The 122,317-nt window shown below is 46.2% G+C and overlaps 9 protein-coding genes across 21 annotated transcripts; 6 read left to right on the top strand and 3 right to left on the bottom strand.

Moving 5' to 3' along the window:
* Positions 1–5,232: 5,232 nt before the first annotated feature.
* On the top strand, positions 5,233–25,936 carry PPM1G (protein phosphatase, Mg2+/Mn2+ dependent 1G). Of its 3 annotated transcripts, none has more exons than XM_055327596.1 (10): positions 5,233–5,553; positions 19,619–19,688; positions 20,172–20,257; positions 20,599–20,731; positions 21,989–22,404; positions 23,386–23,520; positions 23,864–24,098; positions 24,483–24,612; positions 24,896–24,998; positions 25,319–25,936. In XM_055327596.1, the coding sequence occupies exons 1-10, from the start codon at positions 5,434–5,436 to the stop codon at positions 25,523–25,525; spliced, it is 1,635 nt and encodes a 544-aa protein (XP_055183571.1). In that variant the 5' UTR covers positions 5,233–5,433; the 3' UTR covers positions 25,526–25,936. The 3 variants fall into 3 exon arrangements, with proteins under 3 accessions (XP_055183571.1, XP_055183573.1, XP_055183574.1); XM_055327598.1 differs by lacking the exon at positions 5,233–5,553 and adding an exon at positions 8,020–8,091; XM_055327599.1 differs by lacking the exon at positions 5,233–5,553 and adding an exon at positions 19,324–19,344.
* Positions 25,937–26,571: 635 nt separating this feature from the next.
* ZNF513 (zinc finger protein 513) lies at positions 26,572–29,959 on the top strand. The gene is made up of 4 exons (XM_055327294.1): positions 26,572–26,717; positions 26,968–27,123; positions 28,109–28,696; positions 28,788–29,959. Exons 1-4 carry the CDS (start codon positions 26,663–26,665, stop codon positions 29,612–29,614), a joined length of 1,626 nt encoding a protein of 541 aa, XP_055183269.1. The 5' UTR covers positions 26,572–26,662; the 3' UTR covers positions 29,615–29,959.
* A 105-nt stretch (positions 29,960–30,064) lies between these two features.
* Positions 30,065–35,736, bottom strand: SNX17 (sorting nexin 17). Its single transcript, XM_055327295.1, has 15 exons — positions 35,535–35,736; positions 34,993–35,067; positions 33,901–34,018; positions 33,322–33,386; positions 32,932–33,042; positions 32,731–32,821; positions 32,487–32,574; positions 32,161–32,230; positions 31,789–31,881; positions 31,487–31,690; positions 31,265–31,390; positions 31,025–31,102; positions 30,809–30,883; positions 30,675–30,716; positions 30,065–30,576 (listed from the first exon to the last, which is right to left on the bottom strand). The coding sequence occupies exons 1-15, from the start codon at positions 35,595–35,597 to the stop codon at positions 30,463–30,465; spliced, it is 1,413 nt and encodes a 470-aa protein (XP_055183270.1). The 5' UTR covers positions 35,598–35,736; the 3' UTR covers positions 30,065–30,462.
* Positions 35,737–35,928: 192 nt separating this feature from the next.
* Positions 35,929–41,095, top strand: EIF2B4 (eukaryotic translation initiation factor 2B subunit delta). Of its 5 annotated transcripts, none has more exons than XM_055327292.1 (13): positions 35,929–36,016; positions 36,397–36,440; positions 36,767–36,905; positions 37,099–37,302; positions 38,175–38,257; positions 38,428–38,519; positions 38,755–38,869; positions 39,071–39,147; positions 39,339–39,441; positions 39,704–39,831; positions 39,972–40,149; positions 40,549–40,729; positions 40,848–41,095. In XM_055327292.1, the coding sequence occupies exons 1-13, from the start codon at positions 35,986–35,988 to the stop codon at positions 41,045–41,047; spliced, it is 1,575 nt and encodes a 524-aa protein (XP_055183267.1). In that variant the 5' UTR covers positions 35,929–35,985; the 3' UTR covers positions 41,048–41,095. The 5 variants fall into 5 exon arrangements, with proteins under 5 accessions (XP_055183267.1, XP_055183266.1, XP_055183265.1 ...); XM_055327291.1 differs by having other exon boundaries at positions 35,930–36,016; positions 37,096–37,302; XM_055327290.1 differs by lacking the exon at positions 35,929–36,016 and having other exon boundaries at positions 36,280–36,440.
* Positions 41,096–45,450: 4,355 nt separating this feature from the next.
* On the top strand, positions 45,451–71,204 carry GTF3C2 (general transcription factor IIIC subunit 2). 3 transcript variants are annotated; one of them, XM_055327188.1, is made up of 20 exons: positions 45,451–45,727; positions 54,152–54,245; positions 56,119–56,389; positions 56,558–56,879; positions 57,443–57,728; positions 60,228–60,322; positions 60,725–60,802; positions 60,916–61,014; positions 62,367–62,594; positions 62,753–62,864; positions 63,064–63,172; positions 64,262–64,287; positions 64,462–64,591; positions 67,346–67,490; positions 67,596–67,757; positions 67,954–68,041; positions 68,462–68,590; positions 69,025–69,174; positions 69,325–69,432; positions 69,712–71,204. In XM_055327188.1, exons 3-20 carry the CDS (start codon positions 56,143–56,145, stop codon positions 69,928–69,930), a joined length of 2,733 nt encoding a protein of 910 aa, XP_055183163.1. In that variant the 5' UTR covers positions 45,451–45,727; positions 54,152–54,245; positions 56,119–56,142; the 3' UTR covers positions 69,931–71,204. The 3 variants fall into 3 exon arrangements, with proteins under 3 accessions (XP_055183163.1, XP_055183162.1, XP_055183164.1); XM_055327187.1 differs by lacking the exon at positions 54,152–54,245; XM_055327189.1 differs by lacking the exons at positions 54,152–54,245; positions 56,119–56,389 and having other exon boundaries at positions 45,453–45,727; positions 69,712–71,203.
* A 1,649-nt stretch (positions 71,205–72,853) lies between these two features.
* Positions 72,854–83,123, top strand: MPV17 (mitochondrial inner membrane protein MPV17). 3 transcript variants are annotated; one of them, XM_055327526.1, is made up of 8 exons: positions 72,854–72,892; positions 73,384–73,458; positions 80,091–80,206; positions 80,418–80,510; positions 80,604–80,699; positions 80,956–80,988; positions 81,243–81,295; positions 82,231–83,123. In XM_055327526.1, exons 2-8 carry the CDS (start codon positions 73,389–73,391, stop codon positions 82,298–82,300), a joined length of 531 nt encoding a protein of 176 aa, XP_055183501.1. In that variant the 5' UTR covers positions 72,854–72,892; positions 73,384–73,388; the 3' UTR covers positions 82,301–83,123. The 3 variants fall into 3 exon arrangements, with proteins under 3 accessions (XP_055183501.1, XP_055183503.1, XP_055183502.1); XM_055327527.1 differs by lacking the exon at positions 72,854–72,892 and adding an exon at positions 73,056–73,106; XM_055327528.1 differs by lacking the exon at positions 80,956–80,988 and having other exon boundaries at positions 72,860–72,892.
* Positions 83,124–83,214: 91 nt separating this feature from the next.
* UCN (urocortin) lies at positions 83,215–84,890 on the top strand. The gene has a single exon (XM_055327529.1). It carries the CDS (start codon positions 84,330–84,332, stop codon positions 84,708–84,710), a length of 381 nt encoding a protein of 126 aa, XP_055183504.1. The 5' UTR covers positions 83,215–84,329; the 3' UTR covers positions 84,711–84,890.
* Positions 84,891–84,900: 10 nt separating this feature from the next.
* TRIM54 (tripartite motif containing 54) lies at positions 84,901–106,510 on the bottom strand. 3 transcript variants are annotated; one of them, XM_055327525.1, is made up of 9 exons: positions 106,025–106,510; positions 89,568–89,740; positions 88,892–89,063; positions 87,255–87,350; positions 86,384–86,617; positions 86,104–86,126; positions 85,868–85,992; positions 85,625–85,717; positions 84,901–85,322 (listed from the first exon to the last, which is right to left on the bottom strand). In XM_055327525.1, exons 1-9 carry the CDS (start codon positions 106,190–106,192, stop codon positions 85,306–85,308), a joined length of 1,101 nt encoding a protein of 366 aa, XP_055183500.1. In that variant the 5' UTR covers positions 106,193–106,510; the 3' UTR covers positions 84,901–85,305. The 3 variants fall into 3 exon arrangements, with proteins under 3 accessions (XP_055183500.1, XP_055183498.1, XP_055183497.1); XM_055327523.1 differs by having other exon boundaries at positions 84,901–85,181; XM_055327522.1 differs by having other exon boundaries at positions 84,901–85,717.
* Positions 106,511–108,687: 2,177 nt separating this feature from the next.
* DNAJC5G (DnaJ heat shock protein family (Hsp40) member C5 gamma) lies at positions 108,688–110,219 on the bottom strand. The gene is made up of 4 exons (XM_055326976.1): positions 110,107–110,219; positions 109,585–109,888; positions 109,222–109,363; positions 108,688–108,740 (listed from the first exon to the last, which is right to left on the bottom strand). Exons 1-4 carry the CDS (start codon positions 110,217–110,219, stop codon positions 108,688–108,690), a joined length of 612 nt encoding a protein of 203 aa, XP_055182951.1.
* Between the last annotated feature and the right edge of the window lie 12,098 nt (positions 110,220–122,317).

Genomic DNA, 122,317 nt, shown 5'->3' with positions numbered 1-122,317 from the left:
ACAGAGAGTGCATGAGTGGGGAGAGGAGCAGAGAAAAGCAGACTTCCCATTGGGCAGGGAGCCTGATGTGGAGCTCCATTCCAGGACCCCAGGACCAGGACCTGAACCCAAGACAGATGTTAAACAGACTAAGCCACCCAGGAAACATTTTATATTACTAATAGATAAATTAATTCCAGCATCTCAGTCTGAAACATCTGAATTTTGGTTAATGTCATTTTAAGATTTTCTTTAGGATAAAGGTGAGTATTTCTTTTATATATGTGTAGAGGGCTCATTCTGGTGATTTCCAGGAGTAACAGTGGACAGCTGCAAGACGAATTTATGTCTGGGCTTCTAGAAATAAAAGACTGCAACTTGGGCAGCCCCGGTGGCTCAGCGATCTAGCGCTGCCTTTGGCCCAGGGCGTGATCCTGGAGACCCCAGATCAAGTCCCACGTCAGGCTCCCTGCATGGAGCCTGCTTCTCCCTCTGCCTGGGTCTCTGCCTCTCTCTCTCTCTCTCTCTCTCTCTCTCTCTCTGTCTCTCATGAATAAATAAAATCTTTTAAAGAAAAAAAAAGACTGCAACTTTATTTTTGTCATAAGATATATACGTCTTTTTTGGGTATGTTTTTTTATTGGAAGACTGCAACTTTAATTTTTTTCCCCAAAGATTTATTTGAAAGAAAGAGTAGGGAGAGGGGCATTGGGAGAGAATCATCAAGCCAACCCCCTGCTGAGTATGGAGACTGACCCTCGGGGTGGGATTGGGTTTCTCTGTCCCACCACCCCGAGATCATCACCTGATCTGAAACCAAGAGCCAGACACTCACCCAACTGAAACACTCAGGTGCCCTAGAAGACTGCAACTTTAAAATATAACACTTCTTTGACATAAAAAAAAAAGTTGCATTTATTGAGCACCTTTTAAAACTAAGAGTTTTAAATGGACTCTTTCCCCTCTTTTTCCTGGTAACTTCAAAATATCTGCATTCCTTCTTTCCTGGCTCCAAATCTTGCCCCACACTTGTTTTTTTTTTTTTTTTTTTTCCCTTTCTTGGATCAACTTTTCTACCTTTAATCACACACAGGAAAGAACATAGTAATATCAAAACTACTGAGCTGCTCTGGTGCCTGGCTGGTTCAGTTGGTACCCTGTGCAACTCCTGATCTCCAGTTTGCGAGCCTCATATTGGGTGTAGAGATAGCTTAAAAATAAAATCTTAAACACACACACACACACACACACACAGTGCTGAGCTTCTAAGGACAATGTCTTATGAATAGTGTAATATCATCAGAAACAGGACGTGAAGTAAGTACATAGCGAGTCAAAAGCCTGAGGAGGGCAGGGAAGCCTGGGAGGACCAACTTCCCAACTTCTCACCTTCCTCTCATTCTCTCTTCACTTAATATCTTGCATATGCAGATTGAATTTCTTAATCTGTGGTCGGTCACCCTCTGGGGTTCTTGTATTTCCAAGGCACTATGAATTTTCTATGAGCATTTTAAACCTTTCTGCTTTAAGTTTTACAATATGTATGTTAGCCTATTTTGGATCATCTGGATTAACACTTTATATTTTGAGTGATCTTGAGTTTATGTTTAACAATTAAACTAGTGTCACATTATACTCTGGAGTTAACTTTTTAATTTTAAGGCAATGTTGCCTGGCCTGGGGAGTGGGGGTGTGGTGGCCCAGGAATCCCTTGGGACCTGTAAGAAGTATGTCTCAATGGTTCACGATTTTTCATATATGAAAAACACTGACTTGAACTACCTTCTCCTGGGACACCTGGGTGGCTCAGCAGTTGAGCATCTGCCTTTGTCTCAGGGCTTGATCCTGGAGTCCTGGGATCCAGTCCCTCTTCAGGCTCCCTATATGGAGCCTGCTTCTCCCTCTACCTGTGTCTCTGCCTCTCTCTGTGTGTCTCTCATGAATAAATAAAATATTTTAAAAAACCCTACCTTCTCCTGTTTTCTCCTTTCTCCCATGAGAAGTAACTGGAAAGAGACTCATGAGAGGCTAAAAGAAACAAAACTGTTTTAAAAGTGACTAGTATTTGTTAGTTTATCTTCAGTGCTCGATCAATTTGGGAGCTAAGAAAATGTAAGCAGTCTAGTGGTATTTTAAATAAAGCAAAGGTGATATTGGGATACATAACTGAATATGTGTAGGAATTGCCAAATGCTTATTTTCTATGTACAACAAACCAATACCATGCCTTTATCTCTTGTTGTTGGATAACTTTGGCATGTATTTTAAAGGCTTTATTTACTTAGAGAGTGTAGGTGTACCTGTGTGAGCAGGGGAGGGGGCAGAGGGAGAAGCAGAGAAAATCTCAAGCAAACTCCCTGCTGAGCAAGGAGCCCGACTCCAGGCTTGATCTCACAATCCTGAGATCATCACCAGAGCCAAAATCAAGAGTCAGATGCTTAAATGGCTGAGCCACGCAGGTACCCTAGCTTGCCATATATTTTAGATAACTTTTTAATCATTGGGCCAGCCCCTAAAGTAAATGTTCAAGATCTTCATCTGTGATGATGTTTGATTAGTTACATTTTTGAAGCTAATAACTTAAATACTCAGGAAAGTCAATCTACTAAGATAATATTTTGGAATTTAGTTTAAAAAAATTTTTTTGCTCGCTATCAAAGTATGATATCTTTGTGTCCTTGGAAGTATATCTTAGTAATTTTGGGGGACATGGGAATGGAGTAGGGAGAGGATAATCTTCATATTCTTTGTCTCTTTTCCCATGTCTATGAGCCCCCTTACCATCTCCTTTACCCCTGAGACACCACCACCTTTCCAGTACCTTGCTGTTTCCTTGAGTCATATTTTTCCACTTTTTTTTGTCTATTATTCATTTTGTTTCAGATCATCTACTTTTCAAATAATTTCAAATAATTTAATGTCATTTCCATCCGATATTTATATTTTTTAAGGACTTCTTTGACAGAGAAAGAGAGAACAAGCAGTGGGGAGGGGCAGAAGGAGGGAGAGAGAGAGAGACAGAAGCAGACTCCCTACTGAGCAGGAAGCCTGACTCAGGGCTCAATCCCAGGACCCGAAAATCATGACTGGAGCTGAAGGCAGATTCTTAACCAACTGAGCCACCCAGGCACCCCTCCATCCCATATTTAGCGTGCATGTAGATATTTAATAAACAGTAGTCTGTGGTTGAATAATAATGCATTTATGAAAACTCAGTACTTTGTATTCAGCAACTTTTAACCTTAAAACAATTGGAAAAAGTAGATATTGTATGTTTGTTTTCCAAGAGGAATTGAGCCAGAGAGAGAATTAACAACTTGTGAAAGACCACATACGTTAATACATGTCAAAAATCATGTTTTTTTCACAATGCCACATTCCATCATTGGGGGGGGGGGACTAATTTCATGTTCCTGTTACTCTGCTGTGTACAGAGATCTCATCTGGGTTCATTACAACCTACAGACCTAATTAGCACCTTCTACCCTCATGGCCTAACTTCAATGTTTTCAATGTTTAGATATCTAGTCACCTTAAACTAAACCCATCATTTTCTTCCAAAACTAGTACATACACACCACCCATGCCACACCATTTCCTTTTAATGGCTCCACCAATTTTTGTCATTCAGGGTCAAAACCTTGGTACTATTTATTCATCCAACAAAGACATTGAGCACATACAAGGATTGTGCTGTAGATGCTGGGGTATACACTAATAGTTAAATCTGATAGTTTTTTTGCCTTCATAAAGGCTTTAGGAAAGATAAACACATGGGGAACCCAAATTAGTATATGGTTATGAGAGAAAACTTCTTGGAGGATGACAAAGGGTGGATATGGTGGTGTGTTTCGCAGGTAAAGGCATAGGAGAAAGCATTACTTTGGAGGAATCCAAAGATGTACTGCTGAAGCATTGAGTTGTAGCGGAAATGGAGAGAAAGTGGGATGTTAGAATTAGTTCAAGCATGAAGCGTCCGGTAAACTATGTTAAGGAATTTGGACTATCTGAAGAGCCAGAGGAAGTATAAATTAGTTTTGAATTTTAAAGGAATCGAATTGGGCAGCCCAGGTGGCTCAGCGGTTGAGCATCTACCTTCTGCCCAGGGCGTGATCCTGGAGTCCCAGGATCGAGTCCCACATTGGGCTCCCTGCATGGAGCCTGCTTCTCCCTCTGCTTGTGTCTCTGCCTCTCTCTCTTTCTGTGTCTTTCACGAATAAATAAAATCTTTAAAAAAAAATAAAGGAATCGACTTGCTCATAATTTGGAGGGTTTCTCCTTTTTCTTCCATTCCTTGACTCCAATCTGTTACTAAATCCTGATGATTTCTTGTCTCATTTGTTCATCTCTGTTCCCATCTACCACCTTAGTCCCAGTCCTCATCTCACGCTTCGATTAAGAGCCCTTTAAACCAGTTAGTGTTCAGACTTTCTTCCTTCAGTCTACACTGGACACAAAGACTGGACTAACAGTCCTAAAATGCTACGTCAGGATAACTGTGAAGTCCAAGTCACCCATCTTGGCGCTAAAGACCATCTCTCCCTTATCTAATAATACTACTCAAAATCAGTTCCCAACGATGTCAGCCAGCTTCCTCAAAAATCCTCCCAAATGGAGTTTACATGCTTCTCTCACCCCTGCAACCTTGTAACATTATTCTCTTCTCCCAGGCATAATGCGTTCCGGGGCATCCTGAGGACGTCAAGCAATAATAGCTCGTCCTCTGCTCCTTTGATTTCTTCTCACCCAGCAGAGACTGTTCTGCATTGTGTTAACTCCAGTGATGTTACAGATTGAGGATTTCATTTTCTTTTGTCAGAATAGACTCTCTAAAGCCAGGTACTTCGTGCACTCAGAACAAATACTAGTTAACTTTAATCGAGGCGAATGGGGCAGGTTTGCGGAGCCCACTAGGCACGGGGTGGGGAGAGGGGGCTGAGACACTGGAGAATGGATCGGAAGCGCCGGGCCCCACATGAAAGAGCTTCGACAAACACGCGAGGGGCCGGGGTAGGGGAGCAGAAGCAGGGCGGGGTCGCGGGGGACAGCAGGCACCAGCCACCGGTTGCGGGTGGCTGGCGGGGCCGCCCGGGGCAAGCTGCGGCGGTTGGTAGGCGTGGCCGCACCAGTCTCGCGGGAGCGGCGGTTGGGCGGGCCGTTGTCCCCGCGGGCGGGGCGCGTTGCTAAGGAAATGACTGCCCGCAGCGCCGTGCTGTGCAGTGCCGCGCCGCGCCGGCCGGGCGGGGTCTGGAGTGGCGCCGTTTCCGCTTCCGCTCCCTCTCTGCTCCCGTCCCGTTACCGCCTCCTGGCCGGCCTCGCGCCTTTCACCGGCACCTTGCGTCGGCCGTGCAGCCGGGCCCGCTCCTGCCACGCGCGCCCCCGGGCTCCGGCTCCGGCGCCGGCACGGGTCGCGCCCCGCTCGCCTGCCCCTGAGGCTGCCGGCCAGCCGCCGCCATGGGTGCCTACCTCTCCCAGCCCAACACGGTGAAGTGCTCCGGGGACGGGGTCGGCGCCTCTCGCCTGCCGCTGCCCTACGGCTTCTCCGCCATGCAAGGCTGGCGCGTCTCCATGGAGGTGAGGCGGGAGAGGCCCAGAGGCGGGCCGCTGCAGGGCGGGAACCTGACGGAGAAAGGGAGCGGGGGGATGGGGTCATCCCCGGGGAAGGGTCGGTATCGGGAGCCTGCAGCTGCGGCTGCGGCAGCAGTTTGACGGGCGGCAGCGAGTGGGCCCGGGGCCGAGAGGGAACTGCCGGTGCTTGAGGACCGTGTGCTGGTGGCCAGTTTAGCGGCGAGAGCTCGGCCATGTGGGGAGAGGCACCTTCCGCCCACTGACCGCCCTCTCCCTGTGCCTTCGCGCCAGCGTCTCCTGCCAACCCAGCCCTCCAGGCTCATAAACGGTGCGAGGTGTAGTGTGGGAGTGAAGATGAAAAGAGGCGCTATTTATTCACTTACTTTTGCGAGGACGAGGAGAATAGATGGGCATGACTACTTTTTTGTTTTGTTTTCTTAAATATGTGCTGTGAGAGGCCTCTTTGGACGAGCAGTATGACAGTGAAAGGAAGCCTGGGCAAGTAGTCTGTTTCAAATTCATTCTTGAACACCCAGTTGCTTGGCTCTTGGCACTGAATGTTAATTTCAGAAGCTCGATCTGACCTCCAGGAATTGTCAGTCGTTTGTATTCTCTTCAGGGCCTTTTACGACCTTTGGCAAACTTGAGTTGTGCCAATCGGTATCATTCCTTTTTTATTATGCTTGATATTTTTTTCCTCGGGATTTTTCTAAAACTTACTCCGTAATTGTCATTTGTCTGTGCTTGTTGTAGTTTATAGTTTCCTTGGTGTACAGTCATTCCATCATAGCCTATAAAGAACTAACCTATAAAGAAGGGATTTTTCTTTTCTAGATTTCTTTTGGATAAAAGAGGTGGAAAATTTCTGGATAAAGAGTAGTAGTATTGGGCAAAATGGATGTAAAACTACAAGGAAGAACAGGGAAGACCGTGCAGGAAGGAAAGGGAGAAAGACGTATGTAAGACATGTCTTTGTGAAGAGTGTTGTGAGATCTAAGCAGAAGGGCCAGAGAAATGCTCTAATTATTTCTGGGATTAAGGGTTTATCTACTTACTAGGTGGGCTTCAGGTAACAGCCTAATACTGTCTCCCTTGGGAATTTCTTCAAATCCCTCGCTCCTCCCTGTGGTTAGCTCTGGAATGACAGTATAAACTTAAATGGTTGGTTCTCAGACTCCAATTTTATATTCACAGCCGACTTTAAACAGTTCTGTCATTAGGTATAACATTTCAGGAATGAGGGGAATCCTATAGTTCATCTCATGTAGTTTGGCTCCCAAGTTTTATAGCTGGGAAGATGAGGCCCAGAAAGATTAGGACACTTGTGCCTTGGTGGAAAGAATCTGTGGGATGAAATTGTTTGAGGCACTTACTGGACACTATTATCATCTGTGTCAACATGAAGTATAGCATTCATATTTTAGTGGGGTGCTCCGTATTGAGACTCCTGGGTGTTTGGTAAATATAATTGTATGAATATTAGAAGTATCTGGATTTTGCTTCAAAAGAAAACCCTTAATGTAAGCCTGGGTCTGGGTTAGTTGCTAGTTCATAGATTCCATTTCTATGGCATTTTCTGTTAATATTGTAAGATTGGAGGTGACGCTTTCATCTTAGAGTAAGGCTTTTCCTTCAGGTTTCTTATTCCTTATTTTCTACTTCTGCATCGTGGTTTTTCTGGGGTTTTTTTTTGTTGTTGTTGTTTTGTTTTTGTTTTTTTTTTTGTTCTCTTTTTCCTAGTTTTCTTTATTAACTGAGTTGCTTGGATATTTAGTTTTCCAAGTTATTTGCCCAGTGAGTCTGTTCTGTTTGCTTCTCTGCAGGGTATTTCCCTTTATTTTGGTTTCTCCTTTGGTAATTAGAAAATGACTTTTTTTTTTTTTCATCAGCAGCTGTTTGGTTTGTAGAGAACTTGTTAGACTATTCCTTATATCCTAATCTTTCTCCTGATAGGTAACCTGTTTGGGTTTTAAAATCTTCCTATTATGCTGTTTCTGAATTTACCTTTGTTTGAATGGTTACCTTTAATCAAATCCTCTTGAAGTCCTATTTGGGATCCTTTGCTGCTGCATGAATCCTTTTGGCTTTGCTTCCTTTCTCTCCAAAGCATAACATAGTTTCTTTACTATGACAAGAAAATAACTATGATTTGTAGCCTCTTAAGTGAATCTGCTCTTTTCAGAAAGTGTACACACCTGTTCCTCTTAACCTTTAAGGCTCAATTCCACCTATTAAGTCTATTGACCTTATTTTCTTGGTCCTAATGATTCCTTTGAGGTAAGTTTATGTCAATACACATTACAGAGGTTGCTAAAATCCTAATTGATGCACCTAGATTCAGTCTTAGAGAGTACTGTTTTACCCCTTCTCTTGAGGCAAGGATGGCAACTATCAATAGCTGGCATTTTATACTTTCTGCCTCTCTCCAGCCCCTCTTGCTGTGGAACCAGGGTGTTTTGAGGAGGGGTAAACAAAATACCACAGTTGATGTTCCCTTCCCTTCTTCCTTCTTCATGGTTTGGAGGGACCCTCAAGCTGGTTGAGGTATGTATTTTGTGGGTTAACAGGTAGGTTGTGGAAGGGTGCCTGAGAAATACATATGGAAAGGCTTTGAGTTTTTGGTGGCTAATAAGTCCAATCTGAAAATGCTTTTAGTTGATACAGTCTTAAAGGGACATGGGTACTTTAAGTTTTGGGTTGTGAGATTCTCTTGGAAGTGACAAAACTACTTTTTTGGGGGGAGTTAGGATTTTTTTTTTATATGGCTTTTAAAAATTTTTTTATTTATTTATTCATTGAAAGACACAGAGAGAGAGGCAGAGACACAGGCAGAGGGAGACGCAGGCTCCATACAGGGAGCCTGATGTGGGACTCAATCCCGGGACTCCAGGATCACACCCTGGGCGGAAGGCAGGCGCTAAACCGCTGAGCCACCCAGGGATTCCCAGGGGAATTAGGATTTAAAAAAAAATTCTATGAATTATATTTGCCTTCTTTTAAACAGTAGTATCAATATTAAGAGTATACTTTTGAGAAGGTGGCTGTTTCCTACCCTATAGAAGCTGGTTTATTAGTGGTCATATAGGGTCATCTAGAATTGAAGGTAGAATAATGCTAAGCAGAAAATTCTTAAGATACCTACATGACAGTTTCAATCATTATATAATGGAGCAAAAATATAAAATGGGATACTACAAGCATTCTGTGGGGTTCTACTTAAGAGATGGTATCTGATGCTGAAGAGCATTAACTGATCCTCAGATTAATGCCTCATCTCTATATCTTAAAGCACTTTTTATTTACTGAACCAGATCAGAATTCTTTTGTATGGGATGCAGTTAAGCAACTTCTATAAAAGGACATTCTTTTCGTTTGATTAGCATGTGGTACCTTTTCTTCAAAATTCAGAGACCATATCAAATGATATCAAATGTATATCCATGAATATGGAGAAATTGTTTTCTATTATACTATTCCTTTTTTTTTTTTTTTTTTTTTTATTTACTTATGATAATCACAGAGAGAGAGAGAGGCAGAGACACAGGCAGAGGGAGAAGCAGGCTCCATGCACCGGAAGCCCGACGTGGGATTTGATCCCCGGTCTCCAGGATCATGCCTTGGGCCAAAGGCAGGCGCCAAACCGCTGCGCTACCCAGGGATCCCCATTTTTTTATTTTTTATTTTTTTTTTTTTTTTTATACTATTCCTTTATAAGTTCTTAAGCAACTGGAAGTTACAATCAGAATTTATTCCTTAAGATTTCAAGAATATTTTACATAAATTATTTCAGTTGCCCAATCCTGTAGCAGATGTTACTACTGCTTCACCCCGACCCTCTATTGGGTTATCATCTTGGAATTGTACTTTGAGAGGTCAGGTAAGGAACTGTACTTTGAATTTGAGTGTAGAAGTTTTTTTTAATTTATTTATGATAGTCACAGAGAGAGAGAGAGAGAGGCAGAGACACAGGCAGAGGGAGAAGCAGGCTCCATGCACCGGGAGCCTGACGTGGGATTCGATCCCGGGTCTCCAGGATCGCGCCCTGGGCCAAAGGCAGGCGCTAATCCGCTGTGCCACCCAGGGATCCCTGAATACTGATTTAAAGTGGAGTTGTTTTCTATTTCCCTTTAGAGCCTGTTCAAAGATGGAGTCTATTAACTTTAAATCATATACAGTATTTTAAAAATTATATACAGATTTCTTTTTAAATAATTTTATTGAGAGATAATTCATATACTGTATCCATTTAAAGCATACATTTCAGTGGTTAATATATTCACAGAGTTGTTCATCCGTCACCACTATCCATTTTAGAACAGTTTTATCACTCAAGAAGAAAACTTGTAGCCATTACCAGTCAGTCTCTGTCCCCCCCCCCTTAACCCCTGGCAACCACCAATTTATATTATATCTCTATGGATTCACCTATTTTTAACATTTCATAAAAATGGAATTATAAATGTTATCTTTTATGCCTGCCTTCTTTTACTAAACAATTTTTTTTTAAGATTTTATTTATTTATTCATAGACACAGAGAGAGAGAGGCAGAGACACAGGCAGAGGGAGAAGCAGGCTCCATGCAGGGAGCCCGATGTGGGACTCGATCCCGAGTATCCAGGATCACACCCCAGGCTGCAGGCGGTGCCAAACCGCTGCACCACTAGGGCTGCCCTAAACAATGTTTCTTATTTTTAAAAAAGATTTTATTTAAGAGAGAGGGTAAGCAGGATGGAGGGTGGGGGTGCCAGAGGGAGAAGCAGACTCCCCAGTGAGCAGAGAGCTGAACCCTGGGCTGGATCCCAGGACCCCAAGTCATGATCTGAGCTAAAGGCAGGTGCTTGACTGAACCACACAGGCACCCCTCTAAATAGTTTTTTTTTTTTTTTTAATTCATGAGAGACACAGAGAGGGAGAGGCAGAGACATAAGCAGAGGAAGAAGCAGGCCCCATACGGGGAGCCTGATGTGTGGGACTCGATCCCAGGACTCCAGGATTGCGCCCTGAGACAAAGGCAGGTGCTTAACTGCTGAGCCACCCAGGTGTCCCAAGATTTTATTTATTTATTCATGAGAGGCAGAGAGAGAGAGGCAGAGACATAGGCAGAGGGAGCAGCAGGCTCCATGCAGGGAGCCTGATGTGTGACTTGATCCCACAACTCTGGAATTGCTCCCTGAGCCAAAGGCAGATAGATGTTCAATGGCTGAGCCACCCAGGGGTCCCTAAGTTGTAGTTCTTAAATATTTTTTATTTATTTATTTTTATTTATTTATGACAATCACACAGATAGAGAGAGAGAGGCAGAGACACAGGCAGAGGGAGAAGCAGGCTCCATGTACCGGGAGCCCGATGTGGGATTCGATCCCGGGTCTCCAGGATCGCGCCCTGGGCCAAAGGCAGGCGCTAAACCGCTGCGCCACCCAGGGATCCCTAAGTTGTAGTTCTAAGAGTCATTCATGTTGTATCATTTATCAGTACTTCCTCCTTTATTATGGCTGAATAATATTCCATTGTATGGATATTTTGTTTATCCATTCATAAGTTAATAGATATTTGGGTTTCCACATTTTGGCTATGATGAATAATGATGCTGGGAACATACATTTACAAATTTTTTAAAAAAGATTTTATTTATTCATGAGAGACACACAGAGAAAGAGAAAGAGGCAGAGACCTAGGCATAGAGAGAAGCAGGCTCCATGCAGGGAGCCTGATATGGGACTCTATCCTGGGACTCCCGGATCACGCCCTGGGCTGAAGGCAGGTGCTTAACCGCTGAGCCACCCAGTCATCCCCACATTTACAAATTTTTATGTGGAAATAAATTTTTATTTCTCTTGAATATATTATAGGAGAGGAATTGCTGGGTCATATAGTAACTCCATGTTTAACATTTTGAGGAGCTGCCTAACTATTTTCCAAAGTGGTCGCATTGTTTTGCATTCTTACCAGCAATATATGAGAGTGTTAGCTTCTCTAGAGCCTTCCTACACTTACCTTATTATAGCCATTATAGTGGGGTGTGAAATCATATCTCATTGTGATTTTGATTATATTTCCCTGGTAGCTTACGATGTTTGAGCATCTTTTCTTGTGTTAAACGCCACTTATAGATCATTGGACAAATGTTTGTTTAGGTCCTTTATCTCTTTTTATTGGGTCATCATTTTTTGTCTTTTTATTGTGATGTAAGAATTTTTTATATATTTTGGATATACAAGTTCTTTATCAGATATGATTTTCAAATATTTTCTCCTATTCTGTGGGCTACCCTTTTGCTTTTTTGGTTTGTGTCCTTTGAAGTACAAAAATGTTTAATTTTGATGAAGTCCTGTTTCTCTATTAAGAATTTTATAGTATTAGCTCTTACGTCCATTTTGGGTTAATTTTTGTGGATGGTTTAAGGAAGAGATCCAATTTCATGCTTGTGCATGTGGATATCTACTTTTCCCAGCTTTTTGTTAAAAGGCCTGTTCTTTCCCTCACTGAATTATCTTGGAATCATTGTTAAGATCATTTGACTATAAATAATGAGGGGTTATTTGGACTCTTAATTCCATTCCATTGATCTATGTACTTATTGTTATGTCAGTACCACACTGTCTTGGTTATATAGCTTTGTGGTAAGTTTTGAAATTAGGAAGTGTGAATTTTCCAACTTTGTTCTTTTTCTCATTTCTTCTTTTCTGGGTCCCTTGCATTTCCATATGAATTTAGGATCAACTTGTCAATATCTATGCAAAAGGCATTTGGAATTTTGAAAGGGATTGTGCTGAATCTATAGATGCAGTTGAGGAGTATTGCTACCTTTAACAATATTAAGTGTGTAGTTTTCTTGTGATGTCTGTGGTTTTGGTATCAGGATAATATTGGCCTTAGAATGAGTTGGGAAGTGTTGCTTCCTCTTCTATACATTGGCAAAGTTTGTGAAGAATTGGCATTATTAATTTCTAAAAAAATATTTGGTGAAATTTACCAATAAAGCTGTCTGAGACTGGGCTTTTCTTTGTGGGAGGTGTGTGTGTGTGTGTGTGTGTTTGCGTGCGCGCACGTGCACGTTTTAATTATTTTATGTTAAGTTGTGGTAAAGTATACATAACATAAAATCTACCATCTTCACCATTTTAAAATGTACAGTTACTATTAATAAGTACATTCACACAGTTGGGCAGCCAATCACCAGAACTATTTTCATCTTGTAAAACTGAAACTCTATACCAGTTAAATAGCTCTCCATTCCCCCTGCCCCCGGCAACCATTCTACTTCCTATTTCTATGAATTTGAATACCCTAGGTACCTCATAGAAAGACACATTTGTCATTTTGTGACTGGCTTCTTTCACTTAGCATAATATCCTCCAGGTTCATCCATGTTATAGCATGTGTCAGAATTTCTTTTTAAGGCTGAACAGTATCCATTGTGTGAATATACCACATTTTGTTTATCCATTCATAGTTGTTTCTACATTTTGGGTATTGTGGATAAAGTTGCTGTGAACATGGGTATACAGATATATCTTCAAGACCCTATTAAGTCCAAGACTAAGGTGTTTGCTGAGGGCCTACTTTCTGGTTCATAGATGTCTGTCTTCTAAGCTGTATCTTCAAGGCAAGGGAATTCTTTGGGGTCTCTTTTATAAGGACACTAATCTCATTCATGAGGGCTCCTCCTTCATGACCTAATTACCTCTGAAACACCCACCTCCAAGTAGCATCATGTTGGGGATTACATTTTAACATATGAATTTTAAGGAGACACAAAATACTCATTCTTTGGCATTGAAGTAATATATGGCATATAATTTTAAAAGTCATATAATTTTAAAAACTAAAATGTAGTTTGCTTCCCAGCCACCTTTAAACTTTTTATGTTGGCTTGTAAAGATTGAGGTAAATTTATGTATCATAAATATAAATGGTTGATCGTCTAGTTACATAGGAACATTTGTGGATGTGTTTATGACCTTGGGAGATTAACATGAGGCAGGATAACCAGGATTTTATTAATACAGATCCATTGGTTGTTTAGAAGGTCAGAAAGTTCTGTATGACATATGATTTTAAGTAAGGCAAGGCCCAAGGGCCCTGACTCAGGTGACCTGTGTATACTGAGTCATCTTCAGACTATCAGCAGTCATTGTGTTATGATACATCTCTAGGTTTAGGATAGGAAATGAAGGAGGCATCCATAAGGTATTTGTCCTGAAGCAGCCGGGAACTCAGCATCATAAACAACATGGAAGTCCTACTATGTTGCAGAACATAGTTTTAGGCCCCAAAGCTGTAAAGAAATTTAGTCTTTGTTTTCAAAACTTACAATATAGTTTCGGGTCTAAGACTCTTCTTTTCTTCCATAGAATACGAAATAACAATGCAAGATGGTATATGCTGAATAACCATATTATTGGTAGAGACAGTAAATATTAAACGAGCTTAGAGAGAGGAATGATCATGAGTATTGGTGTGATTAAGAAAGATTTCTTGGAGTTGATGAGACTAACTGGACCTTAAGGAGAGCGTGTAAGTGGGAACAAAAGGAGAGGAAAGTAGGAGAAGAACGAGAAGGAGAATGATGATTAGAAGGAGGGGTAGGAGGAAAGATTCTGAGGCATGCTTAAGTACTTTGTTGGGGTGGAGTGGTCAGTGTCAAGAGTGGAGTAGTTTCTTCTTTTGGGGAGTTGTATGAAAATTAAGAGATTAGGTTATAGAGATGGGTAGGAATGATGATTGAGTACCTTAAATTGCCTGTAAGTTGTGTAGAATCAATCTTAACATCCAGTAAAATCCATTGAAGCTTTTAGCAATAAAGTGTTACATTGGAAAGGATAATCTGTCATCTGGATATGTGTAATATGTGGGCTGGATTACAGGGGCAGAGAGTAGAAACAGGAAGGAGATAAAATGCTAATAAGAATGAAGTAATCCAGGAACAAAGTAATGAAGGAAAACTTAGTAGGACTTGGTGATTGGATGGTGGAAGAGAGCCAGGAAGTCAAAGGGTGGACTGGTATTAAAGTGTTGCCTAGGAAAGTTAAGATTCCATGAATAGAAATAAAACCTACAGGGGAAGTTCTGATTTTTTGAAGACTGCTGAGTTTCTGTTTACATATATTAAGTTTGAAGTGAAGGGACATCTTGTAGAAACAGGCAACTTCACAGAACCCAAGAGAATTTTAAAGAAAGCCAACATTTAAAAAAAAAAAAGGAAAGCCAACATGGTTTTCACTGTTTTATTTTTTTTTTTAATTTTTTTTAATTTTTTTATTTGGTTATGACAGTCACAGAGAGAGAGGCAGAGACACAGGCAGAGGGAGAAGCAGGCTCCATGCACCGGAAGCCCGACGTGGGATTCGATCCCGGGTCTCCAGGATCGCGCCCTGGGCCAAAGGCAGGCGCCAAACCGCTGCGCCACCCAGGGATCCCCGGTTTTCACTGTTTTAATTACATACACTATTTGGAAAAAAATGAAGCCTGCAAAATGACTGTTTGGATTGCTGTTATGGTTACTGCCAGCTTTGTGAAGTAAAGATCTTGAAAGAAAAGGTTTTGAGATTAGAGGTTTAAGAGGAAGTATAAATCTAAAAAGAGGAGATAATTTTTTTAAAGTTTTTTTTAATTTTTATTTATTTATGATAGTCACACACACACACAGAGAGAGAGAGAGAGAGAGAGAGAGAGAGAGAGAGAGAGGCAGAGACACAGGCAGAGGGAGAAGCAGGCTCCATGCACCGGGAGCCCGACGTGGGACTCGATCCCCTGTCACCAGGATCGCGCCCTGGGCCAAAGGCAGGCGCCAAACCGCTGCGCCACCCAGGGATCCCCAATAAATGGTTTAATACAGGCTTTGTTGAATTAAAAAAGGGGGAGAAACAATGCTTTGGGAGGCAGAAGTGAAAGAGAGGTTAGGTAAAGCTGTAGAGAGATTTTGAGGTAGAATAGAGATGATGAGGTAGTTCTTGAAATACGACCTTGAGCTAAGTAAAGCAAGAGGTTAGCTCATCTGTTAAGAGTGAAAGAAGAGCATTGAGAACTTGAACAGTGTGGGAAAGGTTTGTGACTGACTCTGGTTAATATATTTAAGCGTCAATGCAGAACACGTGAAAAAAAAATAGTGCATGGAACTAGGGTGCACAATCAACATGATTTCCTGACATTTTATGACTAGCAATACTTACTGGCTCTGATTCAGGGGTAAAGAAAGCAGTTGGTCGGGTTATACAAGGTTGGATGAGTTTTTCTCGATTGCTAAGAGACAGTGTTGAAATACTTGGCTCTGTCTCAGAAAGGTCAGAACGAAAGAAAAGCAAGGGTAAAGGTAGGGAGGCTCTGAACAGAGATGCAAAGGGGGAAACTAAAGTGCTTTAGAGAAGGTAGAACAGTTCCAAGTGATAAAATAGATCCAGAGCCTTACCAGGAAGTAGAAGAGAAGGTAATGTGGAGTAGTCCTAGGAAATGAGACCTCAAGATATAAGATGAATCATTATGGTGGGCATTCCTCTTTGAGACTAAGAATAAAGAAGAAATATTTGAGCTAGGTGCTGAATTTTAGAGCAGAATATATATATATTTTATGTTAAAATCCAGCTTAAGAGGAGTTCTACATATCTTGTAACTACACCACAATAAGGCAATAAGGGTAAGGTAACTATTCTTATTCCATATTATAGGAGAAAAAATGGAGGCACACGTAGAGAGATACCTGGCAAGAAATTATGCAGTATATCATAGTGTGGTCACTTGAGGACAGTTCATAGGTTCATTTTGTCTTCATTATCATTCAAACTGGAACATTATGGCATATTGTAAAAAAATTTAAATGTTAAAATACAGAAAATAGTTATTACCCAACTCTTACTCTCGATTACAGTTTGATCTGTGTTGTGGTCTTCCAGACCTAGCATATACATACAAATGCTTTTTATATTTTTCTCCTTTTACCACTTTCAAATGAACACATATTCATTTCTAATAGCTACATTCTGTTGGAGGGATGTACCACTTATACTCTAATCTCTTCATGGAAATTTGGATGTTTCATAATTGTTTTTTATTATAAATAATGCTATAGTGAACATTCTTATACATACCCTTGTACTCTTATTACTTCCATAAAATAAACTTTTAGAAGTCCAATGACTAGATCAAAGGGCATGGACAGTTGAAATTTTCATACGTATTACGAAATTGTGCTCCAGGAAGGCTATACCAATTTATATTCCTGTTGATCAGGATATGAGAATGTGTTTTTACTTTCCTCCTGTCACCACTGGTTATCTTTTTCATTATTCTAATTTGCACACAAGGATATTTCCTTGTCTTTAATATTCATTTCTTTGCTGTTTTTATCATATATTCATATATGAAATGCATCACATGGTTTTGTGAGGAACAGATGAAGTAAAAAAAATGATTTGAATAGAGGTGTGGGTTCAGATGGGTTTGCATCTCATGGTACAGCTGTGATTTTATTTATTTTTTAAATTTTTATTTATTTATGATAGTCACACAGAGAGAGAGAGAGGCAGAGACACAGGCAGAGGGAGAAGCAGGCTCCATGCACCGGGAGCCCGACGTGGGATTCGATCCCGGGTCTCCAGGATCGCGCCCTGGGCCAAAGGCAGGCGCTAAACCGCTGCGCCACCCAGGGATCCCACAGCTGTGATTTAGAGTGGCATTGCGGGACAGAGTCTGACTGTCCTGTTCCACTGGGAAGGAGTGGACAAGAAGACTGCTCTTCTCTCCCCTCTCAAAAAGTGGAATTAGTTGGAGCAGTTTCTCACATTTTAGTGATACATTGAGTCTTTTTAAAACATTTAACTTACTTTTGAAAAAGCTAAACATTCCCGTGGCTCATCTCACTCCCATCCGTCTACACCCCCCCACACACACCAGTTAACTGCTTTTCTCTAGTTTTCTGTGTATCCATGTAGTATTACAGTATGAAAAGACAAGTGTCTATTTCTATGGTCTTCTTACACAAAAGCCGTTTGCTAAATATATCATTCTGTACTTTGCTTTCCTTCTGCACTTTACTTTCCTTATTTAACAAAATATCTTGGAGCTCCTCCATGGATCTTTTTTTTTTTTAAAGGAAAGCATTACTTGTGGAACTCCAGAGTTCACTAAAACAATTTTAATTTAATGTTACTTAAATGAGTACAAACAGAACTGGGCATAAATTCCATGCCAACAAACCACACTACACAATCAACAGAATTAAAGTCAACATTAATATGACACAGCTGTTTTGCTGATAGTAATTAGATCTGGCATGACTTAGGTAGTGACTGCTGAAGTACAGTTTTTTATGGCTTCAACAAGCCTGTACCACACTGTGTCCCATGCCAATTCACTTCTCCCACCACTTTTCACTAATCCAACTCAGTCCTCTATTCTACCTTTTCTTTATTCCATAGCACTATCATCTTTCCATAGGACTTATATCATGCTATATGATTTAACTATTTTTTTATTTAACTATTTATTGTATTTATTGTGTATATTCCTTATGAGATTTTAAGTTTTTGTTGTTTTTTATGAAGTGCAGGTTTCATTTTATTCACTGATACACCCCAAACACCCAGAACTGATCATGGCACTTAATGGATACTCAGATATTTGATGAAGGAATAACAAATTCTTAGAGAAACACAAGATGTCCTTTGGTCTATGGTGCTCTCCAGGTCTTGGGGATGAAGCTTAGAAGTGGTTGTTGATAATTTAGATAGGCTTTTGAGGGCCCTCCATGGCAGCCCCTTAGATTCTGGGACACTTTCTCCTGGAATCCATCAGAGGGATATACAAAGTAGTTATTTTTCCATTCTCTCATTTGCTACCTTAAAATAGTTTTTATTTTTTAGATTTGTATAATGAAGGCATAGTCTTATTTCAGGGACAACAGAAGAATCATCGTACTGATTTCCTAACTATTGATACTAGAAAATTTTAAATGCCCGAAAGAGGAAGGGGAACCATTACCTTACACAAGAATAATCAATCAAAGTAAATAGTTGATTATATTCATTTTGTTTGTAGAAATACCTGAAAGGGAGGTGAAGTTGTATTCCAAGATGGGGCAGAGTAAGCTGCAGCACACTCTCACCTAGGTTCACCAGTCTTGGCTTGAACTGTGGCATGGTCTGGAATATTTGTTTGGGATGTTAGAATGTTATTAGAAGAATTTGATCAAGCCCAGCCTTCCAACCGCAGTGTTGCTACAGCAGGACCATTGCAGACTTCTCTTTAGGTGTGCTGTGCCATCAGTGTTGAATGATTTCTTATTTCCATCTCTGGGTAGGCGGTGGGAAAGCTGATTATTTGGGGCATTGTAAATTCCAGTTAACAAATACTAAACACAGTGTAGCTTAATATCATTATTTGTTGGGAAGATTCTTTTGTAAATGTATCCTCAGCATAGCCTGAGAGTAACTACTGAATGAGTTAAACTTTGAGAGAAGAGGGGAATAATTTGATTAAATGGGGCTTTGGGGAGTGGTGGTATAAGTGTATATATAATTTTACAAATTTTAGTGCTTTCACTTAGGTTGTTTTAGGATTCTCCTAGAAACTTTTTAGGTTGGTAATGCTCTCAGGTCTCTTTTTGCTGTCTTCCCTAACATTTTCTTCCTTGAAATTCACTGATCCAAGTGAATGGGTCTGGAAGTGACTTTAAAGATCCTTTATTCTGGTTCTTCCCATAGTTGCCACAAATCCAAAAGGGTCAGGTCTAGAGTTCCAACAACCAAACATTCTGCCATCTGGACTGAGATCTCCTAGGCTGAGGCTGCTAGACTGCAGAGGTAGTGACCTGATTCATCTCTCTCCCTTCCTCCCTCCCCCCTGCCTTTCCTCCCCTACTTCCCTCCCTTGCCCCCCACCCCTTCCTTTCTCCCTCCGCTGTATTTCTTTTCTTATTTTATCATCCCATTTTCCTTTCTTATTTCTAGGCCATGTAGGTCAGCCAGGGAAGGGTTAGTGAGATTAAGGCATGAAGGCGATCCTCACAACCTGAGGTGCCCAAGGAAGGACATCTTTTGACCTTGAGAAATGCTAATTATGTTCTCTTTTTTCTAGGATGCTCACAACTGTATTCCTGAGCTGGACAGTGAGACAGCCATGTTTTCTGTCTATGATGGACATGGAGGTAACTTTTGTAGATCATATGGGTGACATTTTGAACCCCATTTCCAGACTTTAGGGGGCAAGAATAGGTCTTTTGTTCTTTTCTAAGGTTCTGGTCCTAAGATACCATTTCCTCCCAGTGCTGTTTTTCTCCGTTCTGCCAGTCTATCTTCCTAAAGGATGTTATATTGGTTTATAATCTTAGCAGGCCTTGTTTTAATCCAAAAAGCCTCTTTCTACATTAGAATTTACTTTTTTTCTACTGAGAACTAAGTATACAGGTGAGAAAAGACAAAAGGTATATTAATATAGCCCTGAGAGGGTTGATGGTAAAATCCATTTTCTGGATCAGAATTTACTAAGCAGCAGTTGTCTTTCAGATAGGTTTCAGTTATAGAAGATGTCATTTCCTTGACCCTTGGGGTTCTCTCCAGTATGGCATGTAAATACTATATCACTTCATATGTGAGAAGCAGTGCTCTGGGTGATCTTACCTTTCTTCTAGGGGAGGAAGTTGCCTTGTACTGTGCCAAATATCTTCCTGATATCATCAAAGATCAGAAGGCCTACAAAGAAGGCAAGCTACAAAAGGTCTGTTTTTTGTAGTGCTCCTTCTCCGCTTCTGTATAGGCTTTCCCTTATTTTACAGTCCTTGGCTTTTCCTTTCTTGTTGCCATTAAGCTGCTGCTTATTGTATTTCTTAAAGAATTCTATACCCCAAACAAACTTATTCCCACTTGGACCTTTTTAGAGCTGCTTCATTACTCCCAGGTCTCTGAGCTGTTTGTTATTTATATGTGAGTGTCTCCTCTTTGGTGGTCCACACTGTAATTTGCATGCCATCTTTGTACCCAGATTGTATATAGGCGATTCATTTTGTACCCATTGTACTTTTTCCTACTTTTGCCTCATACTTTTTGGCTTATGTCCAGGCATTAGAAGATGCCTTCTTGGCTATTGATGCCAAACTGACCACTGAGGAAGTCATTAAGGAGCTGGCACAGATTGCAGGGCGACCCACTGAGGATGAGGATGAAAAAGAAAAAGTAGCTGATGAAGATGATGGTGAGTGTGGCATCCCTTGTTTGAGAGGAAATTAGCATTTTAAAGAACTCTATTTTATGTATATATATTTTTTTAAGGTTTTATTTATTTATTCATGAGAGACACAGAGAGAGAGGCAGAGACATAGGCAGAGGGAGAAGCAGGCTCCCTATAGGGAGCCCCATGTGGGACTTGATTCCAAGACCCTGAGATCATGGTGTGAGCCTAAGGCAGATGCTCAACCACTGAGCCACCCAGGCGTCCCAAGAACTCTTCTTTAATATGTATTTTTTATGTGTCAATTCTAAGAGAGGATGACTTCTTACGGACTTGGGGAGTCCTCACTTTAAAGAACTCTTATGTTCTCCTATATTACATGAAGTTATGAAAGGAGAAAAAAACCTTTGTACCTTGTGTCCATAGTTAGAAGCATTTTTCCATTATTTTTTGTCATTGTGATGAGGTCTCTCTGGTTCCTGTTTACATTTATGTGATTTTTTTTTTTTAAGATTTTGTTTATTAACACAGAGTGTGTGTGTAAACGCATACCACAGAGCACAAGCAGGGGAAACAGCAGAGGGAGAGGGCAGGCTGAGCAGGGAGCCCAGTGTAGAGCTCAATCTCAGGAGTCTGGGATCATGACCTGAGTTGAAGCAGACATTTAACAGACTGAGGTACCCAGGTGTTCCTTTATGTGACCTTTTTTCAGCAGCCAGTCAGTAAGCCTGGGCTGTAGGCCTCACACTAGCATTGTGGGCTTCCTGGGTCCTCAGCCATAAGGACGTTTCCAACTTAATAATCAAGAATGTGAGGTGAGGGATCCCTGGGTGGCGCAGCGGTTTGGCGCCTGCCTTTGGCCCAGGGGGCGATCCTGGAGACCCAGGATCGAATCCCACGTCGGGCTCCTGGTGCATAGAGCCTGCTTCTCCCTCTGCCTGTGTCTCTGCCTCTCTCTCTCTCTCTGTGACTATCATAAATAAATAAAAATTTAAAAAAAAATTATAAAAAAGAATGTGAGGTGATAAAAGAACTACATTAACTAGTGTTCCTTTGACAAAGAAGAGGGTGAAAGACAAAGACCAAAGGAAGTCTCTGCAGGCAGATATTACTTGAGAAGGAAGCAAAAGGGTGTTCTGAGACTTGATAGGTGAGGAGAGCCTTAGGAGTGAGTGGTGGTGGGGGAGTTGGAACTCAGGCTGGAAGGGCTATGGAGCTGGGAAGGGGGGCTCATTCCATGAAGAGTGGCATGGGGATGCTGATTCAGCCTTTTCCCCGCAGTGGACAATGAGGAGGCTGCACTGCTTCACGAAGAGGCCACCATGACTATTGAAGAGCTGCTGACACGCTACGGGCAGAACTGTCACAAGGGTGCTCCCCACAGCAAATCTGGAACTGGGACAGGGGAGGAACCAGGGTCCCAGGGCCTCAACGGGGAGGCAGGACCTGAGGACCCATCTAGGGAAACTTCTTCAGAGGAAAATGGCCCCACAGTCAAGGCTCACGCAGGCCTTTCCTCCAACTCTGAACGTGGGACTGAGGCAGGCCAAGGTGGTGAGCCTGGCACTCCCACTGGTGAGGCTGGGCCTTCCTGCTCTTCAGCCTCTGATAAGCTGCCTCGAGTTGCTAAGTCCAAGTTCTTTGAGGACAGTGAGGATGAGTCAGATGAGGCAGAAGAGGAAGAGGAAGACAGTGAGGTAAGGGCCTGTGGGAGCAGACAGCTGCTGAATCTGCAGAGAGGGCCTTTTTGGTCACCATGCATAGCTGTTGGTTCTTTTCTTTTTTCTTATCTTCTTTTTTCTTTTCTCCTTCCTTCCTTCCCTTCCTTCCCTCCCTTCCCTCCCTTCCCTCCCTCTCCTCTCCTCTCCTCTCCTCTCCTCTCCTCTCCTCTCCTCTCCTCCCTCTCCTCTCCTCCCCTCCCTCTCCCCTCCCCTCCCCTCCCCTCCCCTCCCCTCCCCTCCCCTCCCCTCCCCTCCCCTCCCCTCCCCTTCTCCCCTCTCCCCTTCCTCTCCCTCTCCCCTTTCCTTTCTCCTTTCTCCTTTCCTTTCCTTTTTCCTTTCCTTTTCCTTTCCTTTCATCTGTACACCCAAACATGGGGCTTGAACTCATGACCCCAAGATCAAGAGTCACATGCTCTCCTGACTAAGCCAGCCAGATACCCGAACTTCAATTTTTAGATCAGGCCCCAAGACCTACTATATACCAAGCTTTTCTTGAATTCATTATTTCCACCAACATAGGAACCCTTAGCCTTTGAAACTCTTCCTTTGTTGGAACTAAAACAAATAGATCTAGTTCTAGCCTTTCAGAATCTGTCTCCTAGTGAGAGAACAAGGAGGTTGTTACTTTGGATATTTGGGTATTTCCTTCTCTGGGCCACTTATTTTCTGGCCATGATGCTGGAAGGTGCTTTTGGCTGAGATTCCTGGCTTTCGTAGGATTTCCTCCCCGTGAGTGCTGAACCCAGTGAGTGCTGAACTCAGCTCAGGAGGATATCAGTTATACCCATCTAGCCGTCTCCCCTCCCCGAGACTTTTCTATCACAATCATACAGTTGGATCTTTCAGTGCTCTCAGAATCAGTGTTCAGTCAGGGCCTCTTGGTTCTGAGTATGAGTTGGGGGGAGGGGGGCAGGGGTTCATCCCAGTCTCAGCAGCCTGGGATTATCCCTCTGGCAGGAATGCAGTGAGGAAGAGGATGGCTACAGCAGTGAAGAGGCAGAGAATGAGGAAGATGAGGATGACACTGAGGAGGCTGAAGAGGACGAAGAAGAAGAAGAGATGATGGTGCCCGGCATGGAAGGCAAGGAGGAGGTGTGTAGGGAAGGGGAGCAGCAAGTTTAGAAAAACCAAGAGGCAGATATGATTCCCTTGATTGTGATTTGGGGACAGGTAATCCCCTTGCTGGCTTACTACTGAAGTCCTGGTTATGGGGGGATTTTTGCTATCAGAGGAACTAAGTCTTTAGGGTACGGTTAGCTCAGAATAGAGAGCATGTTCTAGTCTTTGGAAAGATTAAATCCATGCCCCTCCTCTTTGTTAAAGTTCTCTTTGTGGTCCCAGTGAGAGGAGAAAGCATAAAGTGAATGGTCAGGGGAGTACCAATGAGGAGTTTGGGTCCAGAAGCTCCCATGATGCTCTCTTTCTTCCTCTCAAGCCTGGCTCTGACAGCGGCACAACAGCGGTGGTGGCTCTGATACGAGGAAAGCAGTTGATTGTAGCCAATGCAGGAGACTCTCGTTGTGTGGTATCTGAGGCTGGCAAAGCTTTAGACATGTCCTATGACCACAAACCGGAGGATGAAGTGGAGCTAGCACGCATCAAGAATGCTGGTGGCAAGGTCACCATGGATGGGCGAGTCAACGGGGGCCTCAACCTCTCCAGAGCCATTGGTAAGGGACACGAAAGTGTGGGAAAGATTTCTGGGGTCTTATTCTCTCTTCAGACTACCTAGTGGCAAACTTTAATCTTGATAGGCCCTTGTACCTTTCCACGTCCTTTCATATCTATGGCTTTTGTCTGTAAAATATTTCCATGAGATAGGTAAGATAGCTGTCATTTTTGGATGATTAAAAAAAGACAGGTTAGTGACCTAATAAGGTTTAGTAACCTGAAGATAGGGCTGAAACTAGAAAAACTAGAACTCAGTTTTCCATTCACTTAGATTATGGAACTTTGTAAAGAAGGGAAGTGAATGGCAAGGGTTGACCAGCTTCGAGGACAAGTCTTTGGGGATTGCTTAAACTATTCATCAACCAGCCGTTCTTTTACTTCAGGAGACCACTTTTACAAGAGAAATAAGAACTTGCCACCTGAGGAACAGATGATTTCAGCCCTGCCTGACATCAAGGTGCTGACTCTCACTGACGACCACGAATTCATGGTCATTGCCTGTGATGGCATATGGTGAGCACCAGTGGAATGCCCTAAAATTCCCTTTTTTATGCAGCATTACTTCTCTTGGAGGGCTCTGAGCTGGTTGGCTTTATCATCTTCTAACGACTTGCGTTCACCACTTTTCTCAAGCTGCTTTAGGTTTAGAGCCTAGGCAGACATCTTGATGTAAAAACCCCCAGGCCTAAGGCACTCTGTAGGGGTTTTTATTGGCCCTGGGGGCCATCACTTCTCTCTACATTCCTCTATTCTGCTTTGGTGAGACTAAAGAAGAGTGTATTGTTTTTGACCCCAGGAATGTGATGAGCAGCCAGGAAGTTATAGACTTTATTCAATCAAAGATCAGTCAGCGTGATGAAAATGGGGAGCTTCGGTTATTGTCATCCATTGTGGAAGAGGTGAGTGCCTGGGTGGAGGAGAGAGGGCGCCTGGTTTGCATAGCCAAGGTTTTATCTTTTGAGCCAAGACCAGAGCTGGAAAGTATCACTAATTACTGACAGATGCCAAACCTGACTAGAACATTCGACCTTCCTTCATTTCCCTGACTTATCCTTGTGCATTATGCACTAGCAAGTGGCCTGTTTTGTGACATCTGTTGCCTCTTCCCCTCCTTCTGCCACCCTGTCTTCAGCAGGGTCAGTCCTCTTGTGGGAGTTTAGGTTCCTGGGAAGGTTATTCAAATCCTGAAGCTGAGCCACCTACCTTGTCCCTTTTGTAGCTGCTGGATCAGTGCCTGGCACCAGACACTTCTGGGGATGGTACAGGGTGTGACAACATGACCTGCATCATCATTTGCTTCAAGCCCCGAAACACAGCAGAGCTTCAGCCAGAGAGTGGCAAGCGGAAACTGGAGGAGGTGCTTTCTTCTGAGGGGGCTGAAGAAAATGGCAACGGTGACATTAAGAAGAAGGCCAAGCGGGACTAACGGGTGTCTGAATCCCTGCCCACCTAGACTGTTTTCTGAGCCCTCTGGACCTGAGACTGAGTTTTGTCTTTTTCCTTTAGCCTTAGCAGTGGTTATGAGGTGTGCAGGGGGAGCTGGGTGGCTTTATTCAGCCCATTCCAAAGAGGGCTCTCCCTCCACACAGCAGCCTGGGAGCCTCTGCTGTCTTCCCCAGCCGCCTCCTTGCTCCTTGGGGCTCATCACCGGTTCTGTGCCTGTGCTCTGTTGTGTTGGAGGGAAGACTGGCGGTTCTTCTGGTTTTTACTCTGTGAACTTTATTTAAGGACATTCTTTTTTATTGGCGGCTCCATGGCCCTCAGCCGCTCGCACCCGCTCTCTGTTGTACACTTTCAATCAACACTTTTTCAGACTAAAGGCCAAAACCTAATTGTGCCAATGGTGTCCTTTATTCAATACTGCTGCCCTGTCCAGCCTACCTAGAATTCTTCAGCCCCAGACTACCTCCTTGGTGGTGTGTGTGTGTGTGTGTCTGTGTGTGTGCGGGCGCGCGCGCGGGGTGGGGGTGGGGGTGGGTAGGGTGGGGGGTGGGCAGAGAGGGCCCAAGTTATTGCAGCTCCCCACGCTGCTGGGCAGACTGGCCTAGCGTCGCGGCTCATCCTCACTCCCTTTCGGAGTCAGGAATAGTTTCCTACTTCCTCCAGGTAGGGGTTAGGACCAGCCGGGCAACTCAAGACTGAAAGCAAGGCCAAGGGCTTCTCTGGCCCTCCTCACCCGCCTGGTTTCTATCTCATTTCTGATTGGCTCGGCTGCTTTTCGTCACAATCACTTCCTGGTCACGCTGTGGACGTCTTCGCCGCTTCTGCTTTCCGCGGACTACATGTCCCGTGTGGCTTTGCGGAAGCGGAAGCGGAAGCGAGGACGGAGGTACCAGCTGGTCTCCGTAGGGGGGGTAGGGGGCTCCATGAATGGACGCGGCGGCGGCGGCGGGAGCGGCCTGAGCTGGGCGCCGGGGCCAGGGCAGGGGCTGCCCAGGGCCCGCGCCGCTGCATGGGGGCGGCCCGCGGGCCCTGAGAAGAAGGGCGGGCGGGCAGGCCGGATTGGGAGGGGCGGGGCCGGGCGGCCACAGGCCGGAGGCGCGTCGGGCTGGAGCCGGTCACGATGCCCCGAAGGAAGCAGAGCCACCCGCAGCCCGTGAAATGCGAGGGGGTCAAAGGTCAGGGGTCAGGGGCCGCGAGGGGGGAGGAGCGGGGGTGGGGTCAGTGGAGTGGGTTCAGGTCGGGGTGGAGGGGGACTCCTGAGGTATGGGGTGGGCGATCTGGATTCCTAGCTTCCTACCGAGCTACTAAGGGAACCCGAGAGGGTCTGCGAGTTCGGGAAGTACGGGCTGCGAGCGCTGGCTCCCGGGGTGTGGATGATGGGCACGGTTCCTGAGGGAGAATCTTCAAGCCCCCTCCCCTCTTCAGTGGATACTGAAGACTCCCTCGATGAAGGACCCGGGGCCCTGGTATTGGAGAGTGATTTGCTACTAGGCCAGGATCTGGAGTTTGAGGAGGAAGAGGAAGAGGAGGAAGGTGACGGCAACAGCGACCAGCTTATGGGCTTCGAGAGAGACTCTGAAGGTGGGTTTGAGGGACTTGATCAAGGATTAGAGACCACCAGAACCTCAGTCCTTCAAGAGGTCGATTAGGATTTAGTGCCAGTGAGCAAAACACGGAACAGTGCCACAAACTAGGGGTGATTTGGTTTAGATTTGAGCTAGACTTTTTCACTTGCCTAAGGGTCCAGTGAGCTCCATCACTTTGTTGAGGGGAAGTTCTGGGGCCTGGTCCAAAGGTGGTATGAATAGGACAGGGGATCAATCACATGGAGCAACTGGTTAAAAGTTAATGCCCTTTTAATAACCTTGTTTTCCTGCCTAGCACATTCCTTATGTGAAGTTTACTTTAAGAGGTTCAGGGAAATAATATCTTATTCAAATTAAGTTATGGCTAATCTAATTCCCCTTCACCTGCAGTATTATAAGCTTTGTTATTGAGGTTTTGGTCCCTACCCTCAAGTATTCTTGCACATTCCTTTTCCCAGTGATCTTAACATCACCCCATCCTAATTTGCTGCACCACCTACCCACTTATGTCACCTATATGAAGGATGTTTTTGAAAGTTATTGAGGGAATCCATGTAAAAGAAAATCCATCTTTTAGGTACATTATTTTGTTACCACAGCATTCCAGATTTTGCCTCACCCTTGACATCGTTTTTATTTTATAATCAGTTCTGTACTGAAAAGGATCTTACTAATATAGAGCTTAAAATAAGGTCTCAGGCCTCTGCGTTGTGTATTTTTACTTTCTTATTCCAAGAATCAGCTAATTACATTATTGATTCATTTCAGTCTGTGGTCCACTGTGAGCCTTTGACCTTTTTCTGTGCAGTGGAGTTAGGTACAGCTGTCATCACTAGGTTAGTACGAACTCAGAAGCAGATAATTCAGTTTTCAGGATCACTGAAGTAAAGGGTGGGACCACGCAAGGGGGAGACCACTGAGAACGCAAGTTTGGAGCCTGGTCCTACCCCGTGTTGATGTCTCTTCTTATGTCTTACCAGGAGACTCTCTGGGGGCCAGGCCTGGGCTTCCCTACGGGCTGAGTGATGACGAGTCTGGGGGTGGCCGGCCACTAAGTGCCGAGAGTGAAGTTGAAGAACCAGCCAGGGGTCCAGGGGAGGCCAGGGGTGAGAGGCCAGGCCCAGCCTGCCAGCTGTGTGGGGGGCCGACAGGTGAGGGGCCGTGTTGTGGGGCAGGAGGGCCGGGTGGGGGGCCCCCGCTGCCCCCACGGCTACTATACTCATGCCGCCTCTGCGCCTTCGTGTCCCACTACTCGAGCCACCTGAAGCGGCACATGCAGACACACAGCGGGGAGAAGCCGTTCCGCTGTGGCCGCTGCCCCTACGCCTCAGCCCAGCTCGTCAACCTGACGCGACATACCCGCACCCACACTGGCGAGAAGCCCTACCGCTGTCCCCACTGCCCCTTTGCCTGCAGCAGCCTGGGCAACCTGAGGCGGCATCAGCGCACCCATGCGGGGCCCCCCACTCCTCCCTGCCCGACCTGTGGCTTCCGCTGCTGTGCTCCACGTCCCACCCGGCCTCCCAGTCCCACAGAGCAGGAGGGGGCAGTGCCCCGGCGACCTGAAGGTAAAAAGCTGGTAACCAAAAGAACCTGGGACATGGGTGGGTGGCCCTAGGGATATTCGGATTCATGGCTCAGGCCTCATTGTCTCCACAGATGCTCTGCTGCTTCCAGATTTGAGCCTCCATGTGCCACCAGGTGGTGCCAGTTTCCTGCCGGACTGTGGGCAGCTGCGGGGTGAAGGGGAGGGCCTCTGTGGGACTGGATCAGAACCACTGCCAGAGCTGCTGTTCCCTTGGACCTGCCGGAACTGTGGACAAGAGCTGGAGGAGGGGGAGGGTAGTCGGCTGGGAGCTGCCATGTGTGGGCGCTGCATGCGAGGAGAGGCCGGAGGGGGTGCCAGCGGGGGACCCCAGGGCCCCAGTGACAAAGGCTTCGCCTGTAGCCTCTGCCCTTTTGCCACCCACTATCCCAACCACCTGGCTCGGCATATGAAGACGCACAGTGGCGAGAAGCCTTTCCGCTGTGCTCGCTGTCCCTATGCCTCTGCTCATCTGGATAACCTGAAACGGCACCAGCGTGTCCACACAGGAGAGAAGCCCTACAAGTGCCCCCTCTGCCCCTATGCCTGTGGCAACCTGGCCAACCTCAAGCGTCATGGTCGTATCCACTCTGGGGACAAACCTTTTCGGTGTAGCCTTTGCAACTACAGCTGCAATCAGAGCATGAACCTCAAACGCCACATGCTGCGGCACACAGGCGAGAAGCCCTTCCGCTGTGCCACCTGCGCCTACACCACAGGCCACTGGGACAACTACAAACGCCACCAGAAGGTGCATGGCCATGGTGGGGCAGGAGGGCCTGGCCTCTCTGCCTCTGAGGGTTGGGCCCCGCCTCATAGCCCCTCCTCTGTGTTGAGCTCTCGGGGTCCCACACCCCTGAGCACTGCAGGTAGCCGGACTCTCCATACAGACTCACCCTGAACTAGGTTGTTCTCCCTCAGGGCCCTGTGGATTAGCCCTGACTCTCCTGTACGTTTTATACAGATGGACCAGAAGCCACCTTCTACTTCCTCCCCCGCTGGCCAGGGGCTCCACAGACTACCCTAGGCACTATATGGACCAGCCCAAACCCCATGGGCAAGGGGCCCATATGGACCAGGGGCCTTACTTGACTGATGCACTTAATGAGCTCAGTGAGAAGGGCCCTGTATTCACCTCCACTGCTCCCAGGGGCAGCAGAGGAACTGGCTGGGGGACTGCCCAGCCTCCCACCTGTTTATTTAACTTATTTCAGTGCTTTATAATAAAGGAAACACTAACAAAGCCATGTCTATGCTGAATTGGCAGTGGCAAGCACAGCTCCACCTCACCTTAGCACAGCAGTCTGTGCCATGATGGGGAGGGGGGAGGGCAGTGAAAGGGAACCAGAGGTAGGCAGCAATCAGGCTGAGTTTAATGATGGGGAGCTGGGCCAGACTATACATAGACCTCTGCCCATCCCCTTGGCCCATGGCCCCAAGAAGCCAGAAGCAGCCCCAGGGGAAGCTGTGGTTCCTCCCCAAGGCAGGTAGCCATGGTCCCTTGGGAGTTTGTGCAAAATACTAAATGCTAATTTGGCATTGCGGGCTAGCTCTGGAAAGAGAAGAATCCTTTGTGCAGCCAGCCCAGAGGGTGGAAGGGAAGGTGGGTTAGGAAGCCCCTGGCCAAGAGAAGAAAGGGGAAGGAAGGAAAGAAAAGACCCCTCCCGCCCCTGGCTTGGGGGATACAGGCACAGGGCAAGTTTCTGAACATTCCTCCAGGGTACAGGGCAGACATCTGAGCACTGGAGATCACAGATCCTCATCTCCAATGCCCTCGAAGGCAAAATTGCCGTGGACATCACTGGCACTGGCATCTGTGCTGGGACTGCCAATCCCCCGCAAGCTCACGGCACTCAGCTTGCTCTGTAACAAAGGTAGGGTTGGGGTCAGGACTCAAGCCTCGGTGAGATCCCCCTACCAACACCAACCACCAACCTCACCAACCCTCATGGGAAACTCACTGAGAGTTTAACCATGGACTCCCGGCTGGCATCAGGTGACTCCTGGGGAAGGAGAGGCAGAGGTGTCAGAGACCTCAGTGGGGAAAATAAGGCAAGGCTGGGAGATGGGGTACTGATCTGAAAGTGATACTTACAAGCAGGGGTGGGGACTTCACTGCTTGCTGGCTGTCTGAGCGTCTCAGGGTGCCCCCCACTCGCCGGCGCAGCATCTAGGGATGGAGACACGAAGTGCTGATAAGGACAGAATCTCTTTGGAATCCCTATCACTTCTTCCTCTTGGGAGAAGCCCTAAGACAAGAGGTAGGGAGAGCACAACCACTCAGCTGCCTGGTCCACACCTGTTGGCTTACCTTCCTGATGCTGCCACCAGATTTCTTCACCATCAGTTCATCTACCATGGACTGCAAGCAGATACTCATCATGATAGCCTGAGGGCAAGAAGAGAGCTCAGCCTGACTAGAGTTGTCATTCTGAGCCCAGCACCCCTAAGACAAGGGCTCCCACTCACATGGAGTCCTGGAAGCCCTAGACTTGGGTATCTAAGAGACGGTGCAATGGGCTCCAGAGGAGGCCTGAGGGTGAGCTCACACCTGGGGGCTGGTGATGGTGACCCACTGTAGCCGGTCCTTGCTCATGAGGTATTCAAAAGCCAGTTCCAGGCGCACCTCACCCCGGCCCCGGCCTGGGCTACTTGTGCTTCCACTGGGCAGTGGCACCTGGGAGACAAAGGAGAGTTAGGCTGAGATCATCCTGACCAATCCCAAAGCTCAAGGCTTGCCAGGCCACCATCCCAAAGGCCTACCCCAACTCACAGAGGAGGTGACCCGCCAGCACCGCATGCGGGTGACCCGGAAGGAGCCTTCACGGAGTTGCTGGCCAGGCAAGCGGAGCTGGAGGCTGAGCTCACTGTTGCCTGCGCTCACCACCACGGGACAGTCCTTCTCTGGGAAGTCAGCCACACAGGCATCAAAGCGCAAGTAGCCATAGTGCCGCAGGGTCTGAGCCAGTCGTAGGAACTGAAACCCAGTCACCACGCGGGGTGGGTCAGCGGCGGGGGAGTGGGGTGTGTGTGTCAGAAAACAGCCCTTGGAAGGAGACAGGAAAACGGGCCCACCTCCTTCTTGGAGACCTTCTCTTGCAGAGATTTGAGCTGCCGGTGTTGCTCCTTGGTGACCAGAATCCACCCACGCTCAATGTCTGATACTGTCTACAGTAGAGAGAAGGGATGAGGGGGTTGGGGGCTTCCAATGAGAGGTCCAGTTACCTCTGTCCAGCCTGATCCTTAGCCCCATGCTTGAGTGACCTCCTTGCAGTAAGACCTTGACTATAGCAGCTTACAAAGTAGGGAGGTTGTTGCCAGGTGCCCTGACAGTATTCTAGGAACTCTCCCCAGAACTGGAAGTAAAGACATGAAAAGTTTTCTTTGCAGAGTGGGGACACCAGTATCTATTTCAGGGGAAGGGTTCTGAGGCAGCTCCAAGCTCACCTGAGCATATAGCAGGTTCAGGCCAACCCGGTTCTCCATGACATCGTCATCATAGGCAGAGTCCCAATAACTGTGAGGCCAAGGGGTGGAAAGGGGTAACGGGGCTAAGCTGGGGTAAGGCAAGAGATGCAGATAGAAGACAGGAACAACAACAAAAAAAGAGGACAGGAATAATCTAGAACTATCGGGCAAATGGTTATATAGTGAGAAGAAGCCTGGAAGGCCTAGTAGAAACACCCAGCACTATCCCCTTGTCCAGGTTCTTCTTAGTACATGGCCCAGTAATCCAATCCAGTACCTCCCCCTCCTCCAAGCCCAGCCCTGACCTCTTCCTTAGCACAATCTTATACTCGTGACTCCGAAGGCTGGTAACAGACACATAAGGCAGCTCAAACTCTTGCAACTTCCGTACGACTATGGGTTAAAAAGAAAAAAAGGAAAATGTCATGAGATTCAAGGAGAGAAAAGTCAAAAGAGGAGCCCTGAGGAAATGTCGTATTTTGGGAGGAATTGGCAGGGCAAATTTACCCCTAGAAGCACAAGGAAGCAGTCAAGTCCACAGAAACTCACAAGAAAAGGTTCCATCCTCTTTCTCTCGAACTAGAAAGAGACTAAAATATCCAATCAAGTCATCTGGAAGATCCAGTTTTGCAGCCACAGCCTAGGAATCAGGAAGCAAGTACAGCTCATCATACTGGCTGTTACAATTACCCCTAAACCTGGAACCCTGGGGTGCAGGGGAGGTGGGGCACTGCAATACAAGTACTTCACCTCTAGGACATCTTCAGTCTGATCTGAAGTTAGCACATTGACCAGAACTTTCTGCCCGTTGCTGAGCAGCACTTCCAAGGAAACCTCCTCTGTGGGGACCTGCTGTGTCTCCTGGTGTGAACATACATAAGAACAGAGGCACCACCTTGTTAACACCTGCCCCATGTCTAGCTCTGACCCATCCCCAACTCATGTCTAGGTCCTTCCTAGTGTCTTTATTCTCAGCTGCTTAATTATAGGCTGGGTTTTCTTGATCTCACTGGTACAGCAAAAGTCCCATCCCATAAAAAAATAGGTGCCAAGATGATTTCTCTGTAGCCACTGCCTTAAAATGACATGGCCCTATAGGAAAATGCTTCCCTTAAATCTCGGTCCCACCCAGAGCCTTACCTGTTGTGCCCGACGCAGGAAGCTATTAAAGGTCTCACTGCTCCCAAGCAGTGGGTCCTGCCGAACTGAGGGGACAAGAGAACAATGTTCCAGTAATTTAGAACTCTCTCTTGACTCCCCCCAGCTCTTTTCTTGGTAGTTTCCTCCCCTACCCCATTTCCTGGGCTGATGATGGCCTGTCACATCCCCCAGCTGGCCTCACCTCACTCACTGTTTGCATAAATTCTTCACCTGCCCCACCCTTGGCTGCCATCTAGTTGAGTCCAGTCTATAGAACTAGGGAAATAACAATGATGTTAATCTAAAGCATGTCAGATACAAATTCAGTTCTCCCCACCAATCTAAACTGCTTTAAGGCTACATAGTGTTACAGTGGTATTTCCAAACTGTATTAGTATATTGACCAAATAGCTTTACAAATACCTAGAGCATTCCTACATGCTATTTACTTTTCCTAATTAACAAATCAAGAGAATCCCCAGATGTAGAAATTAATTTAGGCCAAGTCTACAGAACCAGTTGTTTTGAGTCTCTTTCCATAGCTATCAACACAGCCTAAAGTTCCCTCCAGCCACTCACCAGCTTGCATGTACTTCTCTAACTGCTCTCTCCTTTGTTCCACCTCAGCAGGTGTCAGAGAGAAAAGCTTCTTTGGGGGAAATGCAGGAAGGACATTGGCCCCATACTCCTTCCGAAGCTATTTGGAGAAAGAGATACAACCCTTCACATAAACATAGCAAAAGAGAAGACACAATCCACAGTCAGTCACAATGTTCTTTTAGGCTCCCTTTCCCTTCCCTCCCTCCCCCATGTACCCTAGTTATCCAGGAAATCATTCCTTTCTCGGAGTGTCCTTAACATAAGTTCTTTCTTATCTTACTATGTACACGTCAGCCCCTTCACGGTGTGGGTAGGGTTTGTGTAGGGCCAGGGCCTAGGGAAAACCTTTGATTATCTAGCAAGACTGTGTTCATTGAACCCTCACTGGAACCAAAGAGCTTTTTAAGGAAAATTTATGTTCCCAGTTAAATATAGCAAAACAGGTTCACAAAAGGTTTTAAGACTTAAACGGACTTTGCAGACCGACAAATACATTTTTAGGTCTTAAAAACTAGGCCCAAAGAAATTGTTCAAGGCTGCACAGCTAGTCATCAGTAGAACCAGGACTCTGTACTGAGTTGAAGAGAGCTCGAAATCTGGTGAGGAGAACATAGAAACATTGCGTCAGAGATACATAAGGATAACTGAACAGCTAGGCCACTGAAATGAGCTAAAGAACACAGAAGGATCCGTGAATGATCTGTATGAGAAGGGAAAAGAATTTCAAGTTGCAGCTCAGATGACAGAGGAATGTGCTTTGGCAGCAAAGAAGGGAGGGGGGAGGTCGGTTTTTCCATGCACAGGCAAAGGCTGAATGAAGTAAGACTGCCGACAGGGAAGCAGAAAGGCGGATGTGAATATAAGGAAGAGCAGTTACAGCAGCAGACAGTAAGCTTCTTAGGGAGTTCCCCGGAAATGTCAATCCTAAGATAAAGCACCAGATCCTCCCCAGCGGCAGTGATTAAAGGGGAACAATCTACAAGGAAGCCAAGTGGGGAGAAATGGAGACACCGATGCCCAGGTGTAGGAAAGGGCTTGAAAGCTGCCTCAAGGCAGGGGTGCTGGTCCCACCTGCTCGTGCAGCCCCAGGAGCTGGCTGTAGCGCACCCGGCAATGCAGGACTCCATTCACGTGAATGTTATAGGCCTGAAGACACAAAAGCAGGCAAGCGTTTTAGGGTCTCGGTCTGGGCGACCCCCTTGAAAACCCTGGCCAGAAGTCGTCTGGCACAAGCTACGCCTGAGTAACGCACCGAGATTGTCCGAGGGTTTATTAGTCTGTTTCCCCAGGGTCAAGTTCTAAAGCAGAAGGACCAGCCCGGGGGCAACTCGGGCCCTAGTGTCGCAGTCTCCCTCCCCAAGAGGCCAATGACGCCCACCAGAGCGGCCGCAGCCCATCCAGGGGGAGACGACGCGGGCGAACAAAGGACCTGGAGGAGATGGGGCGACCTGTGGGCGCATCTGAGACGGGATATAAGCTCCTAGCGAAGCCGTCGGCAGTCGGCGGCTTGGGACCAGGCCCCAAGGGTGGCGGCCAGGCCTCGGAGGCCGCTCGGAGAGGGCTCCGGCCCGTTATCCCCGCCCCTGCCCGGCCCGGCTCCGGCCGCTCCTCACCACATAGGCGGAGCCGCCGCTGTCCCCGCTGCGGGACTCGGTTTCAGGAATGGAAAAGTGCATGTTCCCTGCGGCAGGGCCCAGCCGGGCTCCGGACTGACAGGGCCGCAGCGGCTTTACACGCTCGCCTCCGCCGCTCAGCGCGTCCCCGCTGCCTCACTCGCCATTTTGGGGGGGGGTGCTGAGATCGGAGGTGGGAAGGGTGGTGGGACGTCCGCTCCGGGGCGCAGCGCCCCCAGCATGCTGGGAACTGTAGTCTAAAGAGCAAGAGCCGACTGCCACGCCCGGGAGCCCAAAGCTGAGAGGGCCCTAATCGGCGCCCGTAGCCCAGGGCGGGGCCCCAGTGCACGTCGGAGATTGTAGTCCGCGGAGGGCTGTGCGCCGCGGGGGTCGGCCCAGGTGGCGCTGTAGGCCCCGGGACCGCGGCGGGCGGAGCCTAGGACCAAGGGTGATGGCTGCCGTGGCTGTGGCTGTTCGTGAGGGTGAGTGAAGGGCGGGGGCACACGAACAGGTACGCGAGCCGCCGCGCAGCGGACGGCTTCGGCCGAGCCCTGAGTCCCTCTGGGTCCTGTCGCTCCGTTCCGGTGCCTCTCCGGACTCTGGGGTGTACTGCCTGGGGCGCAGCCCCGCGCCGCGTCCGGCCTGGCTCTGGAGAGAAGGGCGGGGGCCCGGGCCGGCTGCCTCCCCCGCCTTCCTTTGATATTGCCGCACCTTGCGTCTCCACGCGGATCCCTGGCTTGCCTCCCGCCTGGTGGCGGAGCCGTGGTCATGCAGACCCAGCAGCCAGCCGCGGCGAGTACGAGCTCCTACAAACCCTCCCGGAGCCTCTCAGGCTCACTTTGTGATCTGTTTTCTGATGCAGATTCGGGGTCTGGGATGAAGGCGGAGCTTTCTACTCGGCCTGGGGTAAGTGAGAGCGCCCTCGGAAAACGCCTGTCAGGCTCTACGCAGGAGGCTGTGGCAGCTTCATTGGGCCCCAGCCTCCATCCCCGTTTCACTTTATTTCTCCGGAACGCCAGATTTTTAGTTTTTTTTTTTTTCATCCCTAACAGTATGTGACTCTGAACCTGGAGGAGAAGCTTCCATCTCTATGGGATGTAATCTTGTTAACAGCTGGAGTCAGGATTGGGGGCTTTACCTTATGGGAATTTTGGAAGGCACCAGTAGTATTTTGTTTTTGTTTTTTTATCTTTGGACTTGGGGAAGAGCTGTATTCTATGTTTGTGTCTCAGGCAGTGGGGAGGGAGATGACCCAAGAAGAGAAGTTGCAGCTTCGGAAGGAAAAAAAACAGCAGAAGAAGAAACGGAAGGAGGAAAAGGGAGCAGAATCAGAAAAAACTGCCCCTGCTGTACCTGAAGCCCAGCAGCAAGGTGCGAAGGCTTTTTTAAATGACTGGGGTGTGGAACTCGTAGAGGGATGTGTGGGAGAGAAGAGGAGGAGACGGGACAAAGTTGGTTTGAACAAGTGGGCAGTAAGGAAATTTAGATGAGCAGAGAAGCTTTGGCTGGGGCATAGATACTACCTGCCTGGGGCTTGGGCACGTCTTCTTTCTGTCTTTAGTAGGCCCAGCCAAAGAACTGCCAGTACCAGGCAGTCAGTTGGCCACTGCTGGGGAGAAAGTTCCAACTGGTCGAAGTAAAGCTGAACTTCGTGCTGAACGGCGGGCTAAGCAGGAGGCTGAGCGGGCCCTGAAACAGGCAAGGAAAGGAGAACAAGGAGGGCCACCACCTCGGGCCTGCCCCAGCACTGCTGGAGAAACCCCTTCAGGTACCTTCCCTTCGTTTCAAGACCTCTGTTTTTTTTTGGTTTGTTTGTTTTGTTTTAAGATTTTATTTATTTATTGGGATCCCTGGGTGGCGCAGCGGTTTAGCGCCTGCCTTTGGCCCAGGGCGCGATCCTGGAGACCCGGGATCGAATCCCACATCGGGCTCCCAGTGCATGGAGCCTGCTTCTCCCTCTGCCTGTGTCTCTGCCTCTCTCTCTGTGTGTGTGACTATCATAAATAAATAAAAATTAAAAAAAAAAAAAAGATTTTATTTATTTATTTATGAGAGACGCAAAGAAAGAGGCGGAGACATTGGCAGAGGGAGAAGCATGTTCCTTGCAAGGAGCCTGATACGTGACTCAATCTCCCGACCCTGGGATCATGCCCTGAACTGAAAGCAGATGCTCAACTGCTGAGCCACCCAGGCATCCCTCTGTTTTGATTTTATTATTCTTTTTTAAAGATTAGTTACTTATTAATGAGAGAGAGAGAGAGGCAGACACAGACCGAAGGAGAAGCAGGCTCCGTGCGGGGAGCCCGATGTGGGACTTGATCCCGAGACTCCAGGATCACACCCTGGGCTGAAGGCAGGCGCTAAACCGCTGAGCCACCCAGGTGTCCGTCTGTTTTTATTTTAATTCTTGTGTTAGCTCAGGCTTTCCCACAGTAAAACACTTCTCCCTTCCCATTCTTAGCCTTGGGACCAAGAGTTCAGAATTCTCCACTCAACCTCATCCTATCTCTATTTCTTCTACTCTTTTTTTCCCCCATTTTTCATCTCCCCCATCCATCTTTCTTGATGTCCCTTATTCCTTAAAAGCAGATTTCTCATTATCACCTACAGTGTCTTGAAAACATGGTCATTATCTTTTAGGAGTGAAGCGTCTCCCTGAGCACACTCAGGTTGATGACCTTACGCTTCTGAGAAGGCTTGCTAAAAAACCAGAGCAGCAACAGGTAGGAAGTGGTTTCAATGCCTGACCAGAAATTGCCTAAGGGAGATGGGATAGAGGAAGGGGGGAAAGGTGCTCGAGACAAATGATACCCTGAAGAAGACAGGGTATTTGGGGCCAAGTAGCCTCACTGTTTATTTATTTTCCATTGGTCCTGTCTCTTATTTTGTCAAGGTTCCTACACGAAACGATTATGGATCCAAAGTCAGTCTTTTCTCCCACCTACCCCAGTACAGCAGACAAAACTCTCTGACTCAATATATGAGGTAGGATTCTATGAAATTGTTGTAACTTTTAAGTTCTAGGAGTTTTGGTAACTTAGTATTGAAAGTGACTGGAAATTTGAGATGGGGTCTATGGGAAGAAGCCTGCACACAAGGCAAAGCTCTAGAGGAAATGGGGGTGTCTGTGCTAGTGAAGGAAGTTCCTTTTCATCAGGGGCAGGTGGGCAGTAGGTGCTCAAGCTCCCTTGCAAAGTGTGTGACACCGCCATCCCATCAGCATCCCATCCTCTGTGATCCACCCAGCCATGGTGCGACTCGGCCTGCAGTACTCCCAGGGCCTGGTCAGTGGCTCCAATGCCCGGTGTATTGCCCTGCTTCGTGCCTTGCAGCAGGTAAGCCCTGTCTTGTTCCCTTTGTGACCCAGTCCCACCTTCCCCAGCACTACCCCAGATTCCTCTTACCCAAAGTAATCTCTGAGGGCCAGAGGGAATGACTCCACCCTCAGAACGCTTTGTTCAGTGAAACTTGCCTTAGCCCCCTTTCAGAGCCCTTTATTAGGAGATGTTTTGCTGATAACTTTGTGTACCTTATAGGTAATTCAAGATTACACAACACCTCCCAATGAAGAACTCTCAAGGGATCTAGTGAATAAACTAAAGCCCTACTTCAGGTAAGGACAACCACTCCCAAGTCTGCTGCCCCCCTCACCTAGTCCTCTTTTTGTACCCTCTCTCTTGCTCTTTTACCTCTTATTTTTCTGTTTTTTGTCTTCTTTATTAAAGAAAACATATTTAAGCACGAATGTAAGTTGTAGAGTCGCACATTATAGAGTCACACAAACGCGAGGTATTGTCTTTGTAGCTTCCTGACTCAGTGCCGTCCCCTGTCAGCAAGCATGTACAACGCCATCAAGTTCCTTAACAAGGAGATCACGGGTGTGAGCAGCTTCAAGCGGGAAGAGGAGGTGATGAATATGAGGAATGAGCAAAGCATACCCCTGAGGGTACAGCTGAGAAACACAATCAGGACTCCCAGAAGTGACAGTGAGGCCATTCTGCCCTGGTCCAGGGTTAAGGAAGTGGTTGGGCTGGCTGACTTATGCCACCTTTGGGCCCCCTTTTGGCCCACTTTCAACCATCATTGTACACATACTCAAGCATCTGGCATGATCATCAAAGGAAGAAATGTGTCCATTTCTTGTTCCCTAAGCATCTTAATCCATTTAGGCCAAGTCAGAACTTCGAGCAGCCATTGATCGGTATGTGCAAGAGAAGATTGTGCTTGCAGCTCAGGCAATTTCCCGCTTTGCTTATAAGAAGATCAATAATGGAGATGTGATCCTGGTATATGGATGGTATGGTCCGGACCCTATGACAGAAAATTGGGGGGTATAACAATCTGAAGAAAAGATTGCCCCTTTGCCCTTTAGCAGTGAGCTGGCTGCCTGTCCGTTAGTGACATCTATAACTGAATCCTCCTCTCCATTCACTCCAGCTCGTCTCTGGTATCACGAATCCTTCAGGAGGCTTGGGCTAAGGGCCGGCGGTTTCGGGTGGTAGTGGTGGACAGCCGACCACGGCTGGAGGGAAGGCACACACTACGTTCTCTGGTCCGTGCTGGGGTCCCTGCCTCCTACCTGCTGATTCCTGCAGCCTCCTATGTGCTCCCAGAGGTGAGGGCAGAGGAAAGGGACTCCAAAGTTGGAGGTAAAAGGGTGTAGTGGTATAGATAAAATCCTGTCTTCCCAAGGTTACAATTATTTAAAAATACTAAACTTTTATAGTCTTGTTTGTATTTAATAGGAAAAACATCTACAACATGTTATAGCACAGTGTCATATGAACAGTAAATTAGCAGCCATGAAGAGGAGACAGGACAAAAGTAACTTCAGAGTTTTATTTTCTTGTGGGAGGTGCAGTGGGGTCAATGGTCAGGTGTTTTCTAAGAAGAACTATCATTAAGTTCTGTTATTGCCCTTAATATTGCTATCCTGGGCAGGAAGTGGGGAACCTGATTGTGCATTACTCACATATCACATTTTCTCCCCCTCTCCACTGTTCAAAATAAATAGGTTTCTAAGGTGCTATTGGGAGCTCACGCACTCCTGGCCAACGGGTCTGTGATGTCACGGGTAGGGACAGCACAGCTGGCCCTGGTGGCACGAGCCCATAATGTGCCAGTGCTGGTCTGCTGTGAAACATACAAGTTCTGTGAGCGTGTGCAGACTGATGCTTTTGTCTCTAATGAGCTAGGTAAGGAGCCCAGGAGGGCAGAGAGAAGGCAAAGATCTGAGATTTGGGAGGGAGGAGGGAAGGTTGAACTATATCTTGTTTTCTACAAGGACATAAATGGGTATGTCTCCCATTGCAGATGACCCCGATGATCTGCTTTGTGAGCGAGGAGAACATGTGGCCCTGGCTAACTGGCAGAACCACCTGTCCCTGCGGTTGTTAAATCTAGTCTATGACGTGACCCCCCCGGAACTGGTGGATCTGGTGATCACGGAGCTGGGGATGATTCCTTGCAGTTCTGTACCGGTTGTTCTACGAGTCAAGAGTAGCGACCAGTGAGTGGGGGAACACAGGGTCAATAAATGACATACTCCCTGCATTCAGAAACTCGGGTGCCTTTGTATGTCTTTTAGTATCGCCATCACTTAGGTTACAGACACTGAGCTAGGTATGAGGAGGAATATAGGGAAAAATTAGATATTTTTATTTTATTTTATTTTCTATTATTTTATTTTATTTTTGTTTTTTTTCTTCTCAGAGAGATATTTTTAGTATTTTAGAATCATTATTAGAATATATTGATATATTAAGTCATTACATATTATTTAGTATTTTTAACATTGAGTACCTACGTGTTGGAAAGTGCTTTAATCCCTTTCTGATCTGTTTGAGAAGGTTAAGGTAGCTCCATGAAAAGAAATTTTACAGATAAGAAAACAGACATGGAGGTTGCTACTTGGCAAGGCAACACAGCTAAGGCATGGAGAGGCTGAGTTACTTGTCCAGGATAAGAGTAACAAGCAGCCTGTGATCTCAGGCAATTATAAATTAAGACTGTGCCCTAATTTCTATGCTATCTGCCATTGACAAATATTCATTCATCATGGTGGAAGTGGATAGTATCTGCAGTACGAGAGAAGTTCCACTATTCATATGAACAGTGTTCCTCGGAGGCAACCATAGATGATACCAGGAAATCTATTAAGGTTGGAGAGGACTTCATAGGGAGCATGTGACCTATGAGGGTAGGGAGTTTCCCAGTTGGAAAAGAATGGGAAGGCACATCAGCAGCTGGAATAGCTTGAATTCAGAAACAGAGTGGCCAATCCAAAGTGTCAAGTACAGTATAGTGAAGCTAGACCCGAGGCTTATGTGGAGAGTGAAAGATAAAGCTGCAAAGGTAGGTTGTGTTGGGGCCAGACTGTGAGTCTTTACCATTGTGATTAGTCTAAAAAAATGGGAGAGTCCTCCGTTTTGTGTGTACGTGTGTGTGTTTTATTGAACGATTTTAAACAGCTCAGTAGAGTGAACTGTGCTAAGAATCCCTGTCCCAGAAACAATAATTTTCAAGATTGGCCACGTGTGCTCGCTTTTTATTTCCTTTTTTTTTTTCCCTTGCTGAAGTTACTTTAGAGCAAATCCAAGATATTGTATCATTTCACTCCTACAAACCTCAGTATGTGTCTGTAAGAAATACAGACATTTACTGTGTTGTTATACCTATTAAATTCTTGGTATTGCTCAATCCATAATCAAATTTCCTTGATTGTCTCAAAAACTGGCTTTTTTACAGTTGGTTTGTTTGAATTAGGATCCAAACAAATCTGTACATTACATTTGGTTAGCAGGTATTCAATTTATTGTAATCAGAAGTAGTCTCCTCAACCTCCCTTCTGTTCTCAGACAAGATTTGTTCCGGAAATAAGGTTGTCTTATAAAATGTTCTCCACTGGATTTGACTTTTGGCTTCCATGTGGTGTCAATTAACTCATTCCTCTAACCCCTCTATTTCCATTCAACTTTTTGGGCAAGAATACTTCATAAGTGGTGTTGCATTTCATATAGGGTCACATCAGGAGGCAAATAATAGCTGTTTAGTTTTGAGTGGATCCAGTTTTAAAGTTTGACATTTTAAATTTTCTCAAGTTTTCATTTAGTGGTTTCATTCACTGGTGGTTACTGCTTCGATTATTTCATTAGGGGATGCAAAATTATTTTTTCCCCTAATTCTAGGATTCTTTTCAAAGTTGCTAGCTGATAATCTTCTAAAAAGAATTCCTTCTGGGATCCCTGGGTGGCGCAGCGGTTTGGCGCCTGCCTTTGGCCCAGGGCGCGATCCTGGAGACCCGGGATCGAATCCCATGTTGGGCTCCCGTTGCATGGAGCCTGCTTCTCCCTCTGCCTGTGTCTCTGCCTCTCTCTCTCTCTCTCTGTGTGTGACTATCATAAATAAATAAAAATTAAAAAAAGTTGCTTTAAAAAAAATAAAATAAAAAATAAAAAATTCCTTCTAAATATTCTGAATTATAGTTCATACTGGAAAGATGGGATAAATGTTTCTTTCCTTTTATTTGCTAGTTTACAGGAACTGATCACTACTTCCAGTGTCATACAATGTGTAGTTATAGAATAGTTGGCTTTCTCTTAAAAAAAAAAAAAGATTTATCAGCTCATGGGTTAAGTTATTGAGCATATTAATCATTAAAATTAATCAGAGGATCCACAGGGTCAGCTCTATACTTTAGAAAGAACTGGTAGAGATTAGAGGCAGAGAAACAGATCAATAGAAAGATTGCTTGTCAATCAAAATTATAAATGCATCAAAGCTTTGGTCCAGCAACTCTGCCTCCAGAAATTTATAATGCTTTCTACCCATAGATTACACATTTGAAGTAACAGGTTATTTGGAGCAGAATTGTTTACAATTGCAAAAGATTAGAAACCACCTAAATACCCATTAATAAGAACAAGGGACTAACTCAAATTATAGTTGACCCTTAAACAACATGGGTTTGAACTGTGTGGGTCCACCGATTTGTTGTTGTTATGCTACGGTACTGTAAATGTATTTTCTCCTTATGATTTTAACATTTTCCTTTCTCTAGCTTACTGTAAGAACAACAGTATATAATACATATTGACATACAAAATATGTATTGAGGGATCCCTGGGTGGCGCAGCGGTTTGGCGCCTGCCTTTGGCCCAGGGCGTGATCCTGGAGACCCGGGATCGAATCCCACGTCGGCCTCCTGGTGCATGGAGCCTGCTTCTTCCTCTGCCTGTGTCTGTGCCTCTCTCTCTCTCTCTCTGTATGACTATCATAAATAAAAAAAATTAAAAATAAAAATATTAAAAATATATATATGTATTGACAGTTTATAGGCTTCCAGCCAACAGCAGGCTATTCAGGAAGGTATTTGGGGAGAGATTTTCCACTGCAAAGGGGTTAGCACCCCTGACCCCTGTGTTCAAGGGTCAACTATTTCCTACATTTATATCATTACTAAGCAGCCATAATAAAGAATGAGGAAGGTTTTTTTTTTTGTTTTGTTTTGTTTTTTTAAGATTTTACTTATTTATTCATGAGACACACAGAAAGAGGCAGAGACACAGGCAGAGGGCGAAGCAGGCTCCATGCATGGAGCCGGGCATGGGACTCGATCCCGGGTCTCCAGGATCAGGCCCTTGGCGGAAGGCGGCACTAAATCACTGAGCCACCAGGACTACCCTGAGGAAGGTTTTAATACCAAAAAAAGGACAATCTCCAAGGTACACTCAGTTAAAAGAAGGCAGATGCAGGACAGTGTGTGTATTCATTGTTTGAATTAAAATGGTAAAGATATATATGCATTTCATATGTGTATAAATAAAATATCTTGCATCTGTAACTAGGAACTGATTGTGTGCATGTGGAGACAGGTAGAAGGGAATCTCTACTTTATACCCTATGTATCCTTTGAATTTTGAGCCACGTGAATATCTTATTCCAAAAGTGAATACAAGTAATATAAAAGATTTTGCAGTTAAGTCAAAGATGGCCTGATCTGAGGCAACAGGAGTAGAGAGACATTTCCTAGAGCTGTCCCATCAGACAAGCATTTAAGATAGTACGGATTAGGGGAACTGCTGCCTGAGCCTCACCCAATTTTGTGTTCTCACAAAGCTGGTCCTAAGCCCTGGCACAACCTAAGTTAGGCACAGCCTAAGTTCGCTAAGGGAGTTGGGGTGAGTCCCTTAACTCAGGCTTTTTTTTTTTTTTTTTTAAGTCTTAGCTAGCTCCTCCCACGTTTTTCTCAAATGTTTTGTGTAACTAAAGAAATTTAATAGGGGGGATTCTTCGGGAAGACAAAGACTGGTTTACTCCAGTCTTTCCTGTCCCTATTTATACATCTTGAACTCTTCTAGTTAGTATGCTGAGACCTGTAAAACTTAAATGGCTTTCAATGTCTCAGGAAAGGGCAGAGATTTGTTACGTTCTTTCTTTGTTCACTGGCATCCCATCTCTCCGGGAGGGACCGGGGAAGGCCTGTGCCCAAACAAGGCCACGGGCCAAGCCTGAGGCTCAGAAGAGTGCAGCGAGCGTGCCCACGCCAGGCTTTCCTACTGGTTTCCCTCTGTCCTTTCCCCAGGCCCCTTTTTGTCTTTGGAGCACCCGTCCCGGACTTCATGAATGGCTGCCCTCGGTGGAGGCCCAAGCCATCCTCCCTCCGCCTCTCAGTCTGAGTTCTCGGCTCTGACCGTGCCGAGGTAGTTACTCTCAGTCCAGCCCGGCCCTGCCCGCTACATGGCCGGTAATCTTGACCATTAGGCAGGCTTCAGCGCTCGGGAGCGGCGGCAAGGCCTGGGCGCGCCGCAAACTCGAGGCTCGCGTACAGGCCCCGTGGGAACCCGCGGGGCGCGACGACCGTCACCGCGCAGGCGTCAATCTTGCTTTCTTGACACTGCAATTCCCAGAAGGCCACGCAGCGTCTCCGGCGCGGCTAAAGGCCGGGAGCCTCGATCGCTCGAAAGGGCGCGGGACTCTCGCCGCACTGCATTATGGAATACATAGTCTGAGAAAACGTCTTCGGGCACAAAGTCCCCACCACGCTCACGTGTTTACCTTGTGCACTGGAGGCACGGGTAGAGGAGTGGGGGGGAGGGGTCAATAAAGAGTAGCTACCAGATTTCGTCATAAAACCGCGACTAGATAGACGGCGCCATCTTCGAACTTGGACTTCCGGAAGGACTTTGGTGAGGGTGAGTGTACCGCAGCGGGGTGTGCGGGGGCCCCACGATTACTCCTCCTCCTCCTTTTCCCATAGCACTAAGATATTGGGAACTAGCTCTTGGCTCCGCTGTTCCCTCTCTGCACAGCATCGCGACCTCCAGTCCCCGCACTGCTACAGAAACCATCACACTCCCCACCTCCTTCCCTGTAGTGCAACCGGACATCCCTCATCCCTCCTAACCACGGCTCTTGCCTTCTTCCTCGATGCTGTGCGGGTAGCACGGCATCCTGTGTCCGGGCCGCGGCGCTGCTTACATTGCATCTCTCGGACTCCGCGAACCTCCGTAGTCCTGAGCCTCAGAAAACTCAGGGCTCGCTCCCAGCACAGACTAGTGGTGGAAGCTGCCCCCACGCCCATTACGGAGGAAGGGCAGGCTGTCCCTGCTGGAGGGGTAGCGGGTTAGTCTCCTCATCCTGCTGTGTCCCAGCCACTTCCTCCGTGAGGCTCCTCTAACCCCGGGGTTGTGCCCCGCGCGCTGCAACCCCATTGGCGCAGCCAAGGGCCAGTTATGTTTCCCTTCTAGTGCTTTTATCCCGCGGCAAGTTGGCTGTCTACTGGGGCAGGCAGAGGTGGCCACTTCAGCCCCACCCGTAGTAACTCACTTTGTTAGAGAAGTGTAGTGTACGGCGAAGCCTCTTCGCCCTAGCGGCGTATTGTTAATCTTCGGCCATTCCTGTTGTTTGAATACTTTTTGCCATCCCTTCTTATCTAATGTGCTATTATTTTCTTAGTAGTTTTCTTTAAACTGGTTTGTTTTTCAAGTTTAAGTGCCTTAATCTCAATCTAAGCAAGATAGATGAAACCATGGGTTTCATGGGCTAGAGTTTTTTTTGGCTTTTGTTTTGTTTTGAGAGAGCGCGCGCGCGCGCGGAGGGGGTGGGGGATGGGCCGGGGAGGAGGGAATCTTAAACTGGCTCCAAGCCCAGCGGGGAGCCGGATTCCTGAGCTCGGTCTCACGACCCTGAGATCCCAACCTGAGAAGAAATCGAGACTCAGGCTGAGCCACCCAGGCGCCCCAAGGACTAGAGTTAAAATAAAAGTTAAAGTTAAAATATAAAAGGTCTAATAAAATCGTTCATTTTTGTATCACTAAAATCGTCGTACGTACCACCAGCTGTACCATAGGAACACTTTGGGAAACAGTGTATTAGACCAAACAGTGTGTTTAAAGTAATTCCATACTTGAGGAACTGTGTTAACTATTTTCCTTAACTAGGGAAATCCTGGCAGCCTTGAAGCAGTATTCCAAACAAGTTGAGGTGCAAACGTAAACTTTTATAAATTCTAGCACAGATTATTAAACATCCTTTCTTTACTTGAGTCTAGAGTTTGCATTGTGAAATCATAAAAGGAAATTAACCACCATACTCCGCTACTGCATTCTGCAGAAGTGAATCCTTCAACGGATTTTTTGCAGCTTGAGAAGTTAGTCATTAAATCAACAAAGTTTAATTATTGCACTTAATATGTACCAGATTCTGGATTCAGTAGTGAATCAGGCAAGTCATGAAATTTTCAAGTGAGGTAAAGATGAAGTAAGTAAATACTCATATCTCTTAGAATTCCACATGGACTGGGCAGCCCTGGTGGCTCAGCGGTTTAGTGACCCGTTCAGCCCAGGGCGTGATCTTGGGAGACCCAGGATCGAGTCCCATGTCTTCCTGCATGGAACCTGCTTCTCCCTCTGCCTGTGTCTCTGCCTCTCTCTGTTTTTCTCATGAATAAATAAATAAAATCTTAAAAAAAAAAAAAAAGCCACATGGACTAAAGAGCTACATTTAAGATTCAAAACTAGAAAAAGTATTAGAAGAAAATAAAATAGGGTATGTATATATCAGCAGGGTAGGAAATGTCTTTTTAAGACCCAAAACAATTTGTAAGGGAAAAGATTGAGGAATTTAACTTGGAAAGTAAAATTTCAGTTTAGCAAGAAATGTTATAAACAAAGTTTTTTTTTTTTTTTTTTTTTAATTTTTATTTATTTACAATAGTCACAGAGAGAGAGAGAGAGGCAGAGACACAGGCAGAGGGAGAAGCAGGCTCCATGCCGGGAGCCCGACGTGGGATTCGATCCCGGGTCTCCAGGATAGCGCCCTGGGCCAAAGGCAGGCGCTAAACCGCTGCGCCACCCAGGGATCCCCTTAAACAAAGTTTTTAAAAAAGAAACAGGGAGGGATCCCACGTCGGGCTCCCGGTGCATGGAGCCTGCTTCTCCCTCTGCCTGTGTCTCAGCCTCTCTCTCTCTCTTTCTGTGACTATCATAAATAACTAAAAAAGAAAAAAAAAAAGAAAAAAAGAAACGGGGGTACTTGGGTGGCTCAGTGGTTAAGCGTCTGCCTTTGGCTCAGGTTGTGATCCCTGGGGATCCTGGGATGGAGCTCCACATCGGGCTCCACACAAGGAGCCTGCTTCTCCCTCTGCCTGTGTCTCTGCCTCTCTCTGTCTCATGAATAAATAAATAAAGTCTTCAAAAAAAAAAATAAAGAAACAAAGTCATCTGGGTGGCTCAGTCGGTTAAATGTTGAACTCTTTTTTTTTTTTTTTTAAGATTTTATTTATTCATGAGAGACAGGCAGAGGGAGAAGCAGGTTTCATGCAGGGAGCCCCATGCGGAACTTGACACTCGATTCCGGGACTCCAGGATCACGCCCTGAGCCAAAGGCAGATGCTCAACCACTGAGCCCCCCAGGCATCCCCCCTGTTTTTTTGTTTTGTTTTGTTTTGTTTTGTTTTTTTAGGATTTTATTTATTCATGAGAGAGAGAGAGAGAGAGAGAGAGAGAGAAGCAGGCTCCATGCAGGGAACCCGGTGGGACTCCATCCCAGGTCTCCAGGACCACACCCCAGGCTGAAGGTGGCGCTAAACCGCTGAGCCACCGCGGCTGCCCTCTTTAAAAAACAAAAACAAAACAAAACAAAAAACGTAGAAACAAAGTTTTTGCAACATAAATATCTCCACAGATCAATAGAGAAAAGATTGATTTGTCCTATAGAGGTGAGGGCAAATCATTTGTATGGGCAATTATAAAAAGATACAGATGTCCAGGGCACCTGAGTGGCACAGTTGGTTTAGTGACAGACTCTTGGTTTCAGCTCAGGCGCTGATCTGACTGTAGTGAGATCAAGCCCTGTGTGGGACTCCACATTGAGCAAGGAGTTGGCTTGAGATTCTCTCTCCCTCTCCCGCTCCTGATTGCGGTCTCTCTTTCTCAAATCTTTAAAAAAAAAAAAATACATACATATATATATATATATACACGTACACAAAAGATAAAAAGAAGTTGCTAACCTCAATCATCAGGATAATCCAAAAAAATAAAATAAGAAAGCATTCCTTCATCAGATTGGCAAAAATTAAAGATTGGCAATGGTGTGGTAAAATGAGTACTGATAAATGGTTATAGTGGGATTATAAATTGTTTTTTGTTTTGGTGAGCTGTTTTCAGTATCTATTAAATTTTGAAATGTGTATATCCTTCAACCACTAACGATAATTCCATGTCAGATCATTAGTCCAGAAAATAATTTCTCATTAATGGAGAGTTCTCTACTAAAATATTTATAGCAGTATTTGTAATAGTGTTGTGATTCAGTTGTCCATCAAATGGAGAATATCCAAATGAACTATAATTCTATGGAACACTGGATAGTAACCAAGAAGAATGAGATATATGTAAGTGTACTGATGTGGAAAATCTTTAAGACATACGTAGACGTTCTCTTAATTGATACCTATTTAACTAGCTTCCGGTGTTAACCGTTTCTCTGTTTCCTCTGTGAAGCATACAGACAGATGCCCATGCACACTGAATGCTTGAAGCCTATAGACTTTTCTCCAATAGGCCTGCTCATTCTATTCCCACTGGTTGAGTTCAGTGCCTGCTAAGAGTCATTTGTGATGGTTCTCAACATTTTTTATGTCAGATAATTTATATATATATTTAAATCCTAAAGAAATTGAGTATGAAAGAGTTGTTGCTATTAAAGCTAAGTTGAAATGTGGCAGATAAACAGGTGCTTTATTGCTATTTGTTATATTCTATGTGTGTTTACAAGTATTTTGTGTCAACTAAAATTTTTATAAAAACAATCCTCAAAGGGATGCCTGGGTGGCTCCGTGTTTGGGCATCTGTCTGCCTTCGGCTCAGGGTATGATCCCGGGGTCTCCGGATCAAGTCCTGCATCAGGCTTCCTGCATGGAGCCTACTTCCCCTCTGCCTGTGTCTCTGCTCTCTCTCTGTGTCTCTCATGAGTAAATAAATTCTTTAAAAAAAATGTTTTTTTAATTAAAAAAAAATCCTCAAAAAGAAAAGAAAGCAAAGTAAGTTGAAAGCTTGGAAAGAAAAAAGAAGTACATTTGCAAAGAAACAAAGAAGCTGCCAAATAGGTGTAAGACAGCTGTAAAAGACTGAGGAAATTTTGCCAAAATCTGAAACTTTATTGCACTTGAATTTCTTCTCAAGAAAAAATGTCTCAAGAAAGGTGTGGTCTGTAGTGTGGGTGCTGCTGAGAGATCAAGTTAAACGAGACTCAGAAGCATCCATTGCATTAGTTGACACAGCAATTATTGATGACTTTAATTTCTTTGATGAGTTGGAGGGCAATATCCTAGTCTAAATGAAGTAGGGAAATTAAAACATCAAGGGCAGACAACTCATTAAAAGTTTGACTGTGAGAGGCAGGAAGAATATGGGTTGAAGGATTGTTGTATGTCTGTTAAGATGAGAATTAGAGACATTTAAATGCAGTTGGGAAATAGCCAATGTAAAGGAAAAGGTTAAATAATTTCAGTGCCCTTAGAAGGTGGGGGAATAGAGCTAGAACACAATTGGAAGTAACTGAGGGGTTCAGATGCAGGGAATGTTAGGCTACTTGACCAGACATTGAAGTATGTCCCACCTAATGGCTTTGGGTTTTGTTTTAGAAACCAGAGGCAAAATCATCTGCTGAGAACCAGGGGATCATGTTGGAGGAAAGGGAGCATAGGGCCTGATTAGAGAGAATGTGTAATTGCTAGCGCTCTGGCAACTTATATGCACACAGAGAAAAAGGATGGTTGGTTCATCCAGGACTTAAATGTTGCCAGTCCTGTGGAATAAAAAGACAAGAAAAGAACTTTATACTATCAACAAAAGTCTGATTAAAATAAAAGAATCCAAGCTAGATAGGATGTGGCCAACACAGGGAGAAATTGGGAGAGATCAATGGATGGTGGCTTGATACGGTTGAAGAATAGATTCAGTGATAGTAGTTGAGCCATTATGATGGAGGTTGTGATCAGATAGTGGGATGTCTTTGTGATTTTGGAAGTTAAAAGGTTTTGTGAGATGACAAGGTCCAATGTATGGCAGCGAGTGAGTAGCAATGGTTTAGCTGAATGTTACAAGCTTCAAAGGAACAGTTTTTACAAGGTAGGGAGGCCTGTTGGTCTACAAGTAGCATTGGAGAGGAATTGACAAGACATTGATCCCACTTTCTACCATGGGGTAGTGGGATGTGAGTGAAGGACAAAGCTCCATTTGAGAGCCTGGAAAGCTAGAAATTTCAATTCCTGGAATTTTTTTTTCCATCCAAGATTCTGAATATAATTTAGGTCTTGCCAATCAAATGTGCTTTTGGAGAACTCAAATTTGGACCAAGTTTAGATAGGAGGCAGGCCAGGAGACATACAATTTGCTGGTACAGATTGTGGCAGAGGTATGATTCTGGATCTGGGAACCAGAGAAGGGTCTTCCCTGTTTAGTCAGGTCACTTTCTGATCAATGCAGAGGCAGTTCCTGGAACCATCAGCTGTCACAGGGGCCTCCACATCGTAGTGTAGGAGGAGAAGCCCTGTTCTTGAACCAGCAGCTGCCAGACAATTTCCCATTTTGACAAGCACTTGTTCCTAAACTGTCCCTCACCCCCACCCCCGTCGCAGTGATCCTGCATGTGGGTAGTTCTCAAGCTTGCATGTGCATCCATCCAAATAATCTAAAGGGTTTTGAGAACACGAAGTGCTGGCCTCACCCTAGAGTTTAGATTCAGTAGGTCTGTGATAGGACTGAAAATTAGCATTTTAACAAATTTCCAAGTGATGCTGATGCTGCCAAGACCACACTTTAGGAACCACTTATGTGAACCATGTAATACCCTATATAATAAGTCCCTTTTAGCTGGTCTAGAGAGGATTCTATTCTATGCAACTGAACCTCGATAATCATTTATTATAATTATAAAATAATCATTCATGTCTTCTTGGTCCTTATCTATGTGATCTGTTAGTGATTAAAAGAAGTGGTTCTTGGGGGACACTTGGGTGGTTCAGTGGTTTAGCATCTGCCTTCAGTTCAGGTCATGATGTGGGACTCAATCCCAGGGTCCGGGAATTGAATCCCACATTGAGGTCCCTGTGGGAAGCCTGCTTCTTCCTCTGCCTGTGTCTCTGCCTCTATCTCGGTGTCTCTCATGAATAAATAAAAATAAAATCTTAGGGCAGCCCGGGTAGCCCAGCGATTTAGTGCCGCCTTCAGCCCAGGGCCTGATCCTAGAGACCCAGGATCAAGTCCCACGTCGGGCTCCCTGCATAGAGCCTGCTTCTCCCTCTGCCTGTGTCTCTGCCTCTCTCTCTCTCTCTCTGTGTCTCAAATTAATAAATTAATTAATTAATTAATTAATAAAATAAAATCTTAAAAAAACAGTTCTTGGATTTCCTGAAGATTTTGCCTTATTTTGATGCTATGTCATTTGATATCTAACAGTTCATGACATTTATCTTTTATATAATTTGAAATTTTATTTATTTTAAAGTATTCCCTTTTTATCCCTTTTTGTACTTTATCCCCTGAATTCAACTTTGCTATTACCAACAAAACTCTTTTCTTTGTCTGCATTTGCCCTGTATATTTTTTATGTGTCTTTTGACTTTCAGCTCTTTGAGTTCCTTTGTTTAGGCATATCTTTGAGAGCCTATAGTTTTTAATGGATGAGTTGATCTTTGGTTGTTGTTCTATATCTTTATCTTTTGTCATCTTTGTAGGTTTTTTTCTTTTCTTTGTGTTTCTTTTATTTTCAGTCTCTTACTTTGTAGCCTTTAAAGCAATTCCTTCTGGTTCCTATGGCTGCTAGGTATTTTGGAAGCAATATAGTAGACTACTTTTAATGTTTAATTAAATGGTATTAATAAACCTTTATTTTTCCATTTATCAACCTTACAAGCAAAATCAGGATACTTCTTTGTCTTCATCTACTACAGTCAGAATAATAGCACTTTTTACATTGCAAAATGTAAAAAATTTGACTTTCAGAATTTTAAATTACAATCTATTTTATAGTGGTAGTTACCACAGTTGTTTAAACTCAGGTCATGTGTCACTGGACTAAATGTATACTGCCAGTCTTTATACTACAGCTTCTCCATTAGGAAGTTCTTCATATTGATTTATCTTTAATTGGCTAAAGTAGGTCTTCAAGGGGATTTTTTAAACTAAGGGTGTGTAAGTTTTTTAATTCCTAGAAACTTGCATATTGAGAATATTATCCTGTTGCCTTTATGTGAACAGTGTCTCAGTTAAATAAAGAATTTTCTTGGGGTCCCTGGGTGGCTCAGTTGGTTAAGTGGCTAATTTTGCCTCAGGTCATGATCTCGGGTCCTGGGAGCCCCACATCAGGCTATGCATTCAGTGGGAAGTCTACTTATCCCTCTGCCTCTCCCCCACTGGTTCTCTCTCTCTCTCTCTCTCTCAAATCAATAAATAAAATCTTAAAAAAAAAAATTCTCTTGACCCTCTTAGTGTTTTTAACTTCTGGCATCATATGTTTCTGAAAACTCTGAGGATGACTTGATTTTTATTTTTCTTTTTGTTGGAGAAATTTAGTATCTTCACTCGAGTATTTCTTGGTCTTGGTGATTCTTTATTGATTTTTGCTTCCCTTTTAGACTGGGGTCTTCCTTTATTTCGGGAAAGTATTTTTTATTTCAGGAAATTTTCTCCTTTTGTTTTTTAACACTTTAACACTTCTGTTCTCATTTTTCATCTCTCTTCATTGGGATCATCAATTATTCATATGTTGGCTCCCTCCTTCTTCTTTTCCATCCACATCATCTCACTAACCACTTTTACCTCTTTTCAGCAGTAGAGTTTCAACATTTGCCTCTCCTCTAGTTTTCATTTCATTTCATGATGATTTTGTTTATTCAGTTTCTTTCCTTATGACTGCTCCCTTTTCACTTTGTTTTCTTTGATCTCTTATTTCCTAGATTCCACGGTATCTTTGGATTTGAGGTTTTTGTTTTTTTTTTTTTTTTTAAAGTATAGAAGTTTTGTTGCAGATTTTCTTCTGTTTTCTGGAGGCTTTGACAGAATACATTTCATCTTTTTTTGTTGTTTGTTTCCTTTTTTTTCTTTTTGTAGTGTCTATGCATATATTTCAGGTGGATCCGTTTTGTTTGTTACTGATTCTGAATGGAGTAGTTCTCTCAGGGCTTGTTATTTACCAAAGAACAAGGTAGGTAGATTCTCATTGACCTCTAGTTACTTTGGCATTCTAACAGTGTGTCTTTAGCACAATGTTCCTTTGTACCTGAGTTAGAGGATTGGGCTGTTGTTATAGTTTATAATATATTTAGATTATAGCTTCTTTAGGAGAGATAGTTGGGAAGTTTAATTTGTATGATCTCTCTCTCTCTCTTAAAAGAATTTATTTATTTATGTATTTGTTTGTTTGTTTGTTTGTTTATTTGACACAGAGAGAACACAAGCAGGGGGAGTGGCAGGCAGAGGGAGAGGGAAAAGCAGACTCCTTGCTGAGCAGGGAGTTTGATGTGCGGCTTGATCCCAGGACTCTGGGATCATGACCTGAGCCAAAGGCAGATGTTTACTGACTGAGCCACCCAGGCACCCTTATATGATATTTCTTATGGTATCTGTATTAACACACTTTACCACCAAGGCTAATGATTTATTTATCCTTAAGACATATACAGACCTATAGGGGATTCCCTCCTGGGATTTGAGTATTTTCTCCTTCTTTGTCATAGACAGGCAGGTTATTCTGGCCAAAAACTGGGCTTTTGCAGGGTTGTGTATTGCTCAGCTTTTTGGTTTGGTGATCAGTGTTTCTGTTTATCTCTGTCAGTTTACTTTGGCTCATGGTTGTACAATGATTTTCTGGGTTTGAAAAAAAATGAAGGGGGGCTCCTGGGTTACTCAGTTGGTTAAACGACTGACTCATGGTTTTGGCTTAGGTAATGATCTCAGGGTTGTGGAATTGGCCCCGATTTGGGCTCTGCTTTGGGGTTTGCACTCAGCGAGAGTATGCTTGAGACTTTCCCTCTGCCCCTCCCCACTTGCGTGCATGTACTGGTGTCCTGTCTCTGTCTCTCTCAAGTAAATTAAAAAATAAAAATGAAGGTTCATGACAGTTTTTTAGTTCATTTTTCAATGTGGGAAAGGTCTCTTAATGTAGTAGGATGTTCTTTAATTATCTCATAGCCATCTACCTCCCCTATTCAGGTGAAAGATTAACGGCAGGGCACTAGAGAACTCTTATTAAATAAATATTTTCCTTGACTAGTATTCACAAAGATGGGTGTTAGCTCTAGGTATCCTCCTTCAGTTTGGTCTAAATTTTATATATCTGGCATCTGTTCCTTGTAGTCTACTCCTAGGAAGTTTAAGAATTCGGGGAAGATTTTTTTCTCTCTTTTTTTATTTCTTGAGGGGAAGAGGGTGATTCATATCATTGGGTTTTTAGGGAAAAGGTTGCATAATGGCTCATTCACTGCATTAGTCTTACAAGAAAACTTAAGAGCTTTATTTTTTATTTTTTTTATTATTTAATTTTTTTTTTTTTATGATAGTCACACACAGAGAGAGAGAGAGAGAGAGGCAGAGACACAGGCAGAGGGAGAAGCAGGCTCCATGCACCGGGAGCCCGACATGGGATTCGATCCCGGGTCTCCAGGATCACGCCCTGGGCCAAAGGCAGGCGCTAAACCGCTGTGCCACCCAGGGATCCCAACTTAAGAGCTTTAAATTAAATTGGCTGAAGAATATAATGCTTAGTACATAGTAAGCATTTAATAAACAAATGGTAGCTTTCTTATTATCTGTTTATTGCTAGCTCTTCTAGTGTGCAAACTCCATGAGGGCAGGGACCTTGTCTGTTTTGTTTATTGTCAAATTACCAATTCTTAGAATAGTGCCTAACATAGAAGATGTTTAGTAATTGTTGTTAAATGAATGAATGATCAAGGAGCTTAGGTTTCTGGTTGGGAGCTGGGCAGCGGGTGAGATGGGAGGAGAAAAGATAGGAAAGTAGAAAATCTGAGCCAGTGCAAATAGCTTTTGCTTCTACTTATGTGTATGTCTCTATGCAGGGGCAGCCATTTTAGGGGGTGCTGATGGATACCTACGGGGTCGGCTGTGTTGCTCTGGGGGAGGCCGGCCCCGTGGGGAACATGACTGTGGTAGACTCTCCTGGACAAGAGGTGCTAAACCAGCTTGATGTCAAGGCCTCTTCAGAAACAACTAGTGCTGAAGCTTCCATAGAGATGTCTTTACCTACACCTTTGACTGGATTTGAGGATTCTCTTGATGAGAGAAGGCTCCCTCAAGAACAAGAAAGCCTCTCCAGACTTGAACAGCAAGGTATATGTACCTTGTCCCTTCCTCTTTTTATCTCCCCATTTTTACATTAAGATGAAAGAAAACAGGGTGAAACCACAGGATCTTATCAAGCTGGGTATGGTATAATCTATTCCAAAGAGGTTTGAGATCTGGTCCCATCTCATAGACCCATATTCTTCTTCTCTACAGATCTTTCTTCAGAGATGTCAAAGGTCTCAAAGCCTAGGGCCTCAAAGCCTGGCCGGAAGAGAGGTGGTAGCACACGGAAAGGCCCCAAAAGGCCCCAACAACCTAATCCTCCATCAGCCCCTCTGGTTCCTGGTCTCTTAGATCAATCCAACCCTCTGTCTACCCCCATGCCTAAGAAACGAGGTCGAAGGTCCAAGGCAGAGCTGCTACTACTGAAGTTGTCCAAAGACCTAGAACATCCAGAATCTCCACCTCCAAAGAGGCCCCCTGAGGACTTTGAGACCCCTCCGGGAGAACGACCCCGTCGAAGGGCTGCCCAAGTGTAAGGATTGTGGGGTGCAGCTCGGTGGAGGGGGTTGCGGGGGGCAGATGTTGGAGAGTTCAAAGGCTGTGACGAGATGTCAGGTAAGTGGGAGGGTTCTGGGGACTTGAGCCATCTTCTAGCTCTTACCACAGCAACTTAGTTATCTGTTGCTGAGTTTGTCTGTCTAGGAGATTGTCTTCTGTGCTTTATATCCTCTCACATTTTCAGTTTCCTCCAGGTCTTTGTTGCATTTTCCTGTCCAGTATATATTGGTCTCTGTGTGCCCTTCTATTCTTCCCTGGGCTCTTACTGATCTCTGACTGGTAGCGTGAAAGTGCCTTGGACTTGGAGTTGGCCGACCTGGGTTCAGATTCCACATACATAATCTGAGTCCTGTCTTGGCCAACTCCCTTAACTTCCCTAGATTTCTGGTTCTTTATCAAAAGGGGAAGGGAAATTAATAGCTGCTTCGCTGGGTCACTGGGAGGACCCAAGGAGATAAGAATCAGCCAAGTGTCTGGAAAGGTGGGCTCTCAGTTAAGTGTTTGTGAATGTGGCTCTGACTCTGCCCTGTCCCGCAGGGCGCTTCTGTACCTTCAGGAACTGGCTGAAGAGCTCTCAACAGCACTACCTGCTCCAGTGTCCTGTCCTGAGAGCCCCAAGGTGAGCAGCCCTGCCAAACCGAAGAAAACCCGGCAGCAGGCAGCCTGTCAAGGTGGCGAAGAGGAGGATGATACTGCACGGGATGAAGACTTTGTTCTCCAGGTCGAGGCTGAAGATGGAGATGAAAGTGAGGCCCCAAGCGAGAGCTCATCTGACCCCGAGCCTGTAGTGCCGCAAAGCACCCCACGAGGATCTACTTCAGTGGTAACCTGAGTGAACAAGAAAGTGAATGGGGAAATAGGGGGCTTGTTAGGGGGGGTTCTGCAAGGTTCCCCAGTGGAAAGCTTTGGTCTTGTAACTGATGGCTAAAATAGGTAAAAGAAGAAAGGGACACCCTCAAAAAACAGTTGAACAAGTTGGGACTGGGGATGTAAGTACATGAGGTTACTCATTCAGATATTGAGCATCTACTCTGCACTAGGAAACACATGTGACTAAGAGAGCCTTCTGCCTCACAGAGTCCACCATGTAATAAGGGCTTCACTGGGAAGGAACAAAATGGTTTTGGGATGTAGAGGAGGGCAGTGAACTACTTGGGCTTCACCAGAGAAGTGATGGTTGGGCTAGGTGTTGAAAGGGGAATAGAAGTTTGCCAGAGATTTGTTTTCCCAGGAATTCCCAGGGGAGGGCTATTGAGAGCTCTCAGCAAGTTTCCAAAGGTACAGAAGTGCCCTGTGGGACCAGCAGAAGAAGGGGTGGCGGTGGGGGAGCAGTGGAGGGATTAAAATCGAGAGGATAGAAGGACAAAGACTGGTAGGACCAATACAGGTGTTTGTTGAATTATGGTAAAATATACATAACATAAATTTTGCCATTTAAAAATGTACAGTTGATGGGGCACCTAGGTGGCGCAGTCCGGTTAATCATCATCTGACTATTGATTTTGGTTCAGGTCATCATCTCAGAGTTGTGAGATCGAGGTCCACCTCAGGCTCCATGGAGCCTGCTTGAGGTTCTCTCTCTTCCTTCCCTCTGCCTCTCCTCCCTGCAAAGGTTTTTTTTTTTTTTTTTTTTTTTTAAAGATTTATTTATTTATTTGTTCATGATAGAGAGAGACAGAGAAAGGCAGAGACACAGGCAGAGGGAGAAGCAAGCTCCATGCAGGGAGCCCGACGTGGGATTCGATCCTGGGCCAAAGGCAGGCGCCAAACCGCTGAGCCACCCAGGGATCCCCCTGCAAAGGTTTTTAAGTAGAGAAGTCAGATAGGACACAAGTTGGTCTGCAGTGGACAGTCAGAAGACAGCTTCAGTTATCCAGATAGTGGTAGGGAAGGCCTGAGTCAGGCTGTGAAGCAAAGTGAAAGTGGGGAGTTAGGTGCAAGAGACATTTAAGAGAATTAACAGCACTTGGCAGTTGCTGGAAAGGCAGGAGTAGGAGTTTCTAGCTTAGATGGTACTCTCAAGTACTGGACTTCAGAACAGAGGAATGGGGGGGGGGTAGTTAAAGTGAGCATGGGAGGTGACAGGCTTACTTTCTGACATGCTAAGTTGGAGGTGCCTGTGTGCCATGAGCCATCCTACTGGAGATGTCTGGTGGCCAGTCATGTGCATGAGACCAGTGCTTTCCTTGTCTCAAGTGCAACATTTAAGGGAGCACCAAATTCTTCAGGAATCAAAATAAAGATTTTGATGCAACATTTAAAAAAATAAAAATAATGCAGGGCACCTGGATGGCTCAGTTGGTTAAGTGTCTGCCTTCAGCTCAGGTCATGATCTCAGGGCCCTGGGATTGAACCCTGCATTGAGCTCCCTATTCAGTGAGGAGTCTGCTTCTTCTCCTTCTGCGCCTCCCCTGGCTCGTGTTCTCTGTCTCTCTCTGTCTCTCTCTCAAAGTCTTAAGAAATAATACAACAAATTTATGATGAACAAAATATCAAAGTTTTAAATAAATACAGGAACTGTATTACTGATTTTTCTTTTGCTTTAGGCTCTATAATATGGGGTGGCACCACACTGTAAAAGTCTAGAATTTATAGAAAAGCTGAAACTGGGTAAAGTTTACATTTACTAAGATGTCAACTTGATAATCAGGCATAATGATGGTAATCAAAGCCATGGACATGGGATGAGAGTACCCAGAATACATGTTATCTCAGAGGGTTGAAGAGAAGACAGAGAGACTCTGGGTAATACCATCATCACCCCAACCTGTTGGAGGAGGGAGTGCCTATGGGGGAAGATCACAGAGGCAGGAAGAACAAGGAGATGTTATCCCATGAGGCAGGATTTTCAGGAAGCAAATGCAAGTCCTTTGAACTGAATGCTAAGGAAGGTGAACAGAAAATACTTAACAGGGATCCCTGGGTGGCGCAGCGGTTTAGCGCCTGCCTTTGGCCCAGGGCGCGATCCTGGAGACCCGGGATTGAATCCCACATCGAGCTCCCGGTGCATGGAGCCTGCTTCTCCCTCTGCCTGTGTCTCTGCCTCTCTCTCTCTCTCTCTCACTGTGTGCCTATCATAAATAAATAAAATAAAATAAAATTTAAAAAAGAAAATACTTAACAGGTTTTGCAGTTAAGTATTTGGCAGTTTTTATGGAGGAGTGGGAATGGTAGAAACATCAATCTTTTAAGGTGCTGATAAGTCAGAGGCTAGAGAGGAAGCAGTGCCAAGAAAAGTAAAAGCTGGGAAAGCTGCCTTCTGCGGACTTTCTCTAATCTATAAAATTGCCTCCCTTACACTTCTTTTCCATTTGCTCCTCAGAAGCAGAAGCCACACTGCCGGGGAATGTCTCCCAATGGCTTACCAAATCACATCATGGCTCCTGTTTGGAAGTGCCTCCATCTCACCAAGGACCTGTGAGACTTGAGGAAGGGGCCTGGGGATGAGAGGGTGGTGGCAGCGTGTAAAGGACCATTTAGAAGGAGGGCCATGGGAAATAGGGGAAGTACTCCCAGGGCAGGACGCTGAAGATATTCATAACTAAAAGGCACTGCTGTGAAGGTAAGAGCTCCAGAGCTATGCTATCCAACATGTTAGCTACTAGCTGTGTGTGGCCATTTAAATGTAATGTAAAATTAATTAAAATTAAAAGTCCAGTTTCTCAGTTCCACTAGCCACATTTCAAGTGCCCAGTAGCTACTTGCAGCATGCAGCTAGTGTATCTATCAGACAACACAGATCATAAATCACTTCCATCACTGCAGAAAGGTTTACCGAACCTCTCTTCTCCTTCATTAATGCTTCTTCTGTTCCTCTAGCCGAGAACAGAAGCATTCATACTGGGAGTTTGCAGAATGGATTCCCCTGGCCTGGAAGTGGCACTTGTTATCTGAACTGTAAGTTAAAGAAACATTCTAAAGCTTAGGGGGTGACACCACTGCAGACGGGGAGGGAATCCTAGGATGAGTGAAACTTCCAAAATTCACACTGTTCCCACCTCCACCCCCAGTGAGGCGGCTCCCTACCTGCCCCAGGAGGAGAAGTCTCCACTATTCTCTGTCCAACGTGAAGGACTTCCTGAAGATGGCACACTCTACCGAATAAACAGGTGAAGATTGCATATCTGTTTCTGATTCTGGGAGATAGAAATAGGAAAAATGAGTATTGAAAGGAATGACCGGAATGCCTGGGTGGCTCAGTGGTTGAGTGTCTGTTTTTGGCTCAGAGCATGACCTGGGGTTCTAGGATTGAGTCCCACATTGGGCTCCCCGAGGGCAGCTTGCTTCTCTCTCTGCCTATGTCTCTGCCTCTCTCACTTTGTGTCTCTCATGAATAGATAAAAATCTGAAAGGAATGACAAATTGGCTCCATTCTTCCCCTGATGCTGTTCCAGTTGGACTAACACAGGAGTCCTGGCTAAATCTGGTCACCCCCTTTCTAATTTGCAGTGCTTATCACTGCTGGTCAGATTGAGGGAAGCGAGGGAGATGGAGTGCCAGACCATTTTATCAGTTCACATGTACTCAGATAGATCCAGACAGGCTGGCCCTGGAGAGAACACTGTAGTGTTCTTGCTTTTCTGGCCCTGGCTTAAGCCAGTTCATACCAGCTCCAGGTGGAACTACCATTCTGTCCTCATTACCATTTTTTTTATTTTTTTAAAGATATTATTTATTCATGAGAGACATAGCAAGAGAGGCAGAGACACAGGCAGAGGGAGAAGCGGGCTCCATGCAGGGAGCCTGATGTAGGACTCAATCCTGGAACTCCAGGATCACGCTCTGGACTGAAGGCAGGCGCTCAATCACTGAGCCACCAGGCATCCCTGTTTCTCTTTTTTAAAGACTTCATTTTTTTGGAGCAGTTTTAGGTTCACAGCAAAACTTGAGAGGAAGATGCAGAGATCTCCCATATACCCCTGTCCCCCACTCCACATTCACAGCTCCCTGGTTATCAGTATCCCCCATCAGACGGTACATCTGTTACGGTTGATGAACCTATACTGACATGTCCTCACTCGTCCATAATTTACACTAGGGTTCACTCTTGATGTTGTACATTCTGTGGGTTTGGACAAATGTATAATGAGCTATCTTTGTCATTATGGTGTCATACAGAGTAGTTTTACTGCCCTAAAAATCCTCTGTGTTCTAACCACTCATCCTGCCCTCTGCTCTTATTGTCGCTGTCACAGATCTTTTGATTGTCTTTAGAGTTTTGCCTTTTCCAAAATGTCACATTGCTGGGATCATACAGTGTATAGCCTTTTCGGGTGGGCTTCTTTCACTTGGTAATATGCATTTAGGGTTCTTCCATGCCTTTTTACGGCTTGAGAACTCATTTCTGATTAGTGTCAAATAATATTCCATTGTTTGGATGTTAATTTATCCTTTCACCTCCTTAAGTCCTTATTATGTTTTGTTAATCCCTTTCTTCATCCCATCTTTGACTTTTCTCTAGATTTAGCTCAATCACAGCACACCCAGAACGCTGGGATGTGTCCTTCTTCACAGGGGGACCCCTCTGGGCTCTGGACTGGTGTCCAGTGCCAGAGGGGGCAGCAGCTTCGCAGTATGTGGCCCTTTTCTCCAGCCCTGACATGAATGAGACACACCCACTGAGCCAGCTTCACTCGGGTCCTGGGCTGCTCCAAGTCTGGGGCCTTGGGACCTTGCAGCAAGAAAGCTGGTGAGGTGGGGCTGGGATGCTGCCATAGGAGGGTGGTTGAGGAGAAGAGAAGGATGGGGCTGGGCAGGGGCTCTGGGGGGCTTGGCTTGGATTGAGATGGGGTGGAGCACAGGCTGGCGGCCCCAGGCCCATTCTCCCCTTGTGCTTTCTCTCCTCAGTCCTGGCAACAGGGCTCACTTTGTCTATGGGATCGCTTGTGACCACGGCTGCATCTGGGACCTCAAATTCTGCCCCAGTGGAGCATGGGAACTTCCAGGCACCCCCCGGAAGGTACCTCCCTGTTGTTTGTGGGATGCCCTAGGACTCACAATCAGAACAGAGAGACCAGACTCTATGAGTTCCCAGAGTTGACACGGAGGATGGAGTTTTCCCAGCAACTCTATGGCATTTCCAGGGACTAAAACCTTAAAAGTTTTCTGAGAGGCCCTAAGGGCAGCAAGCCTCAGCACAGATCTGGTCTCCCCTCTAGGCTCCTCTCCTGCCCAGGTTGGGCCTCTTGGCTCTTGCCTGCTCAGACGGGAAGGTGCTGCTGTTCAGTCTGCCCCATCCAGAGGCCCTGCTGGCTCAGCAGCCCCCAGGTAAGTAGCACAGTGGGCAGGGGGACGTGGTGCTGCTGTAGCAGGGTCTGTCTGTCTCCCCTAAAGTCCCCCCACCTCTAGGACAGAGCCTCACTCAGCACCCCATCTACTCTGACTTCACACCTATTGTCCTTGACCTTTTTCTTTAGCAGCCTGCAAAGTGTGCTCTATGCTACAGTTTTGTCACTGGGTTCTTTCAGCCACTCTCCTTTCCCTGCCTTTCCTTGCTGGGTGCTTGCAGGCCCTCTCCTCCTGCTACCACGGCTGGTTGGCTGTGTAAAGAGCTGCTAAGGCTGATCTTCCCTGCCACTCTCTTCTCCTGCTCTTCTCCTGCCTCCAGTCCTTTACTTGACCTCTCCTGCCCTCACTGCTATGTATACATAAACACAGTACACATAAACAGTCTTTTTATTGGGAATAGAGGGAAAGACTGGAGAGCTGAAGTTGAGCAAGAAGAGGAAGGGTTAGTGAAAGGCAGCTCCTATTTGTTTTTCAACTGTACTGAGTATTTAAAGAAAAGGGTACCCAGGTTTGAGCCCTGAGAAATCCTATTTGGTGGTCTGGTGGAGGAGTGAGCTGAGGAGGGAATAGGCAGTAAGGAAGTGAAGACAGATGCATAGACACTTCTTTCAAGTAGTTTGGCTGTGAAGGGGAACACATAGATGAGGGTGGTGCTGGAGGTGAACAAGGTTTAAAGGAAGGGTTTTGTTTGTGTGTTTCATTTAGTTAGAAGGCTATTGTGCATGTTTATGTCTGAATATGAGAATGACCCAGTAGAGAGAGAGAAAGTGGATCATTCAGGAAAAAGGAAAGATAACCAAATGAGCAAGATTCTAGAAAAGGTGAGAGAACGTGGAAAGAGAGTAGAGTAAAGCAGTTAGCCATTCTGATAGGGGGAGGGATATGCTCATGTACAACAGTGGGGGAGAAAAGAAGATGGGGGCTGATAGAGGTAGATTCATCAATGTGTTGGAGGAGAGATGGGTGTCAGGGAAGGTCATTCTCAGATCTGGGGTGTGATCTAAGAGCAAGGCAGGATTTCAGTCCTCTGTTCCCAGAGCATCAGTTAATGCTTTCCTTCTCTCACAGAAGCAATGAAGCCTGCCATCTATAAGGTGAGTGAGCAACCTGCTACCTTAGCCAAGGCTCCATCTGCTTGAGCCTTCTTTACCGATTCCACAGTGAGTGTCCTTCTGCCTCTCCTCCCTGCTGGATTAAACACTGATTTGAGCCTTTGTTGCAAATGGTAGGTATCCATAACCCTAGTCCTGACTATTCTATTCCTGCAGGTACAATGTGTGGCAACCCTTCAGGTGGGGTCTATGCAAGCTTCGGACCCCTCTGAGTGCGGTCAGTGCCTTAGCCTGGCCTGGATGCCCACCCGGCCCCACCACCACCTGGCTGCTGGCTACTATAATGGTAAAAAAAAAAACAACAGAGAGCATAAGGGTCTATTGCTCTTTAAACTTTATGTATGCTTGTTTTTTGGTTGTTTCCTTTTTGGTTCATTGTTGGGCATTATGTTTAAGCAATGTAAAAAAAAAACACAAAGAAAAAGTCTGGGGCATCTGGATGGCTCATTCGGTTGGATGTCTGCCTTTGGTTTGGGTTATGATACTGGGGTCCTGGAATCTAGTCCCACATCAGTCTCCCTGCTCAATGGGGAGTCTGCTTCTCCCTCTGCCCCTCACTCCACTCCTGGTCTCTCTCTTGCTCACTCTCTCCCTGTTTCTCAAATAAATAAATAAAATATTTTTTTAAAATTTAGAAAGAAGAGTCACTAGAAGTTTTCTACTCAGAAAAACATAATTGAGAATAGATGAACAAGGGCACCTGGGTAGGCTCAGTAGGTTAAGTAAGCATCTGCCTGTGGCTCAGGTCATGATCTCGGGGCCATGGGATTGAGCCCCGTGTTGGGCTCCCTACTCAATGGGAGTCTGCTTCTCCCTCTGCCTCTCCCCTCCCCCCAGATCATGCTCTCACTTGCTCTCTCACAAATAAATAAATACGGACAGCCCGGGTGGCTCAGCATTTTAGTGCCCAGGGCCTGATCCTGGAGACCCGCGATCGAGTCCCACGTTGGGCTCCCCTGCATGGAGCCTGCTTCTCCTTCTGCCTCTGCCTCTGCCTCTCTCTCTCTCTGTCTCTGTCTCTCATGAATAAATAAATAAAATATTTAAAAAGTGAATAAATACAATCTTTAAAGAAAAAAGCATAAAAGAACATCCTTTTTATGGAGTTTTCTTTTTTTTTTTAAGATATTATTTATTTATTTATTTATTTATTTATTTATTTATTTATTCATTCATTCATTCATTCATTCATTCATTCATTCATAGACACAGAGAGAGAGGCAGAGACACAGACAGAGGGAGAAGCAGGCTCCATGCAGGGAGCCCGATGTGGGACTCGATCCCAGGTCACCAGGATCACACCCCAGGCTGCAGGCTGCGCCAAACCGCCGCACCACCAGGGCTGCCCTTTATGGAGTTTTCTATGCATATAAAAGATTAAAAGATCGGATGTTAAGAGAGAATTCTAGCAATGGGATCATACCATATAAGCTATTTTAAAGATTTCTTTCTTTTTTTTTTTTTTAAGATTTCATTTTTAAGTAATCTCCACACCCAACATGGGGCTCAAACTCACAACCACGAAGTCAGGAGTCACGTTCTTCACCAACTGAGCCAGCCAGGTGCCCCTGTATAAGCCATTTTAAATGAAAATGTATGAAATTTAATTACACTTTAATTTTATAAAAGAAAAAGATTGAAACCGAGAGATGGGCTAAGCTCCACATAAATGTTCCTTCACCACAGACGTTAGTTCCTTAAAGATACTCTTAAGGTTTAAAAGGGGAGATTGAAAAGGATCATAAATAAGAATATTCGGTAGTTGGAGTCCTCAGGGAACAATTTCATGGTTAGACCTCATCAGTCTCGTCCCAGAAGGTCCGGAAATTAGCATGCTCATGCTTCCTGTCCCTCTCTGTCTTTTAAGTGTGTTTCTTTTGGTGTGATGATCCTATGTCATCAGAGTTCATCAGTCTTGATGCTGTTTTGCTGTCTTAAATCCCCAAGTTAGATTTCTGTATTGAAATTATCACCCATGTCCATCAGTCTGCCCCTCTGAGTCCATCCTTGTTGCTACATGACTGATCTGGCTCAGCTGGAGGTCACTGCCAATAAGTTTTTCCAAGAAAGTTTCAGAGGTGCTACATTTCCTGAGTTTTTAGCTACAGTTTCCTCAGCTATTGTTTATTAAATTCTTACTTTTCTTTAATTTGTCTTTTACTTTTATCAAAGTTATGTTTTTGATTCCCTTCTCTGCTAGCCTGGCCAGGAGCAGCCTGTTTTAGAGTCAGCAGAGTTTGTTTCTCTTTGTTCTTTTGATTTCTGTTTCTCTGCATCTTGTTGCTTTTGGCTCCTTGCCTGTTCTCTTTGTCTTAGAACAGAGTTGGCAGATGTTTCTCTAAAAGGTCCAGATAGTGAATATTTTATGTGTTGTGGGCTGTTTGACCATTGTTGGAACTACTCAGCTCTGCCATTGAGAAATGAAGGCAGCCATACATTAGGTAAACGAACGAGTGACTGTTCCAGTCAGACTTTATTTACCAAAGCAGGCAGCAGGCTGTATTTGGCCTAAGGGCTGTAGTTTGCCAACCCTTGTCCTAGAGGTTTTTTGCTTTTTAAAAATCCCTTTGTTGGGGATCCATAGGTGGCTCAGTGGTTTAGCGCCTGCCTTCTGCCCAGGGCGTGATCCTGGAATCCCGGGATTGAGTCCCACGTCGGGCTCCCTGCATGGAGCCTGCTTCTCCCTCTGCCTGCGTTCTGTCTCTCTGTCTCTCTGTCTCATGAATAAATAAATAAAAATCTTTTAAAAAACAAAAAATAAAAATCCCTTTGTTTCTGTTTAGTAGGGAATAGAGGCTACTGGGTGTATTCATTCTGTCTTTCAACTGCAAGTCCCAGACTAAGCTATTTTTTGTTGATAAGAGTTGGAGCTGAAATATCACAGAGGGAATGTTGGCTAGCTAATTATGATCCCTACATCCTTTCATAAGGGGGTCACCTCTGAGGGGAAAAGACAAAGGTCCTAGGAGCCCGAGAAAGACATTACAGCAAAGAAGAGAGAACTGGCCTTTAATACCTACACATTCTGTCCCTACCTCAGGAATGGTAGTTTTTTGGAACCTTCCCACTAATTCACCCCTGCAGCGGATCCGGCTCTCTGATGGCTCCTTGAAACTCTACCCCTTTCAGTGTTTCCTAGCCCATGACCAGGCTGTGCGTACACTTCAGTGGTGCAAAGCTAACAGGTACAGGACAGCAGAGCTGTGGGGTGGGAGGTGAAGCCTGAAAAGGCTGGTGCTCCCGGACTTGATCAGATTTGATCTTCTCCCTCCTCTCCCCTCTTTGCACAGTCATTTCCTTGTCTCTGCGGGGAGCGACCGCAAAATCAAATTCTGGGACCTTCGACGACCTTATGAACCCATAAACTCTATCAAGCGCTTCTTGAGTACAGAGCTGGCCTGGCTCCTACCCTACAATGGTGTTACTGTGGCCCAGGACAACTGCTATGCCTCGTACGGCAGGATGCGCACAAGAGGAGCTCTGGGGACAGACCCTAAGGGTTGGGGGGCAAAATGTGCTAGACTGTTGTGGGGAGAGGAGGGTTGAAAGCTGTTTCATTGAGGTAGTTGGAGTTCTGGAGGGAATGGGGGAAGGGAAATGAATCTAATCTTGGAAAAAGGAAAGTTTTATTTTGTCTCCCTCTTATAGTTACGGACTCTGTGGAATTCATTATATTGATGCTGGTTACCTTGGTTTCAAGGCCTATTTCACTGCTCCTCGAAAAGGCACTGTCTGGGTGAGCCCCTGTCTTCATTACACAGGAAAACGATTTCCTTACTCAGCTACTGGGGGTCAGGAAGAGGCAGCAATAGGGGATAGAAGGGATAGATGTATGGTAACTGTATCGTCAGGGATAAACATTATGGTAAACTCATTTTTAAAAATTTAAATTCAATTAATTGACATATAATGTATTGTTGGTTTCAGAGGTAGAGGTCAGTGATTCATCAGTTATATATAACACCCAGTGCTCATCCTATCCCGTGCCCTCCTCAATGCCCATCACCCACCTACCCCATCCCACCATCCAATAAACTCATTTTTGTTTCTGTATGTATTTCCCACTTCAGACTGTGGAGTTGTTACCAGTTCACAGAACTGAAACAATATGAGTGAATGAATGAGTGAATGAAAGAAATCTGTCTCTTCTTATTAGAGTCTTTCAGGATCCGACTGGCTTGGGACAATAGCCGCAGGAGATATATCTGGGGAGCTCATTGCAGCTATATTGCCTGATATGGCACTGAACCCAATAAATGTCAAGCGACCTGTAGAGCGAAGATTCGTACGTATATGAATATTTAATGGTATAGCACCATCTGTTGGGTCCTAACGTACATGACCTCCTAAATTAGAACTATGAAGTAATAGGTACAAATTTGGATGAGTTCTCCCAGACCTGATATTATCCCTTGAAGTCTTAGCACAGAATTATACATAATCTTCCCTATCATAGTGCATCTGTACATGTGTTTAAACATATTACCTTCTTCCATCTTTTAAGTCTTTCCTGCCCAAAACCAATTTTCTCTCTTTTTTTTAAACCACGTCCAGCGTGGAGCCCAACACAGGGCTTGAACTCACAACCCTGAGATCAAGACCTGAGCTGAGATCAAGAGTCAGACGCTTAACCAACTAAGTCACCCATGTGCCCCATCAAGTTTCTCTTTTATTCTGTCTCCAGTATTATAGGACCTAATCTCATGGTCTCCTTTCTAGCCTATATATAAAGCAGATCTGATGCCATATCAGGACAGCCCTGAAGGTCGAGATCATTCTGCTTCATCTGAGGCCCCCAACCCTCCTAAGGCTCGAACTTATGCTGAAACTGTCAACCATCACTACTTGCTCTTTCAAGACACAGATTTGGTAAATTGAGGCCAGGAGAATGGGTGTGGCATTTTAAAAAGCAGAAGACTTTAGTCCTGGTATAGTAGGGCATTGTAAGGAGTTGCAGCACAAAGATGCAAGACTAAGAAGCTGTTGGCTTTCTCTCTCCTGTTATCCTTCCCTCCCCAGAGTTCCTTCCATGATCTGCTCCACAGGGAGCCAATGCTGCGCATGCAGGAAGGAGAGGGGCATTCACAGCTCTGCTTGGACAGGCTGCAGCTCGAGGCAATTCACAAGGTAAAAACCTTGTCTCTCATCTTCACCCTTCACTCGCATTTCCTCCCAACTCTAGACCTACAATCAATGAAATGAGGGATGAAAAGGCAGCACAGACAGCTAAGGAAGAAAGACAGCTCTGGCTCTGCATCCTGCAGAACATGACCTACCTGTTTCTACCTCTCTCACCCCATCATGGTCCTGTCCTTTTAGACTGTCGCCCTTTTTATCCCCCCTTACAGGTAGGACTACCCAAAAGCATCAACGGTGAATATCTCTTGTTTTCTGTTCTCTTTGCAGGTCCGATTCAGTCCCAACCTGGATTCTTATGGATGGCTGGTATCTGGGGGACAGTCAGGGCTGGTTCGGATCCATTTTGTCCGTGGACTCACCTCACCACTGGGCCACCGTATGCAGCTTGAAAGTCGAGCCCACTTTAGTGCTATGTTCCAGCCGTCCTCCCCTATTAAAGGGCCTGGCTTCCCTCCAACTAGCCATCGCCTTCTGCCCGGTCCCTAGTCGTGGTCCACACAGGACCTCTGGAATGAAGTCTGCCAGGAACAAATGGCCCCCCCCATGTACAGAGCCATAGGAACTGGGGTCCTCATGGATAGTGATGCTGCCAGACCTGGATCTTTAGACCAGCCTTGCCAGGACTCCTTAGATACCTCTCCTACAGACTTCTGTCATCACAGCCCCCTGCGGGCAGGGGGGCTATCCCTCCACAAACTCTCAAGGCTCCTCAGCCTAAAACTATGGCTCATGAGTAACACTCAGGCCTGACCTAGGCTTGGGAGTCAAATTGCTCATATTGAGCATATTGTGAAGTGCGTAAAGCTAAGTAAAGATACTGGGTGTTTTTGAGACCACACGTGAGTGGGTGTTTGGAGAACACAAAAGGGTATCCGCATGAAGGGTCCTGTGTGACTATATTCCAGGATCTAGTATTACTGCCTTCTCAAGTAACCAACACACAGGCCCAGGAGGGGTGATAGTCATTTATTGGACTGAAGCTGCTTGTAGTACTTTAACTGAGGAACACCACAAACACCCTACCAGTAGAACAGTGGCTCAGATCCTACTCACTCCTGCTTATGAAATATTCCCAATCACTGGTCATCTGACCCTACTTGAACACTCCTAGGCAGTCATATTTTAAAAAAATCTTCCTTTATATCAAGTCAGAGTATACTCTATAAATTTCACCATGGGTAATAGGAAATCTAGTCATTTTTCCCTGTGATTGCCCTTTTAAGTATATTTAAAAATAGCTATCATGTGTTTCCCAAGTCTTTTCTTCTCTAGATTAAATATCTTCAGTTACTATAACCATTATTTACACGTCATGATTTTTGATCCTTCATGATATTGTCACATTATTGACTTATTAAACATGTCTAGCTGCTTTATTTGAAATCTCTGTATAGGAGGTGTTTAAAACTCAAGTACTGTATGTATTGTTATATCTCCTCTTGTTAGAGTCCTTGTGGAAAGCTGCAGACTCCTAGGGACTGTAATATTGCCTTATAAGCAAAGTCAGACTCCAGCAATGAGAAATAGGCAAACCATAGTCTTAGAATATATGGGAGTACAATCAAGTTTGGGGGAAGTAGTCAGATGACCTCAGGAAATAAAAATATGCAGCCAGCTGCAACTGAAGGGAGTGGACACTAGTGCCTACCTGGAACAAAACCCACTGGCTCTGTCTGTAGATGGGTTGGCCAAATAATCTGCGAACCGCGTTTCTGCCTCTTCTGTGTATCCGGAGAATGCTTTCAGCCCTTGCTCTCTGTCTACTATAAACCCTTTTCAAAAAAAAAAAAAAAAAAAAAAACCCTTTTCTCTAAAGGCCATTCTACTTCAGCCTTCCCTCCCAATGTATCCATTTTATACTATATGGATTCATGTTCTTCTCATCCTTTGTGCCTTTGCTCATACTGTCGTTCCTCCCCTCCCTCCAGTCATATCCATATAAGTCCCATTCATCTTTCAAGGTCCCAGCTCAAATTTCACCTTTTACTATGGAGCTTCCCAGATTTCTCTAGTAAAAATTCTCCCTCATGTATTCTCAAGAGGGAAGGAAGAAAAAGGACAAATGAGTGTTTATTAAACACTGGATCGATTTCAGGTATTTTGCACGTGTTAATTATGAAGTAGATATTGCCGCATTTTACTTGTAAAGATAAGATTCTGAGTTTGAGTAGTCTGAATGAATAAGGTCCCTTTACTAAGCAGTGGTTGCTGGGATTTGAACGTAGACTGCAGAGAACAGCTTTCCAACCTACCACATTTGGTCTCCTATTACATTTACTAGTGTAAATTCACTCCTGGCACAGTGTTTTGCATATAGGAGCCTTTGGTTAAATGTCTGTGACATCGTATTACTTTGCTTCCTCATTGTGTTTCTCCAGTATCTGTAACAGGATTCTCCCTGTGGTGATCACATAGGAATTGAGTAAATGGGAGCTAGCACTAGCCAGGTAGAGAACCTGAAAGACAGGTGTAGCTGCTTCCTGAAGTGTGGGTTCCCAGGGCAAGTTAAGCAAAGGCTGCCAGCCTGACAACTCTGCCAGGGATCTTGTCGTTTCCACCACCCTCAAAAGGATGTTGCACTATATTCACAAAATTTTAGAATGTTAAGGCTGGAAAGGGGTTAAGAAATCACCTAATCTAGTGATTTCTAGATATTTAGTTGTGGACCCCTTTTTTAAAAAGTGGCTCTTTCTAGAAACATTTTAAAAGCTGAGGTAAAGAAGAACCTGTAGTGAGTGATATGCGCAAAACATCTTATAAACGTCTAATACTGAGGAGGAGCCCGGTTTGAAAAACAGTCCAACAGATGAAGAACCGTAAGTTCAAGTCTAGTGGTGACCAAGGCTGCGGAGACCGCTACTTAACAAAACCAGTACCAGGACCTCCTGAGGTTCTGGAATCGCATGCTTTCCACGGAGGAGTTCGCTTTACGTGGCACTTTTAAAGGCTACTGTGGACAAAGACTGAACCAGGCACTAAGAGGACGACAGGTACGAAGAAGACCCAGTTTCACCCATTCAGGAGTTCGCAATTAAGACTAGTGAAGAACCCAGCGTCACTGGAAAGATAACCCGCAGTTAACTAGGCTTATAGTTTCCAGAGGGATTCCCGAGACCATGAAGGGCGTCAGCACCTTGGCCAGTTCCGGGGGAGGGAGCAGGGAGCGTCTACCAGGTTGAGAAGCCCGGGCTTCGGGGAGAGGAGGGGCAGGAGGAGGCAGCGGTCGGCCCCAGGTGGGCAGAACGGCGGGCGGGGCCCCACCGAGACCGGCGCGCTCACAGACCGACCGCTGAGCGGCTCTCCACGCGTATTACGCGCAGTCCACTCCCACTCCAGCCCCGGCTGCGGGCGGAGAAAGCTCAGCGGTCAGCCGGCCGGAAGGGGCGAGTCTTGCGGCGGAAGTCCTGCCCCGGCCTGGTCACGTGGGAGGGGCTGGACGCCGGCGCAGGTGAGTGCGGGGCGAGTCTCCCCGGGCTCGAACCGTCCCGTGCCTGGAGCACCCAAGGCGCGTGTGACTGGTCCAGGCTCAAGGAATGAGAGGCCCTGTTTCCGGTGTGGAGTTGGGCCCAGGAAGCATACGAGCTGGTTCCAACTAAGTGAATTTGGGGACCTACCAGGCTCTGGGTGAAAGCCGGAGCAAACCTCTCCTCAGGAGGGTCTCGGTAGGGAAGGAGGCCCCTAGGTGGCTCTGCGTTAAGACTGAGGGATTGAGGGGGCGGGGGGAGTGCCACCGAGATTCCGCAGCCTCCTACAGCCCGCTTCTGTTACCTGACTGTCTCAGGCGACCCCTGTCACAGGAAGCATCCCTCTTGAGCCCACTGCCCCTCTAGGACATGGAAGTGGGACGGGGAGAGGAAGTGGGCCCAAGGGAAAGCCAAGCGCTCTTTAATTGTGGGGATGGGCAGTGGGGGTGACCCCCCTCTCCTCTTGGCTTGACAGGAATCATGGCACTCTGGCGGGCATACCAGCGAGCCCTGACTGTTCACCCGTGGAAAGTACAGGTCCTGACAGCTGGTGAGTGAATAGATCTGAGTGGGAGCAGGCAGGCTGATTTGGGAGGCAGAAGCTCACCTCACCACACCTCCCTCATTTTTTGCTTCTCTTGAGCCCCCTTGAAGTGTTGGCTGTATCTCATCTAAGGCTGTCCCCAGTCTTTTGAAGGGTGGGTCCCCAAGGCTATCCTCAAGGAAAGGATATACCTAGCTGTAAAGTAGGATCTGAAAGCCCCCAAAAAGCAAAGGACTTTTCTCCCTTCTGGTGAAAGGCATTGCCCTAGGAGAACTTAACTTAGAAAACTAACAATAGAGGGGTGTCTGGATGGCTGAGTCTGTTAAACCTCTGCCTTCTGCTGGGGTCATGGTCCTGGATTCCCAGGATAGAGCCCTGAGTCAGGCTCCCTGCTCAGCGGGGAGTCTGCTGCTCCCTCTCCACCCTGCTTGTGCTATCGCAGTCATGATCTCTGTCTCTCTCTCCCAAATAAATAAAGTCTTTTTTTAAAAAAGAAAACTAACAATAGCAGATGCTTCTCTAACATCTTACAGTGTGCAAAAACACTTTCAACGTATTATCTCACAGAGTCCCCACCAGGATCTGTGAGCTAGGATTACTTGAGTCCACATTAGATTACACATCTTAAGTGCTGGAATTAGGATTTTTACCCCATTTTATTTTTCTTCATTTTTTTAATCGTGAAATGTATCTTAAGATACAAAAGAATAGTTGGGACATGTATGTATAGTTTAAACAGTATTAAAACTGATTACTCATATCAGTACCCAGCTTGAGACCCCTTGAGCACCTGTCTCTAACCAGCCAAGAAATAACTCCTTTCCTGGATTTTTGTTTATATTCCTCTTTTGCTTTCTTTATAGTTTTACTACCTATATATGCATCCCCAAACAATATACTAATCAGTGATTTATGTTTACTCCAAATCCAGTGATTGGATAGCAGTCTCACAAAGGTAGCCTAGTGACTTACCTGCATTTGTTACCATCTTTATTTTGCACAGTAGCTGAGGAGCAAGGGGATGGCATAGAGATAAGTATGTTTAATAGGGGGGAGAACTAGAAGGTGTGTGACTGGGGGCAGTGCAAGAATGATCAGGTTAAGATGAGATCTGGTCTATGTTTAGAGGAAGAGGAGAGGATTCTAGGGAGGACTCTGGGCTTCTGAGAGGAAGACCATTGAGAGGAGTGGCAGGCTATGGAATCCAGGGGAGAACAGCAGGCCTGTTACTGGAACAACCCCACATCAACACTAGAAACTTCACTGGGTGACTGGCCAAGGGGCAGACGATTTTGCCCCTCCCCAGGCCCCTCTCCAACCTCCGTGCCTAACCACCCCGTCCTGTCCTCAGAGTGTCCGTCAGCCTGCATGACTCACCTGGTTGCGTGGGTAGTGACTCATGCTGGACTGTGTGGCTATGATGGGGACTGACACGCTGGGCCCTTTGCCAGCCTGACTCCCTCAGGGCCCTTAACTGCTGGAAGGAAGGTTCCCCCCTCGTGGCCATCAAGAATAGAGGGGGAGGGAGAGTCCTTGTGTTTCCCTACCTCAGAAAGGTACAAGAGGAGGAGCTGGATTTCAGAGAGGTCCCCATGCAGACGTGGCCAAACCGGGGTACTGGTCTGTCCATGCTGGAGCTTGCATTACCTCATCATCTCCATGTCGCCCTGAAGCACTTTCTAGGTAGCACTTTTCCCAGACTTCTTCCCTGCTGTTAGTATATTGGATCAAACTACAAATAAAAGAAGGAGGTAGGTTTGGCTCACCAAGCTGTTTTCAGCACAGTGCTTCCTAAGGCCCCCTGGGATAGCTCCTTATACTGGAAGACATAAGAGAGATTTCAGACTTGGAGTTGGAAGAGCAGGGTTTTAATTTTAGAGCTGTAGTCCTCGGAAGCTGCATGAACTGAGGCAAGTCAGTCAGTAAACCCCTTGGAGCCTCAGTTTCCTCGTTCAGGAGTTGAGTCTACTTAGCTGACCTCACAGAGCCACTGTAAGGGTTCTCTCTGTGAAAAGGCTTTAGAAATAAAAAAATAAAATAAAAATGCTTAATAGACATAAAGACTCCTGAGCTTGGCATTTTCATGAGTGTTGGCAATCCACACACAACAAACTGTTCTTTTTTTTTTTTTTTTAGATTTATTTATTTATTTTTTAGAGTGAGAGAAAGAGAGCAGAAGCAGGAGGGGCCGAGGGAGAAGAGAGACTCTCAAACAGACTCCACACTCCTCACAGAGTCCGAAGCAGGGCTTGATCTCACGACCCTGAGATCATGACCTGAGCTGAAACCAAGAGTTGGTTGCTTAACCAACTGAGCCACCCAGGCGCCCCTGCACCGTTCTTTGTCTAGTGGTATTTCGTCTGAGTTTGTTCCATTTGCCTTAAATTCAAACATGGGTGACTATCTCAGCCTTGGCTCTCCAAGCAACAGAGCCTGAGGCTGGCACAGGTACTTTGTAAGGGAGCAGGAAGTAATCCTGGGGGGGGGGGGAGCAGGGAGAAGGAAGATCAAATAGCATATTGCTTAGGGCACATGGCTACTCCATCCCCTGAAACTGAGAAGCTCTTTGAAACGCTTTTTCAGACCAAAGGGAAAAACAGTGTTTTCTGGAGAAAAGAAACAGTTACATACCAGCTCTCATTTCACATTGGTGAAAGGTTTGCCACATGGGCTGTCAACATCTGTGTGCTGCTGGGTTTCCTGGGCGCCATCCCTGGGGTTAAGCATGGATGGTACATCCCCAGCTATGACCCAGGCCTGAGGCAGGATCAGTCAGGTTGAGCAGCAGTAGTGGCTGGAGTAAGGGATAAGTTAATCGAGATCTGAAATGGTTCAGAAGAAGTATCTGATACACCTAGTGTTGGCCAAGTTAAATTCAGGAGCAGAGCAGCCTGGGAAAAGGAGGCCCCTTCCAGTCTCCAGTGGGCCCTGGGCCCAGCTCCACCCATTTTTGGCCACTCTAGTCCTGCTATGGGGCAGCTGAGCTTCTGCAGACACTGGTTTCCCTGGAGTCTGAATTCCGCCAGGATGTGAAAGCTCAGCAGGCAGTGGAGCATCCAGTCCAGCCCCCCCCCCCATCCTGATCCTGATCCCGATCCCGTAGAGCAGGAGTGGCAGAGGGTGCGGTGACCCACACTGATCCCCTCAGTCAGTGGTAGAAATGGCCTTAGAATATAGTGCGCTTTCAATGCCCTGCCCTGTACTTGAGACTATTGGGGCCTCAGAAGGTAGAGCGTAGACCCCGTTGGTCTGAGCTTACATATCTGACAAGCTGCAGACCTTCCATTTTGTCTCATCTTCTAGCAGTAGGATAGCTTCGGACTAGGAATGGGGAGAGCATTCAGACCCATCCCAGAGGATGCACTCCCCCCTTTCTCTGCTAGGCTTCAGTTGTCCTGGGGTCTATCAGAGATGGCCCCCAGCCCAGGCAGCTATTTAATGTGGAGGCTTCTGGGGAAGAGTGAGTCAGCAGCACCGCTGGCCCCCTGCCAATAGCTCTACCCGCCACCCCAGGCCTACTGTACTCAAGGACACATCTCCTGCTCCCCAACCTTCTCTTCCATGAGCATTTTATTTTCTTGTATCGAAGACCCCATATTGCAAAAGCCAGGAGAGGAACAAAATAGAGGAAGTAGGGAACTAGGAAGATGGTGTGGAAGTTGGGGCTTTCCCACTGGTGGGCAGGGGGTGGTCACAGATAGATGGGTGCTCAGAGTAGACTCCCCCAACCCCCTCACTCCACCGAATCTGGTGGCAAGTGACGGCATGAGAACTGGCACCTACCCAAGAGCATGATGTCACACCTGCGCCAGCGTCTGCCTACTGGGCTGCACGCCCAGCCTGGCATTGGGCATCACTGCGCGGCAGCCCCTTGTCCTGCCCCATCAGGGCTCAAGCATTACGTCTCTGCAAGCCTCTCATTCCAACCCCCTGGAAACAAGTCCGAGGAATGGGGAGCCAGAGCACTGAAAGATCTGGACCAACCGATTATGTCCCGGAGGACTCCCAGTATCTGACTGGGGCCCGTTTGGGCTCTGGCACTGGGGAAGGTAGAATGAGGAATCTCAGTGTCAGCTCTTCTTGCTCAGACTCACTTGGGCCAGAGAGACAGGCCTTGCTCTGAGTTCAGACCAAAGCCTTAGGCCACCCTGGAGTTGCTGCAGGCCCAGGGTCCTGATGATCTGCGAGCAGAGGAGGAGCCACTGGGCACCGTTGTGTCTGAAATGGACAGGGCTGGCAGGGGCTACAGAGCTGTGCGCCCACTCCCTCACTGCTGCTCTTCCACTCAGTAGTCCCTTGGGCTCAATGAGCACGGTCTGGGCTCCTAGAATCCATCTTTCTCAGAGGCTGCTGGCTTCCCGGACTATGCTTTTCATTCCTGCTCTGCTTTTGCTTGTTGAGTGACCGTTGGCCAGCCACAAAGAGTGAAATCCCACACCTCCCTCTCTGCGACTGCTGTGACCCAGGAATATTGCTGCCTGCCCTCCCCACACGGTGACAAGGAACAGAGAGGGTCACCTCCTGGGGAGTAAAAGACAGGAAGTGCATTAGTCCAAGAAGTGTCTCTGACATGCGGCCTTCGGGGCCTTGTTCGGGCAGGAAGCTCTTGCGAGTAGAAGCCGCAGAGGCTGCCTAGCTGCCACTGACCCTAGAGCTCAAGCCTCGGCCCCTCTGTGATTCCCTAGCCTCCTGTTCCTCGAGAGAAGGCCTGGGTTCAGCCCCCACTCTGATCCTTACCAAATAACCTCATCTCTTAAAGACATTAAATGGAGGTGTGGCCCTACCTCCCAGAACTTTCAATGCGTGAGGGCCATTTGTAAACTGTAAACATATTGCCAAAGCAGAACGTCAAACCATTAAGTCTCTTCATTTAAGAAGTGACTGCCTTCTGTTCTGCCCTCCCCGGGCCTTCTCCAGGCACCCTTCCCTCCATGCATGGCCACAGCAACGAGCCCTCCCTGGGGGAGGTAAGGCAAGGGGTAGGGAGTAAGTGCTAACTGCAGGGAGCAGGGAGCAAGCCTTCAATTCCACGGGTCCTTCCACCTTGAGCCTGACACGTGGCCCAGTAGGCTACTCAAGGAAGCACTGCTGCCTTTCCCAGATTGGGCCTGTTGGGGGCAGTACCTTTGACAGTTTTCCTTGGTTGGTTTTCTGAGGACCTGCCAAGCACTTTGTTAGACGTGGAGGGGAATAAGAGAACAAAGATGTCTAGGATTCTCTCCTGCCCTTGGGGAGGTCGTGGCTAGCATGTTCTAGGAAGAGCCTCCAGCACTTTGAGAGTTTCAAGATGAGGAGAGGCAGGCCTGCCATGATGGGTGCGCCGGGGGTCCCAGAGCTGCTGTGTGGCCAGGAGTGCCAGCAGCTGAGGCCAGCAGCCTAGCTCACCTGGGGGGTGGGGCGGGGGTCACAGCCCCAGCCCTTGGCCTTCCTTCGCTGCCTCTGATGAGACTGCTTAGGGGCAGGGCTTTGTGGAGGGTGCAGGGGAAGCGCAGTGAGTATGCGGCCAGCATGGAGGTCAAAGCCAGCTCTGTACTAAGGACTAGGGTTAAAGGATGTATTTGCTTGGTGCTAATTGAGGGCACAGGGACAGTGGTGGGTATGGGGCTGGAGGGGGCCTCTCATTACTCAGCGAGATGGACAGGTGAGCTGGAGATCATATGGTCATTCCCAAGTGGCCCTATGTGCGTGTGCGTGTGCGTGTTTGCTGGAAACCATCACGCCACTATGACTGATGGGGGGCTCTGTAAACAATGACAGTTTCTATCTCGGTTTCTGAGTGTGGGTGTCTGACTAGGATTGCTTGGAGCAGGGTGTCCGTGTGAGTGAGGGAAGGGGAAGCAGGTACACAGGCCTGGGGGAGAAATGGCTATAAATCTATTGTCCACTCAGTCTGAGGTTGTGAATGGTGGGGGGGCAGGTATGGCTTTACCGGATATCTGCTAGGAGGTGCCCAGGACTCCTCTATGTGGGGACTCTTACCAGTTCAGTGATATTCCTGCCTGGGACCATGTAAGCACTCAGGTTTTAGAAAGAGAATTATTCTAGCTGTCCTCCACAAAGAGAGACCCCAAGACTGAGGTGAAGGACACTTGCCAGTGTCTAGTTGTGGAGTGGGGGAAAAGCCCCAGGGTTCCTTACCATTCTACACATGATCTATTCACAGTACGGGTCCTGGACAAATCATTGTGTAAGAAATCAGGCCACCTCGTTCTTGCCTTGGTTCTGCCACTTACTGGTTATGTGAGCTCCCAGACCTTTATTTCATACCTCAAAAATGAGTTTGGATGGAATTATCTGGAAGGCCTTTCCAATTTTGATAGTCCATGGTTCTCAGCTCCAAGCACCTTAGATTCTCCTTCATCTGGAGTCTCTGACTGTGACTTCCCTTTATTACTCCGTACAGAGTCTGTGGGCCCTGGTCTGATCAAGGCTGTTCATCCCAGTTTCTGGCAGGACACAGGGGAGGCGTCACCATCCTTGGGAGAGGAGAACTTTGAAGCAGCAGTAAAGGACCAGTCATTTGCCCCACCATCTCTTAGGCTCAGAGTGTCAGAGCCTCGTTCAGGGACTTATTCCCTACCTGGAATGGCAGCCCATCTCCAGGAGGTGTCCTGACAACACCCGTGTACCCTGCACAGGGTCCCTGATGGGCCTGGGTGACATTATCTCACAGCAGCTGGTGGAGAAGCGAGGTCTGCGGGGACACCAGACTGGCCGGACCCTGACCATGGCCTTCCTGGGCTGTGGCTTTGTGGTAAGTTCCACCCACAGCCGGGCTGCTGGAGGACTGGACGGTGGTCTTAGTTCCATGTCATTCTTTAGTTTCCCTTGGCCTCTTTCACATCTAAGCCAGCCTTGAGTGTCTGGTTCCACTTGGATTTGGCTTCTAACCTTGAGAGAGGAACTTTGTGATGTGCTCCCTGAGCTTACCACATGCTGTCTGTCCTCCCTGGGGTTTCCTCTAGGGCCCTGTAGTAGGAGGCTGGTACCGGGTTTTGGACCGGCTCATCCCTGGCACCGCCAAGGCTGATGCACTAAAGAAGATGCTGTTGGACCAGGTGAGCAGAAGGGAGACGGACTCGGGAAGTGGGAGCTGTGCTAGGGGAGGGCGGGGATTTGAGTGCTCACAGAGCTTTAATTTCTCTCCCTAGGGGGGCTTTGCCCCATGTTTTCTAGGCTGTTTCCTCCCACTAGTAGGAGCGCTCAATGGCCTGTCAGCCCAGGACAACTGGGCCAAGCTCCGGCGGGTGAGCTGGGCTGGGGGGAGGGGGGGAAGCGGTCTCTGTCTGGCAGCCTGGGAGGCCCAGGGGAACAAGGCAGGCTTGGTGGGGGTGAGCAGGGGGACGTGCAGGCAGAGTCCCAGGCTCTGGAGAAGAGGAGCTAAGGGGCTGTGGTGGGAGTGTGGTCTTTGAACTGGTCTGTGCTGGGCGCGCTCTGCAGGCAGGAGGTGGGGGCTGCGTGGCAGTAAGTGCACGTGTCAGCTTTTCCTCTCTGTCTCCTCAGGACTATCCTGATGCCCTCCTCACCAACTACTATGTAAGCGCTGACACCGCAGCTGCCCGTTCTCCTGCTTTCTTGGGTCCAGAAGTGCTCGGGGACAGGGCCCTCCTGATGTAGAAATCCCTCAGACAGGATGACTCTCTCATCCCATGTGGGCATCACACCAGGGAAGCACTCACCCAGTGGTCCACTTTGTTCTTGTCTGCAGAAGGTGGAGTAGGACCAGGCAGTGAGTCTGGGGGTCGGGTGGTGGAGGCAGCCCCCCAACCTTTACCCTCCTTCTCTTGTAGCTCTGGCCTGCTGTGCAGTTAGCCAACTTCTACCTGGTTCCTCTTCATTACAGGTAAGACAGATCCTTACTCGACCCTCTGAGCGATGCACATCACAACAGCTGGACACAGCATGATTCTTCTGTCAACCTTGAATCACTTTAGACCCTCCCAGAACACTGCTCCGGTCAGAGCTCCTCAGACTCTCAAGCATTTTATTCAGAACTTCTTTTCCTTTATGGAACCTATCCCAGGACCTGCCCACTGACCTTTCATCTCCCTGTCTCCATACTGCCCAGCCCTCACCTTTGGTGGCATACCTGCAGGGACAGTGCCATTGGGGGGGGTTGCCTAGCTTAGACAGGAAGGTATACCCAAGAGCCAAGTAGGAACCTGGGCTGGTGGGTCCACTGCAGACTACTGTTTGACCTTAATAATAAAGGCAGTTGCTGAAGCCACAGTAAAAATACAGTGCAACTCAAGAGGAGTAGTTAAAATTGTTGGGAGTGAGGGGACATTGGGAGCAGAGACACTCTTCAGAGGGGACAGAGTCAATATTATGTGAATAACATAGCTTAAAGGAAGACTTGTAGACCAGATCCACCAGAGTCTTTGCAACACTCTCTGAATGTAGAGAGAGGAAAATTTACAATCAAGAGAGGGATATGGCGGGCAGCACATTTTTGGAAGATAAAAATCTCAGCCGGTTCAAAGGTAGACAGAGATGTGTATGCAGCAGGAGCCTGGTCAGGACCGAATAAGAGCCATGCTCAACGACATGAGGGTGTTCCACTTGTAGGCTCTTGTCCAGGACACAGAGCTCTGGGATGATACCTGACCCCGACCTGCTTGTCCTCTGGCCCGAGCCACACGTCCCTCTGTCCCTCGGGGCTGATGGAAGGAGACCTCAGTGTGGACGTGCTCAGAAACCAGCCCTCCTTTCCCAGCTCTGCCCCTTTGCTTGCTCTTCCTCCTCTTTCGTCCTGACAATGCCACCTCTGTTCCGCAGGCTGGCTGTCGTCCAGTGTGTTGCTGTCATCTGGAACTCCTACCTGTCATGGAAGGCACACCGGCTCTAGGCCGGCCTCACTCCGGTGTCGGCGCCTGCTGTGCTGCAGCATGACCTCCAGTGCGGCCAGATGGCCTCCTCCAAGTGGCCACATCGGCTTTCCTGGGGTCCTGTTGCCCCTCAGAACTTAACAGGCTTAGCACCTGACTCCTTTGGAAATCATTTCAACCTTTATAATGGTCTTATGCCCACCACACAGTAGGCACTCTGTAATTGTGTACAGTCTTGTTAGCTGTAGTTTGTACCTGTATCCCAGCAATGCCACTTGTCCCCACACTTCACAGACACATCTGCTCTCTATAACCTTCCCAGCCCACCTGGAGCTCTGGCTCTTCTGGGGCCCTAAACACTTTATATGGTGCCTCCGGAAATCTGTTATTAAATACATAGTTTGAAACTTGCAGAAATCTATGGGGGCAGTTAGAACTTCTAGAGCTAGAAAGAAGTCTAGAGACAACCAATCCCAATGTTCTCCCACGGATGAGCATGCTGAGGTCCACAGAAGTGAGATGGCAAGTCCACACCACCAACCAGTGGCAGAGTGGAAACTTGAACGCACATGTTATAGATGAATGTTTGTATGCCCTCCAGAATTCATCTGTTGCAAACCTAATGCCCAGGGTGATGGCATTAGGCAGTGGGGCCTCTGGGAGGTGATTAGGTCATGACGGATTCGTGCCCTTTTAAAGCAGCCCCAGACAGATCCCTCACCCTTCCCACCATGTGAGGACACACCAAGAAGGAAAAGTTAGTGAATACCACATCTACCAGTGCCATGGACTTGGACCTCCCAGCTTCTAGAACTGTGAGAAATAAATGATGTTTATAAAATACGGAGTTGATAGTATTTTTGGTATAGCAGCATGAAGAGACTAAGGTTCCCTTACTTCCTACCAAGTGATCTTAACTGGAGGTCAAAGGTACAGTAATACTACTGCTGTGATTCCCAGAAGAAAAACTAACTTGGTAAAAACACTACTTTGCAGCAAACTCAGAAGCAGATGGACCTGCCTTTTGTGGTCTGAAAGCCCCCAGAGGCCAGAGGCTCTTTTTAAAATAAATGGTGCCTCAGCCAGACCACCCTAGAATTTAGACCATGAGGCTGGAATAAGCTCGAGAATCCTGGCAGGTGGGCTGCCTCACTGCCTTGCTGCCTCTGGGATGGTAGCAGAGTGGGAGCTGGGAGCCAGCTGTGTTCCGGATTGCCTTAGTTTGCAGAACTGATACTAAGGACTAGGGACTAGGCCTGAGCAGCACAACCTTCTCCCAATGCCTCTGGCCCCTTCTAGAGGCCAAGAGCAGAGTGATCACCACCAACAGCCCTGAGGTCCAGCCTCTCTTCTGTGTGCCATAGAACATCGGCCACCTGACTGGTCTGATAAGGGGGATGGCCCTAGTCCCTACTGGCTGTCTTACGCAGGTAAAGGACTCTCGTGGCTCCCAGAGCAATGGTAATGCCCCAGCAGCTTCTCCCGCCCTGAAGGCAGGGGCGCTTGCAGCACTGGCAGCAGGACCCAGAGTGGAGGGTTGTGAGGTGCGCCCCTCTGGGTCTCGCAAGCAAGCGGCCGGACTCCAAGCTGCGGCCGTCACTGCTTCTACAATCAGTACATGTCCCTCGCTGACGTCAGTCGGAGCTGTCCTGGGGCTATAAAAGGCTGGCGGCGGTCCCGGGACAGACCCCGTGTTCCTCAAGGCGCCCTCAGCCCGCCCGACGGCCAGAGACTGGAGCCCGTCCTGCAGCGTGTGGACACTCTCCAGCAACCTGTGAGTGGCTCAGAGCATCCAGCCTGACTCCTTAAGCACCAGGACGGAGCTCAGCTCACCCACCACGACTCGCGTCAAGGGAGAGAGGGAGGACAGGGTGGCACCGGGCTGGGGCAGCGGCTGGGACTGGAGGGAAGGCTGTGGGCATCAGGCGGCAGCCGCAGGGGCCCGGCCGCGGGGCTGGATGCGCGTGGGAAGGGGAGTGGCGCCACTTGCGACTGCCCGGGACGCACCTCACCGCGCGCTCCCCCTGTCTGTCCAGGGCCGGCGGCACCATGAAGCAGAGGGGACGCGCGGCGCTGCTGATGGCGCTGCTGCTCCTGGCACAGCTGCGCCCGGGGAGCAGCCAATGGAGCCGGGAGGCGGCGGCGGCCGGGGTCCGGGACCCAAGACTGCGCTGGAGCCCCGGGGCGCGGAACCAGGACGGCGGCGCCCGCGCGCTGCTCTTGCTGCTGGCCGAACGCTATCCGCGCCGCGCGGGGCCGGGCCGGTGGGGATCCCGGACCGCGGGCGAGCGGCCCAGGCGGGACGACCCTCCGCTGTCCATTGATCTCACTTTCCACCTGCTGCGGACCCTGCTGGAGCTGGCGCGGACGCAGAGCCAGCGGGAGCGCGCCGAGCAGAACCGCATCATATTCGAGTCGGTGGGCAAGTGATCGGCGGCGTCTGCAGCCGCGATAACCTCGACCCCCGTCCCCTCTCCCCGGGCCCGGACGTGCGCGACTGGAACTGACCCAGTCCCGCCAGGCTAGAGCGGCCCAGGGATGCCCTGAGCACTCTGTGCGTCACCAGTTTTTAATAAAAGTGCTGAAGAGCCTTTGGCCTTGGTTGTGGGGCGCAGGGAACTACAGCAGGGTGGGAGTCCGTGGGAAAGTGCGACCTCCCAGGCCGGCGAGGGCTCGGGCAGAAGGGCCTTCAGCCGGGGTCCGCATCTCCATCGTTCCCCCAAGAACTCAGGTGCTGGTGCCGCCGCACCACCCCGACCCTTTTCCCTTGGCACTGAGCTCGCCAAACCGTGCTTGATACCAAGGAGATGCCCCGCAGGGACATCAAATGGGCCCGGATCCGGAGAAGGGCAGGATGGTGATGGGGTCATCGGAAGCCGAGACTGAGAGTGAGCTGCGGGTCTGAACACATTAGCCCTTTATTGAGCCCCTCCCCCGCGGCTGGGCGCCGAGCTGGGTGGCGCAGCGGTCTCTGAGCAGGTCCTCCCCGACCCCAGCGCCAGGCCCCAGGTGCGCGGGGAGCAGCTCAGTGCCCGCCAGTGCCTGGGAAAGAAAGCTCGGTGGGCGGGCGTTCCAGAGGAACAAGGCAGCTCCGAACCCCAGCTCACCCCTTTTCTCCCAGCCACGTGGCTTTCTCCTCTACCTCCCGACCCAACCTGGTCTCCCAAAGCCCCAGAGGAAAGGCTGGTGGGAAAGAGAGTGTACTTCTGCACGCGCGCTAGGGGGCGCCCCTCCCGCTGGGGGTGGGGAGGCCACCAAAGATCGCTGGTGCCGCAGGGAGGCCTCGCAGCTGAGGGGCCCGGGGCGTCGAGCCAGCCCCGCCAGGCCCCTCGGGCCACACTCACCTTCCGGCCCATCCGGCCGCTCTTCCTCCGGCCCTGCGCTGCCCTCTTCCCCGTCCAATGCCACCTCCTCATCCTCTTCCTCCCCGGAAGCGCCTGTCCCCCAGGAAGACCCCGTGAGGTGGAGTCCCTGCTTCTCTGGCCGCGACGCACCCCCCCCCCACCGTCCCCCGTCCCCCTTCCCCGCGTCGCCTCGGGACGCCCAGTCCCAGCGCCCGCCGCCCCCTCCCATCCTCACTCCCTCACCGGGCTGGAAGTCGATGGTCCTCAGCATTTCGGCCACGTGCTCCACGCTCACGGTGAACTGCTCCATGCTTTCATAGCCCGGTTCTGGCCGTCCTGCCAGCTCCACTTTCGACATTGTCCCGACCCTGCGGCGCGGCAGCCGCTCAGCTGGAGTCGCCGCAGCACCCTCAACCCGCTCTGCGGGGCAGCCGAGCCCAGGCAGCCCCTTCTTTGCCTCTCCCGCTCCGCCTACTCACTTATTGATCAGCTCCTTGGCCTGCTGCAGGGAAGAAGGGAGGGTGAGCGTAAGCACCGTGCCAAGCGCTGGCAAAGTCCCATTGCTGGCGCCCACAGTCCTGCCGGGTAGGCGCGGATGCCTATCCCGGGTCGTTGAGGAGAAAACAGACTCAGACGGGGTGACTTGCCCGAGGCCGTGGGGCAGGTGGGTGCCAGAGGTAAGACTGGAGCCCAGCCCTCCTGGTGCCAAGGCCCCCACTGCCGCCACTCTGCGGCCTCCCTCCCTCCTCCAGCGCCCACCTGGAGGTACAGCGCCATCTGTGGCTCCTCCATGGACTGGATGGCGGACTCCACGAGCTTAGAGGAGGCTTCTAGGTGGTCTCCATACTGGCGGATGAGGCCCCGGACGCGCTGCAGCTTCTCCTCCTGCTCGCGGGCCAGCGCCTGCAGCAGCTCGGCCTTGCGCTCCTCCAGCACGGAGCACAGGGCCTCGAACCTCTGGTTAAGCAGCTGCTTCTGCCTCCGGCTGTTGTCCTGAAAGAGCGGAGCAAGGATAAGATTTCTAGCTGGGAGAGCAGGCACCTACTTGTCCCACTCCCCAGTAAACAGGCGGCACAGACAGGAAGGAAAGTACCCCACCCATAGCCACGGGCTGCTGATAACCCAGGTCTTTTCAGTAATACTAATTACAAGATTTTTAAAAATTAGGATATAATTGACTTTTAGCATTATATTAGTTTCAGATGTACAATGTAGTGAAATGTACATATTGTGAAATGATCATATTTGTACATATTGTGAAATGATCACAAGTTTAGTTATCTATCATTACATATAGTTACAATTTTTTTCTTGTGAAAACTTGAGATTTTCTCTCTTTAGCAAATACAATATTTTAAAGGAGTTCAGAAGTATCTCTGGTCCTAGTTTTTACTTATATTATCTCATTTAATTCTCAAAAATATCCAGTGAGGTAGCCATCATATTATTCTCATTATCATTATTTTATATGTTTAAAACAAAGCATAGAGAAGTGAAGTAACTGGACCAAAGTCACGGAGCTAGCCTGGGAACTCAAACCTAGTAGCTTGGCTAAGCATATCCCACTAATTGTGATTCCCTCCTCCACCAGGAACCCAGAAATTTACCCTCTCTCCCAACCCAGACTCACCTCGATGGTCTGGCACACTTCCTCCATCTGTGTGATCACTGCTTGCACACGGTCGTTGCCCGCCACCAGCATTGCGATGCCATCACTGAGCTCGCTCTGCCACACACACAGGCCAGCACTTAGAGCTGGAGGACCCTGTCTAGAGCTGTACCCCTCCCACCCCAGCCAGGGCTGCCTAGGAGAGGACTGCCCCTCCACTCCACCAGCAGTGTAGCTATTCCAGAGATCTAGTGGCTTGGTACTGTCCAAGAAGTGTGAAAGCACATTTGTGGATTCTGGAAGGAGATGGAAAGAGGAGGGCCTCCATCAACAAATGAGAAAGGGACAGACATTTGCCAAATATCCACCAATTGCCAGGCCCTGGGCTAAATGCTTCATCTGTAGATCCATGCCTTCCATCAATTCAGAAAAATTCTTTGTAATTATTCCTTAGGATACTATTACATCATCTCCATTCTCTTTATTTGCTCATTCTGTGACTCTGAGGAGACATATGTGCTCATCCTTCTCATCTCCCAGTGCTGCATCCTAGGCTACTTTTTCAGGCCTGCCTTCCTGTTTGCTAATTCTTTCTTCAGAGGAATCTGTCATTTAATTTACCCTTTGGATGTCTTATTTCAACAATCACATTTTCATTTTTAAAAGCTCTATTTGGCTCTTTGTTAAATCTGCATGTTTGGCAATCTATTATTGCTAAGGTTTTATTCCATCCTTTTAAGAAAGCATTTTATGCACAGTAATTCCCAATTCTTTAATATTTTCAATATCTGAATTCCTCAGAGGTCTAATCTCTAATTTTGGTTTCTACTGACTTCACTCAGGTACACTTCTTTCTGTATCTTCACTTTTGAATTAATATTTTGTTGTTCTTAATCTAAGGAAACCCCAAGAGCCTAAATTGGGTGGGTTTCCTCCATGCAGATTCTGCATTTGCTTTTGTCAAAAGCCGGTGGCACATCTGACTACCTTAGTTCCTGAGATTCCAGTTTAACCCAAGATTTGTGGAGGTCTTCAGTTCAGGTGTCCACCTTTCAGGAGTCTGGAGGCATAGTCTCAGCTGTCTAGCTCAGGAATACTGCCAACATTTGTCCTCTGATATAATTTTTATTTCCCTTTTTTAAAAGATTAATATTGTTCATGAGAGAGAGAGAGACTAGGGGGAGGGGCAGAGGGAGAGGATCTCAAAGTAGAGCATGGAGCCCAACATGCAGCTTGATCTCACAACCCTGAAATCATGACCTGATTTGAAATCAAGAGTCAGATGCTCAACTGACTGAGCCACACGGGTGCCCCACTGATATAGTTTTAAAATTATGTTTTATGTCAAATGTAGTTGTGTGGTAGTGAGAGGGCCTAGAGAGTATCTAGGCTGCCAAAATGAAGTTGCTTGTATCCATCTAATTGTATCCTTAAAATAACTTTACAAGTTGGCATTTTCACCCTCATTTTATAAGTGAGGAAAGTCAGGGTCAGAGAGGTCGAGTGACTTACCTAAGGTCACACTGAGTCATGCATAGGGCTGGGAATGTAGCCCTGATCTGCCAGCCTTTAAAACCAAGTGGAATGAGAGGCTGAAGTTGGAGACCCTGTTCACTGTCCCCAGCCCCACCATGCCTGCTCCCTCCACTGCTTGATACCTTCTGACGTTTGTAAATGGTGGGCAGTGGGGCCACCTCACAGTCCTTGTGGGCACCGAAGACCTTACAGAGAGAGCAGGTGGGCACTTCACAGCTCAGGCAGTAGATATTGATCTTCTCCTCTTCATGCTCCTCACACATGAGGTGCTGCTCAGCCTTGGAGTGCAGTGGCCTGGAGGGGAGCGGGCAGGGTGGCAGAAGGGTCAGGGGCCAGGCTGGAGAGAGGTGGGTCCTATGATTGTGGGGCCCCAGGAATACCTTCTCTTCAGCCTTTGCCAGCTACCAGTCACAGCTGGGGCTGGGGCTGAGCAGGTGAGTGACTTCCATAGTGCTCTTCATTAGAGGAATACAAAGAGCTAGATTCGAGAACAGCCTCTATTCCAGGGGGCAAGGAAGTCTCACAGGGCAGGATGTCACAGAGGGCTGGCAAGGACTTTGCTGGTGGACCACCAGCCACTCCCCAGCTGGAGAGGGTGCAAAGGAAGCATGACCAGGATCAGAGACACCTGAGCTGGGTGACCTGGGGCAAGTCCTTCCCCCTCCTAGGGTCCAGCGCTCTTATCTCTAAACTAAAGAAACAGGCTGGTCATTTCAGCCCTTCCCTTTTGGCTGATGAGTTCCCCCTCTGTGTCCCAGGCCCTGCTCCTTAGAGAGACAAGAGGTCCCGACAGCTCACCGGGAAGACTCTTGCTTGTAAATGTCGATAATGTTCTCTACTAGCAGGTTTCGCTGCAGGCCATACACACCATGTCTGTCCAGGACAACCTCATGCCTGCAAGATGGGCAGCGGAAACGGCCTCCTGAAGACACGGTGGTGGAGCCCCGGGATTGCCACAGAGGGTTCGAGGCCTATAGAGACAAGTAGCATGAGAGAACAGGCAGTGAGGCAGGCATGAGGGAACAGGGAGGAGGCAGGAGGAAAGGTCAGGAAAGGGCTGAGGTGCAGGAGAATGGTGGAAGAGGAGACATCAGCTCTTTCCAATGGCGGGGCCTTCCTCCTCTGAGAGCAACTCAGATGGGTAGCCATGGAGATCTTATTTCCCACTTTTGCCTCATTACTTCTTAAGTATCCCTGCACCCAGAGCCTAACTTTGGTCAAGGCCCAGTCAGGATGGAATCTCTTCAAAGAGGCCCAGCTTGCACATGTGGGGAGACACTGATGTTGACAGGAAGGCTAAGATTGGAAATGGATTCTGTGGTGCAGGCGATGTCCTCCTGAGGCTCTCTTGGACCACATCTGGGGGAGATTCTCTGGAGCCGTTGGCAGGGAAGTTGAAACAAATGCTGAACAATGGGGCACACAAGCCATGTCATGCAGGGTAATTCTAGGAAACTATTTTAGAGACTGTGAGTCAGGACTGCTGCCCCTAACACTGTTCTACTGTGTAAATTTGAGCAAGCATTCAATCTCTGTAAAATTAAGGACTAGATTGAATTATTTATTCTACAACAAATATTAAGCATGCCAGGTAATTGTGAAGCCCTGGGGATAAGATATAAACAAACACATCCCTGCCCTAAAGGCAAGCAAACCCAGCAACACATCCAGCAGGCTGGGTGTTATGATAAGAGTGAGCTCAGGGATCCCTGGGTGGCACAGCGGTTTGGCGCCTGCCTTTGGCCCAGGGCGCGATCCTGGAGACCCGGGATCGAATCCCACGTCGGGCTCCCGGTGCGTGGAGCCTGATTCTCCCTCTGCCTGTGTCTCTGCCTCTCTCTCTCTCTCTGTGTGTGTGACTATCATAAATAAATAAAAATTAAAAAAAAAAAAGAGTGAGCTCAGAAGGAAGATTTACAAGAGATGGTCATCACTTACACCTCTAAGAGAACTTGCTCCATCCCATCCTAAAAGTAAGAACCCTGCCACGGTCCAGGCCACAGATGATTGGCTCAGAGTTGAGAAAGTGATCACCTGATCCAAGCAGAACCAATCAAATTTTCTCTCCAGAATTTGGAATTGAAACGGGGAGGTGGCGGTGGCTAGACCACTTGCAGCTTTGAAACTGAAAAGACTTGTGGAGTTAGGCAAAAAGCTGACTGTGGCCACCTGTAGTCTTATGCAAGTGGAAGTGGAAAGTGGGAGGGGTCAGAAAGTGTGAACAGAAAAGCTGGTCTTCAGAGAGGACAAAAGAGTCCACTTATGGACAGCAGCAGAGATAAGAGACTGGCAGAGACTGCTTGTTCTTCCATATTCACTTTGTCTTCAATAATAGAGCCTCTGAATTTTTTAACCAAGACACATGGAATAAAGGCTGTGTGTGCAAGCCTCCCTTCCATCTGAGTGTGACCAGGCGACTGCATTCTGGGATGTAGATAGCAATGTTTTGTTCCATTTCTAGGAAGTGTCTTTAATGGGAGGGGCACGGCCTACTCTTTTCTCCTTCCTGCTGGCTGGAATGAAGATGGAATGGCTCAAGTTGAAGCAGCCATGTTGAACCAGGAGGTAGTCACATGATGACAATGGCAACAAGATAAAAGAAGTGAGTCTCTGATGAAGCAGTCCTGGACTGCCTACCTATATTTCTGCTTGAGAGAAGAAACACATTTTTAGCTTCCTTAAGCCAGTGCTATTTTGGGTTTTCTGTCATTTATTGGAGAACCTAGTCTTGACTGGCTGGAAGATCATGGATTCAGAGTGAGTAATGAAGAAAATAGTCACCTATGACTTTGAAAATTTAGATGTATTTCCTGTGGGTGAGTTTGATGAAATTCTCCAAATCCTTATGCTGGTTATCAGCCAGAGGGCCCCTTATGTGTGTGTGACAGCACCCAGAATACATAGAGGGCATCCAAGTCCACGGTCTTGTTTGAACCTTTAAAAGCAAGAGATGTAGACAAGGCAGAAAACGTGGCTCCTGTGAAGTGCGCAAACCTGTCTTGGCAAGAGTGACTGGCATGCCACAAATGTCACATTTTGGGGGGATTTCTTGTAAATTATAAGAAGTTAACACTTCAGGCCATCATAAAGCCAAATTGTTTAATTTGAGATTATCCAAGGTTGTGTCTGTGCCTTTGTCCTTCTCCATAGCTAGAATTGTATCAATACTGCTGAGTTTAGGGAATGGGTTAAAGTGTAAGAACACCAGGCTTTTGCTTAATACAATTAGCTTTCATTATTTATAATACAAGTGAGTAAGGATGTGTTGGGAGAACCCTAACCCTGGAGGGATCTTACTTCTCTTTGATTAGCTGGTGGCTAGCATCTGAAGGTGCTCAGTGAATGTTTGAATGGCTGGAAAGGGGGCAATATTCTAAAGTCTTAGGGCAGAGCACAAACTTCTGAGTAGTGTCTTTCACCTACCTTCCTCCCACACTGTCTCCCCCCTTTCTCCATACTCATTATTTAACATTTGACACATGTTTTGAGGGCCTATTATGTATTGAGCACCACGCTATGGGCTTCCCAGGCATTAATGAATTTAACCCTCAAGAATTTCTTGTAAATATGGTGGAGAAAATGAACATTTACTCCCTCACTTGGACTACAGGAGCTATAGTAACAGTGGCTAATTGGGCACATACTTTATGCCAGGTTTTGCTCTAAGTCCTTTTATTTGTATTAACTCATTTAAGCCTCTTATCAACCTTATGAAATAGGTACTACTATTAGCTGCATTTCAAAGATAGGAAATTGTAGCCGAGAGATGTTAAATCAATTGCTCACGGTCATCAGATAATGGGTGGCAGAACCAATATTTGAACTCAAGCACTCTGACCCCAGAGTCCACCCTAAAAATCAATATACCACATTGTCAGATGCAATAAAATTGAGGCCACCTGAAGAATGATGCCCAGAGCTAACATTTGCCTCTCTGAATCTCAGGCTAAACAGATTTTAGTGAATCTGTTTAACCAACCCTTCATAAAGGAAAGGAAAAACAATGTAAGTCAGCTGTGCAACTGTGGACTGATGTTATTTGAGCAGAGATAAACAAAATATGAGCCATCAAACCCAAACCCAACAAAGCAAGATAAGGGCCCAGCTTGCAACCAGAATGACCTATTTGTCTGTGAAAAGGAAAGGAAATAGCTCAAATCTCAGGGAGACTTCCTCCCATGGATTTCCACATGCCCCCCAGACAGTTCCTCAGATTATGTGTGAAAAGTGTTCTGAGGCAACAGAACCAAACTGAGACACTCAGTTGCCTACTAATCCAGGTCATACCCCTCTAATTCACCAAAGCAGCCAAAGGACTAAACAGAGATTGCAAATCAATGATAATATCTAGCTAGCCAGTTTACATTTAAGTGAACGGTGGAAGAAAGCCAAGGTAAACAGAGGGTTGAGTAAAGGATTCACCCTCAGCCTCAAATAGAACTACCCCTATTCAAAGAGGAATGGCAAGCAGAAAGGATCCAATAGGAGATATAAGCCAAGATAATAAATTAAAAAAAAAAAGGAAAAAGAGGCATGACAAGCAACGGACAGAGGAAGAATATTTTGGAAGAAGAATTGCTCTAAGAAACTCTTTCAGTCTAACCTTTTCAAAGAAATAAGGAAAACATAGTTTCTTTGATTAAAGAAGAGATGTAAGTAAAGGGGCACTGGGTGGCTCAGTTGGCTAAAGTGGCTGACTCTTGATTTCAGTTCAGATCATGATCTCAGGGTTGTGTGGTTGAGCCCCGCATCTGGCTCTGTGCTTTATGCTGAGTTTTCTTGTCTTTCCCTCTGCTCCTTGCCACCACCCACACCCTGTGTGTATGCACTCTCTCTCATGCTCTATAAATAAATAAATAAATAAATAAATAAATAAATAAATAAATAAAACCTTTTTTTTTTTTTTAAGAAGAGCTGTAAGTGATCAGAGCTAGAGAAGAGAATTGAACTGGCAGAATTAAGAAATCATGTAAAGTATCTTATCAGCATAGAAACAAAATCCACGTTTGACACTATAGTGGGAAGTAGAATGCATGACGCTGATAGAAGTCACATAGATGGAGTGGAAAATAGCAGGATAAAAGTAATCAGGACTACATGGTACGGTATGGGTCACCCTTGAGGACATTGTGCTAGGTGAAATCAGCCTATCACGAAAGGACAAATATTGCATGATCCCTCTTATATGAGGTACCTGAAATAGTCAAATTCACAGAGATAAAAAGTAGGATGGTGGTTGCTAGGGCCTAGGGAGTGTGGCAGTGGGTTGTTATTTTAGTGGGTACAGAGTTTCAGTTTGGAATGGTTATACAACAATGTGAATATAGTTAATGACATTGAACTACACACTAAAGAATAGTTAAGATGATAAACATATATTATGCATTGTGCCACAATCTTTAAAAAGTAGGTTGGTTTTTTTTATTGTTTTTTTAAAAGATTTACTCATTGGAGAGAAGGGGAGAGAGAGAGTGAGGGGAGGGGCAGAGAGAGAATCCCCAAGTAGATCCCCTGCTGAGTGCTCAATCTTGAGACCCCATGAGATCACAATTCCATGAGATCACTGATGAGCCCAAACAAGAATTCAGGTGCTTAACCAACTAAGCCACCTAAGTGCCCCTAAAATTTTTTTTAAAAAACCCTTCAGACTCAGGTGGACCAGAAAGCACACTACCTCTTCCCCACTTGCCCTGCTAGTAAAGACATTTTAGCAGCTCATCCCATTGGCTAATCACTGCCATTCTCTTGGGACCCAGGGGTCTGAGAGACAATCGGTATCAGCAAGTCCAATCTAAATCCTTTGTTTGAAGAGCACCTTTCTGGAGAGCTGGAGAGCTCAATAGCAGGTAGTAGGGAGGGGTCACACTTATTTGCAGTTTGGCTGGTGCTACTCCCTGGAGCAGGTACCACAGCCCAGCACAGGTTTCCCAGCCATCCACGGGTCCCATAGTCTCCTGCCAAAGCTCAGGTCCTCCTGTCATATCCTACCGGGGCGAGCTGGCTGGCTTTCCTCTTAGGCTCCAGGGCATCCCCTCCTTTCTATGATTGCTTCAGCACTGTTTCCTCTACCCACCTCCATGCCCCACATCCTTTGCTAGTCAGTCCCTGGCATGCATATGTGTGTGTGTCTGCGTTTGTGTGTGCGCGTGCACGTGCACCATTTCACACTATGGCTAAATGTGACTAATAATGAAATAGTTGAGTTTATTTTTTTTAATATTTTTATTTTTTTATTCCTGAGAGACACACACACACACACACACACACACACACACACACAGAGGTAGAGACACAGGCAGAGGGAGAAGCAGGCTCCATGCAGGAAGCCTGATGTGGGACTCGATCTTGGGACTCGATCTTGGGACTCCAGGGTCATGCCCTGGGCCAAAGACAGGCATTAAACCACTGAGCCACGCAGGGATCCCCCAGTTCAGTTTATCTTTTGGGTTTTCCATGCTCTTTAATTCTTGGCACATTCATGTTGCTTAGAGGCCCACTCTGTGTTATCCGTGAGCTAGCTCAGTGTTTCCCCAAGTATGGTATACATACTGATGACAGGCATGAAGATTTTAGGTGGTATAAGGATGGACACTGAAAATTTTCATGTATTTATTTTGTGCATATTAGAAAAAATAACCAGTCCATATAGCTAGTGATTTTTCGAGGATTTTGTAATTTAGAATGAAGATCAAGTAAATATTTAATACGCTTTAAAAGTGAGTCCTTTTAAGCAGAAATAATCAATCATAGCACAGGTGGTACACAGCTATGGCAAAAATTAGGAAGGCAAAACGAGAATGAAATCTGGGGAGTCACTCTAACCCTTTCCTGACTCCCTCCTCAATCGAAACTTGTCTCATGTACCATTTTTTTTTTTTTTGCAAATGCTGGGTGATTATTTTGAGAAAGTCATCTATACTGGATATATGGATAAAATTGTTACCCTTTCTTGGTAATATTTCTATATTTTATTATTATTTTTAAAGATTTTATTTATTTGGGAGAGCAAGAGAGCACAAACAGAGGGAGAGAGAGAAACAAGCTCCCTGCTGAGCAGGGAGCGAGGACCCTGGGATCATGACCTGAGCCAAAGGCAGATGTTTAACTCACTGAGCCACCCAGACACCCCATCATTTCTATATTTTAACAGAAGGCATTTAAAGCAGCACAATAAATGGAAAGTAGCAATGATCTGAAGATCTGGATTTGGATTTGCCATTTATGACCTTAGGAAAACAATTTCTCTCAGGGTCTCAATCTCCTCATATCTAAAAAGAAGGATCTGCACTTAGCACCTCCTCCAAAGGCTGAGGTTCCCCGAGCAATGGGCCTTGATGGATATAATATGGTTAAGAATTTCAGATGCCAGGGCACCTGGGTGGCTCAGTGGTTGAGCACCTGCTTTCCACTCAGGTCATGATCCCAGGGTCCTCCGATGGAGTCCCCCATCAGGCTCCCTGCAGGGAGCCTGCTTCTCCCTCTGCCTGTGTCTCTGCCTCTCTCTCTGTATTTCTCATGAATAAATAAATAAAATCTTAAAAAAAAAAAAAGAAAAAAAGAATTTCAGATACGCTGACCTGTGAGGGTATCTGCCTGTGAGATGGGGAAGGGAGCTGGTGGTTTTTATAACAACCTTGCCCTCTCACACCACTGAGGCCACTATCTCTAACTTTGACTCCTGTGATCCAAGGTCTCTCTTGTTTGTGCCTCCCCATAGCTATCCATGGAGGACCCTCTTGCTGTCAGATAGAAGTAGTTCCTGAAATCCCATCTCTGAAATAGTCCTAGTGTGTTTAGATGGATTTATATGTTCTATCACTTGTATTATCTATGAGGTTTGAATTTTATATAATACACCTGTACTATTTTTGTAATCATAATAAATAATAATTTCTTTTCATATTGGAAATATACTGGTTATTTGACAGTAGAAGAACAATTAAATAAGTTATGGAATTTTTTTTTATTTTTATTTATTTATGATAGTCACAGAGAGAGAGAGAGAGAGGCAGAGACACAGGCAGAGGGAGAAGCAGGCTCCATGCACCGGGAGCCCGACGTGGGATTCGATCCCGGGTCTCCAGGATCGCGCCCTGGGCCAAAGGCAGGCGCCAAACCGCTGAGCCACCCAGGGATCCCAAGTTATGGAATTATTATGCAATTATCTTTAGCACAGTTCTTCATAGCCCGGGGAGATACTCATGTTATGATTTTAAATGAAAAAAGTAGGATATAAATTTATAAATAGGATCCCAATTTTGAAATGGGTGATTTAAAAATTTTCTTCTTTGTATTCATCTACGTTTCTCAAATTTCACTCAATAAGGAATCACTTTTAAAATGCATAAAAATAAAAGTTAAATATTTTTTCAATAATTATTACTGAGTGATAGAATTGTGGGTTATTCCTTCCTTTTTTTTTTTTATAATTTCCAAATTTTGTACAAAGACTTTGAGGCTGGGCAGCCCGGGTGGCTCAGCGGTTTGGCGCCTGCCTTCAGCCCAGGGCCTGATCCTGGAGACCCGGGAACGAGTCCCATGTCGGGCTGCCCGCATGAAGCCTGCTTCTCCCTCTGCCTGCGTCTCTGCCTCTCTCTCTGTGTGTCTCTATGAATAAATAAATAAAATCTTAAAAAAAACCAACAAAGACTCTGAGGTTTGAAAAAGAACTTTTACCTTTTAAAAATTCGGGGTGCCTACTGGCTCAGTTGGTGGAGCATATGACTCTTGATCTTGGGGTTGGTTGAGTTCCAGCACCACGTCGGATGTGGTACTTAAGAAAAAATAAAATATTAAAAAATGCAATGCTCAGTCCTGACATGATTGGAAAGGGGGCGCCAGGGTGCCATAAAAACCACGAAGATAAACCACTAGAACTGTAAAGAACCATGGTGGTTCAAGGGAGGGGATGTTCAAGAAGTACCATTTGAAGACAGTACACAGGTAGCAGACGGCTAGGTAGTAAAGAGTTTTAGGAGACCAGAGAGACTATAGGATTTTAAACTACAAACTGTGGAGTCATGGGGGGGGGCAGCTAGAAAGGTAAGTTTTTAAATGAAGGGCTTTCAAATGTTATTTATTAATTTATTTAGATATTTTATTTTATTATTTATTATTATTTTTTAAAGGACTTTATTTATTCATGAGAGATACAGAGACATAGGCAGAGGGAGATGCAGGCTCCCTGTGAAAAGCCTGATGTGGGACTCGATCCCGGAATTCTGGGATCACACCCTGAGCCAATGGCAGACACTCAACCGCTGAGCCACCCAGGCATCCCAATTTTACTTATTTTAGAGAGAGAGAAAGAGAGAGATTGGGGAGAGGGGCAGAGGGAGAGACTCCTCAAGCAGACTCCCATTGAACACAGAGCCCGATGCAGGGCTCAATCTCATGACCCATGAGATAATGATCTGAGCTGAAAGCAAGGGTTAGATGCTTAATGGACTGAACCACCCAAGCATCCCTTTTAAATTTTATTTTTTAAAAATTATGGTAAAATCAGAGGGCTTTGAATTCAAGGGTAAAGATCTGAACTTAATTTTGTAGGCAAGGTTTCTGAACTAGGAGAGAAAATGAGAGTGAATATTAATCTAGGCGAGGTAATTTAGATAGGTGTGAAGAGAGAGAGAGGTTAAAGGCACAGATCAATTGGGAAGCAAGTGCCATAGTCAAAGCAAGTCATGGGCCTACCCTCAGGGAGGGGCAGTTATCTTGGAAAGATGAGGAATGCCAGAGGTAGATCAGTAGGGCTGACCATTCACATAGACATGGTTAGGTCAGGGGCAGAAGAGAAAGTCAAAGACTATTCAGGCATTCCAAGCCTGATTCTTGGAAAGATGCTGGTGCCTGAAATGCAAGAGTATTTAACTTGGGGACTCCAGCCCCCAAAGATCCTTGACTAGATTTCTGTAAACACGGATGACAAAAAAAAAAAAAAAATCACACCTTGATTTTCACTAGCCTTTAGCAGAAACTGGGCATTTCCTCAGTCATAAAGGTAAGCAACAAACCACAGTAGTTTTTTTTTTTAAAGGTTTTTTTTTTAATTTTTATTTATTTATGATAGTCACAGAGAGAGAGAGAGGCAGAGACACAGGCAGAGGGAGAGGCAGGCTCCATGCACCGGGAGCCCGATGTGGGATTCGATCCCGGGTCTCCAGGATCGCGCCCCGGGCCAAAGGCAGGCGCTAAACCGCTGCACCACCCAGGGATCCCAAACCACAGTAGTTTTAGTGGTATTTTGTTGCCCACAGAAATCACAGGCATTTTCACATCACATTATTGTTGTTGCTCAAATATCCAAAAATAATTTATGTTTATCACTACTTCTAAACTACTTGAAGCCCACTGCTTGATCTAGTGATTTAATATGTTAATCCAGAAGCAAATACATTACTCTATCAAACATGTTCTAATTACTCTGGTAATTTATTCCAGTGCTTCTCAAGCTTGTATTCATTACTGCTCCTTCCAGGAATCTTTTAAGACATTCCCTGCCCCCAATATCAATTCCTTCCCCCATTAACTTTTAGTGCCAAAAAACTACAAAAGCGAAACTCATTGAAGCATAGAGTAGAAAGGTGGTTCCCAGTATTGGGGGAAATGAGGATATTCTGGTCAAAGGGTGCACACTTTCCATTATAAGATGAATCAGTTCTGGAGATCTGATGTATAGCATGGTGACTGGAATTAGTCATGATATATTGTATACTTGGCAACTGCTAAGAGAGCAGTAAACCATACACACAGTGGTAACTATGTGAGGGAATGGATATGTTAAGTCACTTGGTTATGGTGATTATTTCACAATATCAAATCCTTAAATTTGCACATGTCAAATATGTATAATTTTGTCAATTATATCTCAATGAAGTTGGGCAGAACTTTTACATGAAAGTAAAAACTAAATAAAAATTTTAAAATAAAATCATAACAAGGGATCCCTGGGTGGCGCAGCGGTTTGGCGCCCGCCTTTGGTCCAGGGCGCGATCCTGGAGACCCGGGATTGAATCCCACATCGGGCTCCCGGTGCATGGAGCCTGCTTCTCCCTCTGCTTGTGTCTCTGCCTCTCTCTCTCTATCTGTGTGACTGTCATAAATAAATAAAATTTAAAAAAAAATAAATAAAAAATAAAATAAAATCATAACAAGAAATTCTAATGCTGCGGATATACTTGGGGCAATATCAGCCCTGTTGAGAATGTATGAGAATGCACGCTGTGTTCTAATATGATCCAGTGTCTTTATAATCATAGGAGTTATATTTTATGCATTTAAAAATATTTTTCTTACATAAGCCACAGACATTGCCTTTAGGGCCCACAGGCTTTACAAACTGACAAAGGGGTCCATGACCCAAAAATAGATTACTTCCTACATGGTCTCACCACACACAGGAATCTCACATACTAAGGTGTGGACGGCAACATGCTTACGATACCTTCATAGCTGATCGTCTCTACATTGGACTAACGATCTCTCAATTGACAAATAGCAAGTTAGCAAAATCCCATCTTCTGCTTCTGTTTATCTATTTAAAGACTAAGAAATAACACTGTATGTTAACTGGAATTAAAATAAAAACTGTAAAAAAAAAGATACAAATTTTTGTAGATGACTGTGTAGAAGCACAGGGAATAGACCTGCTCTGAACTCAATAAACTACACTGGATATAATGCATCTTTGAATTAACATCTTCTTTAAGATAAAACTTTTGGGGATCCCTGGGTGGCGCAGCGGTTTGGCGCCTGCCTTTGGCCCAGGGCGCGATCCTGGAGACCCGGGATCGAATCCCACATCAGGCTCCCGGTGCATGGAGCCTGCTTCCCCCTCTGCCTGTGTCTCTGCCTCTCTCTCTCTCTCTCTGTGACTATCATAAATAAATAAAAAAAAGATATAAATTTTGTAAACAATTGTGTAGAGGCATATGGCAATAGGCCTGTACTTAACTCAAAAAAGGACTGAAAAAATAACTGATGGGCTCTATTGCACACAGAAATGTCTTTGTTCTTTCCTGAGATCTTACATTTTCACAAGAAAGTCAGCCCCATAGAGCAAAATTTCCTGTGCCAATGAGATGATGTGTAGAGACTCTAGGTAATAGAAGACCTAGATTTATGTCCCTGCTCTGTCCCTCTGTTTGTATGTCTATAAGCTGTGTCCAGCTCTCCCTGTAAAATGGAAATCACATCCATTCTATCTAACTCAAATGGAATCACTCATGTGAACGTACTCTGTAAGTGATAAAGCATTGCACAAAGAGTTGTTAACAATCCTAAGAGTATATGACCACATAGAACCACAGGACATGAAATAACTATTCTTTCTCTACTGTGGAGGAGGAAATGGAATGGAGTAAATAAATAGAATTTAATCCTAGGCTATGTTCAAGGCTTTTGTGTGGCATACATGCAGAGAGATGTCTTGTAGGCTATATGGTACTTCCTTTTTTTTTTTTTTTTTTTTTTGGTAATGTTTCATAGCATCTAATAGAAATGTTCCATCTAGCGGTGCCTGGGTGGCTTGAATGGTTTGGCACCTGCCTTCGGCTCAAGTCATGATCCCAGGGGCCTGGGATAGAGCCCCACATTGAGCCACATACCAGGCTCCTTGCTCAGCAGGGAACCTGCCTTTTCCCTCTCCCTCTGCCCTTCCCCCTACTTATGCTCTCTCATGCTCTCTCTCTCTCTCTCTCTGTCAAGTAAATAAATAAAATCTTTTTAAAGAGAGAAATGTTCCATCCAGAAAGATGCTCTATGAGTTCGGGGGTGAGGGGGTCTGGAGGCTATCTCCCCCAAAATGGTGATTTGGCCAATGATGAATAGTGGACCATGCAGGTCTTCTGAGCCAGATCTTCAGAGTATACTGGAGAAACCACAGGAAAATGGTAGACAGAAGACCAGACATTTGGAATATTTGGAAAAATATTGAAGAGTCTTGGAAGAATTCAGATGTCGGCAAAAGCTGAGCTGTGGGTAGGAGAGGGATTCTTAGTGGAGGGCTGGCTCTGCCTGACCTAGCAAAGAGCCTGGCACCAAGGCTCTGTGACAGGAGACTGGCTGGAAGGAAAATTGAAAAGCAGAAGAGTGAGTCAAAGTTAGGACACTGGTAACAGAATAAAAAATGCTTTAAAAAGGAAAATCCAGGGATGGCTGGCTGGCTTAGTCAGAAGAGCATGCTACTCTTGATCTCAGTAATGTGAGTTCGAGCCCCATGATGGGTGTAGAGATTACTAAAAAAAATTAGTGAATAAACTTTAAAAAAAAAAGAAATTCGTAATAAGGTTTCTTGAATTTGTAAAATCAGATTGTTAGAATTACAAGGATGTTAAAGCATCCTTTTAATCTATATGTCAACAGGCTTGAGAGGTAAAATAGCCTGATTGACATCACATGACAAGAAAGGAAGAAGCTGGTGGGATCAGAACCCAGGAGCTAGTCTCAGTCTAGGTTTTTGTTCTCCATTAAGTAAGTTTCTTCCATCAAGTAAGCAAGATCCTTAACTCTGCTACAAGGTAAATGGCATTCACAAACTCTCAGTGAACTGATTTCTCATAAAGGAGACCTGCCATTGTTGGGCTCCGGAGGTCCTGGTGCCCTCAGGAGATGGGCCTCTCCTTGATGACAGCAGGTCTTTACAATGAACCGATAAGGAATTAGATTTCAGGGTGGAGTGAAACAGAAGTCATAGCTTTCCCAGGCTGCCCTTTATTAGAGCAGGTGGCCCTTTACTTCATATGCTCATATCTGCAAATCTCTCCCTAAATGGACACCTTCCAGAAAAGCTGTTCCTCAACAACCTTCTTCTAAGGCCTTCTGGTTGTCTGTTAAATTACAACAGGTTGCAGCTCATAAACAAGTGCCCACAGTGAAGTGGGGGCAGGTATAAAAATAAACTGAAGGCTTGCTTAAAGGAGTTTAGGAGTGAATAGAGTTTACAAATACAGAAACGCATGGGAAGATGTTTGTGTCAAATTCCCACACCAACAGCTTTCCTCTAGTCAAAGTGCTTGGTAGCTGAGTGGGTGCAAGTGTGGAGAAAGAGGGAGGGAGAAATTAGAGGGGGTTAATGTGATATTTCGGTGTCTTTTCCCTTTAAATTCAGAGTGAGGGAGAGAAGTATTACAGTTCTAAATAAAACTAGTTAAATTGTGATGGCAGCTATATAAAGATATGCATGGCCACAGGAGCTTGAAAGTAATACACAAATGCGAAAATCACTGTGTTGGGGGAGGTAGGATTCTGGATGATTTTCTCCCAAACCCTTAATACTGTTCAACATTTTCAATTAAAAGTTTTAACTTTCCAGATTTTTTTCCTGGCTCTCTAATTAACCCGATGTTATAAAATCACAATTCTCTAAACTTCTTTTATTTAAAAAAAATTTTAATGTTTAAGTAACCTCTACACCCAACGTGGGCTTGAACTCACAACCCCGAGATCAAGATCAAGATCTCATGCTCTACCAACTGAGTCAGCAAGGTGCCCACAATACCCTAAAATTCTTGTTTGTTGTCCATCACAGCAGTTTTTAGGACAGCAAAACACTGGACACCATCTAAATGTTTCAGAGGACTGATTTAAATAGACTGCAGTCCAATCATAACAATGGAACACTATGCAACTATTTATTTATTTATTTATTTATTTATTTATTTATTTATTTATTTATTTATAGAGCGAGAGTGGGGGAAGGGCAGGGAGAGGCAGAGGGAGAGGAAGAAAGAGAATTTCAAGCAGGACCCAGGCTCAACCTCACACAGGGTTTTGATCTCATGATCCTGAGATCATGACCTGAGCCACAATCAAGAGTCAGAAGCTTAACAGACTGAGCCACCCAGGCACACTTCTGCAGCCATTTTAAAATGAAAATGCGGATCTGAATGTGTGCAGATGGAATAACTACAGAAAGAGTAAGTGAACAAAAGCAGATGTAGGACGATGAGTGTAATTTAAACACACAAACATAGGTGGACCTATCCATGGAAAATCTCTGGGAGGGTACCCAAGAAAATTGGAAATGGCTACCTCTATTTGGAGAAGGGAAGTGAGAGCCTGAGATAGTCATTTTTCATGCTATAAACTCCTATACTATTTTTTAAAGTGTGTGTGTGTGTGTGTGTGTGTGTGTGTGTGTGTGTGTGACACTGGTATAACTTTTATAAGTTCTATTAACTTTCTAGGCAATGTTCTCAGGGTATTCTTCCTAAGTGGTTTTAAGATAGAGTTACCAAAAGTCTTATTCTTGTTCCCATACTTAGAAAACAGACAATCTGATTATGCCTACAGTTGTCAAAATGTGGAGGCAATGTGTGAAAAAACTAAATATGCTCATCTTTCAGAGGGAGAACTACTGAGATGTATATACATAAGTGCAGCCAAAGAACTGGGTCAGCCTCCCACCAGGCTGCCCCAAATAAAGCAGAGCAAGGAAATGAGCTGTTCACTCTTCTCCTTGGTGGGGGATGCCCAGGGGTGCTCTGCACTTTAAAAGAGACATATCAGTCCAGATCCACAGAACCATCTCAAAGTTCTGGGAACCATGTTGTTTCCCAAACATTCTGCATAGGGTTCAGCCCAGTCTCAGTTCTCTCTGGGTCCAATCAGTATTTCAGAGCTTTAAGGCACCAAAATGGTGCACCTGGATATAGAGCACTGACTAGAACAAGGGAGGCCACTTAAACATTCTGTAGCCTCCATACAGAGAGCTTTTCCCTGGGACCCTCTGCCCGATGATACTATATGCTTCGTACTTTGATACTCTGGTGGCTTTTTTTTTTTTAATAGGACAGATTACCCTCACTTTCAAAACTTCTCTTTGCTTTCATGTATTTCCAGATCTAATGGAAGGATGTTTCCACTACAAATTCATGAAAAGTGATGGCAAAACCTTGCTGCCATTCCCTCCTAGGCATCTGACTGAAGGATGTTCAGAAATGTACTTAGCCTGAGGAAAACTAAAATAGTGGGCAAGGCGAAGCCTCTAGTACATGACTTGATGTCCAGGATAAGCAGACAGAGCAGTCAGCCCTTCCCAGAGAGGGAAAATCCTTGGCTCTGAGATATTCTGGAGCCAAACAATGTAACAGCAGGCTAAGACACAGAAGAATAGGAGATGGGAATGGGCTTCAACAGGAAGATGGCAGACTGCCAAGGATAGGTCACAGGGCACAGCTATGGGACAGCCTGACTTAGCCAGCCCATTATTTTTTCCCAAACATGCTGCCCCAAAGAACCGGAAAAAAAAAAAAAAGCCATTTTCTTGGTTTACTTTAAAATCATTTGTGTTCAACACATTTCTCCCTGAATTCTGATACAGGTGAAGAATATGTGTTAGTGATGTTCCTTAACACTGCCCTGCCTACTAAGCTAGCTAGCTCTGGTTTATTCAGATATTTTACTTCATTTGCAAGGGGTGTGTGTGTGTGTGTATGCAACTTTTCCCCTTACTTTCTCTGATCTTTCTTCCAGTGGCAGAGGTCAAAATAGAAAATCTGTTTATAAACCATTCTGGTATATGCGGCATTTCTTTTTGAAACCAGTAGCTAAAATGACATCTGTGAATTTGATTAGCTATGCTTTGCCCATGACCGCACATAAACCAAAGCTGGTTGCATTTCTCTGCATTCTCTCTACTTAAGTGACCACAGTACTTTTTAACCAGCAGGCCCCTTTATTGACCAATCTGGAGTGGGGCACAGGTGTGAACTTTAGTTGGGGAGAATTCCCAATCTCCTACCCACTCCCACTCTGCCCCAAAAGATGGATGTGCTAAGCTTGGCCTCAAATACAAATACTTTCATCATGGACTGTGCTCATAGGGCTTATTTTTTAATGTTTCATTATCTCATTGATATTTTCTCCAAATCTTCCATATCATTCTCAAAATCTGAAACTCTAGACTGGAATACAGAGTCCAGTACAGAGTGTTAAGCAGCTTAGGGTAGGACCACCTCCCTCCCAGTTTCTAGTTTCTATGGGGGTCTTCTCTCCTCTGCAGATACCAGCTTTCCAGCTGCTGTCCAGGCATGCATAGGCTGTCCTCGCCAGCCTGCAGAGCAGCTGCTGACTCATGCTTACTTTGGGATCTACTAGGACCCCGAATCTTCTGCTCTTCTGCCAGGACAGATACCACCCACTTCATAGAGTACTCTGCCCCATCACCTTCTGGTCTCAGCTCTGACCTGATGAGAAGTCTCCCACAAATCTGCACTGCTTTACCTGGTCCTGCCCTCCCCCGATCCCTGGCCCACCTGGAAGACATCGTTGGCACATTTTCTGCACAGGTTGTGCTGGCAGGGCAGGATCACCACCGGTTTGGAGAACATCTCCAGGCAGATGGGGCAAATGAGCTGCTTCTCCAGGTTGTCCATGCTATGTGCATCCCCTAGCAGCGGCTTGAAACCCACTGTGAAGTTCATCCCCTCAGCGATTATGCCTGCCCTGGCCTTGGCCCTAGTCCTGGCCTTCCCTCACTGCCCCTGGACCCTTCCTCGTTTACTTTAGACAGCCCGTAGATTCTTATGTTCCCTTCTACTGATCACTCTTGAAATAGCTCTGCTATCTCTCCTGTCCCTTCCTCCAACAATTCACCTCGTCTTCAGATAGCTGTTTTCAGATACTTCTCTTTCTCTATTCCTTGCTCTGTACCCCAACCAGGCACATGTAGCTTTATCTGTCCCTCCCTTCCTGAATGATTCTGTCCCTGAAAATTTCTCCTTTTGTTCCCCAAATGATTCTTGTTCACTCTATGGGCAGTACTGTTTGTCCCTCACTTCCCAGAGAGGAGATTAATTTTAACATGGGGGTGGGGAACAAGGGGCATCTGCATGACATTCCAACTCCCAATTTAGCTCATGTAAGGCGAGCCACAGCTGTCACCAAGTGAGTGACCCTGACTCACTCAGGAATGGGTGACTCTCATAAGAGCAGGAGTGAGCTCCACTGCTTATGGTAAAAGGTGGGTCTGCAAAGATGTCAAGCTCTCACGCTCAGTAGGCTCTGGTGTGCCCCTGACCCCCATGCTCTGGTGTGGGCTCTTCTTCCAGAGCAACAATGCAGAATCTAAAATGGCCTGGATGAGAACCATACATGGCTCAGGGTGGAAGGAGAGATCTCAAAACCTAGACAGGACCTCCAAGGCTTGACCTGTGATCTTCACCCTGTTCTGCTGAACCCTGTGATTCAAAACAGGGGCATCAGACACTAGAGGGAAAGACTCTGGTCCAACACTTCCGGTCCATTCTTGTTCTCGCCTAGAACTTTCTTGTATCACCCTAGGAAAAGAAGCTAAGGGTGCTAGAGCTGGCAGCTGCCCCAGGGCCTGAAACGACCTCATGAGCATGCCTCTGAGAAAGTGTGGGAATCTGGTCCATGAACACATCACTGGAGCAACTCCAAGGACTTTAAATTTGTTGGGAAATCAAGAGAAGTTGAGCTGAGCAGAAAGGACCTGAGTGCCAGGAACCTATTTTGGGCACCAGGGGAATTGGTCTCCAGGGAAATTTTAGAGCACTGACAAAGTCATAATCACAAGGCTCCAGGAAGCCTCTGCCCCAACTCTATAGTTGTTCTGGACTCCTCCTTTCCAAAGCAGGCTGGTCTCAGATAGGGGCAACCCACCCTCTGTCTTTTTCTCCCATGGGCCTTTTGCTCTATCCCAGGCATGATTCGTCTTTTTGAGGTCCAACAAATGCATTGGGTTGGACAAAAGATCGTTTATTTACTGACATTTCTTAGTCCCTCTCCCAGTCAGGAGAGAGAAGTTTGAGGAGTTACTCAGTTCTGACCTTGGGTGGATGGGAAATAAATGGTGTGGAGAGGGTACCAAACAGGCAGTATGAAGAGGCACAAGTGGGGAAAGGGTCTGTAAAAGTAGTATCTTTTCCCTATAAAATGTTTCATGCCCATTTTAAGAACAACATATATGGTGATAAGCCTGCATAAGATGTGGTAAAAAGGATGGAGGCAAGCAACCACTGATGTATGAACTTTGGTCAGCCCACAGGACCCATGGTGAGGAGTGTTGTGCTGTGGTGGAGTCCAGACAGAATCCAAAGGTGAGATAACTACCTCTACACCTCAAATGCATTCATACTTTGCCTGAGCTGAGTCATGGTGGCATAGAATGATGCTGACAACATCAAGTGCTTGGGCACCAGGAGAAGTGAGACCAGCCCCAGAAAGGTGTGCTGGTATAGGAATGAGGCTGATGCTAAAAGTTCTTGGTGCAGTGTTGCAACAAAGGAGGGTTAGCTGATAGAGCAGCTCTGGGATAGGAACCACCCTGCTCAGTTATCAGGATCTTGGTGGAGATACTACAAGTGGCTCAGGGCCCCTACCAGCTGAAATTGGCTCAAATCCCAAGGCACAGGAAAAAAGAGTGCACAGGAAAAAGAATGCTCACCACTGTCTGAGAAGTCATAAGGGTAGGGATGGGAGGGCTGTTATCTAAACAGATTAAAATTGGGACTGGAGCTAAAAAGAATAGCTGGGTGACCTTGTATTGCCCGGGTCAGTGGTATCATCAAGGACAGAGGTGGTATTCTCACTGGGATAGATGCCATCAATGCTTCCAAAGTTGGGATTCTTATAAAAAAAAAGAGGGGGAAATCAGGGTCAATGTCAGGACAGGGCTATTTGCTCCTCTCTTCAACGTGTCCAGTGGGATGGGCAGGCACCCTTTGCTGGGTCAGCACCTGTGGGCAAAAGAGGTTGGCATCTTATTAACCAGAAGGAACGATGACCCAGAATTCAAAGCAAGCCCCCTGTGGGTAAGGATATAAACACCTGAAGTCTATAGTATAAGATACAAACTTTCTATTAATGACTCATTACAAGTTAGTGTATGTTTTTTCTTATCCTTTGATTAATGCTGCATTTTAGCTTCCATATATACCTCACTCCTCTTCATATTTTAGAAATCATCTTCGCTATCATCTTCCCCTCTTCTAAAATTTCTTTTGTTTCCTATGATGGAATTTGAAAAACATACAATTACTTAGTAACAATTTTGAATATAGTGGTGAGAAAACCATTACCCTGCAGTTACACATCAGCATCACTAGGTGGAACTAGAGTGAACTTCAGTCAAGCCTCACTTTAACTCCTTGGGATGGAAATGATCTCAGACACCTCATCTCCCCTCCCAGTAAAGGCAATAAACATCATCCTCTAGCTTGTCTTCAACTACTGCCTTTTCTAGATACTCTCCCACCATTCCTTACCTTAACTGCCACCCCATTCCTTAGCCTAACAGTCATGAGAGGCCAATATTACATTCAAACCATCAGTTTTGGCATAAGCCCCTCAGAGTGTATCCCCTTCTCTTTCTTCACTTTACCTCAAAACCGACTTGAGACTCCCACACTAGGTGTTCAGAGTTTCACCCCCAACAATTTCTTTCATTCCTAATCCAGCTCTTACCTCAGAATCTGTCTATGGCTCTCACCTGACCTCGGAGGCTGATTCTGGACATTCTGCTGATATCTTTTGGCAACCTCCTCAGATGGTGGCTTAAGTGTTCCACAGCAAAAGCAGCAGCAGCAGCAGCAACAGCAACAGGTGAGCAGAGCGCACAGGAGGACAAGTGTCTGAAAGGTAGGAAAGGATGGCCTCAACCCAGCAGTTCTTTTTTTTTCTTTTTTCAACCCAGCAGTTCTTAGTTCCATTTCACTCCCCTCCCTCAATCCCCTTAGCACCAAGAAAATGAGAAAACAGAAGGATCTGTCCTGGGAGAGAAGGGTCAGCTATTGAACAAGAGGAGGGCCACTCCTCCTTCCTTATACTTAAGGGACTAGGAACAATTGTATACCTTGAACCAACAACTATTCATCGTAAAATAGTAAGTGACGCCTTCTTCGCCAAAGTGATCATATATATATATTCCCAATGAGCCATGCCGGTCGTAGATTTTCCGCTTCTTAGGGTCACTCAGTATGGAGTGGGCTGTGTTGATCTCTTTGAATATTTCTGCTGCTTGAGCATCCCCTGGATTCTTGTCTGGATGATACTTCAAGGCCAGTTTCCTACCCAGGCAATACCCAAAAGGAGGGTGGAGAGAGGATGGTGGGGGAATGGCTGGGGAAGGAGGTAGGATGAATGACAGGGATAGGTCTCTAGATGAAAAGAAGAATGCATGAGATGTGGCACAAAGGATGGAGGCAAGCAGCCCACATCTAAATTCCTGGCCATGCCACATTGAAAAGGATGATGGCCCCATGTGACCCAAAGTGAAGGCTTGAGGATTTAACAATGGGTCAGAAAGCAAGGTAGAAAGACAAGGGCTTAAGGCGGCGGGGAATTCTGGGGTTTAATAAGAGGCTGATGTTTGAACCTGTAAGCCTTTTTGATGTCTTCAGGTGAGGCACCTTTCTTAAGCTCCAGCACGGCATAGAGAGTTGTCCCACTTTTGGACAGCTGGCGGGCTGCTTCATCCAAATGAGACATGATCTGGGTCATAGGGGAAGAAGCATTTGTGAGAACTTCCACAGGCGAGGCCACAGAGGAGTGAACTTCCAGTGACAGGAAACTCATTGCCTTCTGGGTCTAGGTAGGTAAGATGACTACAAAGAGACAAGTATAAGACAACAATGAGTGGGCTTTGTGACTGGCAGGAAGGTGCAGGTGACCAGAAAAGACATCTAAATTCAAATGTTAAAGAGCAAACATCTCCTTGCATTTCCCAGCGTCCTTCAGCTACACAGTCCTCCAGACAAGGGGAGGTCTAAACCATGGGAAGAGAGTGATTTTGTCTGGAACTACTAGTACCTTAGGCAAACAGCCCTGGCCCTGTCCAAGCTCACTGCTGGGTTGGAAAGACCAGGGCAGCCCTGTCCTTGAACAGGTTGGGTCAGGAAGCCGGGAGAGGCACAATTTTCAAGGGAGAAACAATTCAGACCAAACCCTGAGCCACCAAAGAGAAATCAGGTGTCTTAAAGTGGCAGAGCTGCCACAAGGCCAGAGACATTCTTCTTTTCCCTGGCCTCCGCTCTCAAACCTCAGTGATGGGGCAGCGGGGAGAACACGGTGATGATTCAAGGGATGAGGACCAAAGCGAAAGGGGTAACTGCGGGGGCCCCGACCGGCCTGAGACCGGGGAGCAGGACCCCGGGCAGTGGGAGACAGCTTGGGAGGCTGTGGCCCATGAGGGCCAAGGCAACATGCTCAGAAGGGAATGCTCTGGTTCCCAGGTGCCCTCTGGCTCCGTGTGGACTCCCTGCTCGGCCTGGTGCTCTACCTCTACCTCAGGGTCGCTCCCTTCAGCCGGTGAGGCCTCACACAACCTCCATCCGGGTGTGAAACTTCACACCGCCGAGGTCCAGCGGCCAACTGCGCTTGCGCGCTGCGCCAACACTCCAGGTCGCTTTTTGGCGCCGCTGGAAAATCTAGGGGTGAGGCTACGTGAGCCCTGGGACTTATTTCGCTCCTGAGCACAGGGATCAGCCCTGTGCCAGCGGCCTTACGACATTTCCAGCGCTTCCGGTGGGCGTGGCCGCGGGCGAACCTTTCTGCCTTGGGAGAGGTTCACCAGTCACCTGCAGGGCTGGGCTCCTGCATTCACTTGAGGAAACATTATCGGTTTGCACGCCGGGGTTGTATGAAAGGTATGGCTCCTGCAAGCCTTTCTCAAGAGGTCTGTTACCTTCCCAGTCTTCTTTTGCAGAATATAGGGGTCTCCACTTCGTCCTTTCTTTCCCTTCTGCCTTCACACTCCTACACATGCTTTAAGATCCACCTCGAATATTCTGGGACTCCTTCCCTCTTTCCTCCAGTTGTTCCCATCTTGCTCTGTCACAGCAGTTATCCTGTTATATTGTAATTATTAGTTTGCACGTTCCCTTAAATGGTAAACGGTATCTTGAGTTCTCAAAAAGTCACTACCACTTTTCAGAAAGTATTATATCATAAGGATGTATCATGTATTCTTATTATCCAGGTTGGACTCTTAAGTTGTTTCTAGCCATTTGATAGTGAATAATCTCATAACGAAAATTCTTTTTTTTTTAAAGGTTTTATTTATTTATGAGAGACAGAGAGAGAGGTGCAGAGACACAGGCAGAGGGAAAAGCAGGCTCCGTGCAGGGAGCCCGACATGGGACTCGATCCAGGGTCTCCAGGATCAGGCCCTGGGCCGAAGACGGCGCTAAACCGCTGAGCCATCCGGGCTGCCCTCATAACGAAAATTCTTTAAAAAAAAAAAAAATAAATAAATAAAAAAAATAATAAAATAAAATAAAATAAAATAAAATAAAATAAAAAAATAAAATCTTCAAATAAATCTCTTCCCTGCCCCCTTGAGGTGGATTCCTAGAAGTGGAATTACTGGATCAAAGCGAATTTTTTAGAGGCTCTTAACTTTCTTCCCAGAAAGACAGCCAAAGTACCAATTTACATCCCCACCTGCAGGGCTTGAGAGCACCTAACTCCACCTGGCTTTGCTCCCTGTGATCTACTATGGGAGGCAGTGTTTGCACCACTTATAATTTACCACCACTTGATAATGTTGATTTTCTTTACAGATGAGTACGCAATAGCTCCTATAGCTTGTATTTGAAAGAGCTTTATTACTTAAATAATACTACTCTGTTCCACTTCGTGTGACTTTTATCACTCTCTTCCCTTTATTACAGTTATTTGTGCACATTTACACCCCCTTCTAGGTTTTAGGGGGTAAATCAATACTCCATCCCAAGAGATACAAGCCATCTGAGTAACCTAAGGAGTGTGATAGGCACAATGACCAGTGAATTAACTAACTTATTTCTGTAGATCTGTGATCAGTATAGGGGTGGGGATGAAAAGCTTTGGCATAGCGGGATGAGCACTGGGTGTTATGCTATATGTTGGCAAATTGAACTCCAATAAAAAAATTAAAAAAAAAAACTTTGGCATCAATTGTCCAGTTCATAGGTTCTGAGTTTATAGGTCAGTTACCTAAAACAAAGGAGCTGAAAATGACATTTGTGTGTGTGTGTGTGGTGGTGGTGGTGGTGGTGGTGGTGGTGGTGGTGGTTGTGATTTGTACTGTGGTAAATTACCCTAGCTAACTCCCAGCTTTTCATCACCATCATAGGATGGCAGAGCTAGCAGAGCAACCCGGGTTGTTTCTTTTTCTTTTTTAAAAAATATTTTATTTGTTTATTTGGCAGAGAGAGAGGACAAAAGCAGGTGGAGCAGCAGGCAGAGGAAAGGGAGAAGCAGGCTCCCTACCAAGCAGAGAGCCCAGGACCCCAAGATCATGACCTGAGCTTGAGGCAGATACTTAACCAACTGAGCTACCCAGGTACCCCCACCTGGGTTGTCTTTTTTTTTTTTTTTAAGATTTTATTTATTTAATCATGAGAGACATACACACTCACAGAGGCAGAGACAGAAGCAGGCTTCCTGCAAGGAGCCCAAAGTGAGACTCGATCCCAGATCCCAGGATCATGCCCTGAGCCAAAGGCAGATGCTCAACCGCTGAGCCATCCAGGCATCCCTGGGTTGTCTCTTTACTAACACTAGCAGAAGGCCCTAGAAGTGCAGAGCACTTACAGTGAATTCCTTACCTCAGTCTGTAGGCCCAGCATGTTCTGGCCTCTGCCTCTCACTCTAGCTCTGTCAGGCACCACTGTTTTGTTTGCTCTGGTCTCTGCTGCACTGCTTTTCTGTCAGTTCTTTGAAGACACCATGTTCCCTCCCAAGTCAAGGGCCTTAGGCCATTCTACTCGCTCTGCCTGGAAGACTCCTCCTCAGGCTGTCTGCTAGCTGACTTATCTTTCTAGAATCTCAGCTTCATGTCTCCCCACATAGACTTTCTAAATTGGGTTCTGCTTCTCTCTCCCCACCTCATAACACGCTCACCACAATTTGTGAATATATGTTTATTTGTGTGTTGATTTATTTAAGATCTGCCTTCCCCAGTACAAAATGAACTCTATGAGGGCAGGGACCTTGTAGCTTTGTTCACTATGATTCACCCGGCACCTAGAACCATGCCTGGTTCACAGCAAGTGAATTAATGATTTGTTGGACAAGCTGCAGCAGAGGGAGCCCTCTGCTGGTCCAATGTAGGCCTAGAGGATGGGACCTAGCAGGAATTCCCTAGGGCTGCACTTAGCTGGGGACTTGGCTAAAGAGACCATTTTCCCTCATAGGGCCCTGGGTGAGAAGAGACAAAAGGAATTAAGAAGAGGCGGTAGGGGAGATAGTAATGGTGACTCAGAGCTCCTTGGTTCCTGTCTGAGTTTTCCTCCAGTTCCTAACACCGTTCCTGGGATATTGTAGGTCCTCAACGAATGTCAGTTGTTTGAATGAATAAGCAAACGTTGTGTGCCTTTTCAGAGGCACTGTAACCTAACAATCTCCTTTGATTCTCATGGCAACCATGAGAGATGGTGCGATCACATCCCTGCTTCATAGAAGTGAGCCCAGAGAAAGAGGCAAGTCAGGTTCTTCTCTGAAAAGAGTTAGTAAACATCTCCCTCATCTTGCCAGAGGCCCCAGAATGCTATTACTTCTTATCATTGCCCCCTGACATTCTAATTAATTCTTTTTAAAAAAGATTTTATTTATTTATTCATGAGAGACACACACACACACAGAGGCAGAGACACAGGCATAGGGAGAAGCAGGCTCCATGCAGGGAGCCTGATGTGGGACTCGATCCTGGGATTCCAGGATAACGCCTTGGGCCGAAGGCGGGCGCTAAACCACTGAGCCACCCAGGGATCCCCAAATTAATTCTAATCATAGTTCATGACTCTTGAAATAGCCATTATCTTTAAGTCTCCTGAGCTTCTACTCTGAATGAAAGGGCAATGCAGCCAGTAGGCTGCCAACATGGGAAGAGGACAGACAAGTCAGCCTGGCATCTTTAGCTAAAGGCTCTCTACTTTGTCTTGACCTAGAAACAGACCCCACCTGCTCTGTGTCTATGCACAGGGTCTCTTTTGACCCCCCTGCACAGTACTAGCCAGAACACACAAGCCCAGAGTCAGAAGCCCTAGATCTTGGTTTTTTGATCTGGCTGTAATGAGCTGTGTGATCCTGAACAAATGACTTAATCGTGGAGCCTCTTTTTCCTCTTCTGTAAAAAACTGTGCTATTCCACAGGGTTGATGTCAAAACTAAATTAGATTTGGTTGTAAAAAGAACAGAAAAAATAACTATGCTAAAGAATGATTTCAGACCAAAACCTTTTTAGAATAATTTGCCCTTAAGTCACTGATCTTATAGTTTACTATCTCACAGAGCTGTTTGGTCTCTCCTGGAGGAAACCATGAAGCATCCCTTGTTTACCCACAAACAGCTAAAGTTTTAGTCATATAGCTGGAATGCACATATACCGACAGCAGACATTGACATATTTATACCCAAAATATGCTCTTGAGCATATGCGGTGGGAGAGAGAGATCATAATTTGTCATACCCAACCACTAGGTTCTAGAATTATATAGTTTTTGAGTTGGAAAGGTCCTCAGAGGCTTAACTCTCATCTAATGCCTTCATTGTGTAATTGAAGAAAGTGTGGCCCTGCTCAAAGTCAACCAGTGAGGTCCAGATCCAAGTCTTTTGAGTTAAGAGTCTATGCTGTGTCTGCTCTTTATACATACCAGCTCCCTTCTCACTTTAAAGTTGAGGTCTAGGGACACCTGGGTGGCTTAGTCGATTGGGCATCTAACTCTTGTTTTCAGCTCAGATCATGATCTCAGGGTCCTGGGATTGAGCCCCACATCAGGCTCTGTGCTAAGTGGGGAGTCTGCTTGAAGATTCTCTCCCTCGGCCCCTTCCCACTCTCTCTCTCTCATTCAAATAAGGAAAATCTTTTTTTTTTTTAAAGATTTTATTTATTTATTCATGAGAAACACACAAAGAGAGGCAGAGACATAGGCAGAGAGAGAAGCAGGCTCCCTGTGGGGAGCCCAGTGCAGGACTTGATCCTACAACCTCAGGATCATGACCTGAGCCAAAGGCATACACTCAACCACTGAGCCACCCAGGTGCCTCAAATAAATACTCTTTATGTTTTATTTTTTTAAGATTTTATTTATTTATTCATGAGAGACACACAGAGAGAGAGGCAGAGGGAGAAGCAGGCTCCATGCACGGAACCTGACGTGGGACTCGATCCCTGGTCTCCAGGATCATGCCCTGGGCCGAAGGCAGGTGCTAAACCGCTGGGCCACCGGGGCTGCCCCCTAAATAAATCTTAAAAAAAAATAAAATTGAGGTCTATAGATAGACCAAAACTGTAGTTGATATCTATCTTCTTCCATGGTGTCTGGTAATGTCCCTCTTTCACTCCTTCCAGCCGAAGGCATGCTCTCTCCACATGTGAGAAGAATATCACTGGCCCAGTTTGTTTGCCTGTCCTTCCCTGGGGCAGACATCTCAGGGTGGGAGGTGGAGGGCTTCCAGGCCAAAGAGGCTGCTGAATACCCCTGTCCTCTCTGACCTGCAACCCCAGACTACAGAGCTAAGGGCAGGCTGACAGGGCACAGCTATCTTACCTGTAAAATGGAGATAATAGTGTGTACCCCTTAGGGTTGTTAGGAGGACTAAATATTTAATCTGAACAGTGCTTGGGACATGGTAAGTGTTATGTTATTTTCGTCATGATCATCATATCATCATCCTTTCTATCTGGTCACTTCCCAATTTTGTAAAGAGAGAAGTTGCTTTTCATTTTGTCTCTGGGAAGAAGGGAAAACTTAGGATCCTTCCTCTAGGAAGATTTGCAAATTGTCGTGGGAATTGTTTCATCCTCTTTGTGCATCCTTCTCCCAGCCTCTTAGAATCTAAGAGAACCACATTTCCTTGTTCCCCTACCCAGCACCCTCATATTGCCCTCTTCCTATCCAAAATATTCCCACCAGTCCTCCCTAAGCTGTTAGAACTCCAAAATTACCTCTCTCGCTTCTTTCAATACTTTTTTTGGGGGGGCAGGGAGAGCACACTTGAGTGCTTATGAGTGAGGGGGAGAGTGGGGGACAAGGCAGGAGCAGAGGAAGAAGGAGAGAATCTCAAGCAGGCTTCATATTCAGTCCCAAGCAGAAGCAGGGCTCCATCCCACAACCCTGAGATCATGACCTGAGCCAAAATCAAGAGTCCGATGCCTAACTGACTGAGCCACCTAGGTGCCCATTCTTTCAATATTTCTTTCTTTCTTTCTTTCTTTCTTTCTTTCTTTCTTTCTTTCTTTCTTTCTTCTTTCTTTCTTTCTTTTTATAAACTAACTTTTTTAAAAAGATTTTATTTATTTATTCATGACAGACACACACAGAGAGAGAGGGAAAGGCAGAGACACAGAGGGAGAAGCAGGCTCCATGCAGGAGCCTGACATGGGACTCGATCCCAGGTCTCCAGGTTCATGCCCTGGGCTGCAGGCAGTGCTAAACCACTGCACCACCGGGGCTGCCCCTCTTTCAATATTTCTAGTGAAAACTGTTACCTCCATAAAATGAGCTCATCCCTAAAGGTTAGGTGGAAAGCAATCGGATTAAAATACAATGATTCAAGGGCACCTGGCTGGCTCAGTAGGTGGGGCATGTGACTCTTGATTTCCAGGTTGGACATTCGAGCCCCATGTTGGGTGTAGAGAGTACTTAAAAATAAAATCATTACTTAAAAAAAATTATTTATGAGAGACACACACAGAGAGGCAGAAATATAGGTGAAAGGAGAAGGAGGCTACCTGCAGGGAGCCTGATGTAGGACTTTGTCCCAGGACCCGGGGATTACGACCTGAGCCAAAGGCAGATGCTCAACCACTGAGCCACCTAGGAGCCCCAAAAATAAAATCTTTAAAAAACAAAACTAAAACCCTTCTATGATTTAGCTTGTAGTGAGAATGAGTGTTAATACCCTACTGTCTCCATTCTTACTAACATAAAAGAAATTAGTAGAATTCAGGCAGTGTGATTGAATAAAGTGAAAAATACCAAGCTCTCTTTCAGGGAAGGCTTTGGGCCTTAAATCACTTTTTTCATTTTCTATTACATTTCACGTCTTTTCATTTCTGTGGCTCTGCATTATTCTTGTTCTCCTCCTGTATCTCCAATAAGTTTCCTGCCCTCCCCCCCTTCTGGCCCCTCCTCCTTCTCTCATTTCCTGACTGTGGATATTCTGTATGGTTTGGTCTTTAAGCTTCTACTTGTGCTTTCTCCTCTCCAGAGATCCAATCTATGCCTATGGCTTCAGATGTCATAAGTAGGCTTTAGAGTTAGTTTAGGATTATCCACATGCCAGTCTCCTGCTGCCTCTAAATTATATTCCCCATACTGATTGTTCCTCTTGGTTTCTCTGTTAAGAACCAGTATGGGGAATATAGTTTGGAGGTAGTGGGAGACTGGCATATGTTCTGGCTATTTCCAAGGTAATGATTCTCAAGAAACCCAAACATCACTTGTCTGTGGATTCATTCTTTTCCCCAATTCAGGCCAAAAGTCTTACTAATTTTTTTTTTAAATTGTTCTTTCATGTGTCCCTTCTTTTCAGCTCCTACAGTCTTGAAGAATCGCAGTTAAAGGATTTCCATATCACACTGTTGTTCTAGCCTTCTAACTGTTCTCCTTACCACCAGTCTCATCCCTGGATATGGCCATATCAGTGTTTGTAAAGCAATGCTTCTATCATTAGCACTTCTTTGCTCATGGCCTACAGGATGCAAAACAACCTTTTAAATCTGACAATAAACTCTACAACTTGATACCAACTTAGCCCTCCAAGTGCATTGTCTACTGTTGTTCTAAGGTGATCCTTCCATGCCATTGCCCTTGCACCATTTTCCCTTGTGAATTGTCCTTTTTTTTAATTTTTTTTTAAATTTTTTAATTTATTTATGATAGTCACACACACACACACACACACAGAGAGAGAGAGAGAGAGAGAGAGAGAGAGAGAGAGGCAGAGACACAGGCAGAGGGAGAAGCAGGCTCCATGCACCGGGAGCCTGACGTGGGATTCGATCCCGGGTCTCCAGGATCGCGCCCTGGGCCAAAGGCAGGCGCCAAACTGCTGCGCCACCCAGGGATCCCTGTCCTTTTTCATTAATCAGTTCACTTACTCAACAAATATCTGTTAAACATTGCTAAATGCCTAGTCTTTTGGATACAATGATAACCAGTCAAACTCTTCTTTGTACTCATAGATTATAGCCTAGTGTGGAGGACAGACATTCATTAATGTCTTCAACAAATGTTTATTAGATTTTATCATGTGCCAGAGACTATTCTGGATACTGGGGATACAGCAGCTTATAAAATAGACAAAAATGTCTGCCATCATGGAGCTTGCATTCTGGTGAAAGCAGATAGATAGTAAACAAAATAAGTAAAATATAGTATTTTAGTTGGTAATAGTGTCTATGGAGCAACATAAAGCAGGGGATGCAGATAGAGAATCTTTGAGGTGGGAATTGCAGTTTTTAAAATGATAATCAAGGAAGGCTGGTGAAGGTGATATTTGAGTCAAGACCTAGAGTGGGTCCTCAGGTGAATCACGAAGACATCTGACAGAGTACATTGCATGTAAAGGAGTAAATGCAAAGGTCCTAGGGTGGAAGCATGCCTGGTGTGTTGTAGGACCTGTACAAAGGCCAGAGTGGCTGGGGATGGAGTTGAGAGCGGTATCAAAATGAGATCAGAGGGGCCTGTAGGACTTTGCAGGCCATTGGAAAACCTTTGGCTGGTACTGACTGACATGGGGAGGTGCTGGGATCTGGCCTAGTGGTCTAGTCACTGGATTGAGGATAGATTGTAGGACAATAAAAGTAGAAAAATGAATATAACCACAGAAGCTACTGCAGTAATCAAGAAGACAGATGATGGTAGTTGGGACCAGGGTGGGAGCAGGATTTGCTGCCAGATTGGATGTGGGGTGAGTATAAAGGTATCAGGGGTAACTCTAAGGTTTCTGGCTTGAACAAGTTAAAGGATAGAATCCCCATGTTCAGGCATAGGAGGAAAGCTGAAAGAAAAGGTTTGGGATGGGGTGATAATCAGGTGCTCCGTTTTAGACCAATGAAGCTTGAGGTGCCTAGTAGATGCTAAGGAGGTGAGATCAGGCTGACATCTGGGTATTTGAGTCTGGAGTTCAAGTGAGAGATCTGGGGATCATTGTATAGATGGTGTTTATTTTGTTAAGCTTTTTTTAAACAGAAAATTTCAAACAAATATAGAATAGCACAATGATTCCCTCATCTACTTATCATAGAGCTTCAACAACCACTGCTTTCTGCAGTTTCTAGATAGTATTTTAAGCCTTGAGACTGGATAATATCTCCATGGGCAAGAGTGTTAGGAAGGTAAGAGAAGAGGGTGACCAAGTCCTGGACCATTCCAGCATTAAAGGGTTGAGAAGAGGGATGCCTGAGTGGCTCAGCGGTTGAGTGTCTGCCTTTGGCTCAGGACATGATCCTGGAGTCCCGGGATTGAGTCCCACGTCGGGCTCCCTACATGGAGCCTGCTTCTCCCTCTGCCTGTGTCTCTGCCTCTTCTCTCTGTATCTCTCATGAATAAATAAATAAAATCTTAAAAAAAATTCTTAAAAAAAAGGGGGGGGGGAGTGAGAAGATGAGGAGGAACCAGCAAAGGAGCCTGAGAATAAGCAGTCAGTAAAGTAGGAGGAAAACCAGATTATGGTATCCTGGAAGCCAAGTGAAGAAACAAGTAATTCCCAAATAATGATGTAATTACAGTTTGATAAATGCTGAGGAAGAAAAGAAGTGTGCAATGAGAATATGTAACATGAGATCCAACCTAGTTGGGGGATCAGGGAAAGCCTCTCGGAGGAGGTAATAATTCAGCTCTAGCACTCCCTCATCCTTTCTATCTCCAGCTAAAATCCTGCTTTCTCCATCTTGATTCCACTCTGACAACCAGCCCCTTTTTTCTGGGGTGGCTGTATGGAGGACTATGTGTCAGCCATTGGGGAGCCCCAGGAATACCGTGATGAGAAAGATAATTCTTGCCTTCAGAAAGCTTGTATTCTAGTGAAGAGACAGACAAACAAACCATTTTGTTTCAGTGTGCTGAGTGCCACCATCACATAAGCACAGCGGGCCTTGAGGGCACTGGAAAAGCACTGGAAAACTTCAGCCTGGTTGGGGAAGGGGTTTAGAAAAGCTTCCTGGAGGAACACTTGAGCAGAGAATGGAATGGAAATTGGACTCCCTTGTTACCTCTGCCTATACCCTTCAACCTGGCTTGGACCTTTCCAGTGTTAACCTATTGCCCGAATGCTTGGATTCCAAATCTTGTCTGAGATTCCTAGCCCGGCCAAATCCTGACTTCAGGACCTTGCTCTCTTTCTCTCCCAGTATGAACTGCTCCAGCCTGGATTCCCAGGAGCCCTCTTCTGACCTGCTCTGCCACCCTTTGTTCTGGCATTGACCTATCCTGAGAAATTCCAGGGCTTCCTGCTTCCTTCACCCCTTTGGGACTTGATCAAAGTGGCCTAAGGAATCTCCTTAGGGAGAATTGATACCTAAGGCGACAGGACAGACATTAAGAGGATGTGGGTAAACCAGTAACCAAAGACAGCAGAATAGAAATCTCTTAGAATCAAGTTAAAGCCAGGAGGGGGAGGAAATGCATCTAACTTGTTCACTGGGAATTCCCAGTTACCCTAGCAAAGTGCATGGCAGGAAATAAGTGTTCAGTAAATGTTGAATGAATAGTTCTTACAAGATTCCAGTTCCTTAAAGCCAGCTCTAAGCTGCCCTTCTAACTCCTGCATAGGAAAACTAGCTCCTAGCAGGTGCAGAATACCTTCCTCAGATCTGGCATTCAAGAGGACCCTTTGCAAAGATTTTCATAGGGCCACTTGATGGCTCTTTGAGAAACAGGTGCAAGCACTCTGTTTCACTGCCAGGCTTTTCTTGCATAAATTTCCAAGCACAGGCAACTGTTGATATTCTCCCCGCTGGTGCCCTCGGCTTCTGGAGGCAGCACGTTCCAAGGCCCGACACCGAGGGAGCCACGGCCGAGGACAGCCTTGTCATCCATCAGCTCCCAGACTTCTTTCCCCTCCCGCCCGCTCGCTCCCCGCCCTGTAGCGGGCGGGCATGTGCCGGCGTCTGCGCCCCCTCCCGGGAACCCGGGGCTGCTGTCTGCGCTCTGTGGACTGACTGCCCGGGAAGGGAAATCCCGGAGGAAGCCATTGTTGTTAAGTCCCCTGTTGTCGTCATTGGCTAAGGCGTGCCTAGAAGCCCCTTCCCCGCACAGGGCTCCGCGATTTCTCCCCAGTCTCGAGCTCTCCTGCCCTGGCCGCTTCAGGCGAGGCTACAGCATCCCAGCCCTTGAGTGCGCGGTGGCCCCTCCGCATCCCAGCGCCAGGGCTCTCAGAATTGGGGAAACCCCAGGCCCCGTGCGGAGCTTCGAAAACCGACGGCGCCAAGCGGCACCTGCCGGGGGTCCTGACCTAGACGAACAAGAGTTCCAACCGTGCTCTAACAAGGACCTACAAGGTGACCTTGGCCGGTGGTTTCCCCTCTCGCTACCTCAGCTTGCACCCCCTGGCCCGAGGAAGGAGCTGAGGCCCCACTCCTCTAAGGGAGGTTGGAG

Source organism: Nyctereutes procyonoides, unplaced genomic scaffold (genome assembly GCF_905146905.1).
Source record: "Nyctereutes procyonoides isolate TBG_1078 unplaced genomic scaffold, NYPRO_anot_genome, whole genome shotgun sequence".
In the NCBI taxonomy this organism is placed as follows: Eukaryota; Metazoa; Chordata; class Mammalia; order Carnivora; family Canidae; genus Nyctereutes; species Nyctereutes procyonoides.
This window is presented reverse-complemented; position numbering and strand designations above follow the sequence as displayed.

Excerpts from the sequence above, each read along its gene's own strand:
- PPM1G (XM_055327596.1), top strand. The coding sequence starts at position 5,434 with ATGGGTGCCTACCTCTCCCAGCCCAACACGGTGAAGTGCTCCGGGGAC. Across the intron at positions 20,258-20,598 it reads AAGAAGGCAAGCTACAAAAG|GCATTAGAAGATGCCTTCTT; the intron begins GTCTGTTTTTTG and ends GCTTATGTCCAG. Across the intron at positions 24,999-25,318 it reads TGTCATCCATTGTGGAAGAG|CTGCTGGATCAGTGCCTGGC; the intron begins GTGAGTGCCTGG and ends TCCCTTTTGTAG.
- ZNF513 (XM_055327294.1), top strand. The coding sequence starts at position 26,663 with ATGCCCCGAAGGAAGCAGAGCCACCCGCAGCCCGTGAAATGCGAGGGG. Across the intron at positions 27,124-28,108 it reads CTTCGAGAGAGACTCTGAAG|GAGACTCTCTGGGGGCCAGG; the intron begins GTGGGTTTGAGG and ends ATGTCTTACCAG. Across the intron at positions 28,697-28,787 it reads AGTGCCCCGGCGACCTGAAG|ATGCTCTGCTGCTTCCAGAT; the intron begins GTAAAAAGCTGG and ends TTGTCTCCACAG.
- SNX17 (XM_055327295.1), bottom strand. The coding sequence starts at position 35,597 with ATGCACTTTTCCATTCCTGAAACCGAGTCCCGCAGCGGGGACAGCGGC. Across the intron at positions 35,068-35,534 it reads GCGGCGGCTCCGCCTATGTG|GCCTATAACATTCACGTGAA; the intron begins GTGAGGAGCGGC and ends TTGTGTCTTCAG. Across the intron at positions 33,043-33,321 it reads TCCTGCGTCGGGCACAACAG|GAGACACAGCAGGTCCCCAC; the intron begins GTAAGGCTCTGG and ends TGTTCACACCAG.
- EIF2B4 (XM_055327289.1), top strand. The coding sequence starts at position 36,303 with ATGCAGACCCAGCAGCCAGCCGCGGCGAGTACGAGCTCCTACAAACCC. Across the intron at positions 36,441-36,766 it reads AGCTTTCTACTCGGCCTGGG|GCAGTGGGGAGGGAGATGAC; the intron begins GTAAGTGAGAGC and ends TTTGTGTCTCAG. Across the intron at positions 39,148-39,338 it reads AAACTAAAGCCCTACTTCAG|CTTCCTGACTCAGTGCCGTC; the intron begins GTAAGGACAACC and ends TTGTCTTTGTAG.
- GTF3C2 (XM_055327187.1), top strand. The coding sequence starts at position 56,143 with ATGGATACCTACGGGGTCGGCTGTGTTGCTCTGGGGGAGGCCGGCCCC. Across the intron at positions 60,323-60,724 it reads CTCCATCTCACCAAGGACCT|CCGAGAACAGAAGCATTCAT; the intron begins GTGAGACTTGAG and ends CTGTTCCTCTAG. Across the intron at positions 60,803-60,915 it reads TGGCACTTGTTATCTGAACT|TGAGGCGGCTCCCTACCTGC; the intron begins GTAAGTTAAAGA and ends CTCCACCCCCAG.
- MPV17 (XM_055327526.1), top strand. The coding sequence starts at position 73,389 with ATGGCACTCTGGCGGGCATACCAGCGAGCCCTGACTGTTCACCCGTGG. Across the intron at positions 80,207-80,417 it reads TCCTGGGCTGTGGCTTTGTG|GGCCCTGTAGTAGGAGGCTG; the intron begins GTAAGTTCCACC and ends GGTTTCCTCTAG. Across the intron at positions 80,989-81,242 it reads CCCTCCTCACCAACTACTAT|CTCTGGCCTGCTGTGCAGTT; the intron begins GTAAGCGCTGAC and ends CTTCTCTTGTAG.
- UCN (XM_055327529.1), top strand. The coding sequence starts at position 84,330 with ATGAAGCAGAGGGGACGCGCGGCGCTGCTGATGGCGCTGCTGCTCCTG.
- TRIM54 (XM_055327522.1), bottom strand. The coding sequence starts at position 106,192 with ATGAACTTCACAGTGGGTTTCAAGCCGCTGCTAGGGGATGCACATAGC. Across the intron at positions 89,064-89,567 it reads TACAAGCAAGAGTCTTCCCG|GCCACTGCACTCCAAGGCTG; the intron begins GTGAGCTGTCGG and ends GCTCCCCTCCAG. Across the intron at positions 87,351-88,891 it reads CCATTTACAAACGTCAGAAG|AGCGAGCTCAGTGATGGCAT; the intron begins GTATCAAGCAGT and ends TGTGTGTGGCAG.
- DNAJC5G (XM_055326976.1), bottom strand. The coding sequence starts at position 110,219 with ATGTCTCATTTGGATGAAGCAGCCCGCCAGCTGTCCAAAAGTGGGACA. Across the intron at positions 109,889-110,106 it reads GACATCAAAAAGGCTTACAG|AGACCTATCCCTGTCATTCA; the intron begins GTTCAAACATCA and ends CTTTTCATCTAG. Across the intron at positions 109,364-109,584 it reads TGAATAGTTGTTGGTTCAAG|ACACTTGTCCTCCTGTGCGC; the intron begins GTATACAATTGT and ends CCTACCTTTCAG.